General features: G+C 38.9%; 1 protein-coding gene and 1 pseudogene across 2 annotated transcripts; one reads left to right on the plus strand and one right to left on the minus strand.

Annotated features, from left to right (window-relative positions):
* Window positions 1-14,908: 14,908 nt before the first annotated feature.
* On the plus strand, window positions 14,909-79,853 carry LOC140845920 (long-chain fatty acid transport protein 6-like). 2 transcript variants are annotated; one of them, XM_073221114.1, is made up of 10 exons: window positions 14,909-15,921; window positions 23,526-23,729; window positions 46,480-46,638; window positions 47,910-48,034; window positions 61,930-62,124; window positions 69,394-69,484; window positions 72,167-72,365; window positions 73,324-73,421; window positions 74,571-74,701; window positions 76,662-79,853. In XM_073221114.1, exons 1-10 carry the CDS (start codon window positions 15,441-15,443, stop codon window positions 76,836-76,838), a joined length of 1,860 nt encoding a protein of 619 aa, XP_073077215.1. In that variant the 5' UTR covers window positions 14,909-15,440; the 3' UTR covers window positions 76,839-79,853. The 2 variants fall into 2 exon arrangements, with proteins under 2 accessions (XP_073077215.1, XP_073077217.1); XM_073221116.1 differs by lacking the exon at window positions 23,526-23,729 and having other exon boundaries at window positions 14,911-15,921.
* Window positions 48,056-51,716, minus strand: LOC140845921 (swi5-dependent recombination DNA repair protein 1 homolog pseudogene; annotated as a pseudogene).
* Window positions 79,854-104,381: the final 24,528 nt, after the last annotated feature.

Genomic DNA, 104,381 nt, shown 5'->3' on the forward strand with positions numbered 1-104,381 from the left:
CCTTCCTTTGTTAATGTGGTGGGTCATATAGATTGATTTGTAGATACTGAACCATCCTTGAATCCCTGGGACAAGTCCCACTTGATTGTGGTGAATGATCTTTTTAACGTATTTTTTTAATTCAGTTTGCTAATATGTTGTTGAGGATTTTTGTATCTATGTTCATCAGTGATATTTCTCTATAATTTTCTTTTTTGTAGTGTCCTTTTCTGGTTTGATACCAGGGTGATGCTGACCTCAGAATGGAAGCTTTCCTTCCTCTTCAGTTTTTTGGAATAGTATGAGTAGGAGAGGTATTAACTCTTCATTAAATGTTTGGTACAATTTACCTGTGGAGTCATCTGGGTGGGAGTTTTGTTTGTTGAGAGTTCTTTGATTACATATCTAATTTCACTGTTAGCAATTTGTTCAAATTTTCAATTTAAAAGTGGTTTAGTCTATTGTTTCAGTCTTAGAAGATTGTTGCACCTAAGTATCCATTTCTTCTAAGTTGTACAATTTGTTGGCATATAATTTTTCATAATACTCTGTGATAATTGCTTGTGTTTCTGTGGTGTCAGTTGTAATTCTCCTCTTTCAGTTCTGATCTCATTTATCTAAGCCATTTTTTTCTTGATCTATCCAGCTAAAGGTTTATCAATTTTGCTTCTCTTTTCAAAGAACCAGCTCCTAGTTTTATTAATATTTGTATTGTTTTTTAGTCTCTATTTCATTCATTTTTGCTCTGATCATTGTTTCTTCCTTTCTTCTACTAACTTTGGCTTAGTTTGTTCTTCTTTTTCTAGTTCCTTTATATGTCAGGTTAGATTATTTACTTGAGATAGTTCTCACTTCTTGAGGTAGGCCTGGATTGCTATAAACTTAACCCTTAGGACTGCATTCTAAATATTTTTGAACCATTATATTTCTATTTTCATTATTCTTCAAGTATTTTTTTATTTTTTCCTTGATGGCACATTGGTTGTTTAGTGGCATGCTGGTTAGCGTCCATGTGTTTGTGCTTTCTCTGTTTTTTTTCTTGAAATTGATTTCCAGTTTTATACAACTGTTGTCAAAAAAGGCTCTTGTAGATTGTCAGTCTTTTTAAATTTATTGAAACTTGCCTTGTGACCTAACATTCTGTTCTGGAGACTATTCCATGTGTGCTTGAGAATAATGTGTGTATATTCTTCTGTTTTGGATGTAATGTTCTGTATAAATCTGTTAATTCCAATTGTCCTAATGTGTCATTCAAATCCATTGTTTTCTCTTTGATTTTCTGTCTGGTTGATCTATCCACTGATGTAAGTGAGGAATTAAAGTCCCCCACTATTAGTATATTACTGTCAAGCTCTCCCTTTATGTCTATTAGTATTTGCCTTATATATTTGGTGCTCCTCTGTTGGGTACAGAGATATTTACAGTTGTTGTATCTTCTCACTAGATTATGAGCTTACTCATTATGTAATGTCCTTTCTTTGTCTCTTGTTACAGTCTTTGTTTTAAATTCGACTTTGTCTTATATAAATATTGCTACTCCAGCTTTTTTTTTCTCATTGTTATTTGCATGGAATATCTTTTTCCATCCCTTTAGGTTTAGATTGTGTTTGTCATTAGGTCTAAAAAGTGAGTCTCCTGCAAGTAGCAAATAGATGGGTCTTGTTTTTTCATCCATTCACTATGACCATTCTTTTGTTTCCTTACAACAACAACAAAAAGATCCTGTTGCCCTTTCATTGAACATCTACACATTGCAAGGCACCTTGGTATCTCATGGAATGCACAGAGACAGTGTCTGCCTTCAAGACATCATCAAACTGCAGGGATAAGATGAAGACAATGTAGAGCAGATAATATGCTGTGGGATTCAAAGTAAGGAGAGATTAGATCAGATTAGAAGTGAAAGGAAAGATTTCTTGGAATAGGTGATGTGTAGGTGAGGCACTGTAGCAGAAATTGTTAGCTTTTTACCTGGGTATCTATGGCCCCTGTACTTTCTCAGTCCAGAGTCCTGAATTTTAGCTAAGCACATTAATACATGAAAAGAAAGACTACATTTCCCCAGCTTGCCTCCCTTAAAACCAGGTACTGTCACGTACTAAGTCATGCACCAAGCACTGGCCAGTGATAAGTCAGCTAAAGTATTCTGTGTAATTTCTGTGAATGTTGCTTAAAGGTAGCTGTGTTACAGGAAGGAGTCTCTCTTTACCATTCTGTCTTTTGTTGGTCTTTTGGCCCACAACTCAGGTCTAATGGCTGGAGTTCCACAGACCATCTTGAAACATAAAGTGACTTGAAGATGGAAACCTTGTGCTAGTTTTGTAGAGAGAAAGACAGGAGTAGAGGTTTCTGATAAAAACATGAGATGGACTTCCTACCTCCATATTTATTTGACTTAAGAATAAACTTAATTTATGTAAACCCTTATTATTCAGGTATATTCTCATCTATACAGCTGAATCAGATCCTAACAGTATAGGCCGCAGAGTTCCACTAAAGGGAGGCAGAGAGAAAAGTTACTCTAGCAAAGGAAATAGCACTCTACTGGGGGATTTTGTAGTTTTAACTTTATGCTCCTTTTCATAATTCCAGTAAAGCCTCTGATAGCATTTCTTGTAGTTCTCTTTCCTTCCAACAATACTTTCACATCAAGAGAGGCAGTTGAGGTCAGTGATGAGAGGGGTGAACTCTTGAGTCAGACTATATGATTAGGACCCCAGCCTGTACTCCCACGAGCTGTGTGACCTTGAGCAATTATTTAACCTTTCTCAGTTTCCTCCTTACAAAATATAAACAGTGAAAATACCCAGTTCACAGAATTTTTGTGAAGATTAATTAGTAACGCAGCTAACAGTGAATGTTCGAGAGAAATGGACCGTCACATTGAAGACGAGTGTGGCTTGGGCACTCAACCTGGGAACAGAGCGTTAAATGAATCAAATTCCTTACTCTCCACACATTTACAATGTAGTGTTCTGTGAGGGCAACTGTGTTTGCATTCTCGAGGATGATTCTCTTTGCAGTTCTGTGTCCAGTGAACCACACCACACCATGTGAGTCTAAGTAACAGAACAATGTTTAGTCAGCAAATAAATTAATACACCTCAGTGCACTCTCCTATGCCAAGAAACGATGCTGTGGGATGGTACACAGGAAGATTAACCTGATAACATCATAGGATTTCCCCTCTACCCCCTCCAACATACAAATCAGACTGCCTTGCAATATCTTCACATTAATGATGATGCCATTTTATGAAGACCTGAAAGTGAGTCATGTCAGAATATGGCAGCATTAAGAATCTCTAATATTACTACAATTTGTGCAAATGCCAAATTAAACTTCTTGAGCTTTTTAAAAAGAATTGTTTCACTCTGAAAGAAATGACACAGCAGTTTCTGCATGGCTTCCCCCTCCCTTTCATATGTTTATACTGAGAGGCACTTCCTCTATTGTCCACATGACTTTGCACCAGCCCCCATTTCTACTTAGAATTTTGGAGGAAGTTACCAAATCATTAGAAAGTTGTGCCAATTCTTTAGAAATGGAATATATTTTCTATAAAAAGAATATACATGCAGCCTACCTAACTCGTGATGTGCCTAAAGATAGCAGTGTTGACACTGTCGACTCCAGCATTGTCGGCCAAGCTCTCTTAGGGCAAATTCACAGTGGATTCTAATATGCGTGACGAGAACCATGCCCCATTGCTGGAACTCTCATCAGTGTTCTCTCCTCAATCGCTGGGACAATAGGAAGGGACCAGGGTGGCCTCAGAGGCTCTTGGCTCTGCGGCAGCTCCTCATTACACTTTTTACAGGGCCCTGGGAGTGGCCCACATATTCTACCACCCTGACCTGTCCCTTCTGCCCACAGTTGGTCTCCTCTCCCAGGTCACTGCCATGCAAACCTAACGTCACTCTCTAGTCTCCAAGTCCCCAAATCCATGTGTATAGTCCTTTGGAGCAGCGGTTTTCAAGATTTGTTTTACCATGACCCATAGGAGACAAAAGTTCCACGGAGTACGGAACACCTCGTCATGCTCTGCAGTGTGCACATTGATAAATTCTATCCCATTCTGTGTATTAAAAAAAAGTTCATCATAGCTTACTAAATTGATTTCATGACTGATTTTTAGGTTACATCTGTTTGAAGAATTCCTATTTGAAAGTTTTGAAACATTTTAATAATAAAAGTAAGAAGAAATAGCTTCAAACTAACAAGGGGAAATTCACAAAGATTCAAGTCATCTCAAAAATGGCCCTCTGCTGGACATTTCGTTTCCTTTGCTGTTTGGGCATTGAAGCTGGTTCATGTGTTTGGGGAATTCTCCTCCTCCTGCTTGGGGAGGCAGGACCCATTTCCTACTACAAAACCTCACTGCGCAAATACCTTCTTTGGCCGCCCCCAAGAAGTGGGGGATGAGTACAGCCACCCAGGCACGTGGTCTGGAGTAAGAATTCGTCTGGCGGCGTAAATGGCTATTGGCCACAGCCCCTGGTGCCAAATGGAGCCGTGTGCCCAATGCTGCCCCCCGGGATCCAGCTGGAAGGAGAGCAATGGCTCCGTCACATGGTGTTTGGTGATGTGTATTAGCCCCAGACATCGTGTCTGGCTTCTCTTGATTCTTGCCTGTGTCTGATTTTCCAGCTTTTCTGGCAATTTCCTTTCTGTTTAAATCTGCATAATGTAAGTTGGTTTCTCTCATTTGCAATCAGTTGCAATCAATTTCCCTAAGGTTTAATGTAAACATTACAGATTTTAGCTCTACTTTATGTAAAAGGTGATTTGTAAAAGGAATTTGCAATTCCCTGCAAAGTCTGCATTAGAAGTCCAGTGAAGAGAAGGATGGGGAAGTCTGGTGGAAGCTCGATTGGGAGATTAAGGGTGTGCCTTACTGTTGAGACAGTAAGTAGAGGAAGAACTCATCCCTTGGAGTTTCTCCAGTTTTCCTTTCTCAGCTAGATTCCTAATTATTTCCTTTCTTAGCATTAAAAACTCGGGGGTTACCAAATGACAATGACTAAGAGAGAAAAGGGAAGGCAGTTCCTCGCAATGAAAGGGAAGAGAGCCCTAGGTGCAGCACGGGGGAACGGAAGCACGCCGTCAGAGTCACTCCTTGAGGCAGCCTTCCGCATGCAAGAGGCCAGCCCTGGATATGAGAGCGAAGAACTACATGTGAAACTAAAGCACATCTCCTACCCATGAGCCGTCATCTGAATACAGATGCCTATTTTTTTTTTGTCACCAGGCTGTGAGATCCAGTTTAATTCTTCCCAGTAAAGGGCTAGATGGCCAGTATAAATTCTCCTTGTTGATTTATCCAGATGGTACCTCAATTTCTATAGACTGTTTAGTCAGGAGGATTGGAACAGGAGTACCCAGGCACAAAGACACAGGTTTGCTGGGGCAAACCCTCATTAAATTCCATTGTTGTTTTCCTCTTTGGAAAATTGTGTCCTGACATTTCAACCATCCTATTTGCTCAAGGGATTTCAGACTAAATGTTTTGTGCATAAATCCAATGCAGATATGCTGCAACTTTAGCTCACACCCAAAATGTCACAAGGCTACCACGTCTGTACTGGATTAACACACATGTAAATGCGATGACTACTTAAGCCTGCTGCTAAACCACATGAACACAAATGTGTTCAGGTAGCAAAAAGGCACTTATGAAATATCTAATCAAACAAACAGCAATGAATTAACAAAAATGCAAAAAAAAAAAAGGGAGATGAAACAATTTCAAACTTAGATTAATTTACCTTAGGCAGTGAACATGTGGATACAATTAATATGAACATTGTTTTGGTATCAAAATGACAATTTAGATATTTAAAAATATGGAAAGGTGATGTTTACTGGCATTGATCTTATTTATTTCCATTAAAAATAGAATCTTAGAAATACTTAGTTTTTTAGAAATGTTTCTTTTCTTAGAACTTTTCTTCACCTGCATTGTGATAATAAAATATAAATGTAGGGCACAGATATTGTTCATATGCATTCTTGAACAATAGGAATTTTGAGCAATGTGAATAAATGATTAAAAGGTATCACCTGTTATTTTACTGAGCATAATACCCTCTAGGTCCATCCATGTTGTTGCAAATGGCAGGATTTGTTTCTTGTGGCTGAATAGTATTCCATTGTGTGTATGTACCACCTCTTCTTTATCCATTCATCTACTGATGGACACTTAGGTTGCTTCCATAAATAGTGCTGCCATAAACATAAGGGTGCATGTGTCTTTTTGAATCTGAGAGGTTGTTTTCTTTGGGTAAATTCCTAGAAGTGGAATTCCCCAGTCAAATGGTATTTCTATTTTTAGTTTTATGAGGACCCTCCATACTGCTTTCCACATGGTTGAACTAGCTTACATCCCCACCAGCAGTGTGGGAGGGCTCCCTTTCCTCCGCATCCTCGCCAGCATTTGTTACCTCTTGTCCTCCTGATAATATCCATGCTGACAGAGATTTGCATTTCCCTGACGATCAGTCATGCTGAGTATCTTTGCAAGTACCTGCTGGGGGTCAGTAATTCTTCTTTGGAATAATGTCTGTGCAGATCCTCTGCCCATGTATATGATTCATTTGTATGATTTCTAGAAAATGCAAACTAATCTATAATGATAGGAAGCACTGTCAGGATTTGCTTGAGAAGAGGGATGGGGCATCTGTGGTGAGAAGTGACAGGAAGGAGGGTCTTCAAAGTTAAGGATGCTTTGTGTGTTGATGGGTGTGTGTTCATTAGCTTGATTGTGGTGATTATTTATTTCATAGGCATATACATATGTCAAGACATTAAATTATGTACTTTAAGGTTTTATATTATTATATAATATACCTCAACATAATACATTGCTTATATGTTTAGAAAACAAGACATTCACAAGAAACTCAGTTAAAGAACACTTAAATGTGACTAATGATATTTCTTATTAGATAACAGTGAAAATATGTATCCATGCATATATACATATAGGTATGAGCTAATTCTGAGTTACTTACCTAGTTGTGAAGTTAAAACAAAAAGAACCTATATACTACAGTGTGTGCCTCAGTAAGAGATGCATCTGTATGTGCATGTTGATGAGCCTCTCTTCTTAGTCCAGTGAACAAGCATGCATTTTTTTTCAAAACCTGCACAGAAGCCAAGCAGTTCACGAGAACACATCAGAAAATAACTGACTAGCTTTGCTAAAAGCAGAAGAGGGGCTGCTGAAGCAAGCATGACAGTACGTGGGTGAGTTAGCCTTAGAGTTAGCCTTAATTAATCATAATTCCTAGCAATACAGTACAAAGAAGTAATTTGTGTTTCCTAATCCTTTTATTCTATCTCCTGTCTTATAACTCTTAAATGCATTTTCAAATACTTAAGAAGTTTAAGGAAAAAAAAAACCTTATTATTTGTCATTCCCTTACTCATTCTAGCACCGTAATGAACCTGAAGTAATCTGTGGGCTTACTCCACCCCTCTCCTAATCCACTGTGAGGAAATACACCAACCATTATGTGTAGGAAGAAAATGAACTATTCAGGAAGTTTCCATTAGGTCCCAGTTCTCTCCTAACATCTCCTCCTGCACCACCATCTACACTTGACCCTGTGCTGACCCTCCTGTTCTGTATTCAAAAGACAGATGGACCCTTCAGCTCTGCTTGCTGCTCCGTGATGCCCCACTCCTGTCGTTGGCTCTGCCCCTTCCTTGCCTCTGGTGGCAGCACTGCTGGATTGTTTCCCCAGTAATTCCAGTATTTATTTCATGGCCTCTGGGAGGGGCAGGGGCAAGCCTGAGGCATTGGTAGCGATAGAAATAGAGGGAGATGCTAAAAAAACCAAAGCAAAATGCAAACTAGAATGTTAAGGGAATTCTAAACAGTTCAGCAAATAATCTTTTAGTAAATTTAGACTTTGGTGAATTTGTCGGCCATCAGATTGATCTTTGGCACACTGGTAAGTGAAAGATCAACCAAGTGTGAGAGTCTGTGGGAGAGGGCGCCCTGCAGAAGGTAAAAGACCCAACCTCCCAACCAGCCGACGTTCGATCCTGCAGCACTGCAGTGGAGGAGCCCAAGCACGGGCCCCAGCGGTGGTGTCTCTCTCACATGGGGGCTGAGGTGCCTTCACATATCCGGCATCAGTGTTCCAGCAGGTGCGCTCTGCTAGAGCAGAGCAGGCTGGGCCCCTCGGTGCTCCCGTTAGACGGAGCCAAGGAACTGCCGCATGCTCGAGGTGCTCCCCGAGCCCCCGTATCTGTCTGGTTGCTGCCGCCCACCACCGTGTTGTGTGAGTACAGGATTATCATGTCCTGTATCCCCACCCGTCACTTTTCCTACTAAGCCTGATGAAAGAGAGAAGCAACCAAATAGGATCCTGTGGGCCAGTGATGGGATGGACTGGCCACAGTTCAAGTCTTGGGAGAAGGGAAAAGAAACTTCAGGAATGAAGTTTTCCCAGGGTAGTAGCTTGATTCCTGAGCATGAGCCAAGGAGCCTCATCTTTATTTAACAGAAAGTCCAAGTAGGAAGTACAGACACATGAGAGCCACAGTTTATGCCTGCCTTGAAAAGGGCCCACAAGGAGAAGATGAATTGTGATTCTTTAATCTTCTATCATGTGATCTTGGAAGGCAGGCGACATAAAGGCCTGAATGTGGAGATCTGAGGAGGATGTCTGTGAGGAGGTGGATTGGGCAGCCTGTTCCCCAGGAGTGTGAAAACCAAAATGGAGGCCCACTGAGACCCGCCCCTAGGGTGCTGGGGATCAAGAGCAGGTACAGAAAACTCTGAGGTCTGTCAGACCTAGATGAATATAGTATGTATGGTGTGGGTCATTATGTCAGGCGGGTGTCCCCAGAAGAGTCTGAAGCCCAGTTTCTTTATGTTTGATATCAGTGATATACCAGTATTATGTCACGGCACCTTAGAGTGCCAGACAACTTCATTAGTTAACATTCCCCCCCGAACCTTGTCAGAAACAGCGCTGAGTAGCATGAGGTACTCCCGGGCCTACACTTTGACAAATGATGTGGCCAAATGCCAGCAGGCAGGTCTGACTGTGCGTCTGCCCTCCCCCAGGTAAATCACCTGGCCCAAGGTCCTGTCAGCTCCTTAGTGCCGGAACGCAGGGCCCTTTAGTTTGATCTCTGAAAAAGGGAGTCGGTCAGTGAGGCTGTTCTGGTTCTGTTTCCTGGAATTGGCCCCAGAATCTGGCACTGACTCCGTTTGTTAGAAGCCCATAGTTGTGATAGAGTAGCAGGGTTTCCCCATCTGTTTTGGGCTTTCTTTGGCAAAAGAAAGCATTACCAAATTCTCAAATACCATTGAGAAAGGTCCATGGTAGGCCTTTGGAATCTTTCTCTGGGTTCAAAAGCCAATTTTAAAGAATTGAAGAGTGTCTTCCTGTTGGCATGCATCAGAAACTCCTTGTCTGTAACTGTTAGGTTTTCAATTGATACTCTGTGATGTGGCTCGTGAATATCATTAATTAAATGAGCCAAAATTTGGGCATGTGCCTCCAGTAGCAAATCAGGACATGCATTTTTGAAATATTTTGGAGAACAATATCTCTTTGAAGTGTGTGTGGTCTGGGTTTTGAGGCCACATTGTTACCGTATTTCCAATCCCTGAGAAGATCTGTTCGTTGAGTTTAGCTTTTGTTTTAAATATATTTTTCTAATTTACCATATAATACAGTCTGGAAATACAATATTTGCAAAACCAGAAAACAGATGTAGGTTTTGGGTGATATAGTTTCATGTAAAATAAAAGAAAAATTACATTCAATAGGCATGAAATACTTCAATAATGATGTTAGAACACGGAACCAAACATCTACAATATATAGCATGAATTAACTGTCCATATTTGTGGGAACATTGTATACAGTCCCCGGTATTGCTAATTCAGTGAAAGTAGTCTTGTTAGAGATTTCTTTTGCACTTCCCCAATATTCTTGCACATTGATGGTGGGCATGTCAGTGATATAACTAACAGGGAGGAGAAATGGACAGTCTCCAGAAAAATCACATATCTATTTACTCTTTGAGTCAGCAAGCCCATTTCTAAGAAGCTATTGCAAAGTTACACTGACAAAACTATATACTATGTGCACAGATTCATTAACTGGAATACTGTTTGTGATGGCAAAGATTGAAAACAAGCCCATCGATTGAGAGTGAGCTGAGTGAGTTATGATATTGCTGCACAACATGCTACCATAAAAAAAAACAAGGAGGGTCTCTACACAGTAGTAGATTTTGATCACCAGGATACATTAGGTGCAGAATGGTGTATAAAGTAAGCCATGTTTTATCAGTAGTGATGTGCTAATTCACAACAACTGGATATTGTGTTTATCTTGATGTAATGCAACATAAAGTGCATAGTATCCCTGTGAAGTAGTCTTAGGAAAAGTGTTCAACCTGACTCTTACCAAGGAGACATGGGCAAACCATCAGACCAGTGTAGAAGGTGGGACGCCCTGCAAGACCACTGGCGTGTTGTCTTTAACTAGGATCTGTTCTGGGAAGAGATAAGGTTGTGATAAGAACCATTCTAGATTAAAAAAGAACTTAGACTTTAGAGCTTAAACTGATTCTGGTTTTAGACCAGTCAAGTGCACAAGACATTTTAGAAGAAACTAAATATAGGCTAAATATTAGATGATGTTAAAGAATTATTGTTAATTTGATGAGATGTGATCATGGTATTGTGTTAGGTGGGGAAATGTCCATTTCTCAGAAATGTACCCAGAGATATTTACGGTAGCAATGCCATGTAGTCTGTAATTAAATACCATACTTCAGAATAAAAAAATTGAAACAAATTGGGCAGAATGTTAACGATCATGAAATCTAGGTGATGAATATGTGGCAGGGAGTACCATTATATTGTTTCATTTAATAAAAAGCTAAAAAATAAAACTGAAACAAAGCAACACCAGTAGAGGTGACTGCCCTGAGCTTCCTCCCTCCCGCTTCTTGATGGGTGGGAACAGCCCGGAGCTGGAGCAGCTGTCTGGACTCCGTAAGTGGTGGGCACTGGTGAGGTTAGAGGTCACCTACAGCACTGGACTACTTGCCTACCCAGAAAGAAATAATTATTATAATTAATCCTTTGGAAAAAAGGTTGTTATAAATTTGCAGGATGTGTGAAGAAATGAGACAAACACCCTGAACCTCTGTTGCCGTCCACGTATTTGAGAGTGAATGTCAGACCTTATGGGACATGTAAAAACAGGGGCCCATGGAACACCTCGTGGTAGTCTTTGGAACATTGTTAATTCCTAATAAGTTTCAAAAGAGTTTCTTTGATTATCTCACTAATGACCAAATGACCCACCTCCATGGGGGTGGTTTATGAAACTGAGGAACTAAGCGAGGACTCAAAGTCACCGGTAAAACTCTCCATAAGTATCTTTTGTAAACAGTACATTTCACCAACACTCAGGAAGGGGAAGTTATCATAAATAGAAGTACAGAAGTATATGGATATAAGAAAGCTGTTTTAAAAATTCATGAATAATAAAATATGTGTATACTGCTTTCTTGGCAGGATCCTGATTGGCCTAGGTTTCCAGGCATAGTTTGTAGTCTGTGGCAAAAGTGATTGTTAAATATTTAATTTGTTTGGGAACTGTTTCCCAGACTATTATTACAGGATCACTTATTTGGTGCCATAAAAATTTTTTTCAAGAAGCGTTTGATGTGCCAAAGACATGTAGTAATATTAATGCCTCCACACACTCTGACCCACTTCTCATCTTTCATGTTGAATCCGCTTTACAAGTCCTTATGAGGGGCAATGATTGTTCATTAACATAAACAGATCGTAGCAAGAGTAAGCTTCCCATCAAAAACCAAGCTATGATCAGAGGCTAAATCAGTGATTAAAAATCAGTGATTAAAACCTGAGCAGGACTTTGTGACTGGATAGAATTATAAAGCGGATGAGTCTTCCATTCAGCATTTCTCATCCTTCTTCCATCATCCACATGAACCACTCCCCACAGCCCTCTTCCCCGAGCATCACCTGCCGTCTAGAAACTTAGAGATTCTTGGTCCATTGCAAACACTTATTGTGGTATATTCCTACGAGCATAGTGTCATCTAGGACCTTTGTAAACCTCCACCTCCTCCCCTAAGCCTCCCATAACCCAAAAGGTGCTGTTGTAGAATTTTATCAGACTTAAGGACACAAGTATTTTGCCTGTACAGTCCGAATTCTTTAACTGCCATGGTAAAATCCTATGGGCATAAGATGAGTTAGGGGCCATCATATGATGCTATTTCTTCAGTTTCACTTTGAGCCACTTATGGACCAATTCATCTTCAACAGAACTGAAGGTACAGAGGGACTTGGGAGAGTGTCAGAGGGTAAAGTCAAGTCAAAAATGGGGGAGACAGAAAGGAGAGAATATATTTAGATTGAAAATAAGCAAGATTTTTCTTTTTACATTGACTTGCATTTAGTCACAATATTTATTTTCAAGTAACACTCAAGAAAAATACATTTCTATATTTCCTAAAGGGGAACCTGAGAAATAATGCATTGTCCATGGCCATAGAAACAGAAATGGTCTAGACTATTTGTATGTGCTTGTTTCCCTTTATTTTAAGTAAGTAACATTTGCAATTAGTCTTACTGTCCCTAATTTTGCAAAAGTTAATAATTGTAATTAATGGTTATATCTTCTATTTAGCTGCCTTTAGCACTATTTGAAAGTGAATACAAAGTTTCTGGAAAAAAAAGGAACAGATACATGGGCCGATGTCAGGGTATATCCCATACCGGGAGATGTCCCAAGATTTTCATTGATTCCTTCTTTCATGGCGAGATTTCAGGCACAGAACTGGCTTTGGCTAATATAAATTTTGGCAGCATGTTTGAGTTCTCCTAATAAATCAAATTGTCTCACATTTATGGTGCCAAATATTTTCTTAACTCACTCATATTAGTTGCTAAAAATTTAGTTACATGCCTTGGGGTTATGTTAACAAGTCCCTCTTAAGAAAAATAAGCATAACACATGAATTTTTCATGAAATTAATTTGACTTATTTTGAAAGATGGTCCTTTATTCTAATGGTATTCTTCCTTTTAATGTTGAAATAAATCCTTCCCTTTATGGAACAATGATGATGGTATATGGTAATTAGTATAATGTGTGCTTAATGTTTTAAATTTAACAAAATAAAAGATGGCAAACCTATGCTTCTTTACTCATTTTTTTCCACTAGAGGTGGACAGGTTTTACTTGTACTGGAAATCGAAAGTCTGAGACCAACTGCTCCATATTCTGTTTTCTGCTTCAAGTGTTGTTTTCTAGGAGGTGACTCAATCAGAGTAGAACCAGGAGCGAAAAGGATAAAATTTCAAAGATGCTCTTCAGGTTGTAAACTGATTTTCAAGTTGCAAACTGTTTGATACTAATACTTTTTTTAACTGAAAAGCTGTGTCTTGAGTTGAAAAGTCCGGAGCTTCTGAGTAAATTTAGAAATCGTTTTATCTACACAAAAAATTGTTTTTAATTCAAGTATCCTTGATATACAATCTTATGTTGGCTTGGAATGTACAGCACAGTGCTTCAACAGTTACCCATGTTATGAAATCCTCACCCCTCTAGTGCAGTTACCATCTATCAGTGTAGAAAGATGTTACAGAATCATTGACTATATTCTCCATGCTGTATGACTTACTGTGATTGCAAATTATTTCTACCCAAAGATATGTAAGAACTTGTCTTTCTTCTGGGCTCGTCACTGTGACTTTAAAGTAATCCTTTTCAGATTACTAAATCAGAGTCACCCTTGGAGTTTTTTCAGTTTTCTTTTACTAGGAAATCTGAGGTTAGCTAGAACCCAGCTGCAGGACACGAGAGAGAAGGAGGAAGAAAAGCCTGACAATGTGAGGCAATGCTTAACCATTTCAATGTGTGCAATTAACCATTCATACACACTTCTTAAAAGCTTAGAGCTGGGATGATGGTGTCTGCAGGAAAAAAAAATGTAATTAAATATCCCCCAGGTTTTTATCTTCAGTAAAATTTCATCACGGTATGAAATTTTATTGTAATTCTTTGCAATTTCTTGTTAACTCCCCATGATCCCCTCTCCCCTTTAGAATCCTAAGTTTGAAGTCTTTGCATGATCTAACTGAAAATATATATTTATTTTGTCAAGGACGAGAATAATATTTTATGCTTTTAAAAAATATGGATGTGGATATGAACTTAAGCTCGCACATCCGTATTTTTTGGAAAATTTTGTACAAAGGACTGTCCTCTAAGGATAGAATTCCCACATATATGTCAATACCAACCTACTAATGTAAGTGCTCAAAAATACTTTTTGTAGAACAACAGAACAGTTGTCTGATGCTTTATGAACAAAGAGCTCAAATATTCCTTGACCTGTCCGACCCCCTGATCTCCTTTTGGTTGTCCTCTGTCCCATTCTCAGCAGGTTCTTTTCTTTAATTCCTCCCCTCCCCTCTTCTGCCTCTCGTTTAGTTCCCTTAAATTGGTACTTGATTTAAGGAGTGAACTCCTCCAACCCCACTGCAGCAGCTGGTGCCCCCAGACCCCGCGGGGACTCCCGGACGCCGGCCCTCCCGCCCCGGGAGACGGTCCCGTCCACGCCAGAGCCCCTTGGTGGCACTTTCTGCGGCGGCTGGACGCACAGAGCACCGAGCCCTGCAGCGGCCGCGCTCGGAGCCGCGGTTGGCCCCGGGCCTGGCGGCGGGCGGTAGGACGCTGCACCAGTCCAAGGACGCTCGGGGGGCAGCCGCGCCCCGGGTAGAAAGCAGCTGCTCAGCGGAGAGCGCCCTGGGGGCGGGGCGCGAGGCGGAGCGGGGGAGGTGCTGCGGGCCCCGGATCCCACGGGCCCCGGGGTCACCTCGGGCCGAGGCGTGGCCCTGAGACCCTGGCTTCTGGCGGGCCAGACGGGAAGCTGCTGCAGTTCTCAGCCGTCGCCAGCCCCGCTTTCCTGGACTCGGATTCAGTCTCCAAGTTGCACCCCCGGAAAGACGGGACACACTTGGCCTGAGGGCGGTGGTGTTTGCCCAGGCCGTCAGAGGCGGCGGGACCGACCCAGCCTTCCTGGAGAGGGCTGCAAAGAGCCCGGGAACCCGGCAGGGCTCGGGCCGCGTCGGGGCTCCGGAGGCGAGGGCTCTGCGCTGGGCTCGCTGACTCCCAGGCCCCTGCGAGCGCCTGCTGTGATTATCCGCGCTCTCCACGTCTGCCAGGTGTCTCAAGCCTTATCTCCAGCAGCACTTGGGGCGTCCTTTGTGCAGACCGCTGACAGTGTTTCGCACGATTTCCCTCTCCCTGGCAGAAAGGCTGGCACAAATTGCTGGTGCGGGTGTGGAGGAGCAGTGGTCTAGGCGGAGAGCTGCGCCTAGAAGCGAAGGACGCTGGTAGGGCTGGGATCAGAACTGCTTCTGGTCCTGTGGTCCCCATGCTCTTGTCATGGCTAACAGGACTAGGGGCTGGAATTGTCTTCTTGCACTTCCTGCAGAAACTCCTCTTCCCTTACTTCTGGGATGACTTCTGGTACCTGGGGAAGGTGGTACGCTATGGAATTCGGATGGAGATGTGCAGGCTCCGAGGCGAGCTGGTCACTGTCCTGGATAAATTCCTAAGCCATGCCAAGCAGCAGCCTCAGAAACCTTTCATCATCTATGAGGGAGACATCTACACCTATCAGGATGTAGACAGAAGGAGTAGCAGAGTGGCCCATGTCTTCCTGAACCATTCCACCGTGAAAAGGGGGACCACCGTGGCTCTGCTGATGAGCAATGAGCCCGACTTCATCCACGTGTGGTTCGGCCTGGCCAAGCTGGGCTGCGTGGTGGCCTTCCTCAACTCCAGCATTCGCTCCAAGTCCCTCCTGCATTGCATCCTCAGCTGTGAGCCCAGGGCCCTCGTGGTGGGCGCAGGTAAAGTATGGGGTGTGGTCTGCTGTGCAGAATGGCAATCCTGCCTGTGTTCCCCGGATCTCCTTTTTTGTTAGAACAGTTCACAGCTAATATATTGGGTGTGTGCATGCCAAGGGGACAAAAGAGTATTACAGGTCTATGAGTGGTGGGCGAACACACCCTCTTCCCATTTCAATCTCACACCCTGTTGTAGGTTAGTAAATATCAAGACAGCTTCAGAAACCTTTCCTAAAATTTCTGCTTCTGACTATTCGGGGAGGGGGCAATTTTACTGTTATTGATAACCTTCCATGGGTACAAAACACAGATACAGAACTTGGTCTGTTCTAAGCTGGTAAGATCTGACACAATTATTTGATGAGTAGGAAAGTTAATCTTGCTGTCACTGTGAAACACCTACCTACTTCTAATGGTAACAGTATCAAGTTTGACTACATTAGCAGAAAAACTATGTTGAATATAAAGTGCATGAATTCCGGTCTTCATGTCTGCTCTTACTCTGCAGGGACTGCAAGCTAGGATTTGCCCTCCAAGGTTGGGCTCCCACCTCCTGCACCATTTTTTTCCTTTCTGTAGTTCTATCCTTCTTTCTTCTCCCCTTGGAGTTAGGCTTTGAATACACATATTAACCCTGAACTACAAAGAAAAGTCTTCCGTTGAATACGTAATTAACAAAGAACCAAGGGAGATGGGTTGCATAACAAAGTGGAATTGAGTGTGAAAAATGATACTACTTGGTATAATCTGAATGGTTTATGCATATCATTCATGTATGAGGGTAGGAAGGTAGAGGGTGAGCAGAATCTTTGGCAAGGCCCTTAGTGAAAATATTTAAGTATTTTAGATGAATAGTTCCATGCTGTCACATCGTGCAGACTTTTTAGATTCACAGCACAGTATGGAAAAATAATCTATTTATATGCCAGTGATCTCTGAAGTATAGAACTTTCCAGGTAAACTTTGTCATATTGTAATTGTACATTAAACAAAAATGAGTCAGGCAATATGTAGTAAAACGGTCAATTATTAAAGGCTCTCACTTCTGCTGCTTCCTGTTGTCCTTCCAGCTCAACTTGTGACCTGATACGCATAATGCTTCCTTTCAAGGACTGTTTTAATTTGCTTAAGCCACGGGAGCGGAGAAGCCAAAAAGTCTCTCTTGTGTATTTTTTGATCATTTGTTTTCACTCAGCAGCCATGTCTTCCAAGAGTGAAACTCAGCCTCTCACCTTGGAAAGAGGCTAACTAATATGTGATGGGATTTCTCTGGACAAGAAGTAGGATTAATGAGTCATACAGAATTTTTGTTAACAGGGTGAAGCAATGTTTACCACTTGTGCAGGGGTCAATGATAATGTGAAGGAAGCAGGAAAAAAATATCAGCAGTTCGTCTCTTGGATATACACTGACATTTTACTCCAATTCCCATCTTATTCCTCAATCTAATTTAGATCACAGTTTCTGGAACAAATCTGAATCTGAAATTGTGCTAAAAACTGATAAAGCCATAAATCCCCTTTAGAAGGGCAAACTGAGAGGGCCAGAGTACCCCTGAGAAGAATGTTTTTCTGTGGCCATGAGGTTGATGCCAACTTGAGAAATACCCCATAGCTGGTCTCCAGAGGGATTTGTCTCAAAGTCCGCAGAGCTGGTTACCTCTCAAAAAGACCATTCAGACTTGGCTGCTGATTGAATTGTAGCCTAATTAGGACCGATTAATCTAGCAGTTCTTGCTTGTGCCAGGTTTTGCTTTACCTGCCAATGAGTGATTGCATGGTTTCCTTGTTTTTGTTTTTTAACACCAACAGTGAGTTTTTACATGTAAAAGTCACTTTGGGATGCTGGAGTTTTAAGCCAAAGCCATTTAGTTGATTGATTTGGTCATTTAAGTAGTAGCTGGAAAAATCAACCTTCCATCTTTTTAGCCTATCTCCAAAATAGGAATATGACACATGTTTTTCAAAGATGGGACAATACTATTTCGATTATTAGATTTTTTGGTAAGATGTTGCTTGTGTCATAGTCACGTCCCTGTATTTGAAGTGCTTACCCTGAAATACTATATTCTTGGTCTCTTGGGTCTAATCAGTGAACAACATATATGTTAGTTTTAAGAACTTTAAATTTCAGAGGACTTAGATTCTCATTGGATGTTTCTGATGGGGAAGCACTCTTAAGTCATTATGTCTCTAGGGAGAGTGTATTTAGGTGGAAAGACAAGTCAAGTGGTTTAGACAGAGATAAGCCAGGCAGACCAGGATGTCATCTGTGGCCTGCTGCTGCTTAGCTGTGTGACGGGAGGCGGGATCATCAGCTGCCCTGGGTCTCCCTCTACCTAGTTGTAAAATGGTGATAATGCCTCTGCTTCACCGTAGGACTCCAGGAGTAAATGACATAGCTGTTGTAATAAGTGGCTTGCTGAGTGCCAGCTATGTACTCACTAGGTGAATTGAAATAATTGCTATTATTACCGTAGAGTCATCCCAAGCTCTTAATAAGAGATCTCCTTGGGATTTTGCCGTGACCTCCTAATCTGGTCTTAGCTGTAAGAAAGGCTAGTGAGTCGTTTGTTTGGAATCGGACCTTGAACACTTGGCTTTGGTATGTTTTAGCAAAATTTTATTTTTCATAGTTATCTAGAGCCAGTTTCAGACAGGTTTTACACACAGGCCAGGTAATGCCCACGGTGATAGGGGAAGTGTCAATCATGGCAGTGCCTGATAATTCTGTCTCCAGGAGCAAGGAATCAGCAAAAGAAATCGCTTAAGCCACCAGTCAAATGCTATTCATCCTCTTACTGTCCTTACAAAAATGTCAATAGTTGCCATTTCCTCAAGGCTGACTGTGTAAAAGGTATCCCGTGATTCTGAAGGGCTGGTACAGGCCTATATTTTGGAAACAGAGGGAAAGCAATTCACCAAGTGTGTCTAGGGCAACAACATAGTAGATAGCAGAGCAAAGACTGAAAACCTGAAAGACTGCTGTGCTATCTAGCCTGACTGTTCTGGGGGCTGTCAATCCCCTTTTGATATAACTGAAAAAAAGTGCATTCCAGTTATATAAATACTGTAAAAAAAAAAAAAGTAAAAAAGCTGCCAGTATTAAGTCATCAGGCTTTTCATACACAGATTAGAAAAAATTAAAGCGTTTATAAAACTATTATTCCTTTCTCTCATAGTCTGAAGAGTCAAAACTACTTGGAATGAAGTTTTATATTTGCGTAGTTTGGTTTAGAAGATGTGTCAAGGTGCATCTCAAATTTCCCAGGAAAAATGTCAGCACTTCCTGAAAATTAAGTAGTCTTAGATTAAGCAAAGCCCTTTCTTCCCAATATTTCAACTCTGATGTCGCTAATCGTGCCTGCTTCCGAGGTTACCATCCACCTGTCTATGTGTTTCTCTTTACTTCGAACAAACAAAAAATATTGGGTTGCTTAGATCTCATTCTTGAAAGTCTATGTAATTACATCCTTAGACATGTTTAGCAATAATAATAATCCTTGCCATTTTTAAAGCACTTTATAAATTACAAATTGTACACACGTTATGTTACGTGATCCTCACCACAGCCGTAGCCTCGTTTTAAGGATGAGGAAAGCATGGTTGACAGGGGGCAAGTCATCTCCTCAGGCCCGTCTGTGTAGAGGCAGTAGGGACTGCCTGGAGCCCAGATTTTCTGATCCTGAATCATAAAAGCCCCCTGGGGACACCTTTGTCTTTGCCCCCCTTTCTGCTCCCGTTCATGCCCTCACCTCTGTCTCTTCTCCTCCTCTCCCCTTCCCTTACCCGCCCCCCTCCTTTTAGCCTCGTCTTACAAGTCCTCCGGAACTGTTCACTCAGACTGTGCAGGACAAATGTTCCAGTTAACAATCGAGCCATGGTAATTCTCCAAATGACTTTCAACTGTAATGGCATCTGTTTTTTAAAGACCAAGAGGCAGAGTTAGAAGAAAAATAAAGACCCTTTAAGCTTTATAGAAAGGTACTATAAAATACATTTTCAGAAAGTAATATGTGCTCACAAAAGTAAGACACAGCTTGCGTGAACTTTTGTTTTATTAATATACTTTGATATCCTCATATAGCTCTACTTTAATTTTCAGGGCATTTTTAATATTTTTACTGGTAGTAGAATGAATCACTGTTTTGCATTTTTTTTTCTATGTCAGACTCAACTAGGTCAAGGATTACATCCATTCGAAAAGAAAATAACTGATTTTGATAGGATTTTTTAAGTGGCTTTGTGGTTCTGTAGCTGGGAAGGACAGTACTCTACACATTCGTGGATGCATGGCTTTTCACTGTTGGTCACAGGGACACTGACCAGGGGTGCTTATTTACAATACCTGCTGAGCATACATCTGTTATAAGGGAGTGATGCTTGAGTACTGTCAGGAGCAAAAATGACTTACAGGGTGGCTGTGCCTCCTCAGCAGAGGGGCAGGCTGAATGGGAGAAGCACCATCTTGGAGATGGGGAAACAGGTGCTGAGACCTTAACTGTTCCATTAACTGACTGCTAAGACATGGCAGATTGATGAATGTCACTGCGTCCTGTGTTAATTAAATGGAAAGGACACAACAGATGCCTGGACCATAGTACATACTCAATAAATAGTTGCCATTATTATTTTTAGTTGCATGGTGGCAGAGACCTATATGCAAAGTTAAGAGGTCAGTCTTTGCCTGAGCCCTTTGGTTTTCACAGTTGAAAGTCTTTTCCTGTGTGTATTTGTATTATGATTATTAATAAATTAACATTTGTAAAAATAGCTGACACATTATTAATGATGAAATGAGTTTCTGGCCTGATCTAAATATAAGCATCCATATCCTAATATGAATTGCTTTAGGACATTGCTTACTTAAACATCATTTATCTTAGAAATGGTAGCCTGCCCAGTGCATTCTGTGAAAAGTATTGAGCTGCTCTAAGTAGTAGGGTGCTAGTTATAAGCATGTGGTGGAATGCGTAATTTCATTTTAGATTCTATGTGATATCTTTGCCCTATGGAAAGCTCAAGTTAACTATTTGTAGTTGGATTTCTTATTAGTTTTATTAACACATAAAAGTTTAAAGTTTAAATGTTTGCCAGTGTATTAAGAGCTACAAGCAATGTCTTTGAAAGTATCAGATTGTTTTAGGTAGAATAAGATAGAGTTTTTCATTCAGTATGCATAACATACTTCACACTAAGTTTTACTCATTGGTGTTATAGTCTCAGAAATGTAAGAGATACAATAATGATGTGAAGGAAAGAAATTAAGTTGTACAGAAAGGGCCAAAGGATCATAGTGAAGATCCTAAGTTACCTGTTGTTACGCTTGCAGCCCTACCGAAGGTCATAGAATATTCAGCTGCTTGGTTTTCTTATGATAGTTTGCTGCTAAGACCTGCATCTACAGTGGATCCCATGGGCAGAGCTCCATTCCATAAACAGGTCTCTCTGTACACCTACAGTGTGTGTCCCGGGGGATGGGTAGGATGCCCACCATTCTTTTGAGGCACTGCAGGTTTAGTAGAGTGGAATCCTCACTTCACTGAAAGGAAAAACTCATGAAACACAACCAAGTTTCCTTGAAGTATTTAAACACATGCTCTCTTATGTCAGGACTTTATATTCAGAATTCCCTTTCAGAGTGACACTGCAAGTTTTCATTCTATTAAGAAAGATTGGCACTGATGAGTAAATCATGATTCTTTATCCCCTGTAAGGCTTTTCAAATTTTCATTTCAATTTTCACTATCCTCATCTACATTTCTTACCACTGTTGAAGAAATAATTTGTAGATAAACTTCAACAGAATTCTAAATGTGTCAGCCAAGTTAATTTAATTTTAATGTATGAAGGAAATTAAATTGCATCTCCTCTGACCTCTAGGAATCTACTCCCTTTTTCTTGCTAAAGTCATCCTCTTTCATAAGTACTCAGTGTTTCTTCAGACTTTACAATTCCAACACATTTGGGGCCACAGTTAATTGTATTGTAACTTTCTTGGCACTTAACGTTGCCAACTTAGACTTACATATCATTAGGAACATATAAAAGTTTGTGCTGTTAATTTATGATTCCAGATGAGAGACTTGAAATTAAGGTAGCGAAATGAGTCAGTTCAGAGACTTGTACTAGTCTATTCGAAATGCCAGGGGGAGTCATTAAAACAAAATCTAGTACTAAAAATTAAAGGGAAATAGGATGTCTAGGTCATTTGTTTGTCCTGCTTTTACATCTATTGGTGACTTGCCTTTTCCCCAGTATTCCTTGTGATTTTTCACTTCTTACCAAAGCAATCTGTGTATAGCTGTGTATGTTCATTAGAATTAGATGTTTTCTCTGGATTCTTACATTTTCATTTGGGTTTGCTGTAGAAAGAAGAATGAACTCACAAAACTTCAAGTCCCAATCTGCCTCCCGACTCCCAACATACCAACTCCTTATAATTGTCTGTGTTTCCTTAGTTTTCTTGCAAGCTTTATTTGTGAACTGCCTGGTCCCATTTGACACATTGCTCTTACTGCTTCTTTGTGATCAGGCTGGGTTTAGATTTTGAGGAGATAAATCATGAGTTTTGCTCAAATGTATTGTGTGGGAGAGCCTTTTGTGTGACATCTGTATGACCGATGGCTTTTGGGGATAACCAGATACTGATTTACATTTCCAGGGAAACGTTTAATGCTGTGCCCTGAGTTCTACTTCAAAGCAGAATATATTTGTGATAATTGTTGATGTTTTGTTAAAAAATTAGAAAAAGAAAAAGTTGTTTAGAAGGGGAGGTCCATATGTGTATGGACCCAAACAATCTGACCAGGATGTATTTTACATTTAAAAAACATTTTCAAGTTGAAATAGAGTTGATAATCAGTGTTATATTGGTCTCGGCATTTCAGGCTTTCCCCCTCCCCTTGTTCGCTTGCCGTGGGGTCCCGCCTGGCCTCGGATCCCACTGCTCCTGACGGAGGCTCTGCTTTTCTCCGGCCGCTCCCCCCTGCCACTGCTGGCTCCCTGCTCTGAACTAGGACTCTTATTACCTTTTCTCTTTTTCCTTTTGCCCTCAAAGACTTTTGTCTTTAATTATCCTGATCCAGAGAAAAGGGCACCTCTCATTCTCCTCTGTCAACCTTTGGCTTCAGATGGTCCCTAAGGCCTAATGACCTTGGGATTCTGGAGCAGTGGGCGGACTCTCCCGGAAGTGCTGCATTCAGAGAGCTCTGAACAGCCACAGACAGATGGCTGCTTAAATAATGAGTTACTGGGTGGTATTTGCAGGAAAATGTCTAGTGAAGTATCCTGAGTTTAGACTGAAGGCAGCATATCAAAACAGAGTTTTATTTAAAAGTTACGAAGAACCATAATCTGGATGGTAGAGTCCCAAAATTCAATTTGAATCAGCCTATTTGCATTGATTAAATCAAATGATAATCAGATTTCCCTTTCAATTGTTCCTGTTGAGACAGAATCCTAAAATGACTATGATATTAGTCATTCACCCAGAACAGGAAATCAGCATTGCATTTACATTTTATCTCTCTCCTCCAAACCACAAAGGAAAGCCAGGTGAATGAGCTTTATACTTTATTCACTTATTTCTAATCCTTTGGTTTTTAGATTTGCTGGGAACTGTAGAAGAAATCCTTCCGAGCCTCCCAGAAGAGATCAGTGTTTGGGCAATGAAAGATTCTGTTCCACGGGGCATAATTTCACTCAAAGCCAAGCTGGGCACAGCATCGGAGGGGCCAGTGCCACACAGCCACCACGTTGCCTCAAGCCTCAAGTCTCCTTATCTTTATATTTTTACCTCTGGGACAACAGGTAGGATCTATGTCTTCTTTAACAGGATGCAGTACATTTGCAAAGCAATGGTGTTGGGCAACTTTGCGCCACATGTTGTCCCCAGACACCTGAGAAGGCCTCTGCCACAAAGAAGACCGCTTAGGTCTCAGAAGTCTCAAACTTGAATAGAAAAGTTAATTGCTTCACTTTTTTTAGTTTTTATTATTTTTATTTTGGTATCATTAATCTACAATTACATGAAGAACGTTGTTTACTAGGGTTCCCCCTTCACCAAGTCCCCACCACATACCCCTTCACAGTCACTGTCCATCAGCATAGTAAGATGCTGTAAAATCACTACTTGTCTTCTCTGTGTTGCACAGCCCCCCCTGTGTCCCCCCCCACATTATACATGCTAATCATAAGGCCCCCTTTCTTCTTCTACCCTTCTCCCTCCTTTCCCACCCATCCTCCTCAGTCCCTTTTCCTTTGGTAACCATTAGTCCATTCTTGGGTTCTGTGATTCTGCTGCTGTTTTGCTCCTTCAGTTTTTCTTTGTTCTTGCATTCCACAGATGAGTGAAATCATTTGATACTTGTCTTTCTCCACCTGGCTTATTTCACTGAGCATAATACCCTCTAACTCCATCCATGTTGTTGCAAATGGTAGGATTTGTTTCCTTCTTATGGCTGAATAATATTCCACTGTGTATATGTACCACATCTTCTTTATCCATTCATCTACTGATGGACACTTAGGTTGCTTCCATTTCTTGGCTATTGTAAATAGTGCTGTGATAAACATAGGGGTGCATCTGTCTTTTTCAAATTGGGCTGCTGCATTCTTAGGGTGAATTCCTACAAGTGGGATTCCTGCGTCAAATGGTAATTGCTTCACTTTTAACTTAGCAGGTCACTATGCTCACTTGGCCATGGTCTGATCTGGACAGATTGTCTGCACATTTGGCAGTTTCAAGGGCCCTGGCATGGTGAAGTCCTTGAGCCAGCCCCAGTGGCTCAGCGTCAACTTTGGCCAGCTGCTTAGGTAAGGTCATTGCTCACTTCTCTGCCCGTTAGATTCCTGAACCTAAAGAGATGAGCTTAAATGGTTTCTCATTAATCCATTAGTCTACCTTAAAACAGTTCCGTGTGTTCCAGTGTATGACATTAAGTCCTGAGCACAGTCCGACTCTAGCTGTGATTTAAGCACTTGTAGCTGGCACTTGATATCCTTGAGGGTGAGTGAAGTAGGTGACACACAGGAAGTCATGAAGGCAATCACAGGTTTTGGAGAAGACACCCAACAGAATCAAGTCCCTAAACTTACCTTTTTTTTAGGTAACACACACAAGCAAAGAATAATGGAACTGTATGAGATGTCAATAGGCATGTTAAGCTTAAGTGATTCTTAGGAAAAACTGGGTCATGTTTCTGGTAGACTAGGTCACCTTTTAAATTAGTTTGAAGATGACTGGGGGGTTTGAAGTAGGCATCACAAATGTTCTGTTACTAATTTCTTGTGCACAGGCAGTGTTATAAGCAAAACTACAGTTGCCTAAATAAAGTTTTCTTACTTCAGTAAGGAAGTTTAACTTTCTTTTCTTTTCTTCTTTTTTTGCTATTTGAATCCTAACAATGATCTCTCTTAGACTGGAGAGTCAGCTATATTTTTGACTTTGCTTAGAAAAGCTTTGATAAGTGAGCTGGCAAATGCTAATATGTATCCAGATGTCAGTATCACTTCACTTTGACTTTGGACTCCAAAAGGGACAATGCAATTTTGGAAATGATATGCTTTGAAAACTTCCAACAGAAGGTGCTTAACTAATATGTCCTTGTGGATATTCTCTTTGGAAAACTAGAAAGTGGCTCTGGGCTTTAAAACCATCTTTACTGTGCCTCCACCCCACCTGCTTCCTCACCCAGTGAGAAGAGTGGAGCAGACTGTTAACAGCCCTGGTTCTCTAAGACTAAAACCAGAGGGTTTTGTACCATTGGAGTAGAGGGTGAAAGCAAAAGCACTTCTAATTTGTTTTCTTTTGATATTTATTTGTGCTGAAGTTGTTCAGCACAGAGGTTAAAATTCTAGCTGTTTTACAAATTGTAGAAAAAGAGTACCCACTTGCCCCCTGGAGTTCTTCTTCCCCAAACCAACTCCATTCAGTATTTTTAGAGCTTTCATTTTATAATCACCTCCGTATCTCTACACAGAACAAGTCTCTTAACTAGAAAGTTAACAGATGTTGACTACAAAGTGTCTGCTGCTTTTCCATGATGCAAAGTCAAGGGTTTGTCTTCTATTTCCGCTCCCCACCCTCCTCATTTCTTTCTATCTGGTGCACTCTCTCCCCAAGCACCTTCCCGTAGTTTTATGGCAAATGTGGGCTTGGTTAGTATCAGTATCCTCACTTAGCAGCACTATTTCTAGCTGAGTTCTGCAGCATAATGAAATTAATTTATCTCCTTTCTCTAGGTATACAGAAATCTACCCCCAATCTGAATTGGTCATTGTTCTGTTGACTTGCTGGTTTTCTCTACACTTCTAACTGGGTCATGCTCACCCATATGATTCCACTTATATATGGGATAAAAAAAATACAAACAAGCAAGAGAAACAGAAGTAGACTGCTAGTCACAGAGAACGGAATGATGGTTGTCAGAGTGGGGAGGTGGAGGGATGGTTGAACGAGGTGAAGGGGGAAAAGAAATGAGCGAGAACGTTTCCTATCTTGATCTGAATAATGATTACTTGAATGTATACACGTCAGAATGCATCAAGCTGCAACTAAGATTTGTGCATTTTATTGTTGGTAAATAAAGTAAAATAATACCTGTATTAAAAAAACAGTGAAGGCTGTGTGTTTCTTGTCCAGCCCGTTCCGTGGCCACCTCTTTGCCAGGCCTTCCCACCAGCTCTTTCCATCTCCACCAGTTTCTTTCTTGCTGTCCTGGGTTCATTCTTCATCACCATCCCGGGAATTCCCTTCACCATGTTTATTTTTTCTGACCCCTTAAGTCCCAGATCCTAAATTAGTTTCCTTGGCTTACTTTCATTTTATCGTTGTACTGCCTTCAGTGGCTGTCTGATAAAGAGTGTTTAGGAAGCAATGTTTTTGAAGTCCTTACACATCAGAAAATGTCTTTTTTTCTATCTTGCACTTCTTGGTTTAGAATTCTAGAGTAGAAATAATGTCTCCATAAGGGTTTGAAGACATTGTTCTGCTGCCATCTGACTTCCAGTATTCACGTTGAGAACTGATTTTCTTTCTGATTTCTTATCCTTCATGCACCTTGGCATTGTTTTTCTTTCTTTTGGGGGGATTTTTAGAGTCTTTACTAGTCTGTAACACCACGATGACTTGTACTGGGACTGGTCTTATTTATCTATTTTGCTGGGAAACTTTTAGGGCTTTTCAGACTACAAACTCATGCCTTGCAATTCTAAGTACTTGAAAAAATTTTTTTTAAGTTTTTTTTCTATAGGCCCATATCTTTTCTTTGTTTCTGCTCTTTCTGTTCATTCCCTCCTGTTACATTTGTTTGTTCATTCTTTTACCTTGGAGCTGTAACTTTTTGAAGATTGGCCTTCCTGGACTATTAATGTTCTGATCTTTTCTATCCCACGTTTCTTGTCTTCTCTTTTGATTTACTTTTTGAGAGATTTCTCTTTTAATCCTTGTGTTCTTTGAATATTCTTCTTTCCTTAGCATGTTATTTTGTATTATTGATACTTTATTGTCCCATATCTCTCAGAATATTAATGATTTTTTTTAAAGATTTCTCCTCTCTGCCTTGTCTGTTTTCTCTTTTCTCTTTTTGTCCTTTTATCTTTTGGGTTGTATTGGCCTCAACCCTTTACCCTTCAGGAGTTCCTTGAATATCAGGTGACCTCTGTCATTTCATATTTAAAATGCAGTCACACGCACACATAAAATAAACCAAATCCTGACTGAAGATCTGTGTGCCTGAGTGGGACTTGTGAACTGGTTGCTTTCATTCTCCAGGACAGTTTGTTGGGGGATCCATGACAGTCAGGGTTTCTGATGTTGGGGGATCTGTGACTGTCAAGGTTTCTGATGCTAGGGGATCCATGACTGTCAGGGTTTCTGATGTTGGGGGATCCATGACTGTCAAGGTTTCTGACGTTGGGGGATCCATGACTGTCAGGATTTCTGATGTTGGGGGATCTGTGACTGTCAGGGTTTCTGATGTTGGGGGATCCATGACTATCAGGATTTCTGATGTTGGGGGATCCATGACTGTCAGGGTTTCTGATGTTAGGGGATCCATGACTGTCAGGGTTTCCGATGTTGGGGGATCCATGACTGTCAGGTTTCTGTTTTTACATGTGTGCTATTCACATTCCTCAGATAAGAATCTTGATAGGCAAAATGAGTCCAATTTAAAAGGGAGATGGAAAAGCATGCAGACTTCCCCTTATTCCCCCTATTTGTTCAACCTGTCTTCTGGTATTTCCAGAGGCTAATCTTCTACAGAAAATAAATCTCAAACCTTCTACTACCATTTTGCAAAAAGCAGTCTGGGGCTATAATTTTGTTTTATCTTTTGCATTTTAAAACAAATATCAGAATAATTTATTGACATTGTTCCAAAATTAGTTTGTAGATTGATCTCACACAGGGAAAGTTACACACACATCATTCCTTTTAGTTTAAATGCCTGAGCCACGTGGGGTCACAAGAGAGCACAGCAGAGCAGCATACGGAACTGATGGTACAGAGGACGTCATGCTTTATGAATATAAAGCTAATAAAGATTGTAACAGAATCACATTGAGCCTCATTAAAAAATTTTCTCTTTCTCTCTAATATTAATGGATGTTTCCAACTCTAAACCTAGAACTGAATTAAGTGATTGTAATGATAGTAAATATGAGAACTTATATTAGGGTGTCACCTAATGTAATAATCAGTTCTCACACAAACCATCTTATAGATGTTGATAATGAGGAAGGTGTTGGCGCACGTTAGGAAGTGAGGATTTGGAAAGTTAAATGCTGGGAGTGAAGACTGCTCTTAGGCCCTTTTGCCAGGTTATAAGGGAGCCCTTTGGATAATATGGAGCATTTCCTAGCCGTTCTTACTGCTGCCAAGTCCCGTTTGCCCAAGCTTATCAAAATGCTACATTCCTGGGCCCTGGAATCAACTCAGAGTGTCTCTGAATAAGAAAAGGATTGAGGTCAATTCTTATACCACTTACATCTCTCTGACCGAGGAGATGATGTGGTATCTTAATGACCAACAGATGGGTTATAAAATTCCCTATTCTATGACCTTGATGTAATTGCTTCTAAATAGAACCTCCATAAAGCTCCCTGTGTAATATTGCATATTTCTTTTCCACTCTCTGAGGTACCCAGTGATCACATTTCTGAGGCTTTCTGGGTGCTGTGGGCACAAACCAGCTTTCTGCAAGGGTTCACTTGAGGTTTCAGCTTCCCAGCTGCCGAGTCACCCACCGGTCATCCTTCTGCCTTCCTGGAATGGCGTTCATCTCATCTCCGGGACTTTTCTCCTGGCCTTGCGGGTCTATGCCCGTGCTCAGTCTGCCAACTTCTAGTTCTTTTATTGCTCACCGGGCTTGGCTAGGTAGCCTCAAAGCTTGGTCAGAGCCGCCGTGCATCCAGCACTGCTGTGGGCAGCAGGAGAAGGAGAACAAGGGAACCATTTAAGTTCCCTGGGAGCCGTTCACTATCACCGTCTAAATCCATTTCCTTTCATCTCTCCTTTTCCCTAAACTTACAGGTTTTTTCTTTATTCCACAATGATCCCAGCATTCCCCAAATTATTTATCTCTGCTTCTGAATGGGTTTTCCCCTGATATCATCTTTTCTTCCATCTTCCTCCTAATCCCCAGCAGCCTCATTCCCACGTTTATGCCTGGGCTTCATCCCTCCAGTCGAGGGACTTTTGAGGATTCCAATGTCAGGGATGCACAGAAGCTTAGAAGAGGGCTTTAGAGACCAGCTAAGGTAGCACTTCTCCAGGTATGTTCTACAACATATCCCTTCATGTCTTCAGAGAAATGCAATGAAAATTGAAAAGGGTCTTTATACAATTTCCTTGTCCAGGTTGACAAAATACAAATGAACATCAGCCAAAACACCAAGGTTTCTGTACCAGGCGACTTCTCATGGGCTTTAATGTGTTAATATGCTTTCTAACTCTTTCAAGAGGGACTCTAAAATGCAGTTTTAATAAACTTTATTTATTCTCCTGGTTCTTCTTTCCTCCTTTCAAACTGTTTTACATCAACCTTTGATCACTTTCATTTGTTGCACAAGTTCATTTATTTTGTGTCTTTTATCAAAAAATCTGAGTACCTTGAAGGGTTAATAATAAATTAATGAGATCATTATACACTTAAAGCTCACCGAATTAGGAAGGGAAACATGGCTAATCAGTTTGCTCAAGTGCTTTGAAGGAATGACATAAGCATCCAGGTGGAATATAACTAGATAAAGCATGCTGCTTCTTTGGACACACCTCCAATTTGAAAAGTTATTGTTCTTAAAGCTGGGTTGCCATGAGATCAGAAACAGTGTGGGAAGTAGGACTACAGTGGCTGAAGAACATGGGAGGGATCTTCTTGGAAACAGAACATGCATAAAGATTTGGTCTTCTGGAAGAAGGCATTCAAAACAGAAAGGCATTGAATTACCAAGAATCAAGACTGGAGATAGGCTCACTCAAAAGCGTTATAAATGACAATAGGAAAACTCTGTATGCATGTAGATGACAATAAATTCTTTCAGGAAAATATGAAATGCCAAGCTATCAAGAGGAGCCGTGGAAGACTTCCTTTGAGAAAATTCATGAATACATTTTAATTTGTAGGCAGCACTGCCTATGAGATGGTCTCTTTGAGTTAGCATAAATGGAGCACAAAAACCTGTTAGGAAATATCAGATAGGTGCAGCAACAAGGGGGGGCTTGAGGTTCACCCCAGTCAAAGGTTCTGGAAGTCACTGGAGACTGGGGTTCACAGCTCCATGTGCTGCTGGGACCAAAACCAAGGAAGATTTGGCTTTCAGCAGTAAATATACTGAAGTGGAGAAAGAATGATGTCTACTAAGTAAGATGGCACCCCACTTGAATGTGTAAGTAGCTCTGGTTACTACAGACCACAGAAGGTTATGAAACCAGAGAAGGCTTACAAAAGCAAAGCTGGAGTTTAGTATGTATGGAAAAGAGCTGGTCGTCTGCGTGAAATACACATCAGGAAATAGCAGCAGCAACTGTGAGCCAAATGTCAGTTGGAAGGTAGAACACCAGATCACAGAGGAGGCTGAGCTCAGAGGTCATGGCCAATGGCAGGGAGATCTGGGAGGAAATTGCAGCAACAGGGCATTGCATGGGGCGGAGCATACCCAGAGAAGCACATAGCAGGCAGTAGGGAATTCTGGCTGTAAAAATTGAGAGTCCAGACATGGGAGCGTATCTTATTTTTTTAATTGAATAAATTTGATGTGTAATATTGTGTAAGTTTAAGGTGTACAACTTGTTACTTTGATACATTTATATACTGTAATACAATTGCCAAAGTAGCAATATTCATCACTTTACATAATTACAGTACAATAATTATTGTCTGTATTCATTATACTGTGCATTGGATCTCTATGGCTTACAAGTTCATACTGTTAATCACCATCGCTCTTATTCCCCAGCCCCCAGTCCCTGGTAAAGAACATTCTACTACTCTATTTTTTAAAGGCTTTACTTTTTTAGATTCCACATGTAAGTGGTATCATACAGTACTTGTCTCTGTCTGACTTACCTTACTTTGCATAATGTGCTCAAGGTCCATCAATGTTGTCGTCATAAATGGCAGGATAGCCTCCTTCCTCATTGGCTGATTAGTATATGTACCACATCTTTTTATCCATTCATCTGTTAATGGGTATTTGGGTTGTTTCCATATCTTGGCTATTGTAAGTAATGTTGTGATAAATGTAGAAGTGCATATATCTTGTCAAAATCCTATTTTCTTTTCCTTTGGGTATGTACCCAGAATGAAATTGTTGGATTGTATGGTAAATCTATATTTAATTTTTGAGGACCCTCCGTACTCTTTTCCATGGTGGTTGGACCAATTTACATTCCCACCAACAATGTATAGAGGGTTCCTTTTCACCACATCTCTGCCAGCACTTGTTCTTCCTTGTCTTGTTGATAATAGCCATTCTAACAAGTGTGAGGTGATAGCTCATTATGTTTTTGATTTGCATTTCACTGATGATTAGTGATGTGGAACATCTTTTTATGTGCCTGTTGGCCATTTTGATGTCCTCTTTGGTGAAATATCAATTTAGTTTTTCTGCACATTTTTAATTGGATTATTTGTTTTTTTTGTTATTGAGTTGACTGAGTTCTTTATATATTTTGGATATTAACCTCACCTCTTATATAATCGAATATATGGCTTGCAAAAATTTTCTGCCATTCTGTGGATTGTGTTTTCATTTTATCAATTGTTTCTTTTGCTGTGTGGAAGCATTTGAGTTTGATGTAATCCTGTTTGTTATTTTTTCTTTTATTGTTTGTGTTTTGGGTGTGACGCATAAAAAATTATTGCCAAGACCAGTACTGATGAGCTTCTTCCCTATGTCTCCTTCAAAGACTTTTTTGGTATCATGTTGTATGTTTAAGTCTGATCCATTTTGAGTTAATGTTTTTTTTTTTTTGAGTCATGTGGGATGAGGTCCAAGCTCATTGTTCTGTATTTGTTTCTCCAGTTTTCCTGTCACCATCTGCTGAATAGACTACACTGTCCCTATTGTGTATTCTTTGCTCCATTGTCTGGTATTAGTGGACCCTGTATGCCAGGGTGTAATTCTGAGCTCTTTAATCTGTTTCACTGGTTGATGTATTTATTTTTATGCCAGGATTATACTATTTTTATTACTAAAATGGCTTTGTGATATAGCTTGAAACCTGATAATGTGATGCCTCTGACTTTCGTCTTTTGTCTGAGGATTGCTTTATTTGGGGCCTTTTCTGGTTCCACACAAAATTTAGGATTGTTTCTCCTGCTTCTGTGAAGAATGCCTTTGGTGGGGTTTGCTTTGAATCTGTAGATGGTTTAGGGTAATTGTGGCCATTTTAACAACATCAGTTCTTCCCATCCATGAATGCAGAAGTCTTTGCATTCTTCTGTGTATTCAATTTCTTTCAGCAAAGTTTTGTAGTTTTCACTGTACAGATCTTTCACTTCCTTGGTTAAATTTATTCCTAAGTATTTTATTGTTTATTATTCTATTATGAATGGGATTTTTTTCTTTATTTCTTTTTCAAATGCTTCATCATTAATGTGAAGGAATGCAATTGATTTCTTTATGTGGATTTTGTATCTGGTCACTTTAGTGAAATCATTAACTGATTCCAACAGTTTTTTAACAATTCTTTGGGGTTTTCTATATATAGTACCTTATCCCCAGCAAATAATGACAATTTTACTTCTTCCTTTTGATTTGGATGCCTTACCTAATTGTTCACCATAGGAGTGGTGAAAGTGGGCATCCATGTCTTGTTCCTTCTTAGAGGAAGTGCTTTCAATTTCTCTCCAGTGAGTATAATGTTAGCTGTGGACGTGTCATGTATGTCCTTAATTATGTTGAGGTATGGTCCTTCTATACCCTGTTAAGGCTTTTTATCATGAAAGGGTATTGTATTTTGTCAAGTGCCTTTTCTGAATCTTTTGAGATGATCATGTGATGTTTTTCTTTCAGTTTCTTGATGTTTCCAACAGTATTACAGTTCTTGACATAATCCAACAGTATCACAATTATTTGTATGCACTTGTTGAACCATCCTTGCATCCCAGAGATAAATTCCACTTGGTCATGGTGTATAATCCTTCTAAAGCGTTCTTGAATTTTGTTGCTATTACTTTTTGGTGAATTTTTACATCTATGTTGATCAGGAATGGTGGTTTGTAGTTTTCTTGTGGTATCCTTATCTGGGTTAGATATCAAGATAATGCTGGCTTTGTAGAGTGTGTTAGGAAGTATTCCTTCCTTGAAATTTTGGAAGAGTTTGAGGAGGTTTGGTGCTATTATTCTTTAAATATTTCCTATTTCCAGTGAAGCCATGTGCCCCTGGAGATTTCTGTGTTGAGAGTTTTTTGATTACTGATTCAAACTTTTTACTTGTTATTGGGCTGTTTAGATTTTCTATTTTTTCCTGGTTCAGTCTTGGTAAATTGTATGTTTTTAGAAATGTATCCTTTTTTTCTAGGTTATGTAGTTTGTTGGCATGTAATTGTTCACAGTAGTCTCTTATGATTACATGTATGTTTCTGTGGTATCAATTGGAATGGCTCCTCTTTCACTTCCAATTTTGCTGATTTGAGTCTTCCTCTTTGCTGTTTAGTCTAGCTGAAGGTTTGTCAATTTTGTTTATTTTTGAAGAACCAACTCTTAGTTTTGTTGATCCTTTCTATTGTTTTCTTCTGTATTTCATTTATTTCCACTCTGATCCTTATTATGTCCTTCCTTCTGCTAACTTTGGACCTAGCTTGTTCTTTTTCTTGTTCCTTTAGGTGTAAAGTTAGGTTGTTTATTTGAGGTCTTTACATTTATTGCTATAAACTTTCCTCTCAGAACTGCTTTTGCTACATCCTACAATATTTGATATGTTGTATTTTCATTTTCATTTGTTTTGAAGTAATTTTTTATTTCCCTTTTGATTTCTTCTTTGACTCAATGGTTCTTTAAAAGTGCATGTATTTGTAGATCTTCTCACTTTCCTCCTGTTGATTTCTTTCATACCATTGTGGTTGGGAAAGGTAGGTAGTGTGATTTCAATCCTCTTAAGTTTGCTAAGATATGTTGTGTTGCCTGTCATATGATCTATTCTAGAATGTGTTCCATGTGCACTTGAGAAGAATGTGTATCCTTCTGCTGTTGGAACAGAATCTTCTGCATATGTCTATTAAAAGTCCATTTGTTATAAACTGTGGTTCAATTCAAATGTTTCCTTGTTGATTTTCTGTCTGGACAATCTACCCATTGCTGATAGTGGAGTATTGAAGTCCCCTACAATTATTGTATTGTTTTCTAAGATCTGTTATTAATTGCTTAATACATTTCAGTGCTTATTTTTGGGGAGCATACATATTATACGATTGTTGTAGCTTCTTGATGTACTGACCTCTTTATCATTTTTCAATGATCTTTGTCTCTTGTTACCCTTTTTGGCACGAAATCTATTTTGTCTGATGTAAGTATAGCTATGCTTTCCTAACTTTTCAATTCTGTTTGCTTGAAATACCATCTCCTGTCCTTTCACTCTGAGCCTCATGTGTGTCTTCAGAGATAAACTGAGGCTCTTGCAGGCAGCATATAGTTGGGTCTTGTTCTTGTATTCATCCATCCAGTCTTTGCCTTTTAATTGGTGAGTTCACTCCATTTACATTTAGGGTAATTATTGATATGTAAGGATTTACTACTGCCATTTTATTTTTCGCCTTCTGGTTATTTTATCTCTTCATTGTCCACTGCTTTTCCTTCTGTTTCTGTTTACCTTTGTAAGTTAGTGGTTTTTCCAGTGATTTGCTTAGTCTCCCGTTTTTTGTTTTGTGTCTCTGCTCAAGATTTTTGCTTTATGGTTACCATGAAGTTTATGCAAAATATCTCATAGACAAAATGGTTGTTTTTCTGCTGATGGCAGTTTACCTTTATTCACCTTTTTTGATGTCACAAATTATTTCTGTTTATGCTCCAATTCTGTTACCAAGTTTTGGTAGCTATAGGTATTTTTAGTGCTGTTTTCTTTTGTCCTACAGTTAAGAGTATATACACTACTCAATACACTACTCTGAAAAAGAGTTACAGCTTTCTAATTCTGACTACTTATCACTTTAATAAAATATTTGTGTATTTTTGTATTTTCATTTCAGCTTGAAGAGCCTCTTTCAACATTTCTTGTAAGGCAGAGGTGGGTGTGGTGAACTCCCTCAGCTTTTGTCTGTCTGGGAAAGCCTTTATTTTTTCTTCATGTTTAAAGGATAACTTTGCTGGGTGGAGTATCCTTGGCTGGCAGTTTTTAATCTTTTGATACTTTGAATATTTCCATTTAGTTCTCTTTTTAGAATTTGATTCTCTTTGGTAAAGTACTCCTTCTGTTCATTAATTTTATTCCTGAAATTATTGTACTGCCATTCTAAGTATATCTGTAGCTCACTGAATTTCTTCATAATGCTATTCTAAGTTCTTTATCAGTTAGATTGCAATATTCCATGATTTGGGGTTGTTGCTGGAAAATTGTTTCTTTTCATGATACCTTGTTACCATTTTTCATGGTGTTTGATGAAAAGTGCCTCTAATATTTCATTTAAAGGAGCAAATGCCTTTCTTATTTAAGCCAGGTTTTGTTTTCTTTGATTCAAGCACTTCAACAGGTAGGTAGCTAGGCGCCTTTCTTTAGTTCTTTAGTTTCCCAGAAGGTGGTGCTATAGCGCAGGTTTTTGGTTTCTTTTATGGAGCGGACTCCCCCACTAAGGTTGGGGCATCAAAAAAAAATGGCAAAGCAGGGGGAGGTATGTAAGTAGCCCTTGGGGCTCTGATGTGACCGCAGCAGCGAGGGGAGGGGAGGGGGTGTCTCAGAGCTCTGTTGGCCCCGCTGACCTTGAGGTAACCGCAGGGAAACTTCTTCAGTTCTCCTTGCTTGCATCCATCACTTCTCCCCCCCTCACCCCAGCCGCTCGGGCAGCCCTCAGAGAGAGCCCGCGGCCCCTCCAGCTGCAGGGCGGGTGATGGGGCAGAGCCCCGCCCACTGCCTCAGCCGCCGGGAAGGGCTGTGACTCGGGCCACCGCCTTCCCTCCATGGGAGGCGCCCGGTGGATGGGCCTCCCCGGCGTGCTGTGCGGTGCGGAGGTGCGCTCTTCTATCCGGTCAGGTGTCTGCTGAGCTGTGAGCTGTGGCTTTGTGCCCTGTGATGCTGACCTCACCCCAGGGGTACCCCTTTATCTCGGCCTCTGGCCTGAGACAAAGGGGTACCCCTTTATCTCGGCCTCTGGCCTGAGACAGTCAGCCGTCAGCAAGGAAGTGCTTCGGGCTGGGAAATGTTGCCAAGGCCATGTTCAGGGCTCAGTCCCGCCCACTGAGAAGTGACGTCCGGGCCCCGGCCGCGGTGAGTGTGCAGAGCCATTGGCAGGTGCAGCTGCTCTCCCGAAGGTGGCTGAGAAGGCCTCTGTCAGCAGCGGGGAGAACTGACCACACGGGGGGCCCTGCGTCCGCTGCTGTTCGCTCCCGGTCCTGCCACGCACTGGCTTCCTGTGGTCTCTCCGCACTGCCCTCTGCCTCCTCCTGGACCGCGGACGATCCTCCTGGTCGCTGCCGCGTTTGTGTGAAGAGAAGTAACTTAGCCAATGAGGTGGATTTGGGATGAGGCCTGCGCGTGAAGACATTCTAGAAGCATTAGAACTGTTTGAGCCGACAGTCCAGATGTGACTAAACTACGACTTAATCTAACAAATTAATTCAGGAGATGATCCTCATTGTGAAAACAAGTTGTGTTCACCGTAAGGAGATACAGTTGAAACAAAATTGTTGATCTCTACCATACATATGGCGATTTCATATCAATTATGTACTAATTGGATGATTTTATCATGCTGATATTACAGTACAGAAGACTTATTCTGGAAATTATTTAGGCAAACAATGCCAAGTAACAAAACAGTATGCCACAGTTTTTATACAAATTAATTCGAACTACAGATTTTTAGAAGAAGCCCATTGTACATGGAAGAGGATTAGAAGAAAAAGCTGTTTCTGCTTGGATTATGAATATCCAGAAGTATATCAACATCATATGTAATAAAATGTGATATTTTCTGATAACCTTATTCCAGAATATATTAAGCATGACAAAATTAATGGTTTATAATTGAAACAGAACCTTACTTGGAATTGGAATTGTAAAATTTCTACTTAAAACAATGGGTTAGTTTTGGGCCAAGATGGTGGTGTGAATACAGCAGCAGTAATCTCCTCCCAAAACCACATATATCTATGAAAATATAACAAAGACAACTCTTCCTAAAATAGAGACCAGAGGACACAGGACAACATCCAGACCACATCCACACCTGAGAGAACCCAGCGGCTCGTGAACAGGGTAAGATACAAACACAGGCCCGGGAGGTCCCAAGCGCCCCTCCCCCCAGCTCCCTGCGGGAAGAGAGAGATCTGAGTGGGAGGGAGAAGGAGCCCAGGAATGCTGAACATCCAGCCTCACCCATCTGGACCAGAGCGCAGACACAGTCCATGCGTGGGGTCCTGGGTACTAGGGAAACAGGGCAGCAGGCCCGGTGAGCGGGTGCCTGAGGCCGATGCCGGAGAACAAAGAAACAGGAGCGGCCATTGTTTTGTTTTTGTTTTTTTTTTTGTCCAGTGCTTTTTGGAAGTCTTAAAGGGACAGGGACCCCAATACTAGGGAAACAGGGAAGCAAGACCAGTGAGCGGGTGCCTGAGACCAGCACCTGAGGACAATGAAAATTGTGCTTTTTTCTTTTATCGTTAATTATTTATTTAATTTTTTTTTGTTGTTGTTGCTGTTTTTGTTTTGGTTTGGAGAGTGCTTTTTGGAAGTCTTAAAGAGGCAGGGCAGGACACTTAGTCCAGAGGCAAGGAATCTCGGGTTCTCTGGGCACTCTAACCTGCGGGGCAGCAGGGAGCACAGAGGCCCCTTATGGAGATAAATAGCCTCCCGGCTGCTCTCCCTCCAACGGGGCTCCACCATTTTGGAGCAGCAGCCCAAGCCAGGCCATGCCGATTGCAACAGTGGAGATAAACTCCATAGCAGCCGGGTAGGAAGCAGAAGCCCTGTCTGCGCACAGCTACCCAGCACAAGCCACTAGATGTCGCTATTCTCCCCGGAGAGGAAGGCCACAAACCAACAAGAAGGAAAGCTCTTCCAGCTGTCACTTGTACCAGCTCTGCAAACTATCTCTATCACCATGAAAAGGAAAAAGTACAGGCGGACAAAGATCACAGAGTCAACACTTGAGAAGAAGACAGACCAAACCAATCTTCCTGAAAAAGAATGCAAAATAAAAATCATAAACATGCTGACAGAGATGCAGAGAAATATGCAAGAGCTAAGGGATGAAGTCTGGAGGGAGGTCGCAGATGCCAGGAAGGAGATTACAGAAGTGAAACAAACCCTGGAAGGATTTATAAGCAGAATGGATAAGATGCAAGAGGCCATTGAAGGAATAGAAACCAGACAACAGGAACGCATAGAAGCTGACATAGAGAGAGATAAAAGGATCTCCAGGAATTAAACAATACTAAGAGAACTATGTGACCATTCCAAAAGGAACAATATCCGTATTATAGGGGTACCAGAAGAAGAAGAGAGAGGAAAAGGGATAGAAAGTGTCTTTGAAGAAATAATTGCTGAAAACTTCCCCAAACAGACCACGGAAATACACAGAACCCCCATCAGAAAGGATCCAAGGAGGACAACACCAAGACACATAATAATTAAAATGGCAAGGATCTAGGACAAGGAAAGAGTTTTAAAGGCAGCTAGAGAGAAAAAGGTCACCTATAAAGGAAAACCCATCAGGCTAACATCAGACTTCTCGACAGAAACCCTACAGGCCAGAAGAGAATGGCATGATATACTTAATGCAATGAAAGAGAAGGGCCTTGAACCAAGAATACTGTATCCAGCACGACTATCATTTAAATATGATGGTGGGATTAAACAATTCCCAGACAAGCAAAAGCTGAGGGAATTTGCTTCCCACAAACCACCTCTACAGGGCATCTTACAGGGACTGCTCTAGATGGGAGCACTCCTAAAAAGAGCACAGAACAAACACACAACATACAAAGAATGGAGGAGGAGGAATAAGAGGGGAGAGAAGAAAAGAATCTCCAGACAGTGTATATAACAGCTCAATAAGCGAGCTAAGTTAGGCCATAAGATACTAAAGACACTAACCTTGAACCTTTGGTAACCACGAATTTAAAGCCTGTAATGGCAATAAGTACATATCTCTCAATAGTCACCCTAAGTGAAAATGGACTTAATACACCAATCAAAAGACACAGAGTAATAGAATGGATAAAAAAGCAAGACCCATCTATATGCTGCTTACAAGAAACTCACCTCAAACCCAAAGACATGCACAGACTAAAAGTCAAGGGATGGAAAACATATTTCAGGCAAACAACAGTGAGAAGAAAGCAGGGGTTGCAGTACTAATACCAGACAAAATAGACTTCAAAACAAAGAAAGTATTAAGAGATAAAGAAAGACACTACATAATGATAAAGGCTTCAGTCCAACAAGAGGATATAACCATTCTAAATATATATGCACCCAATACAGGAGCACCAGCATATGTGAAACACATAATAACGGAACTAAATAGGGAAATAGACTGCTATGCATTCATTTTAGGAGACTTCAACACACCACTAACCCCAAAGGATAGATCCACCGGGCAGAAAATAAGTAAGGACACACAGGCACTGAACAACACACTAGAACAGATGGACCTAATAGACATCTATAGAACTCTACATCCAAAAGCAACAGGATATACATTCTTCTCAAGTGCACATGGAACATTCTCCAGAATAGACCACATACTAGGTCACAAAAAGAGCCTCAGTAAATTCCAAAATATTGAAATTCTACCAACCAATTTTTCAGACCACAACGATATGAAAGTAGAAATAAATTCTACAAAGAAAACAAAAAGGCTCACAAACACATGGAGGCTTAACAACATGCTACTAAATAATCAATGGATCAATGAACAAATCAAAATAGAGATCAAGGAATATATAGAAACAAATGACAACAACACAAAGCCCCAACTTCTGTGGGACGCAGTGAAAGCAGTCTTAAGAGGAAAGTATATAGCCATCCAGGCACACTTGAAAAAGGAAGAACAATCCCAAATGAATAGTCTAACATCACCACTATCGAAACTGGAAAAAGAAGAACAAATAAGGCCTAAAGTCAGCAGAAGGAGGGACATAATAAAGATCAGAGAAGAAATAAACAAAATTGAGAAGAACAAAAAAATAGCAAAATTCAACAAAACCAAGAGCTGGTTCTTTGAGAAAATAAAATTAATAAGCCTCTTGCCAAACTTATTAAGAGAAAAAGAGAATCAACACAAATCAACAGAATCAGAAATGAGAACGGAAAAATCACAACAGACTCCACAGAAATACAAAGAAATATTAAAGACTACTATGAAAACCTATATGCCAACAAACTGGAAAACCTAGAAGAAATGGACAACTTCCTAGAAAAATACAACCTCTCAAGACTGACCAAGGAAGAAACACAAACTTTAAACAAACCAATTACAAGCAAAGAAATTGAAATGGTAATCAAAAAACCCAAGAACAAAACCCCGGGGCTGGACGGATTTACCTTGTAATTTTATCAGACACACAGGGAAGACATAATACCCATTCTCCTTAAAATTTTCAAAAAAATAGAAGAGGAGTGAATACTCCCAAACTCATTCTATGAAGCCAACATCACCCTAATACCAAAACCAGGCAAAGACCCCACCAAAAAAGAAACTTACAGACCAATATCCCTGATGAATGTAGATGCAAAAATACTCAATAAAATATTAGCAAACAGAATTCAAGAGCTTATCAAAAGGATCATACACCATGACCAACTGGGATTCATCCCAGGGATGAAGGATGGCACAACATTCAAAAATCCATCAACATCATCCACCACATCAACAAAAAGAAAGACAAAAACCACATGATCATCTCCATAGATGCCGAAAAAGCATTTGACAAAGTTCAATATCCATTCATGATAGAAACTCTCAGCGAAATGGGAAAAGAGAGAAAGTACCTCAACATAATAAAGGCCATATATGATAAACCCACAGCCCATATTATACTGAACAGCGAGAAGCTGAAAGCATTTCCTCTGAGATCGTGATCTAGACAGGGATGCCCACTCTCCCCCCTGTTATTTAACATAGTACTAGAGGTCCTAGCCACTGCAATCAGACAAAACAAAGAAATACAAGGAATCCAGATTGGTAAAGAAGAATTTCAACTGTCACTATTTGCAGATGATATGATATTGTACATAAAAAACCCTAAAGACTCCACTCCAAAACTACTAGAACTGATATCAGAATACAGCAAAGTTGCAGGATACAAAATTAACACACAGAAATCTGTAGCATTCCTATACACTAACAATGAACCAATAGAAAGATAAACCTGGAGAACAATTCCATTCACAATTGCATCAAAAAGAATAAAATACCTTGGAATAAACCTAACCAAAGAGGTGAAAGACCTATACCCTGAAAACTACAAGTCACTCTTAAGAGAAATTAAAGGGGACTCTAACAAATGGAAACTCATCCCATGCTCATGGCTAGGAAGAATTAATATCATCAAAATGGCCATCCTGCCCAAAGCAATATACAGATTTGATGCAATCCCTATCAAATTACCAGCGACATTCTTCAATGAACTGGAACAAATAATTCAAAAATTCATATGGAAACACCAAAGACCCCGAATAGCCAAAGCAATCCTGAAAAAGAAGAATAAAGTAGGGGGGATCTCACTCCCCAACTTCAAGCTCTACTACAAAGCCATAGTAATCAAGACAATTTGGTGCTGGCACAAGAACAGAGACATAGACCAGTGGAACAGACTAGAGACTCCAGACATTAACCCAAACACACATGGTCAATTAATATTTGATAAAGGAGTCATGGACATACAATGGCAAAATGACAGTCTCTTCAACAGATGGTGCTGGCAAAACTGGACAGCTACATGTAGGAGAATGAAACCGGACCATTGTCTAACCCCATATACAAAAGCAAATTCAAAATGGATCAAAGAACTGAATGTAAGTCATGAAACCATAAAACTCTTAGAAAAAAACCTAGGCAAAACCTTTTAGACATAAACATGAGTGACCTCTTTTTGAACATATCTCCCCTGGCAAGGAAAAAAACAGCAAAAATGAAGAAGTGGGTCTATATTAAGCTGAAAAGCTTCTGTACAGCAAAAGACACCATCAATAGAACAAAATAACACTACAGTATGGGAGAATATATTTGAAAGTGACAGATCCAATAAAGGCTTGACGTCCAGAATATATAAAGAGCTCACACGCCTCAACAAACAAAAAACAAATAACCCAATTAAGAAATGGGCAGGGGAACTGAACAGACAGTTCTCTAAAAAAGAAATACAGATGGCCAACAGACACATGAAAAGATGCTTCACATCGCTAATTATCAGAGAAATGCAAATTAAAACTACAATGAGGTATCACCTCACACCAGTAAGGATGGCTGCCATCCAAAAGACAAACAACAACAAATGTTGGCAAGGCTGTGGAGAAAGTGGAGCCCTCCTACACTCCTGGTGGAATGTAAATTAGTTCACCGGTTGTGAAAAGCAGTATGGAGGTACAGCAAAATGCTCAAAACAGACTTACCATTTGACCCAGGAATTACACTCCTAGGAATTTACCCTAAGAACGCAGCAATCAAGTTTGAGAAAGAGAGATGCACCCCTATGTTTATCGCAGCACTATTTACAATAGCCAAGAATTGGAAGCAACCTAAATGTCCATCGATAGATGAATGGATAAAGAACATGTGGTATATATACATAATGGAATACTACTCAGCCATAAGAAAAGGGCAAATCCTACGATTTGCAGCAACATGCATGGAGCTGGAAGGTATTATGCTCAGTGAAATAAGCCAAGCAGAGAAAGAGAAATTCCAAATGATTTCACTCATCTGTGGAGTATAGGAACAAAGGAAAAACTGAAGGAACAAAACAGGAGCGGAATCACAGAACTCAAGAATGGACTAATAGGTACCAAAGGGAAAGGGACTGGGGAGGATGGGTGGGTAGGGAGGGATAAGTGTGTGAAGAAGAAGGGGGGTATTAAGATTAGAATGCATGGGGGTGGTGAGAGAAAGGGGAGGGTTGTACAACACAGAGAAGACAAGTAGTGATTCTGCATTTTGCTATGCTGATTGACAGTGACTGTAAAGGGGTTTATAGGGGGGACCTGGTATAGGGGAGAGCCTAGTAAACATAATATTCATCATGTAAGTGTAGATTAATGACAACAACAACAACAACAACAACAAAAAAGCAGTTCCTGTGTGGTGACCTCCAATGAGTTCTACACAATGGTATAAAGGGCATATCAAAGTGAGGGCAAGGGTCTGTTTGTGTTTATACAGAGGATCAAAGCCTAATTTGGCTACCCAGAAAATGAACTAAGATATGATATGAAGAAGAACTTCCAACATCAGCACCATCTGGAAGAGTCATACCAGAAGATGATCATCAAAAAACCACAACAAAGATTCAGGCGATGCTGCAGTTGTAGCTGCATCCATCCCACCAGTTCCTGGACTTGCCATTGGAATGAATAAGGAGATATCTAAGCTGGCCTGTGCTTTAATTAAAGCAACAAATTTGACTGGATCTATACTGTTGGAACTCAACCACGAATTAGGAGAAGTGCAAGTTGTAGCGCTCCAAAAGCTTACGACTACAGACTATCTACTGTTAAAAGAGCATATGGGATGTGAACAGTTCCCAGGAATGGGTTGTTTTAATTTGTCTGATTTCTCTCAGACTATTCAAGTACAGTTGTACAATATCCATCAGATCATAGACAAATTTTCACAAATGCCTAGGATGCCTAACTGGTTTTCTTGGCTTCACTGGAGATGGCTGGTAATTATAGATCTGCTTTGGTTATGTAACTGTATTCCTATTATGTTAATGTGTGTGCGCAACTTAATTAGTAGTTAAAACCTATACATGCTTAAGTTACTCTACAAGAAGATATGTCAAAGAAATAATCAATCCCCCCATTTTTTCTTCCATCTGCTACCTCTAGAGATTTTCTTCTTCCTTCCTAATTACAACCCTTAAATAGAATTCATGCCTCATATTAAATTTACCAAGTATCATAATTCTTCCAAGTGGTAAAGATACCTCAAGACAAATGCTGGGCATAGAAGCCACAGGGCATAAATCTGCAAAGAAGTAAAAAGCTAGCCTTTTCCAACAATACCGCTTCCCTCTCACTTACCAACTTTACATTTCTCTGTATGGCCCCGGAAGATGACTGGTTAGCCAGAGACGGGTAAGATTCCTCAAGGAAGGAACAACCTAAGACAGGCACAGTTGCAGGGGGGCCATCAGGTGAGAAATTGGGGATCAACAGTGGTGAGGCTTAGAACCTCACCCCCCTGTTTAAAGAGAAATCTTCTGCATCCGTGAATGTTTTAATGCCCTTGTCTAGCTTGGATTAACACATAGTCTACAGGCACACACCTGATCATCTATAATTGCTCTCTTACAACACTAAACTATGTTTTCTACCTTTATCTTGCATCTACCTACCACTTCAGCATTTTATTAAAAATAAAAATAATAATAATAATAAAGGGAGAAATGTGGGACCCACATATAAATCAAGTATAAAAATCAAACGAATATTCATATTTGACCGGATTGTTTATAGTTCATAATGTGTGAGCAAAACCGAAAGTTTCTGTGATGACTGCCCTTGTACTGTTCACCATGTAAGAACTTATTCACTATGTAAGAATTTGTTCACCATGTAAGAACTTGTTCGTTATGCTTCAGAAGATTGGAGACTGACGAGAATTAGGCTTGAGATGCATTAATGATTGTGCATTGAGCACTGAGTCCCCTATACAGAATTTTATTGTTGTTAACAACCATTTGATCAATAAATATGAGAGGTTCCCTCAAAAAAAAATTACTTTAAAATGGTGTAAAACAAAGGCTTCATATTGACACACATAAGACAAACAATATAGTTTTCATTAAATATATGAGGTTATAGTAGTAATTCTATAAAGAAAAGTAACATTTGAAGAAAAAATGCCTGTATCAAATTTCCATTGGATTGTGCAGATTTAATATAATATCAAAATAGTATTCTTGTATAAACTGATTAAAACCACATCTTGTAAATCTCTGTGAGTTAAAGGTGCATCCCAGTAAAAGCCAAATAAATTGGATCCTTTTAAAAATGTAAAAAAAATAAAAAAATAAAAAAATAAACCATGGCTAGCATCCCAGGATACTCTCCTACTGTTTTAATCCAGAAGAAAAAACCCACCAACTACTTGATAGAATTTTACATTTTTGGTCTGGGTAAACATCTTCTATACTGGGTAGATTTAAAGAATTTGTGATTTACAATGTAGTAGTCAAGTACTCTTTGTATTTTAGAACATCACCTTTGCTTTCTACCAACCTTTAAGTTTGATCTCTGAATTTAATCTGTTTCATTTTTAATGGTTGATATTCATGTTCTTTGGTCATTAAACCATTTATCCTGTTTTCTACAAAAACAAAAAAACCAAAAAAAAAACCAATGGATTAGATTCATATTAAGATTTGCCTCATTTTGGGTGTACATTTTTAGATTTTTTGCATTCTGGCAGCAGATCTCGTTCTGTGAAGCTGACAAAACTTCAAAAGTCAAGCATGATTGAAACTACAGTATCTTAAACTCCATGTAATTTTATAGTTTGGATCCTTCTGGGTAGATCTAAGATTCAGGGATCCATTACTGCATAGCTCCCACTTACATGGCCCCTTGTACAAAACAGATAGAAAACTTGAATGCACTTTTTTTCTCAGTTGCTGTTGTAGTAGATAGCAGTATAGACTCGCTTTCTCTCACATTTTTCTTCTTTTTCCTGTCTTCCAGGTCTACCAAAAGCAGCTGTGATCAGTCAGCTGCAGGCTTTGAAGGGCTCTGTTGGACTGTGGGCTTTCGGTTGTGCAGCCGATGACATCATCTATATAACTCTTCCCCTGTATCATAGTTCAGGATCTCTCCTGGGAATCGGCGGATGCATTGAGTTAGGTAAGTTTTTATTTTCTCTTGGTAAGTTTTCAGAATGCCTTATAATTAAAACTTGTGCTCATTAAAGTTTGAAGCTTTGGCAGTTGAATTCAGATTGTTTGTGTGTATATTATATAATTATATGTATTAAAAGGACCCAATTTCATGACAAACTCAGTGTATTCCTGAAGTGGAAAGAGCAGAGACCTGGGAATGTGGCCCTCGGTCGGAGCTGGCCCTTGACTGGGCTTCCCTCTCTGTGGGGTCACCCATCTTTTAGTGGTCTTCCTCCCCCTCCTGAACTGGTAGTAAAGCTTTCCAGGAGGCCAAACGTGGAAGCTGCATAGCTCTTAAGGCTCCGGAAGTTACATAGATCATTTCATCTGCATTTTGTCGGTCAAAGAGAGTCACAAACCATTCCAGATTCAAAATCTGAAGGCTGGGGAAATAGACTCCACCTTTTGAAAGGCCGTGTGGTGAATTCATATTGCAGAGTTAAGGGCATACAAGGAATAGCTGAGGCTATCTTTGCAAACACTGTACCCAGACACCCAAGAGGTCATTGGGCAGGACTTGTGACTCAGTGACTCAGTAGATTCCATTCATAAACACACTGAAATTATGTGTCTGTTGCTAGCTAGGCCTGAAATAATATAGTAACAGGTATCATTCACCACTATTTAAATATGTCTAAAATATGATAAAGTAATTTTATGGAATAGGAGATTTTGAATATGGTCCACAATAAAGATGGTGAAAACATTAGCATTTTCCTTGAAACATACACAGATGACTTACATTGTTTTAGCAATTAGGTTGTTAAAATGAGGTTTAGCAGTCATCGATATCTCACCAAGTCGACCTTAGTCTTTCTCAACCTCAAGATATGGTGAGGCTGCTTCAAGGTTTTAAAAATAATATGTACATGTTCAAGGTCACAAATAAGTGAATATATTCTCAGTCTCCATGAAGGATGACTCTTATCTCTGGTTATGCTCTACGACTTGTAATTCTTGCCCTTATTTTGACTGATGCTTTCATTCCATGTGTTGCAAAAAGTGTATTTGCAATCAAAATGTAGAATTACAACAGGAATAATTTTACATGACTTAGTAGACTTTAAGATTCATGTTTTCAGTCGAGCTTGATATAAATGACCACTGATGAATATAACAGCCTTGACAGTGAGCAAAAGTGTTCTAGACAGCGAGACAGCGCAACTGCATTTGTATTTTATCTTAATGCTGCCCTTGAATGTTTTCTCTAGTGCCCGTTTTTGCCTTTTCTCATAGGCGCTACTTGTGTCTTAAAGAAGAAATTCTCTGCAAGCCAATTTTGGAATGACTGCAGGAAGTATAACGTGACTGTGTTTCAGTATATTGGAGAACTCTGTCGCTATCTTTGCAAACAACCTAAGGTAAGAGTGATCATTATCAGAGAGAAAATGTTATTTCAGAAAGAAAAAGTATGTAGAGAAAAAAGTCATTTTTTAACATTTAAAATAAAACCTTTTTTACCACAGTAAATAAAATATTAAAACTGACTTTCAGAATTGCCCAAATTATTTTTTTAAACATGATTAAAGCTTTTTTATACATTACTTTAAACGTAGTTTTCTTTTGCAAATTTATCCAAAATACTAAGTTTTCATTTTAGAAATTAGTTTATATTTTTATAAGAGGCCCTAAATTGATGTTCATCAAGATACCTTTCTCTAAGCCCTAATAGTTTATACCTTCCATTTAAAATATATAAGTATCTTTTAAGTTGTCATTCTCAAAGATACTCTTGAAAAATTATGAATTAAACACCTATAAATTCTTCTTCACTTCTGTTAAAGTGTAGCAATTTATCATCTAATCCATACTGGTCTATCAGCTGAGTGAGGCTGAGTTTCTTGTTCTCCTCAGATAAAACTGACTGCAACTCATAAAGCAACAGCTGGCTACAGCTTCTCCACTTCTTTATTAACAACTTACTGAGACAGGTCATTCTTTGATCTATACATTTTGACTAGTTTTGGCCTCCGAAGAAGATCTTCTTTCTCCTGAATCTGCTTCACCAATTTTGCTTTTTCTTCATTTAATTCTTTTCTGGGAAGATTCTCATTCACAAAGTCATCCTGGAGATCACTGCATGACCCAATATCAACTGACTTAGATTCACATACATTGATACTCTTGAAGGTATTTTTTAAATGTGTATTTTCTTCAGATTCATTGTCTATATGTTTAATACTTTCTCGAAATTCCAAACAGTTTTCTTCTGTTAAAGATGGTTTTTCTGAAAAGGTCTTATTTTCTTCATTTTCTACTTTAAGCTGCTTTACCACACTGGAACAGGAATTAAATGAAGATCTAGCTTTCCTTAGTCGTTCTCAAAGTGTTGCACTCATAGGTTGTTTTCTTGAACTACTTGTACAGGGAGATGGTAGACTGTCGCAGGCCTGTGGAGTGCTAGGTAAAATCACAGCTGAGTCGGATGGACTTTCCATCTTGAAAATGAAATCTTGGTTTACGTCTCCCTATGCCATTCCCAGTGTAGAAAACACACGCAGCCGAAGCCATGAGCAGGTCCAGCTCCAAGAAAAAAGTCATTTTTGTTTATTTCTACTCCAGCTTCTTCCAGAATGTAGTTAAGAGCTAACTTGCAAAGATGTGTGCAAAACATAAAAATGAATGTAAAATGCATCAGAGGAAATAAAAGGAGAGTAATGCAGAAATATACATGTGCTTTAGATTGTGACAGGATAGGACAGACCCACAGTCCAGTCCATTTCACATTTAGACCTATTATAATGTCTATAAACATTGCCTGGATCTGATTATGAAGTTAGATGCAGGCCATGTTTATAGAAAGTAATGTTTCTAAGGTGGAATTAGGTAATATTTTAAAATGCTGTCCTTAAAAAAAAAAAGGGATGACATTGATTACACTTGTTTTTCTTTTTTCTTTTGAATAAGTGATTAGAATATCTTATCTCATTTTGCTTTTGCTTGGTTTTGCTTTAAACTTAAAGACAGATTTTTCTTTGATTTACATGTGTCTCCCCTACCTAAAGCAGTCATTACCACATACTTTGGTGTTTTGCCCCTTTCTGAAAATAGACGAATGGAGAGGGTTGCCTGAGGCTTGTCTTTATTAGTTCATTTGCTTTTTTGACCTCAGAAATTATTTTCCTTTTCCTAGTGTCATTTGTATTTCAAGGTATGGATTTTTTTACTGTATGATTTTCTAAACAATCTTGAGACTACAAAGTAGTGGCTCTTTCTGTAATCAGATCAACACCAGTGCCTGAAGAACTGTGGTGGAGAATGCCTGCCTGTGTGGGGTGGGGCAGCAGAACCTGACGACTGGCCGTAGGCCTTTGAGAAACACCTTTTCCTGGGCTAGGGCATCTCTCACTCATCACCTGTGCCATCATCCCACTGGCTTATGGCATGGATGGTGAGCTGGGGTATCTTCTCTGGCTGGCTGAAATATGTCCTTTACCCAGCCTAGCTGAGATGAAGTTGGAGGCATTTAAAAAAGACTTGATTAAATACATGGGATTACAAAGGAGAGATAAACACAGAAAAATGTAAAACTGGATAATCTTATTTACAAAATGCTTTTATTCATTTTAAGCTTGGCATTTACCATGGAGAGACCTCCTGCTAGCTCCTGACCCATCTCTATACTTTTTCTTTTTCTTTTTTTTTTGGTTAGGTGTGCTTCACACGGCTATAGATTCCCTAGATTCATAGCCAAGACAGGGAGTCCCAGAGAAATGTTTTAGGTTTTCTAACCTTTATTCTGTTCAGGAAGACTTTGCCAATATCAGGGTTTGGTCTCACCTGAAAAGTCCCAGTAGAATTATAATTCCACAGTCTGACATATTTTCCCTTCTAGTTTTCATCATATTCTTTGTTAATGTGTATATCTGGGACTAGGTTACTTTAAGGAATTCATGTCCTCCAGTAAAGATAAAAGCCACCTTCGTAAAGGACATGGTAGGTACCACCTAATGAGCTTCCTCATGGCCTTCCTAAACTGGGTCTCCAGCCACTCGTGTTTCCTCTCATCCTTTAATAGTAGCATTAGCTTTCCCAAGGTTATTTGCCTAGTAAGTGTTTATTGAATGGCTGAGTATATGCATTTATATTATTACAAAATTTTACCAGCTTAAATAATGCTGCAATTATATATATAGGCTTTTCATGCAATATAACCAGTTTAGGATCTCAGAAGTGAAAGCAGTCTAAGGACCCAGATATTTTGGTGATTTTTTTTTTTTGGCATATTTCCCAACTGCTGTTCAAAGTGGTTGATGGGGTTTAGAATCTCATGGGCAATGTGGTAACATTGCCTGTTTCTCCGTCTCTTATCAGTACTGGATGGTGTTAACAATAGTGGTCTTGTAGTTGTGCTTCGTGGAGCTCTAGATACTCCTTCAAGCTTCCTCAAAAGTTCCTGAAGGATGGAGGACAGGGATAATAGGTGTAGCTCTGGGAGGAACGTGTTCCCAGCCCAAAGGCACATAAGCCAGTGAAACCAGTGAAGCCAAAACCAGTCAAGGGAAAAGCTAGGTGGGAGAAGCTCTTTATTGCTTACAAGGGGCCCAGCTCCATTCGCCTCTCTCCTGCAGCTACTCTCGCTCTCCATTCCTTTCCCAGCCCCGTGCCCGCTGTCCTCTCTCCCTGCCCTTTTGGGGAGAAACTCTGCAGGTGGAGCCCCAGTGACTGACAGGCTCCAGAGCAATTGTGCAACAGAGGGAAGGAGAGAACCGCCTCCCTGCATCCCTTGTCCCCGAGGCTGCCAGAGGCTGCAGCAGTAAGCACCTTTGTTATGTAAAACGACTGAGGCAAGGCAAGAGGTTCTGGAAATACTGCAGTTTTTATCCATAATAGGCCAGTCTTTGTGGCTGACCCTTTAAAATATGGTGGGTGAAACCAATTTGCTTGGGCTTCTTCATAATGTTTTCTTTGAACAGAGAACATTTTGTTTAAAAAAAAATAAGGAAAAGATGATTTAATTTCATTTATAAATTTATAGGCTAGAAAAACAAATATTAATTTCTCTTTTAGGATTATTGGCAAGGGGGGGATAATTTTATGTCCCCCTTTAAAATGTCTCTTCTGAGTCTTTCACTCATTTATCTCTTTGGCATGATGTTTTATCTCATCTGTTAGACCTATTATTTCCTGTGCTGAAGATATTAATAGTTTGTCATATTTCTTACAAATCTTTTTTCAGAGTGTTTTTCCTTGAGTTTTTTTTTATGATATACAATGCCCCTTTCAGCGCTCTGAATTTGTAATGCACTAATTTAGGGAAACTACTTTAGCTGCAGAGCATTTGAGAGAACTGAGAATTAAAAACAGAAAATCTGATTGCTTTCAGTTAAATATTTTCATTTTTAACTGAAGTTCTGTGATGAAAAGATGCTGTTCCTGAAATAATCTCTAAGAGTTTACCTGAAGGTAAATTGAGGAAGAGAGAGGGAAATATAGCTCAGCCTAAAGAAAAATTTAACAATTCTTTTGAGCAGAGATGCATTATATTATCTAATCCCCTTTGTTGAAATCATATAGAACAATACAAACAGTTCTTGGCATTAAAGGTTAGAAGGAAGTCATCCTGTTCTGCATGACACCTTATCCCTTCAAGGAGACCTTGCTTTTTTGCTGCCCATGTTCAATCCTTTCAATGAACTTGCCTTGAAGGGGAGCAGTGGTGTCCTCTGTGTGGCCCGCACCTCCTCTGTGTGGCCCGCACCGCACTGGGCAGTGGGTTCAGGTGGGGCCAGGCAGTGAGAAAGTGCTGTGGTTCACACTCTCAGATAATTAGAACTGAATGTCTCATAAGCCATGGATGTTTATTTAAAATAAATCCTTAAGCAAAAGAAAGCAAAACTGTCCCTAAATATACCCAGATTTGTTGTCAATCTCAAGGTAAGTGATATAATCCAAAGGAGATTTACCTGCGGGCAGGAGTCACAGCTAGGCTGAGTGGTGATATGTCACTGCATAAAAGCACCATAGGGTTGCTTTCCATGGTTGGGAAGAATTTATCCACTCCTGACCCAACCCTGTCTTTTTTCTCTTTTTTTGAAACTCCAGTTACAAAAGTTCCTTGGCATAAACATTGGATAAACAGCCTCAAACTGCTGGCAGCAGCATTATCCTTGAAAACCAGCCAAGGTCCTGGTTCATCTTAGTCACGGAGTGAGTCTCCCCTGGGACAGGAAAGCAGTTCGTTCCCACTTTTCCAGTGTTCCAAGTTTTCTACTTACTGAAGCATCATCATATGATTTCTGATTGGATCTAGTTCTCTATTTTCTTAACATTAATACTGCATTTAATATTGACAGGTGAGGAATGTGTGAACCTCTAGACATTGGTGATTCTCTGTGATCTGCCATAGAGTTTATCTTATTGGGACAAATAGGATTGGGCAGTTGGTAGTTACAGGGTCCCCTATGTCATTCATTCACCCATTCATTCACTCAAGTAACATTGTAGGTTTGGGTATACAGGGGCACAACAGACAAGCGAGACCCCCTTTCTCAAGGAACTTACACTCTAGTTTGGGGTAAGACAAAGTAAACCAGCAAGCACACGAAGCAAAGTAATTACAAGTTTATCGAAGAAACAAACAGGCTAAGGTCCTGGAGGCTGGTCGGTGGCAGGAGAGGGCATCGCTAGTTAGACTGCGTGGTCAGAGAAGGCATCACTGAAGTGGTGTGAAAAATGGCATAAAACTAAATGTGATTCATTCCCAGAGGAATTAGCATATTGACAAAAAGCCCACATGGTGAAGTACATGCCAGAAAGATGCTCAGACTGAGAGGGGGAAGGAAATTGAGGAAGAACAGGCTATGGATATTCGGAGAAAAAGAAGTTTTGAACCAGCCAGTAAAATTAAGACAAATGTAAAGAAAGCATAATATGGGTATAACATACTTAGGTGATGTCCAGGAGAGAATGTGAACCCTGTAGTACTTAGCCAGTGAGGACCCAGGGGCGGGAGTCACAGGTTGAGGACTAAACTGCTTGTCGTAACCCCCTGAGTGTGCCTGGTCACCAGACACCGATCCTGCAAGACCACCGTTAAAGCCTCGCTCCACTGTTCTCTTTGTCTCCGTGTCCACTTACTGAGTTCAGCCCAGTGAGCGTGGTTCTCTAACAGTGGTGACCTGTGAGCTGAGGCACTAACCTGACATGTGGGATCTTGCCATAGAAAAGCTGGGAGATTGCAGATCTGACCGAATAAGCTGAAAATGAAGACGGCCACAGGGCACATAGCCTGAATGTTTGAAGAGAAGGAGACCCTGGCTGGAACACCGATAGACCAGATCTTGTAGGGCTCAGTAGATTGTGGAGGAGGATTTGGATTTTATCCCTATCAGAGCATTTGGAAAAAAGATGAAAGCAAACCGGAAAAAACATGAACAATTTGGGATCTATTTTGAAGGAGAGAGAACAAGACTTGTTAAAGTTCAGGGATGGAGAGGGAAGGAATGGATAGATTCAAGGATGAGTCCCAGGTTTTTAGTTCAAACATATCTAGGTCCACTGAGACCCATTTGCAGAGATAAAGAAAACTGAGGTTTACGGAGTGAAAACTAAATTTCTTTAGGACCTGTTTAGTTTGGTATGTTAATGAGGCATCCAGGTGAAGAAGTAAAATAGGCAGTTGGATGTAGTAATCTAGAGCCCAAGGAGTACCGGGACAGGGTCTGATCAACAAAGCAAAAGACTTATATTATGATGCATATGTATGATGCCTGCTTTTCAAGTTAATATTATAATTTATTATTTAGGCTGCTATTATTTAGCTTATCTATAGCTTCCAGTGTGCAACACCTACATTTTGACATTCTTACACTTTCTAGTGTATGTATTTTGGTTTATGTATTTCAGTACATATATTTTCTATAAATTATATCCCTTTATTCTGTTTTCTTCAAAACTAGGGAATTCACTGAGAGAAAGTATCCTCGTGATTCTGGATACTTTTGTTAAAGTATATTAAATCCTGACCAAGTGGATACACTCAACTCCTGTTACAAAAAGAGAAACATTTTAAAGCATCTGGATATTTGATAAGTATTTATGAAATATGGTTCATTAAAAGCCATACAGATTATACTGTTCCCCCCCTCCCCCCGCACTGTTTAGACAATCCTGCAGTGAACCCCTCAGTGTTTGTTGGGTGTTTTTGAAGGTAACAAAATGAAAATGGTGAATGACGGGGATCTGTGAGCTTGCACAGATGACACTGTGAGATTTCAGTTTGAAAGGACAGCTACTTCATTTTCTCCCAAGAGAGCCCATCATTTCTTTCAAGCTTTAAGAATCTCCCTTGTCATCCTTAGAGAAGACGTGGGGGTAAGGAAGATGCAACAGTATCAGAGAACAAAATTCCAGGAGGAGACTGCAAGCTGTCTTGGCCTAGGTCTCTTGAACTTGTTTGTTTGTTTTACTGGTGATGTTTGGAATGGATCTGACGGCAGTTACAGGCTCAATGTATTGGCATCACCTCCCTGGTTCAGTGCATGACTGCTTTGTTTTTCCTATTGAAATGAATGTATTAAAAACATTTATCCTTTTATCATGTTCTTATTTTCTTGGTTTCTACGTAACTTCAGCTGTTTCATCATCACATCTCCCCAATTCCACATCTTGTAAAAGATGTGTAGTTTATCAAAGCATTAAGCTTTAGAAACTTCTCTGCCCACACTTAGTAACTTGTAAAGAATGACATTTTAAAATTAATGTGAGCTTTATTAAGATATTCTGGTTTAGTTTCTGTACCATTTTCTTCTCTGCTACACTCAAAGCAATTGATTTTATCTCCAAGACCTCATCATTTTGAGATATTTATACATTTTTTATTATTTCTTTTCCCCCAGCATTTCAAGTATATGATTATATGGTTGAGAAAATCACCTCTCTTTCAAAAGCCAGTTTTCCTTAAATAAATCAAAGATGTGTTTAATAGTCTCATACTAGATATGAATGCACTTAGAAAAGTTGGCAAGATACCAGAACCTTCTTTTCTGCTTAGAAACTACAAATATAGAAATATGAGGGACTAAGATAGGAAAGAGCTGTTACCATCCTAAATGCTAGTAGAATTAGAAGGGGTGTTATGAATATTCTGAAATGTTTTAGAACTGTGTATGTATTAAAGGCTTTTAATAAGTGCTAATTTTAATACTTAATTATTCATATTTCCTGGGTACTGGTGCATATAAAATACATTATATCTTCTTCTTCCTGTGTGTTGATACCATTCATGCTGTCATTTCCATTAAGAATACACATATCCCTTGCTTATTAAATTTCCCAACAAATTTACCTTTATGCAGAAAGTCTTCCCCAAAAGTACATTGCTTCTCTTTCCAACTCTTGTTGTATGACTTTCTGCTGGTCACTTCGCATCTCTGAGCCGTGGTTCCTGTCTTTATATAAAATAGCAATACTTACTTTTCCTAATTTGACCCTCAATTCTCACAATCCAGTTACAAGATATATGTGAAAAAATGTAAATTCAGATGCCCAATGCAAATAGAAAGATTTTACTTTTTATCGAAATGTAGTAATGTTTTCCACAAGTGTCATTATAAAATTAGAGTAATTTTTGTGGGTGTTGAAAAATAATTGGTCTTTGACTACTAAAAACCATGCGACATTGATTGCAAAAAAGTCAATTTAAATAGATCATGAGAATCTTAAAATAAACTTTAATAATATTGAAGTCTTAACAATCTTATTATAGTTGTCACAAATAAAAACACTAGGAATAATAATATAAAAGCAGAAACCCTGAAAATATGTCTGTTTACTTTTGGGTTTATATACTATTGTAACTATAAATGTATGTTAGTAAGGTCCTCCTACATTCCAAATTGATTTCACATTTTGAAATTTACATCCCAGATTATTTATTTAATTATTTATTTGCTATTTTTCACATTGCCTATTCTTTTAATAGTCTATTCTTGATGTCCTTGCTATAGACAAGTCAAGGTCAGAGATGATTTATCTTTGCCTGGCAGAGATGGCTTATCAGCAACATTAAGAACCTTTAGCAAATGATTAACAACTGGAATTTTCCAATAGATCATTTTATTCCCAATGCAAAAAAAATAACAATGAATTTAGGTAAAAAAAGTATATCAACAATCTAATGCCAACTTTTCCTTTAATTCACCATGCGATGCCAGGCAAGTTATTGAATTTCTTTGCTCCTTGGAATCAGGGAGCTTGAAATTCAAGCCCAACTTCCATGTTTTACAAGCTCTGTGATATTGGGCAGATTATCTTGCGTTTCTGAGTAGCCCCACGTGTTTTTCATCGGTAACATGAGTGTGATAACGATTATGTCCAGAGTTGATGTAAGGATTATTGAGTTAACCTAAGTGTAGAAATTCAAGTGGAAACAGCTCCCAGTGGTGGGGCTCTCTGGAAGAGGACACTTGGCCTTCTCCCAAGAGTTCTCACAAAATGGTTTTTTTTTTATCATAACAATTATGCCAAAATCAAAGATCTGGTCTCCTGCGTGACAGGTTCAGAGCCCCATTTCTCAGTCCATGTCTTTCGATTAGACTCACCTAAACCAGGCTCAAGAAAGCCCATGTATAGCTCTAGTTGTCTCCATGGCTGGGTCTTCCTCAGGCTTCCTGACCTCTGCCTGTTGGAGTGCCAGCACTTGCAGCCAAGCCATTTCTCTTCTCTCTCTACTCTCATTCCCTGTGTATGTTCCTGGCTGTAAATACCCTGCCTTCTCCCTTGACTTCAAGCTTTATATATCTGGGTTCCTACTTGACATCTCCACTTAGAAATGTAATTGTCATTCTTACCTAAAAAATGACCAAAGCCTAACTCTTTAGACAACCTGCTCCATCCACTTGCCCCATCTTGACAGTCACGGTTCATGACGACTCCATTCCTCCAGGTACTCACTAAAAAACTCTGGCATCTCCCTTGAAGCTTCTCTTTCTTTCACCCCACCCCCACCCCCACACACCATCTAATCCATGAACAAATCCTGCTGAGTGTATCAAAAAATAAAACCAGAATCAAACTGCATCGTACTAGCATGGAAGCTAAACTATAATCAGAAAAAAGAGTTCCTGGGTAGGACGGAGTCCAATGAGGGAGTTTGGATAAACCCAAGGTTTGCATCATTGCGGGAGGGAGACGTGCCCTTGCTACAGCTGCTCACGGCCGAAATTATCTTGCTAATGGGCCCCTGCACTTTTGGGTATATTTCATTATTGAATCGTGGTAGCTGTGGTTCAGGCAACCTTTTTTCTGGGTTTCCAGGGAAGATCAACCTCCTGTAAGTCTACCCAGGCTTTTATTTTTTAGGCCCATCAATGCTGCCGTTCAGGTTAGAGGCAAGTGTTGGAGGCTCTTGGAGCTGATCTTCTCTATGAGGCAACTGTGAAATAGGTCTGCTCTAAAGCAGTTTTCCTTGCACTTTGAATTCTCTGAGTGCTGTCAGGATAGAGAGCACCTCTCCAGAGCAAGTGGTCTGCAACTGGCAATCCCTGTTACAGTGTATCTAGAAAATGAATTGGAAATAAGCCCACAAGGTGGTTGGTCTCTGCTGTAACCGTAGAGACCACAGAGCTCTTTTCAAGCTATTATTTATGCCTTCAAATGCTTTGTGGAACTGGTGGCTGCTTCCCTGAGGCCCTGGCTTGTCCTAACCTGGCTGGAGAGGCTCCGTGACAATGACTGAGGGGGCAGCTAGCACCCGCACTGCATTAGCCATGCAGGCCTCTGCTTTTACATGCCCTCCTGTCCTTTCTCAGAAGAGGACCCCATGCTCTTCCCACTCCATTCCTACTTCAGTGTAAGAAAGTTGGCTATTTGATGTGTTTTTCTATCCCGGGATTCTCCGGCTGTTTTGCATTCAGTGTTACTCTCTATCTGTTCTGTAATGCCCACCTGGCTGGCTGCCTCTATTTTTTCAATGTATAGTATCGGAGTGTCTGTGAAGGAAGCTCTTGGAATATATGGTTATTATTACAGGGGGTGTGTTGGTGTGGCACACGTACAGGTCTAATTATGAGTGGATTTTAGGAAAACGGGATCTTAAATAGAATTAAGATGGAGGAATCATAACCCCTAATATGCATTGTTGTATATTTTAGGTGATCCTTTAGGAATTCGACCATATGTTTGTGCATTATTAAGTGGCTTCTAACAAAGGGCTGAAGGCAGACTTGATTTGCACCTTGATTTTTACTATGAATTTAGATTTCTTTGCTGTCTCTCTCCCCATCTATCAAAAAACAGTCTTTGTTCCCTGAGAAGTCAAGGCTGATACAGAATTACTTGCATTTAAACAGAACCTCTAAAGGTTTCACTTGTCGTAGGCCTACAAAGAGACTATTCAGCCCGGTTGTGTTATAGATTCTCTGAGTAGGACTAAGCTCATGTTCTGGAAGAAAGAGATTTTGTTTCTAGGCTGGTGTTTGTTGGGGGCCTGCTTTTTTCAGCAAGTGAGCAGATAAATCTGTGACCCGCTAGGAAGTAACTACAATTTAACCCCTGCTAGAAAACAGCTCTCAAAGAACACTGGGAAAAAACAAGAGCCTTGGTTCAAACTGATGTGATTCCTTTACGGGTATCGTCACATCAGTTGGCTGCGTGGTACTGAAAGCCGGAGGGAAACTGGCCTCCTGAAATCCAGGACCTTGGGATCTCTGTACTGAAAGTTCAGACCCATTCAGCAAATTCTCTTCTAAATTTAGAGTGGCATTTCAGATGGCTGAAGCTGAACTGAGTCCTCTCTGTGTGCTGCAAAATGTTTACTCGTGTATGTGTGCTCTTTGGGCTTCTGTGTCTGCCTCCCTCTCCCCCTCTCTCTGCCTCGGTTTCTGCTTCTTTATCTCCCTATCAGCACGTGTCTCTTCCTGTGTGTCCCGGAACCTGTGTCTCTGTGGGTAGCTTTGTCTCCGTATTTGTGTGTCTGTGTGTGTGCCTCTCTGTCTGTCTTTGAGTGTGTTTCTGTGTGTCTAGTTTGTCTTTTTATCTTTGTTTTTCTGTGTGTGAGAGAGAGAGGCAGAGACTCTTGCTGTATGCATACAGCACTCTTTGTCCCTGTGTCTCGCTCTCCGTTGTGTGGGTCTCTGTCTCTGTGCGAACGCATCTCTCTCTGCCGGTGCCGATGATGTGTTCTTCCTCACACTTGTCCCTCTGCGGAGCCTCCTTTCCGTATCCCTGACCATAACGTGGGTTCTTCCCTCTATCATCTTTCATCTGGAGCACTTCAGCTGCTTTCCTCAACTCTGCCAGCCCCCCAGCCCATCATGCCACTTGGTGGCAGCTGATGTTACTATGCCAGACTCTGCTCAATGCCCTCCAGTGGCTTCCAGTCACATTCTGGGGTCACTGAAGAGCTTCACGTCACTAGCTGGGCAATGTTTTTCAAAAGGCTCCTGTGACCAGAGGCACACAGAAAGACAGAGGCACACAGACACCGATATTTTGTTCATTTACCAATATGCTCAGTGTGTATTAGAAGCTGTTCACCTACTTTACAAATAAAACCAGCTCCCAGTTATATCCAGTGAGAAGAGCTCTTAAAGAAACATAAAACAAACATTCACATTGTCTATGTGCTTGACAGCTAACAGATTAAAATCTTTCCTTTAAGTCTGAGAAGGTACAGAGTTAAAGAATGTGACCCAGCATTTTAAATTTTGTTTGTCTCTCATTGTTACTGATTTATTATTATTTCTTGTTATTTTGAATTATTTTGGGGAACTATGGAGGTAGCTCAGAGGGGATCTTAGATTTACAATGACTACACAGATAATGTATTCTTCCTCTAATTTTTTGAGGTATGATATAACATTAGATTCAGATGTATAGCATAGTGATTTGATATTTGCATATATTCTGAAATGATCACCAAATTAAGTCGTTAGCATCCAACACTATACATAGTTGCAAATTTATTTTTTGTGTGATAAGAACTTTGAAGATTTATTCTCTTAGCAACTTTCAGATATACAAGAGAGTATTATTAACTATAGTCATCATGCTGTACATTACATCCCCATGGTTTATTTATTTTGGAACTGGAAATTTGTATCTCTTGACCTCCTTCACCCATTTTACCACCTGTCTGTTCTCTGTATCAATGAGCTTGGGGTTCTGTCTTTCTCTGTCTGACTTAGTTCACATAGCCTAATGCCCTCAGGTTCCATCCATGTTACCACAAGTGGCAAGATTTCATTCTTTTTATAGCTGAATAATATTTCACTGTGTATATATGTACCACATTTTCTTACCCATTCATCCATCATGGACATTTATGTTGATTCCCTGTCTTGGCTATTGTAAATACGGCTGTGGCAAACATGGGGGTGCACATATCTTTTTGAATTAGTGTTTTTGTCTTCTTTGAATACTTACCCAGAAGTGGAGTTGCTGGGTCATATGGTGGTTCTATTTTTAATACTTTGAGGAACCTCCATTCTGTTTTCCATAGTGGCTGCACCACTTGTAATTTCTTGTCTTTTTGTTAATAGCCATTCTCACAGGTGTAAGGTTCTAATTTTTCATCAGTGTATAATTCATGTTAGTTAACAGTGTTTATTAACTGTAGAATAAAATTAAGTTCTGTTTTTTCCTTTAATTCTAACATCTGAACTAGAATTAAAAATATGAGAATATTGTCCATCCAATAACAATAGTTACAGGTACTTGTTCTGTTTATAAGCCAAAAATTATAGTGATTAGATGACCTCTTTTGCTTATTGTATGTTAGGCCCTTGGCTTAACTGCAGACTACAGGACATAAATGAGATAGCTATTCTTATCAGGCTTGCAGAGGAATAAACAGAATCAGAATTGTTTCCATACTCTTGTTCAAATTTGTATAGATGAAAAATGATAGAGCTGACAGTGCAAACTCAAATATAGATATATATATAAACATATATATGTGTGTCTGTGTATATATATATGTATATATATTTTTAAGTAATCCATTGTTCCTGAAACATGCTTTCTTCCTTACCTGCTCTCTACCAAAATAAGCCTTCAGTTACTTGAATTTAGGAAAAGCTTTTCCCAGATATGAGGAAATAAAAGTTCTATCACTCTGGGCCAGTGTTAGTTTCATTAACTGGTGGACACAGTTCTGTAACAGACATAAACAAGATTTAATTTTTTACTTCCCTTCCAGTATTGTACATATGCAACTTACTTCTTGGATATTTGCCGGTTATGTAATAGTAATGCATGAAAGAACTGGGAAGTGGAACTAATAAATTACAGGTAAAATTCTTTCTTCTAACAGAGAGAAGGGGAAAAGGAGCATCAGGTGCGTTTGGCAGTTGGAAATGGCATCCGGAGTGACGTGTGGCGAGAATTTTTAGACAGATTTGGAAATATTAAGATGTGTGAGTTTTATGGAGCTACTGAGGGAAACATTTGCTTCATGAATCACACTGGGAAAATTGGATCCGTTGGGAGAACAAATTTCTTTTACAAAGTAAGTACATTTTCTTTACAAAATAGATTGAGGTCTGCTAACTTCTATTTTAGACTTTGTGCTTGTAAATTGTGGTAAATATTATCACCTTTGTTTTTTTTAAGTTAAGGACTTCTGTAAATAAAGTGGTGGCTAAGTGAAGTGGTAGTGTAGGTCCTGAAGCCTCGACCATCTACCATGTTTTCCCTCTGGAATATGGGGATAATAACACCTACTTTTTCTGTTCTTTTGAAATTTAATCATGTAATATATAAACAGCAAGCATAGATTCTGATACATATTAAACTCTTTCCATTTTCCATGAGTATTTTCAATTCACTACTTCTACTTTTCACTTTTATATCACTCAAAGTTATGTATAGGCTTCTAATACTACTGTTTCCTTAAAAGCTGTATTAAGATTCCATTAAAATCTTAAAAGCAGCCAAAAAATCATCTTCCTAGGAGTAAAAGACGTGCAGCTGATTTCTCAATAACAACGATACAAGGCAAAAGATAGGGAACAGGTATCTTCAACAGGCTTGGAGAAAATGATTTGCAAAATAGAACTTATACACAACAATAATATTTTTTAAGGAATAAAAGTGAAAGTAAACAGTCTCAAAATCTGATGGCAAAATTTACATAACCTCAAGAGGAAATAAACAAATCCAGAATCGCAGTAGCATATAGGTCTTTCAGTATTTGATAGAAGAAGCAAAGAAAAAAAAATCCTAAAGTGCTACAGAATACTTTAATACTGTAAACAAGCCATTCAAACTAATGGACATATATAAGACACTGCCTCTAAAACTGCAGAGTATCCATTCTTTTGAAGCATTTATGAAACATTCACAAAGATTACTAGACCACTTAAGGAATTCCAGCAAATTTCAAAGGATGGAGTATATATGGATTGTGTTCTCTGACCACCATTTAATGAAGGTAGAGATAACTTTTTAAAAATGAGTTAGATCATCTATATATTTGGAAGTAAAACATCTCTAAATTTCCATGAATCCAAAAAAGTCATGATAGAAATTGGAATATAATTTGAGCTGAATCATAATGAAAATGTTATATTTCATAATGAATATGTTACTTGTGGACTCAGATAAGAGCAGCTGAGAATTCATAAGCTAAATAGCCATCTCTATACATTATAAAACAACTAAAATAAGCTCAAAATAAAAGGAAGGAAATAATAAAAAGCACAAATTAAAGGAATTAGAAAAGAAACATTTCATAAATAGTTTCAAAAGAAATGAATATGAAATTTTGAGAGAGTAGAGAAATTGATTCAAAGCTGTTATAAGTCATCCTAATGTTTGGAACCTAAAGAAGGGGTACAAACTATTTATAAAATGCATTCTTTGGGGTTTTGAGGGTCTTGCTGACATGTCAGAAATGCCACCTGTGTTTTGAACAAAAGTAATTTTGGGAAAGTAAGTGCTGCTATCACTGAGCTTCATGTTCTTTACAGTTAATTTTTTCAATTCATTGCACTGGTTCCATTAAAAATTTGATATTCATACCAAATAGCTCCTTAGTGAAACAGAGTCACTCTGAGGTAATCAGCCAACAAGAGTATGATGAACGAGATTTGTATTTTATAATACTGGCTTGACTTCACTATAATTTTGAATCAATTTATCTTCCCTGTGAGATTGCACTAATGCTAGAAATGCAGGAAGTTGTTATTGTCTCCAGGGTATTTGGAAAACTGATTTTCTGTTCACTTTAGTGTTTTTTTTTTAAGTTTGGAAATGGAAAAAAAAATGTACTTAGTATCATATGAATTCTAGTCTGTCTTTTATCATTTCATTTACATATTGTTTGTTACCTAGCAGGTAGTCAGAAAAATTTGGACCAAAAATTGTTTCATAATTATGTGAGGAGATTTAATAAGTGTGTCTGTCAAAAACTCAAACCTAATGGATGTTTGCATGTGCTGTCTCAGAGAGGAATCAGCCTCTAAGCAGAGACAGGAGGTTAATAGTAAAGGAAAAGGTTGAGGCAGCAAAACAGTTCTTTTGATCCAGATATACTCCTTGCATGGCATGTTTACCTACAAATGCATGAATTTGATGTTTGCCCAAATACCCGCCAAAGCAAACAATACGAAAAATATAATGACAAATCATTTGAGAAACAAACCCAAGTTAAAGTTATGGATTTTTTTCTACCCCGAAGGATGATAAATGGGAAGAATAGATATGAAATCCCTAGGGGAAATATAACTTCAAAAAAAAGGGAGAAAATTTAAATAAAAGCCAGCTGAAAAAAATATATGGATGCCCATCAAAATAATAATCCTCCAAAATGACCAGGAAATGTTTAGAAAAACAATTTCCCATAGGTTCAAAAGTTGCAATAATTTTCCCATTAAAAAATAAGAGCTCAAAAAGGAGGAAAGAGCAAGGAAAATATAAATCAACAAAAGTATTTGGAAAGTAGGAAGGCTCAGCTCAAAGAAAAATCATAAAAGGAAAAAATGAAAATATTACAGAAATGAGCACCACATTAAAGGACTTAAAAGTAAACAGGACTACAAACGTTGTTAGGGAGCAAGATGGATGGGATTAAGAAGTACACAAATGCAACAAAAAGAATAAGCAAATAATAATGTGAAAGAAATTAAAAAGACAGATTTGAAAACAAACAATGATCTGACATGTTTAATTGGTTTTCCTGCAGAAAAAAAAAATGAAAGAGAAAAAATTACTTGAAACTAATAGAAGTAAACTTCTCTTAAGACTTGAGTCTTTAGCAAAACAACATGTTGTGTCCCAGGGGGAGAAAAAGTACATGGTACAGAATGATCATCAGAAAATTATATATACTGGTGAAATTACTGAACATAAACATCCAGAAGGAGATGCAGGCGTGGAAAAGGCAAAGGGATGCATAAAGTGTAGAGTGAAGGTGGGAAACATCTCAGGCATCTCTCAAAACAAAAACAAAATCCTCAGTGACAGAAAAAGAGGAAAGTAATGTCTTCACCTAAGAATTTTAGTTCTGATTAAGCTCTTCTTCAAGTATAAAGGCAACAAAGAGCTGTTCTCCAAATTTTAAGAAGATGAAGAATACAATAGTCATGTATTTAGAGGAATGCAATTCTTCTTTATGAAATTCACTGAATGCAAATTTTTGGTCGACCTGAATGCAAAGCAGAACTTAGAAATGAAGGAATCACCAACAGTTAAAAAGTTTGGGTTTGTTTAAATACAGATTGAACAGCTCTGAATTATGTTTATAGGTGGGATACAAGTACAAATCCTGACAATGTAAGAATACTTGTAACACTTAAGTACAAATTCTCTCATCTTTCACAGCCATAAATCCATAGATACAATAGGAAAGATAAAATATGGGAATTCATACAAAGGCTCATTTTCATCATATCTTTCTATGCTTTTTTTATTGTCTTAAAAATAGGCATCTTTTAGGGACTAGGGATCTGAATATGCAAAGGCATACAGGTATGTGTGAGAACTCCAAGGGCCTGTGCATACAGCCACATGGGCATGTACCATGCAGTTCTAGGCCTCCATTCACCTCATGTGTTATGAAGGGGACCCCCTGCTGCTGTGCTCTAAACACCTTTACTATACCTCTACGTGTATCTGTACATGTGCATATGTTTTAGAAGGCATTATATCTATTTTTTTATTTATGTTGTTACAACACAGCCTTTTTTTTAATTGAAGTACTAGTGATATACAGTCATATTGGTTTCAAGTATACAACACAGTGGTTCAACAGTTACCCATATTATTAAATACTCACCCTCTCTAGTGTCGTTACTATCTGTCAATGTAGAAAGATGTTACAGAACCATTCACTATATTCTCCATCCTGTACTACCATCCCTGTGACCAACTTATATTATGATTGAGAATTTTTCTGCCCTTTTATCCCCTTTACTCTCCCCACCCACCCACCCCGACCCCTCCCCCATGGTAACCACCAGTCAGTTCTCAGTGTCTATGAGTCCACTGCTATTTTGTTCTTTCTGTTTTGCTTTGTATTTATATTCCACAAATAAGTGAAATAATATAGTATTTGTCTTTCTCCATCTGGCTTAATTCACTTAGTGTAATACCTCTAGGTCCATCCATGTTGTTGAAAAATGACAGGATTTCCTTTTTATGGCTGAATAATATTCCATTGAGTATTTGTTCCACATCTTCTTTATTCATTCATCGATTGTTGGACACTTGGGTTGCTTCCATATCTTGGCTGTTGTAAATAATGTGGCAGTAAAAATAGGGGTGCATGTATCTTCTCAAATCAGGGATTTTGGATTTTTGGGTAAATTCCTATAAGTGGAATTCCTGGGTCATATGGTATTTCTATTTTTAGTTTTTGAGGAACCTCCATACTGTTTTCCGTGGAGGCTGTACCAATTTACATTCCCACCAACAGTGTAGGAGAGTTCCCTTTTCTCTACATCCTTGCCAACATTTGTTATTTCTTGTCTTTTGGATAGTGGCCATTCTAACTGTTGTGAGGTGATATCTCATTGCAGTTTGGATTGCATTTTCCTGATGATTAGGCACATCTTTTCATGTGTCTGTTGATCATCTGTATGTCTTCTTTAGAAAAATGATTTTTCTTGTTTTTTTATGTATTTTTTTATGTAATTTTTTTAATTGAGAAAAATTTTTTTAATCTGCCCATTTTTTTATTGAGATCTGTACTCTGAAAACTATAAGACACTAATGAGAGAAATTAAAGAAGACACAAATAAATGGAAATCTATTCTGTGCTCATGGATAGGAAGAATTAATATTGCCAAAATTGCAATGCTTCCCAAAGCAATTTACAGATTCAGTGCAATCCCTATCAAAATACCATCATTTTTAATGAACTAAAGCAGATAATGCTAAAATTTGTATAGAACCACAAAAGACCCCAAATAGCCAAAGCCATCCTGATAAAGAAGAACAAAGCTGGGGGTATTATACTCCCTGACTTCAAGCTATACTACAAAGCTATTGTAATCAAAACAGTATGGTACTGGCACAAGAACATACCTATAGATCAACGACAGGATAAAGAACCCAGATATAAACCCAAGCATATATGGTCAATTAATATACTATAAAGGAGCCATGAATATACAAGGGGGAAAAGACGTTCTTTCAGTAACTGGTGTTGGAAAAACTGGACAGCTACATGCAAGAGAATGAAACTGGATTATTGTCTACCTCCATACGCAAAAGTAAAATGAAAGTGGATTAAACACCTAAATGTAAGATATGAAACTTAAACCTCATAGAAGGAAACATAGGCAAAAGTCTCTTGACCATAAGCATGAGCAATTTTTCCTGGACACATCTCCTCGGGCAAGGGAAACAACATATAAAGTGAACAAGTAGGACTAAATCAAGCTAAAAATCTTCTGTACAGCAAAGGACACCATCAACAGAACAAAAAGACAACCTACAGTATGGGAGAATATATTCACTGATGATTTATCCAATAAGGGCTTGACATCCAAAACATATAAAGAACTCATACACCTTAACACCAAAAAGTAATACAGCCATTTTTGTAATCTGACTGGACCTCTCAAAGGCAGAAAAATAATAGAAAACCCTGTATCTTCACACTTACTGCTCCAGTTCAGGCTACTTCTAGATGTTGTGAAGATTCAATTTCATTTTCATTACAAAGTTACCAAATTTCTGACCATCAAGTTCCCTGTATCTGAGAACAGCCACACTGAGCAGTGATTATCATGGAGTGAATCTCGCTCACGCATGTATTTGCCAAACTAATATGAAAGAAATACCAGCAAAGCTGGTATCACCAGTTGCTGGGCAAATTTTTTCAAAATATAAAGCATTTTAAAACAGGGAAGAAAAGAACGGGTAATAAACAGGGCTCAATTCTTGTTTGGTTAAGTTGATAAATGCAGTTCAGAACTTTTGGAGTCTTTCTCTTTACTAGTCATTAGGCAAGTGGTCAATATGCTGTTATCTCAATTACAGAGGCTAACAGAATGCAGGCTGGCATTTTAATAAAGAATCTTTATGTTGAGAATAACAATATACTTGCTTTGCCGCCTCTTTCACTGGCCCTCATCTTAAAATAGGGTAAAACTAATTTCTTCCTCATAGGATGTTATGATGGTCAAACTAAATTCTACTCTTAAGCTCTTAGCACAGTGTCTGGCATAGAGTAAGTGCTCAATCAATATTAGTTGTGTTCTCATATACATTTTAATTCAAATAATGAATTGTGATTCTGTTTACATGCTGATTTTACTGAGATTAAAAACCAGAGAAGTTTGTGTTTAGTCTTTGATAGTAATATTGTCATATTTATCTCATTAATCTGATTCATCTTTTTCCACTTTTTTGATCTATATTCATTTTTCTCCTTCCCATCCTTCTCCTCTTTTTCTCTCTCCTGTTTGTCCTTCCTTCTTATTTTTTTCTTACTTCCTCTTACTACCTCTGCTTTAGGTTACTGCTTTCTAGTTCAGCTTATTTAAGAAGATCGTTTGTTTCACTGATCAGGAAAACCTCAATTTTCTTATAAAGAGAGGAGGTTGGACTGAAGTAACCTGCAATTCTCTCCGGGGTCAGATTTTAGCAGATCTATGAATCTACATGACATGGCAACGTGGACATTACAGGAGCAGAGGAGCAGGAAATATTTGGGGATAAGGACAGATGCCCAATTAGCTTGTTTACCCATGTGATGAGGGTATGTCCCACCAAATTCACTGTCTCACAGCACAGCAGGGCACAGATGAACTGAGTGTCCGCTTAGGGATGTTGGAATGAAAGCCTAGAGAAAAGGTCAAAGTAAAAGTCCCCTTTCAAGGGCTTGCAAGTTAAAAATAGACAACAAAATGCTTCCATTCACACAGTCTACTTTTAGTTCTGCTGAAACTTCCCATTTCCAGGGATGTTTTGAATGACTCCAAAGAGAAGGCATGGAAGTGGCCCTCCTACCTGTGGTTGGTAGAGGATGTAATTGAGCTCACTTGTGATTGCTTGACATCACTTTATTTAAGGTCACACTGAACCATGTTCTGCTAAGGTAACGGGCAGCATAAAAGAAATGAAAGCAAATGCCAGTCCGTGAGTGCTGCTTACTGATACCTGTAGTTTTGACTTTTGGGTGTTTATTTCATTTTTCATTAGTCAAGTTTACTTATTTTAATGAAACCACATTTTAATTCATTGTTTCAATTGACGAGCATAAAATTTACTACCAGTAGAGGTCACTGCACAGAACCTTGTTTTCGTTTGTGTGTTTTTGTTTTTGCAGCTTTTTTTCACTTTTGACTTGATAGAGTATGATTTTCAGAAAGATGAGCCCATTAGAAATGAACAGGGCTGGTGCAGTCGTGTGAAAAAAGGTAAGACTCTCATGTTTGAAGAGGTTTCCTCGGGTAGAGTTTTTGCATTTCTATTTAATTACTGTTGAATTAAAAGAAGGAATGGTTATTTCAATGTAACTTGGAATTTCAGTGCAGGTGGAATTGTTTAATTATTAGATGCTAGGGGCCCCACGTGGGTTGCTCTGGTGGTAAATTATTAAAATTTAAAAGTGAATACTACTCGGCTCATAATTTTAATTCACCACTTGCAGTTTCTAACCGTGGTGTATGTCTATCGTCCTGTATCATCCAAGTGTAATATAAAGAGAAATGACTTATCCTTCTAGGTATGGGGGAAAGGCAGGCTGACTTGGGCTCACACGATGAGAAACTGTTCAGCTTCAGACAGGGCGCCCAACCTGTTTGAGTCTCGTTGTCTTCATGTGTAGAGTAGAGGTGACATTACTTACCTCATGAGGCTACTGCTGACAAGGAAACGGGACGGTGTATGTAAAGCCCTGTGGCGGGTCTGGCATGTGTCTCGGTACCGTCTCCTCTTTCTCCTCTCACTCTCCTCCTCCACCAGGGGAGACTTTCTGATCATTTTTGGTTAGAAATGTTAATGAAAGCAAATGCCTGAATTAACTTGCTACAGCGTATCATCAATCTAGAAAGTTAAGTGTAGAGATACACACTTAGAATTGTTTAAAAGTCCAGTCTGAATAAAGCAGGCCAAAATTAACTTTTCACTGTCTCAGAATATGTTTAAGTTACTTCTCAGGTGATGTCCTTTAAATCTTTACTTCAAACTGTAAATGAAGTTTTTTGTTGTTTTTTTTTCTAGTAGCTGGAAGATTGGAAAAAAATGTAAGCTGTATCTAATAAAAAAGCAAATTTCCCAGTCCTCTGAATTTTTTAAGCCTACAGGCATTCAACTTTATAGATAGTATCCAGAAGAGAAGCCATTTCTAAAGAGTTTGCAAAGAACTTTATTTAAACATACTTTTCTAGTGAGATTTATTTATTGCAATTCCAATAATATCTGACAATGGAACTTGAATCCTCAAACTGCTTATGTAAACCTCAGTGTTTGTTAAGAAGCGGATTGTCACCACATATCTGATTTAACTCTTTTCTAGTTCTTGTTAGGGGTTATTCAATGTTTTTCCCAGTAAAGCATTGTGTGTTGCATAAATCATGCCTAGCAGGGATAAATAAGAATACACTATGACCTTTTTAAGCACTTGGAATAATTAATTTCTCAGGGAAGAAACTTTCATCTGTAAAAACAGCAAAGAACATAAAGCTTAAGGGGAATAGAAGAGGCTTGGAAATTTCTGAAGTATAGAGAATGTAGACTGACGGGATATGCGATGGAGGAGAGGTGTGGGTGAGTCAGATGGACCTGCTTAAAAAATACTTCCACCATAGCATTTGGCAGCTCTGTGGCAGCAGGAAAATTCCTTTTTCTTCCCCAGTTTCTTCACCTGTAGAATGAAGAGAATGTGAGGGTCTGTCTTACAGGTTTGTGGTGAGGGTCAGATGGGGTACATGTGTAGAGCCCTCAGAACGGTGACTGGTAGGCAGAAAGTGCTCGTTAAGTGTCACCATGCGGTGGTTATGAGGGTGCTGAAATTGATGGTGCTGGTGATGGCAGTGAGGGGCCCCTGCTGTAGCAGAGCCCCCAGGCTTGGCCAGCGGCACCTGTGCCCTGGGAAGCCAGGATGTAAAGGGGTGGGAGCCATGAAGTTGAATAGAGTGTTAAACTGACATAAATTGCTTTGCAGTTTGCTGGAATTCAGCGGCAGCTAGCCAGAGGGATGTTTTTACCTCTTCTTCGCCGGGGTCAAAGCTAGTCGACAGTGGCCTTGAAACACTCTGGTTGATGGTTGCTTCTGCCCTTTCGCTACAACATTCTTTTAGGAATAGTTTTTCACCGTGCAGATGATTGGGCAAAATCTTAAGTAATTTGAATAAATCTGACTGAAAAATTATTTCAGAAAATATGTCTGAAAACAAGTATAACTAATAAATTTCGTGTCTTATCTCTTGCCCATTGAGGATTTCCAGACAACGTCCCAGAGGAATAAGACATTTTCATAAGCTACTAATAATGTATTAAGTAGATCAGAGATTGTATTGTACAGAAACCTTGTAGCAAAATCATAGAGACTTGAATTTGAGTTCTAGGTCCATTCATATCTATTGAACTTCGGTAACTTCACTCTTCTGGGAGGCCATGGTTCCTTGCCTGTAAAATAGGGGTGTCAATTATTAATTTTAAAAGAATTCTGTGAAGAATAAACAGCATAGTAAGTGCCCAATAAACATTGCTACTATCATTATCTTCAATTCAATTAAAACTATTATTATGGTTATTTATATAGCTAAATATATAAAAGTGATAAAATCTGTGTAATCCAAAAGAAAAGTAGCCTTTGGTCTATCTACTGAAGATGTAAGATAAATTTAATATACCTTTCCTTACATTCAATTTTCTCTTTGTTAGTTTTTCCAAAGGATATTGTGTGTGTGGCAATGCATGAAAGGATGTACTAGATGTAGGCATGCGGAGTAAATGATATCAAGTATCCTGAAAATAGGTCCAGAGGAAAGTAAGAGAAGCAGCTCAGGCTGTGTTGGTGAGGTATAAGTTAGGCACATGCATGGTGTGTACAGTTAGCTGTAATCAGATCACTGAAAAACGCCTTTCTCTCACAGGAGAACCTGGCCTTCTCATTTCTCAAGTGAATGCCAAGAATCCTTTCTTTGGTTATGCTGGGAACAAGAAGCACACAGAAAAGAAGTTGCTTTGTGATGTTTTTAGAAAGGGAGATGTTTACTTTAACACCGGAGATTTGATGGTCCAAGATCAGGAGAATTTCCTTTATTTTTGGGACCGTATTGGAGATACTTTTAGGTAAGAATTACCAGCTGTCCTGCTTGTCCTGTGATTGTGGTCCACTGTCTGAGCAAGGCTCCATGGAAAACTTACAGACCACATGCTCTTTGATGACAATAATGTCTCCCCATGTAAAAATTCATTGGCCATCTTTTTTCTAAATTGAAACAGCAGTTGTTTATTGATGTCAATTTTTATAATTTTTTAAAAATGAGTCAATTTGGTTCACTAAATAGTATATTTAATAATAATAATAATAGAAATAATAGAAATAATAAATAATAAAAATCAACTTGGTCAAATTGGTATAATTCTTCACCTGCTGAAACAGCAAAATTTCCCATTCTTATATTTTCTTTTTTAATTCCTTAAGATTATTTTGGGCTTATGGAAATCATTTTGCTTTACTAGTTAATGACTACAGAACAGTGAAGGACAGCAGGCATTAGAAAATGCTCAAATGAATAAATGAATTATACTTCTCTTTCCTCATCTTGGGCAAAATTATAAACTCACTTTATATACAATTATTTTAATTAAAATAAAATATTCATTCATACACATTAAAAGAGCCAAAGGGGCTCTCCTGGAAATTAGAGGGGGTCAGTTCACTGAAAGACAACTACAGCTTTTCTTTCAATCTTTTCTATCTCTATTATTAGAAACAGGGAGTTTTTTATACCTGTTATATTATAAAATAAAGAGGGACTTATCATTATTTTGTTTTTTATGACTTATAGAAACACATTTTATAAGTAAGTTATTATATAGCAATGGGACATAGATAAAGTAAATTTAGCTAAAACACAGATACACTAATTTTGATTTATCAGCAAAGTGTTTCCTAAGAAATGCCTTCATTTTGAATGACTCCATCATTTTTGGTTAATAGGTGCTTGCACAGAACCAGAGGCAGGTCCCTAAAACTAAAACTGGGTACTTAGTCCTTCAAATCCAGATCTTGTTTTTTATTTAGATGGAAAGGGGAAAATGTTGCAACCACAGAGGTGGCGGATATTATTGGCATGTTGGATTTCATACAGGAAGCAAACATCTATGGTGTGGCTGTGCCAGGTATGAATATATTTCAGGTTTGGAAAGATTCTCAGAAAAGAATATCCCACTTTAGTTTTGCAATGATCTTACTAATTCAAAATTTCATTTATTATATATTAAAATAAATATCTTAGTCTTGTCTCGGCAAGCAATGCCCTGGGCCAAGGTAACCATCTTCAAGGTCCCATCAGGGGGAAGGCACCAAATGAATTTCAGTGTATGTGTGTATTTTTAAGCAAAGTTTGAAAATTCAGGTCAGTGACTCATTGCTTGAAAATAGTTACAGCTTTTCAATAATCTATTATTTTTCTGTTTATGACTAGAGTTCACGCATGCCACTAAGAAAGGAATATGTTCTAGTTTAACTGTTTAATACTACTGACCTCTTTTTAAAATTAGTTTAAAATCTGTTTGGCAACCTTTATTTTTTATAAAGATGCATGTAAGGATTGTCTCATGATCGTAGAAATGTCAAAAAAATGTGGCCAACTTGAAATCATAGGACAACTGTCCCTGTGCTCTCACTCTCACACCACACTTTTTTTTTTATAACAAATGACCTGTTTCCCAACTAATGTTTGTAGGTCCAGGGGATCCTGGGGGTGGGAGTGTTTGGATGGGGGAACAGAGGAAGGGCATTTAGACTCTAATAGACAGCCACTGAGGGCTGGAGAAGTGCTGCAGGAGTTCTGATTCCCTGGAAAAACCAATAGGTGGCATGAGAAGCAGTAAGTGATCTATGAAATTAGTTATGGGAATACCAGCCTCTAGTATTTCAACTTAAAAACATACCCTTTATTTTTTGCATCGATGCTTAACATGGACACGTCTCTGAAATATGTTTGTCTTTAAATAGTTGTTTCTTCTTAATATTTTATACTAAAGGATGCAAATTATGAGTCATTTATTGTGTTTTCCATTCCATCTGTTCCATTTTTGTAGTTAGACAATTAAGGACAGACTTGCCCTTCCTTGTTCCTAAATGATTTCTAGGGAGGGATTCATGCTTAGGAAATCAGATGCCCCTCGTTGATGCTAGTATTTCATTGTTATTGCTGCAATGATTTAATATCTCTATTTGCAACAATTAGTATGTAATTAATAGGATTATTTTTTAAATCCACTATTACTTGTAAAAGTGACTCTATTTCAAACTTCATTTTTCAGATCATGAAGGAAAAGCAGGAATGGCTTCTATTATTTTAAAACCAAATAAGTCTTTAGACTTGGAAAACATTTATGAACAAGTTGTAACATATCTGCCACCTTATGCCTGTCCACGATTTTTAAGAATTCAGGTAATTTTACTGTCTGAATTTGAGGAATTCAGGTAATTTTACTTTCCCATCAGATTTAAAACCAGGAATCCAGGAGGTAGTTTAACTACAAAAGAATATTTTCTCTTTTAACTAATAGGAGCACTTTATTTACATTAGAACATTTCAAGAATAATGTAAATCATGGGGGTGCTAATTTATGCCATAGTTGAAGCCTAATGATAGAAGGAAACGTGATGAAATGCCAGGATCCTTGCTTTTGTCCTAATTATAAAATTGCTCTCTTCCTCTTTAATCAAGCCCTCAGAGCAGAAATGATAGTCCTAGTAATGGTGGCAAGCCAAAAACCACGGCTTAACACAGGCCTTGTGAAGGCATTGGGTGTCGTGTGCCTAAAACTAGGTCCCAGAAAGCTGACGTCAAGATGTCTGCAGGATGTGTGCAGAACCTAAAAGCAATTGCCTCAAGCAATTCTACTTTTAGTTTTTATCCTCACTGGGGGAATTCTGAATTCATTTGCTTTGAGGAGTGGGCTTTCTCTTGTTAGGTTACTGAGATAAAGTGCAATAAAAAGACACAGACCTACTCAGCAACTTGCTAAATTTTCTTACTCATTTATTCAGCCATCACTTATTTAATATTGTGCCTCAAATATCACTTCCTGAAACTAGAACTCATCATCTCTTAACATCCAATCACACAGAATTTTTCACGATGTATTTGTCATGTCGTGATTAGATCCCTGATAGTGCAAGAAATGGCATCAGATTCACCTTGAAAGCATTTGATGAGCAATCTTGGTATATGTCACCTCTTGACCAATGGGGCACATTGTCTGAACTGTCATAAATGTCAATTGTATCCACATAATTGTTTTAATCTGTAAGAGCTTCACACATTGCCTCTGATTATTTTCATAACAATCTGTTGAAATACTAAAGGGAAGTAAATATGAAACAAGTAACACATTTTTAATTGAAATTTATATTGAGCTAATTGTAGCTTTACATGCAGTTACAAGAAATAATACAGAGAGATCCTGTATCTGCCCTTTACCTCGTTCCCTCCAATGGTAACATTTTTTGAAACTATTAAAACCAGGATATGGACATTGATCTAATCAACCTATTGTATTAAAATCTCCTGTTTTGCTTACACTTATTTGTGTGTGTGTATTAAGTTCTGTACAATTTTATCACCTGTGTAGCTTCATGCATCAATAACAAGACTACCAGGATCCTTCCTGTTGCCCATTTATGACACCACCCCCAAAAAAATGTATTATAGGGAGTAGAAAGTTGATGGACCAAACAATGTTTTTAACATTTTCCCCTAGGGCAACTTAAAATTTACTTTCATTAAGCAAGAGAAATATTTTGGCACCTTAGAAGAAGACTAAACCAGGCTTGTACAAATTTAAAAATGTTTTTGGTATCATTTAACACCTAAAAGAACTTGTGCCATGACTAGTGTTTATTACAGTGTTTGCTGTAGTAAGCACAGTGCATGAAGCTAGTGGGCAGTCAAAATACTTATTTAACAAATGAATTATAATAAATGATCTGATATAAGCAATGCAAAACTTTGTTACTTCTGACAAAATGAATAAAGCAACTATCTTATTCAAACTCTGTTTAGCACAAATTAAAAAAGGATTATTGTTGCCAATACATGTACCAAAAAATTGTAAATGTGATATTACTCAGTATGGTTGGGATACAGTTAAATTGGTCTTTTCATTCTGCTTGTGGAAGCACAATTGGTTACATAAACTCTCTGGAAAACAATGTAATGTAAACGTGTGCTCAGATTCTTGGAATTTGCATATATCTTTAGTAATTTCATTTCCAGGAATATATTTCCTTAGGAAATAAAGACGCACAAATGTTATATACAAAGATGTTCTTCAAAGTATTGTTTATAGTAATAAAATAATAAATAATACGAAGTGATTCTACTAATCCTGGTAATTGCTTTATAGGAAAATATGGAAACAACGGGGACATTCAAAGTACAGAAGTTTCAGCTGGTGGAAGAAGGATTTAGTCCACTGGAAATTTCTGATCCACTTTACTTCATGGATAACTTGAAAAAATCTTATGTTCCACTGACGAAAGAACTTTATGATCAAATAATATTAGGGGAGATCAAACTTTAAGGTTTTTTTATATATGGGATGTTCAAATGCTTTCTTAGGAGAGGTGAGAAGAGAGTGTGTGAATTTTTAATATGATATAGGGAAAGGGAACTGATGTTAATTAAGCATGTGCTGTATTTCCTTAATTTGCAACAGCTATTCTTTAATTAAGAACTTTAATTTGTTTTAATGGACAACAAACTTCAGTTGGTTAGTATTTTTACTTGGGGATTCAGTGTATAAGTATTTGCCTTAATCTTAAAGATTTTAAATAATAAGTGGTTAGCAGTTTAGATACATCTAAAAAGGACTTTTTAAATAAAGTTTCTAGTTTTGAATAAGTGATTACATTTTATTCAAATATTTGTGTGCCCTATCTTGTAACTCAGTAACATCATCTTCATTAATATGTGTTTTAGGTTTCATTCTGATGTTTTTAGCTTCAAACTTCTAGTCAAAGGAAGCTGACAACTAAATGCATATGCACTCATATCTCCCTTAACTTAAACTCATCTTAAGGTGATAGGAGAAATATAAATACATGAAGCAGCAAAGCAGGAAAGCTGGTAGGAGATTTGAAGAATGTATAATGGGATAAAATTAACAATAAAATCCAACAGAGCTGTAGAAACCCCTGGGAATACAGGGAAACAATAGACTAGAATAGAACCGAGGTATTACCACCAAGATCAGAGGCAGAAAGAGCTTTGAGTGTGAATGGGTTTGTGAGTAGTTAACTGGAAACTGTATTACAAGGGTGGTGTAATAAGCACAGGTGTACTTAACCTCAGGTTGGAAGCACCAAACCCCAGCGTTTGCTTCCAGCTAAAACTCTGTGAGTGATTCTCTTACTATAGTGCATTAGCCTCCATGGGAGGGGGCTACGGGTGCTGAGCTAAGAAGCAGAGTAGGATCCAGCAGGAAGCTCCTGTGCCCGTAATCCTAATTCTCTGTACAGCCAGAAGTAACAGTGGCCTTGCCTCATGTTGCCTATCCATGCCACAGAGACCATGTTCATTGAAAGAGAAGTTGCAGATAGTTCCTTTTAATCATTGTTAAGAAAACATGTTTTGAAGTTAAATTATTTTTAAAATGTAAAAGTTAACCATAAATAGCATGGAAATAAAGGGTCAAACTTTAGAATGAAAAAAAAAGAAAATGTAGTCAATTTTATGAAAACCAGGAATTTTAAGAGGAACATTTTTTTTGGGGGGGTGTTTCTCTGTTGTCTACTATTTATTCACTTTGTGGCACAGAAGGCACTTACTATATCAGACAGAAAGCATCCCGATCTACAAATACAAAAACAATACCAAATTGAGGGTTCTTGTAATGATTAAATGAGAAAATGAAATAAAGTTTGGCACTCCAGGTGCTGAACAAACTCGATGCTGTTTTCACATGAATTCTGATGAAACTTGTCCTGGAGTGGCCTCCACAACCAGCAACTTCTCAGACTTACTTTGGCCTTGGCTACTAACTTGTGTCAGGGATTATGGAAACCCAGCCATAGCCATGGCCTCCTAAGAGGAACATTTTTTAAAAAGTAAGTCTAAGCATATCCATTCTCCCATCATACAAAAGAGAATGGATTTTTTTTATTTAAGGAAGTATTAGATGAATGAATACATTGATATTTTTATATTGGTAACTTGGCTTTTCTTTACCTTTCCCACTAAAAAAATACTTTCACTTTTACATATGTATTTTTCATTTATAGGTGCCTTTGAAGTGCTATAAAGCTGAATAAACATTTCTTTCTACAAATTCTTAGCTCTTTGAAATCTTTGGAAGCTAAAAAAGGGACATTTGAAAAATGGGGGTAGGTTTATTGGTGGGAAGATTGAAAAGGTCCTTTTTAATTGCTTCTGTTTCTGTCAGGAAAAAAATAACGGAGGAGAAGGGTTTGGTGGAGGTTTTAAACAAGAAGTGATGGGCCGTTGCTTTGAGAAGTGTATTAGAGTAGGAACCCAGGAGACTTTGTAAGGGAAGTGGTCAAAAGTTCAGACAAGTCAGCAGCATTGTGTGATTTTCTCCCTAGGTCTTAGGTCAGATTGCCTAAGGCAGAGCCCAAGGAGGGAATTCACGTGAGTCTGATCTACTGGGGAGGACAAGAAGGGAGTTTGGTAAACAGGAGAGGGCAGGGAAGAGGCTAGGCAAGGATGTGGTCTCAGTCTCTGTTCCATTTGTTCCCCATGCTGACCTCTGGTGCATGAATCAGCCGCAAAGGGCTGCCCTTTTGTGCTCTGTGTCAGTCAGTCATTGCCTGGGGACGCCCTGAAGAAGGGGCATGATGAACGGCAAGGTAGGCTAATGGATCCTCCCGAAAAGATATTATTTATCAGTAGTAAGAGTGAAGTGCTGATACATGTTAAAACATGGATGAACCTTGAAAACACACTAAATGAAAGAGGCCATTCATAAAAGAATACATGTAAGATGCCACTAATATGAAATGTCCAAAATAGGCAAATCTATAAGGACAGAAAGTAGGTAACTGTTTGCCAGAGGTTGGAGGAAGAAGGACTGAGGAGTGGCTGAATGACAGTTTCTTTCTGGGGTGATGAAAATGTCCTAACATTAGGTAGTGGTGGTGACAGTTGTACAATCAGAATAAACTAAAAACCACTGAACTGTACATGTTTAAAGTATGTGTTTTATGGAATGTGAATTAAATCTCAAAGCTGTTAATTTTTTAAAATGTGGAGTATCACATGGGGGTCCTATGGGCCTGGTGGGCCTGGAAAGTAATAATCAACTGTGATATATGATTCAACTACTCTAACTGGTTTTTCTGTAACTTCTGATGTATATTCAAAAACGTTATCTTAATTAGACCTCATTTCCACAATGTAACGTGACTGTTCCTACATTGTCGTTTTGGGATTGTTCCGCTCCATGGGATTGGGGACTGTCAAGCAGCTAGTTATGGTTAGTTATACATTAGGCATTAAGTCACTCTTTAGATCATTGTGTACAATTCTTTGATCAATAAATATGAGGGATGCATTCTCAGCACCACTCTTGAGCCGTTAAGTTTTGAGTCCCCTGGCTGGTCCTTTCAGATCTTCGATATTGATGCCGGGGTTCTTGTTTGCAGAGTTGAAGAATGAACATAGCAAACAGTCAAGGTAGGAGAGCCAGGGAGACTTCTATTGAGAGATGCAGTGAGAGGACAGACAGAGCTCCTGGCATGAGCCAGTGGGGGACAAGAGAGCTCAGGGTGGTGCGCTGTCTAGGGGATTTATAGGCGGTTGAGAGACAAAGAGCTAGGGATGCAGACCCACCAAATGGCCTCTAAATGTTTATTTTTAAGGAGACACTGAGTTATCAGGTTTTTGGACTATTTTGTAGAGTTAGCATAAGAAATTTAGAATAGCAGTTTCTTGGTTTGGGAGCATATCAATCAAGGCTGCTTGTCTTGCTTTCAGGGTGAGCTGAGTTATTGTCTGTTTGTTAAATAGTAAATTAAGAATTTTACTTCTTAATTTCTTATCTTCAAGATGGAATTCCTGCCCTTCACTATGTTGTTTACGGCTGGGCCTGCCTATGATATTAATTGCCCAGGTTATATATTACTTGATTAGGGGCTGTAGGAGGAAAAGCAGCATCTGGATAAAGTTAAAGATAAACGGCTTTTTAGCAGGTTAAAGTAAATTTTACAATAGCCTCATTTAATTGACACAAACAAGATATGGGCTATGCTGAGGTATTTTCTTATCTGGGGCATGTTCAAACATTCCAGGCCAGGTTATTCCTGGCTTTTTAGTTTTAAGTAATCTTTGTTGAAGAATGATTATATTCTTAGTTTGATATTTTACTTTAGAGAATTAATATGACTCTGACTTTGCTTAATTGTTTAATGTGGAGTGTTGGTAGGGGTATTTTTCCAGAGGCCTTCACCCTTCTCTGACTACACCCACGGTCCCTGTCTCAATATCTCATCGTGTCTTCTCCCTTTTCTGCGAGTCAGAAACAGGGAGGAACCGAGAGGTCCCATGCTACCTGCTTACGCAGCTTCCTTGCATCCTCTGGCTCTGCTCAAGGCTGGTCCAATATATACCATGGCCAGTTCACAATGGATCGCTGCTGGGTTCATCAACCTGCTAACTTAACTTGTAATCCTTGACATTGAATAAATATTGCAAAACAGAATCTCTACAGATACTCAGAGCATTGCCCATTGATTATACTTCTTTCTACCTGTTTGTGAATTAGGGTTCAATGAGGAAGAACAGCTGAGGGAATACTTGGGCCTCAGTGGGCATGATGGATGGGAATAAGGGACCTATACCAGTGACAGGTGGGTCAAAGGTAGGCTTGGGCTGACTCCCAGCTGCCAGACTGGGGAATGGAAGTAGTTAAGGAACACATTTGCTTTCTTTTTCACCATGGCTCTTCTTTGTGCTATTTCTTGAATGTACTATTTATTATCTGTAAGGGGAGACAAGACCAAAAAAATATCATTTCCTACAGACATATGTTTTATAGATTGTCAATGACATAATAGAAAATTAAAGTAAATTCTCCATATGTTAAGAGCTGCAGTATTGAGACCAGACATATTTTCATGCAAACAAGCTAAAAATACTGACATAAGAGCTTATGCCAAAAGGCAATAACATAGTGAACAAATCACTTTCAGACTGAATTTAGCAAGCAAAAAAGACGACTCTTTTTTGATGCTGCCAAGAAAACCAATGAGAGATGAACAGACTGATTTATATCAAAGATAGTGATTAAACCTACTCTTGCAAATCCTGCGTTAGTCAAATATTTTGGTGACTGACAAGCAAGCCAAACTATTAAGCTTAAAAAAGTGGTCTCTGAATGGCCAGTTGGCTTGGTTTTATGGTTTAATTGCCTTCCTATTCTACTGAAATCCAGAAAGAGAATTTTATTTGAAGCTATTGTGATCTACTTGCATGTTATATGAAAATGTAAAGAGACATTTAGATCGAATGGAGATTCATAGTCAAATGAATCAATTTTTTCCTGGGAAATGGAGGCAAGTCAAGCACCAAGGCTGCCAGTGATAGAGTTCCAAGCCGTAGCCAGAAGGGGAAAATGAGAATAAAACTAGAAGTGGCCATTTTTGTGGAGAAAACAAGAGCAAATTTGGCCACACATCACCTTGATAAATGGCACTTTAAAAGATAGATTAAGTAAACCTCCAAATGTCAAACTAGATTACATGGGTAAGGATAGCTCCACCCTGCTGTGCTGCCCTCTGGGTATCAGCCCCTGGCAGTCAAATTCCTGAGGGCGCAGTATCAGCAGGGGTCAGCCTGTGGCTCAGGCAAGCAAGCCCAGGCAGCCAGCATCCGATCGCTCCCTTTATGGAGTCCGCACTTCATTCTCCACAGGACCGTGCAGATTAGTTACTGGTGCCAGGAAACCATAACACCAATTCTTTTCCTGTTACTGAGACAGGGACCGTGGGTGTAGTCAGAGTAGGGTGAGGGCCTCCGGAAAAAGACCCCTTCCGAAACTCCATATTAAACAATTAAACAAAGAGTCACATTAATTCTCTAAGGTAAAATATCAAACTAGGGAATATAAACATTCTTCAGTGAAGATTAGTTAAAACTAAAAAGCCAGGAATAACCTGGCCAGGAATGTTTGAACATCCCCCAGATAGGAAAATACCTCAGCATAGCCCATGTCTTGTTTGTGTCAATTAAATGAGACTATTGTAAAATTTACTTTAGCCTGCTAAAAAGCCGTTTATCTTTAACTTTACCCAGATGCTGCTTTTCCTCCTCCAGCCCTAATCAAGTCAGTAACTCAGCTCACCTTGAAAGCAAAACAAGCAGCCTTGACTGATATACTCCCAGACCAAGAAGCTGCTATTCTGAGAAAGGATCAAAACTGATAAGAAACGTAGTGTCTCTTTGAAAATAAACACTTAGAGACCATCCACATCCTTAACTCTTGGTCTCTCAACTGCCTGTAAGTCCCCTAGACAACTCTCCACCAAGGACTCTCTTGTCCCCTCCTGGCATGAGCCAGGAGTTCTGTTCTTTCACTTTATCTCTAAATAAAAGCCTGTATCTTGCTCGCCTACTTTGACTGTTTGTGAAGCTCATTCTTCGGCTCCGCGAACAAGAACCCCAGCATCATTACTATGCAGGATAAAGTTCACATTGTGCTCTGAAAAATGCAGTTGTGCAACCCAAACACAAGTACTATTTCAGTAGCGATATAAAAAATGTGAATTGAAAAAAAAAGAGAGAAAGAGAGCTTCCTCTCATAATATTTCACGGTATCTGGGTTCCACATTGAAACTCGTGGTGAGGACAGGTTCTCTGTATTTTTGTTATTTTTTGTTGAGGTAAAATGCTGCAATTTTACTATTGCAACCATGGGACCTGAAAGAACACAGCTGCAAAAATGTGAGTGAATTCTTTTCTACCCCAGCACTTTTCATTCCTCAGAGCACTCAAAAAATTGAAAATTGACCATTTATCGAAAAACTTCCAATACATAAGATTACATAACTAGCAGTTTTCTTTCTCACCTGAGTAGATACAGTGTCTATTCTAGCCTGGATTTAGCTCACTAATCCTATTTCTTCCCAAGTAGAGCCATTTTCACTTCATAATTCACTTTGTAATTCGTTCATTTTGAGAAAATTCCACATATTTTAAGAGCTTCTGCTCCAAATCCTCGCTCTCACATTTGTCTGTTTCCTTGTCTTTATGAGTCTGAGACTAAGACTCTGCACTTGTAAGCGCCTGCTACTCATCCAGGAGTCACCGTCTCGCCCCTCGCCCCTCCCCCACATTAAATGCTGCCCTCTTAACCAGCCACAGCAAGAGGCATCCATTATCTTAAAGTTGGCCTGTTAATTGTAGCAGAACACAGAACAAAGAAGTCAGTACTTAGCTTCTGAGCTGCCAAGTCAGTCAGAGCCCCTGTTTCCTGCCTCTGGAGATGGTATTCAAGTCTGCCAGAATAGCGGGGGGTAAGGGGCCAGATGCAAAGGGGTTAGGTATTGGTGTGATTCCCAGAAAGTGAGCTTTGTATCCTGGCTTATGTCTGAGCCAAATACCAGGACAGAAGAACACTAGAAACTTTAGAGCATTGTGGGGGGTGCGGGGGTGGTTAACCCAAATTCAACTGAAGCCCTGCGAGGTAGCTAGCTTCAAGGGCCCCTTTATCCAGCACGGCGTGGCGTGGGTAGGAGTCGCTCTGGCAGTTGTAGGCAAAAGGGGTCTGAGGTAGTTGAGAGAGTTCTTGTGCCAGCATGGCTTGGGAGCGCAGCCCAGGTACTTTTCAAGCCTTTTAGAGAGGCATGGCAGTAAGAAAAAGAAATGGGAACAAAAAGCTTTGAAGTTGGGGGAGGAGGAAGACTCAGCTGCCATTGACATGCCAAGGGTTTGATCTGCAGACCAGCTGAGCTAATGGTGAGAAGGGGACCATGGGCTTAGACAGAAGAGGGTGAGGGCCTCTGGAAAAAGCAAGGCAGGACATTTACAGTCAGAGCAATGTAACTACATGCAAGGAAACCCCCTACCAAAACTCTGTGTTGGACATTAGTTCTAGAGTCATTCTTCAGTGAGATCAGTTAATATTCCCCAGATAAAGAAGAGTAGCACATGTTTTTATTATGCTAATCATTTGTAATCCTTTGTAAGATTCACTGTAGCATGCTGAAGGTCCAGGCCTATGTGCTGTCTTTCCTCCTTTAGATCTGATGAGGTAATTTTGCAAACTGGGCAACTAATTTAGCATGCAGACCCAACTGTAAACAACATAGTAAAAGGCAGGAAGGATTCTACCTTAAAGACAAGATTGCATTTAAACTTACTCTTTAGCAAATAGACAAGACATTAGCCCACCTTGGGAGCTGGGCAGGTGGCCTTTTGATATGCTCCCAGACCAAGTTGCAGGGTATCCCAGAGAAAAATCAAGGCAGGAAATACCTTATGTTAAGTTAATTCTAAATATTCAGGGACCAATTAACAAGTCCACACTCTTAAGCCTTTTTTTCATGTTCCCAAATATCCTCAACTGCCTATAAAACCCCTAAACAATGCACAACTATGGACTCTCTTGTCCCCTTCTGGCGTGAGCCAGTAGCTCTGTCCTCTCTCTCTCTCTCTGAATAAAAGTCTCCCTGGCTCTCCTACTTTGACTGTTTGCTAAGTTCATTCTTTGACTCCACAAACAAGAACCCTGGCATCAGTGGGATGATGGAGAAGTCAGCAGATACCAGCCCGAAGCGGTCAACAGGACCAAGCCTGGTTTCAGTCCCAAACCTGAGTTTATGGCCTGATATGCTCGCCAGTCATGGCCCACATTTTATAACCTTCTTTACTTGCTGAAGGAGAGGAATTAATGACTTTTTTGTCATTAAACTTTCAACACAAATAACATCTACTGACTTATGTATCAATTCGGGGTTTGAAAAATATGGGTATATCTGAAATATAATGAAACAGGGACTTGGGTCTGTGGAAAAGGCTGAGACAATTTTAGAGTATTATTTACATAATGGTTTTTGGTTTTGGTTGTTGATACATTTTTATTGAAGTATAGTTTATGTATAAAATATTAGTTTCAAGTATATAACATGATTCAACAGTTATATGCATTATTAAATTCTCACCCCAACTAGTGTAGTTACTGTCAACATAGAAAGATGTTACAAAACTATTGACGATATTCTGTATGCTATACTTTCATTTCCATGACTAATTTATATTATGATTGAGATTTTGTGCCTCTTTATACTCCTCACCTGTTTCACTCCACCCCTAACCCCCTCCCCCATGTTAACCACCAGTCATTCCTCAGTGTCTGTGAGTCTACTGATGTTTTGTGCACCTCTGTGTTTATTGCTGCATTATTTACAGTAGTCAAGATATGGAAGCAACCAAGCTCTCCATCAACAGAAGAATGGATAAAGAAGACAGGATACTTATACAATGGAGTAGTATTCAGCCATAAAAAGAAAGAAATCCTGTCATTGGTGATGACATGGATGGACTTAGAGGGTATTATGCTGAGTGAAATAAGCCAGGCAGAGAAGGACAAATGCCATATGATTTCACTTATATGTGGAAACTAAAAACAAAATAGAATGTAATTACTGTTTTAAAAATGTTTTATAATACTTCCTTTGCTATTCTTGCAGTTTAAAATTGCAATATACTCAAAAGTTTCATTAAAAATGATGATAGCATGTAAATTCTATAAATGGTTATAGTTTATAGTGAGATATTCAGGAGGAATATATGCCAGATTGAAAGAAAAGTATAATCTTCAAATGTTGCTGATGGTGATATTTAAACATTTTGAAAAGCAGATGGTTTAGAACCTTAATATGCATGACCTAGGTGATGATAACAATTTTAAATGCATTTTTGCCAATAAGTCTGCGTGATCAGATACAATAATTCAGGGAAAAAAAGCCTGTTGTACAAAGAAAGATTTATTGAGTTTAAAGGGTAGGCCTTCTTCTATATGTTATGTGATTTCTCTTCCAGGTTATATGAACCTAAAATTAAAAAAAATGAGGACATAGTAACAGTAAGTGTCTAGCATAGTACTTGGCACATAGATGCTTTAAAAACAATCTCTTTTTAATAAATCAATGTTATGTCCTTTTCTAAATATTACAGTACTATTAAGTCATCTTAAAACCACATCATCCGAACTCATTAAACATGGAGTCAATTAAAAAACAGTAACTTTATTTTTTACAATATTGCTGTGAAATCATGTCTTTCTTATTGCATAACTTCTCCTTGCTTAACAAACATCTCCAAGGTATTATTAATTTTACTTGACTAATGTTGAAAGTAATTATAACCAAGAGTCAGTGTGTTTTACCAAGATGATAATAAAAAGGATGCTGTAATAGACAGAATAATGCCTCTCCCACACATATCCTAAGACATCCATGCCCTAATTCTGAGAGCCTGTGAGTATGTTACCTTAAATACAAAAGGACTTGCAGATGTAATTAAGTTATAGGTACTGAGATGGGAAGATTATTCTAGGTTATCCAGGTGGGACCAATGTATTCACAGGTGCCCTTATAAAGGAAAAGAGGAAATCAGGACACTCAGAATGAAAGCTGGAGATATGATGGTGAAAGTGGAGATTTGAAGCAGCTAGGCTGTTGGCTGAGGATGGAGGCGGTGCCATAGGCTTAGAAAGCAAGTGGCCTCTAGAAGCTGGAAAAGGCCAGAGAACAGATTCTCTCCTACCGCCTCAGGAAAAAACGCGGCTCTGCTCACACTGATTTCAGGACCTGTGAGCTCCGGAGCTGTAAGATAATGTCTTTATTGCCTTAAAGCCAGGAAGAGTTTGGTAATTTGTCACAAATGGTGAAAACGTGCCAAATTCCAGGACAAAAGAAGATTGAGGTAAAGACATAGGCTACGTCAGGTCACTAGCAGCCTCCCCCGACCGATCCTGAACCTCTGCTGGAGAGCCCTGCCTGTCCTAGGGCTGTGAGTACCTCCGCGTCAGGAAGGGATCGGCCCGAGGCACTTACAGCCAGAGCTGCTGAATTGGGAAAGTTTGGGTGCCTCCGGGGTACCCCCACTGCCCCCCAGCCGAAACTGTATGTACTTACTGAGGAAAGCATCCACGGCTTTCTTCAGATTCCCAAGTAGTTCAGGACTTAAAAAATACTTAAGAACCTCTATATTAGAATAATGGTTTACTGTTTTGTTTTATTACGTTCTTTGTAACATTGCCTGTCATCAGTAAAACGGCGATCATTAGGATGTGCAAGAGACTGAGCGTCAGTGGCCGCGGATGAATGCTCTCTGGACGCTCGGGTGTCCACGCCCAGCACACCTACCCAGTGGGCCTGCCCTAATAGAGGCTGTTGTGTGGCTCCTGTAGGCACCGTGCTGGTGCCTAGTGGCCTTTGGGGTTTGTCATTAGGCACCTTGGTAGCCATTTGGCTTGATGTGTTCTCACTTAATCCTCAGCCGAGGCCCTGAGGGTCAGAAAGCCTCTGCAAGAAGGAAGGGACCTATCAGGAGTGAGCTGGGATTTCAACGCAGGCCTTCATCTTCACCGAACCTAGGAAGCCGCATGGTACAGTGTGTTGGAAGAAGAACGAATCAGGGTCTCTCAGGTACCAAACGAGAAAGGGGGTGTTTTGAGCAGGTGCTTATAGCTAGGCAGTGGTTCTCAGGAACCAGAGCAGCAGAGGCTGCGGGGAACTCTTGGCTCTGCTCCAGGCCTGCTGACACGAGCTCTGGGCCAGCGCAGCAATCTGGGTTTAACAAGCCTTCCAGGTGCTTCCAAAGACAAAGTCTGAAGATCATTGAGCTAAACTGTAAAAGTCCTTATTACCCTACAGAGCATTTTGCATTGATTTTTTTTTTGTATTCAAGCAATAATATTCAAATTACAAGTTAGTTTTTCAGGATGAGGAGGGAGATGGGAGAGAAAAGAAGGAAGGCAAAGCAAATTAACAGGAAACAGAGAAATTAATTTGATTTAAAAAATGTTCCCCTTTAATAAAATGCCAATACAGTTTTTCCTGATCACTTGTGGCTGCAAATAACTACTTCCTAGAGCACTTGCTCTTAACCTAGGAACAACTGGGACACTTAAGCAAGCTTCCAGAGAGTTATGATTGGCATTTTTCCTGCAAGTAGTCTCTTATCAGGTCAATAGTTCAGCCTTAGATAATTTCCTATAGTCTGAACAGTTAAATTTAAACCATCAAGAAATCAAAGTCAAATTAAATCAGAGCAAAATGCATTGACTGGGAATGGCTTAGGACAAAGAAATCCCATCAAAAAATTTCTTAGCTATTCTAACCTGACATATTCACTCAACTTCAACATGACTTTTCTTAGTTTTAATGTCAACCAGGTTATGCCGCAGTCTAGGATCATGCATGATAAATGCTGAAGAGAAATGGATACTGTGATAACAGATATAAACCAGGCAAAGAAGGGTGCGTAAACTCTGTCTAAATCCCAAAGGCCAACATAAATAGATGACCAGGAGCAATGAGCTGTGTGAATGCGTCAAAAACCCTCTTCTCATCTTTTATTTTGAATCATATTTTTAGGTATATCCTCCTCTTTGACTTCTGCCATCTCTAATATTCACTCTATCCTGACCACTGACATTGTTTTGGGTGACTGATGTCTGAAGTCAGCCTTATTGAGGAGCCTGTAGCCTTTTAAGACCATCAACCCCCCTTCATCCCATAGTTGTCATTCATGCTCAGAATTGAATACAAAAGTCTTCACGCTAGATTTGTTCACAGTATCATTTATCTTATTTAGAGTCTTTATTATGTGGGTAACTATTACAAATTGTCTTATTCTCTTAATTATGACACTTGTACTAAAAATCAACTTCAACTGAGTTTTCAGAGTGGCACTTGATCAAGGTACCTTGCATAGTTTAGGGTCTGATCATGTATCATCTACACAGCTAAACTACCAACATTTTTCCATATGTATCTTCATTAAGCAGCATTTGCCTACCCTCAGATGTTAAAAATGTCCTGCTTTACGGCCAACCACTTCCCTTTACTTTCCATCAAGACTCCTCTTTTCCACTTGGTATTTTCTTCATCGCTGATGTACTTTTCCTCCTATATTTATCCTACCAGGTGCCTGGATCTTCCTGAGTTTCTGAATTTACTCCTTTTGAAAAGAAAAAATAGAGACCATCCTTCAACCTTGCAGCTCTTTATAGCTGACATCCTTGCTTACTGTAGCCAAGATTGCTAGAAGTCTCTATGCCCTTATTCCCACTTCCTTACTTCCCGTGCATTTTAACTCGCTGCAATCTTATTTTTGATTCCATGGTGATGTAAACATTGCCTGCTAAAAGTCCTTGAATGACAAACATCTCATTAAATTCAGTGGCTTTTCAGTATTCTCTGTTTAGGTTGATAGGCTTTACTTGACATCTTTGAATGCTTATTTCTTCTTGAAACTCAAATCTCTTGACATCTAGGATATTACTTTCTCTGGTTTCTCTTGTATTTCATCTCTGTGCTCTTGACCCTTTTTTTTCAACTTCTCAAATATCTATGTAATCTCAGGATTTTGACCTGTATTTCTGACCACAGTAAACTGCACCATTATTAATCCACCCAATTACTCAAGTCAGAAACTTTTGTCTGATTACAGGTAGAAATTTTTCCTTTCTTCTCACACGGTAGACTCTTCAAATACATTTCTTAAATATCTCCCTGCACTGATGACCCTTCCCACCATGACCTTGTCTATCTTGCTAATTCAGAGCCATTATTGAACAGTTATCTAAGGTTTTATCTTTACCGGGAAACCCTCCCTTCTCCAAAAGCAGTTTCGGGACAGAACTGCATTAAGCAAAGCTTGAAATATTAAAGTAACTGCATCCATCTCTTGCCAACTGACTGCACATTTCTTATTCACACTAAGAAAAGCAAGTGAAAGCCTTTGAGTTATTTGAATCTAATTACAGTATAAGTTCTGGTGGCTGTCTCTTAGAGCCTGCTAAGTTCCATTACCCAGAAAAACCAAGCATAAAGCTATAAGACTGAGATGAAAGAAACACCCACAAGCCCCCGAGTCAACATGATTTGTGCGCAAGGAGGACTGCCAGCTCTTCTAGAGAACTAGAGGAGATCTTAGGAAAATGGAGCAACAGTGGAATTTGTCTTCTGCACATTATCTACCTTTAACGCTATCTTTCCTTTCAGTTTCGCAGTGCACCTGTTTTTCTTGTGTCTTCCGGGTTATAAATATTTGGAATGTACTTCCCCCAAAGCCCTGATATTATATCTATTATTGCTATGTTTTGCCTCAAAATTAGCTGATTTTAAAAAGGTGGTGTCAACACGCCTGCCTTACACTTTTTGGCTATTTGAATATTGATGAAATTGGGTATTAAAGCAATGCATGCAATTAATTTAAATTAAACCCTTGACTTTCAAATATTAAATATGATATTAATGGTTGAATTCAGAGATTCTCTGACTTAAGGTGATTTTTATGCTGTTTTTTAAAAACGCTTATTTTTAATAAGTCTAAGAAATGAAGGAGCATGTTAACTAGATGAAAACGGTGAAACAACACCCCTTATGCATATAACCTAGTAATAATAATATGAGGGTATTATTTTTACTGGCAGTGGCAAAACTAGGTAATTAAGACCACTCTTCCTACTGAGAACAACTTGAAAGCCTGCTTAAAATATGTTGCAGTTTACTTGAAGTGATCAGGATCCTAACTAACCAGGTAGCAAAGAATTACTGACAAATGAGAAGACAGAATTGAAGAGAACCGAGTCTTCTTTATTTCCTGGAACTTTAAATATATTAATAGTCACCAATGAGTTAGATCTCAGGGCTGGTTGTGAAGCATGCGAATTGAATCTTGATAGAAATGCAGAGAAAGGCAGTGTCCCTTTGGGCCTGTTTTAGCCTGGGAGTGGGGTGTCTTTGGTCACCCCAGAAGTGGTGTCAGGGAAACTAAGCAGCACTATTGAAAGAATTTGGGGGATATAGGACAAAAGTTGCACTCTGGAGCCCACCAATGCTGGGGACCCTTATAAGCCCACTATGCTTTAGATTAGGGCTCCAAAGTTTGCATTTGAGGAGTTAAGGCAAACTGGGAATGAATCAGTTCTTGCAGATACTGTGGAATAGCTGTAAAGCATCTGAGAGATTCTGAAAAATCCCAGTCCTAGTGCTTAGTGTATTTACTTTTAATGTAACTTAGTTTTTGAATTTATAACTATTATCAATAGCATTTGAGTTAAAACTTATAATCTTGCTACTTGCTTTCTATATGTTCTGCTTCTTTGTTGTTCCTTTTTCTACTTCTGTGATGTCTTTAACCATCTTCCCATTTATGTGCCTCCAATTTAATTGTATCTTGATTGGAGTTGGACTTTCTGGAATCTATGTATTGAAATTTTTCTTTAGTTTTGGGAAATTCTTAACTGTTATCTCTTAAACATTCCTTCTGCCCCATCTTTCTCTCTCTCTGTCTCTCTTTTATTCCCTTCTGAGACTTTAGTTAAATGTATGTTATGCATTTTAGAAAAATACAACTTACTTAAACTGACCCAAAAGAAACTTGTAAATTTGAATATTCTTTTAACTATCATGTAAATTCAGTCTGTAATTAAAGACTGACCATACAGGTAAAATAATTAAGATACTATCATAACATCACAAAGATAGAAAAATAGAACCGGGAACCCAGAAACACACCTGTGTACATATGGACATTTGACTTAAAGAAAAAGTAGCTGTGGGGAGTAGTGGGGAAGCAGCACTGATTTCAAAATACTGTGCTGTGAAAATTGGATATTCATAGGGAGAAATAATGAAACTTGTTTCAACATAGTGCCACAAACAAATCAATTACGGATTGATTATAAATCTAAATGTGAAAGTAAAAATAATAGTTTTTCGATAATGAGAGAATATGAGCTCAGGATATGAAAAATTTTAAACAGAACCAAAATGCTAGCTGTGAAGATTATTATCTCTAACTTAATTGAAACTAAGACCTACGTTTCTCTAAATTCATCATTAAGAAGATGAAAATTTAAGGCAAAGTGTGAGAAAACATCTGTTGTGTGCGTGTGTATGTATATGCACAGAGCATTCACTTTTTATTGAAAATAATATATAATGTTAAGTAAATGTCTAGAATAGCAAAAGGCTATAAGCCTCTGTTAGTAAAATTAACTCATTTTTGCATTTCACCTTCTTTGTGCAGTAGTATTTTTTATATTGTAAACATGGCATAATGCAATTTTGGATTTTATTTTAACATAAATGTTTTGATTTTCTACATTCTCTATTTTTGAAGTCTTCATAGATATAAATAAGGTATTACAGATACACAATAAAATTTGGGGCTCATGTATATTAGATTTTAAAGAGAAAGAACTTTAACTGGTGCAAAAAAGTATGGCAGAAGTGAATGGCACATGGAAAATACCCAATAAATTAATTTTTACCACTTTATGTGTTTTATGGTTTCCATTATAAAAATTGACTAGATTAAGACAAATCAAGTATAAGAAAAGCTGTAATATTTAAAGCTTTGTGATAATTTTTAGTGATAATATTAAAATTTCTTTGAGTTAAAACCTTAATGTTTAAGTTAAATCTACCCCACTTCATTCAGAAAGAATAAGTCCATCATCATAAAACAAAATAAACATTTAAAAACATATGATCATAAATTATGAAAAATATTTCCTAACTGCAAGATGAAAATCTCATTTATTTAAAATTCCGGAAGGACATGAACATAAACCATATCATTCAAGCTGTAACTTGATTCGTGATTGAAATTCATCAGGGAATAGTACTGTAATTAAACATAATAAAAGTAGTTAAGCCTCAAAGTCATTAGACATAATGCAATATTATGGGCAGAAGAGCTAGATTCTATTTCATATTTTTCTACTTAAAGGTTTTGTGACCTTGGATACATTTAACCTCTCTGTGTCTATATTCTCTATTATATAAAGACACTTCAAAGACAAAGGTTACACCTTTTGTTTATATTACATTTTCTACATTTGTACACATGATTTATGTATGTATACACTACCAGAATATGTAAATATGTAAATAGAAATACATTCCTCTACTTAAAGGTTCTATCAAATTTTGTATGTATTGTTTTTCCATCCACATAAACTTTATCTCAGCAATAATATTCAACGCAGCAAGAGAAATGTTTACAGTATAAAAGGGGTAGTTTGTTTTGAATAAATAGTTACTGATAACCAACTAGTTGTCAGACATTGTGTTAGGTTATGCTTTCTGAGTGCAAGGATATATGAACATTTCTGTTTTTCTATCTTTAAATAGCTTATAATAATTATAGCCCTAACGAGTTCCACCATCAACACACACATGCATCGCCAGATGATGTGGTTAAAATGCAGACTCTGCTACTGCAGGCAGGGTTCAGGACCTGAGATTCTGCATTTCTAACAACCTTCCAGATGATTCCCCAGGCTGCTAGGACACAGATCATGTTTTGACAGCAAAGTGAACCTCCTTTACTGACTCCTATTTAAAAGGTCCCCAGGCTTCTTCCTTTCCAATGCTTGTTCCCTTTGATATTTGGCATTCTGTACTTCTTCAGGTTATTTCACTATTTCCTGGTGTTATTTGTCTTGAAGTATCTTCTACATATTAAAAGATGCCCCCATGCTCTCTCACTTCGAATTTATTCTTCAGCCAATTGTGCCATCAGTTACTGAAAAAAGTTGTGACGTGAAAGTTTTCCATCCTTATAAAAAAATCCTCTTTCTTTTGAGATTCCATCTCCTGCAAGTGGAAGACTCAGGACCAAACCAACTAGATTTCAGCAGGACAGATACTGAACTCTATTCCACATGAGCTCAAGGGCTGCAGGCTGCATGGCAGCAAGAAAATGAAGTGGGCAGAGAAGATGAAGGCATTTGCTGAAGGAGCCCTGGGGTTTACATTTAGTCAGGTCACAGGGAATTTTGCAGTTCTAGAAACTGACAGTAATGTCTGGGATAAAAGTGAACTGTGCCTTATCCTGGAGCCTGATCTATCTTTATATGTGCTACATAGAGTTTTAACTTCATCATATTAAGTTGGCAAACTTAAGTTGGAAGCTCCTGGTGAAAGCTATCACTCTAGGCCAACTTTAGGATGAATGAAATGCCAGACAGCCCCCTGATCTTGCTCACTGGATAGATGCAAAGAAAAATTACCAAACTAGCAATTTGCAGCAGTTCTTAACTTCTAAGCTGGCCTCTTACTGCCTCTGCCTCTAGCTTTGTTGTGGTTACCTTTTTTGTTATACTAATTATGGTGTGTGTGTGTGTGTGTGTTGGAAGTTGTTAACTTGTCTTTTTAGTTGATAGGTGTCCATTTCAAGAGTAGCCACATTAAAATTTGAGATAGAAATTGATGCCTATAATGTAGAGGTCCAAGAAACTGAGCCTAACGCCATGACTGAATGGGATTCTGGGGTTGTCTTTCTTGAGTAGGCGTAAAAGTATTCTGTTTATGGAATAGAGTGTGAACCAATTAAACCAACATTTGATAACCAGAATGGTGGTCTTTGATACTCATTATGCTGTTTATAAAATATTTTCAGTTCACTTCCTTCCAAGCATATCACTAAAGTACATCAGTTCCTGATGAAGTTAGAGGTGGCCTTGGGATTTACTGTGGACAACAAAGTGTGATAGAAATTATGTAAATCAATTTGGGGAGGAAGCTCTGATGATCAGAGAAGCTTCTACCTCCTGAGTAATTTTATTGGGCAGAGCCCACCCTGACCCCTGCTGAATATGAACGTAAGAAAAAAATGCATTGGGCTAAGCTATTAGTATTAAGGACTATTTGTTACTGCAGCATAACCCAGCACCTATTCTGACTAATGTAGACTTTAATTTGCTCAGTCTCTGTGCTCTGAGTCTTTTCTGACTCTTCCCTTCTTTTCCTCATCTTTCCTCTATCTCTCTTAAAATCAAGTGCTTGCTGCAGTCTGTATGTCATAATTTGTGATGGTTGAGTAATCCTCTACAGGGTCCCTCAGTGGTCAACACATAAGTACCTACCAGTATCTATTCTTAAGGTCAACCCTGGTGGAGGTCATACTACTCAAATAGAATTCATATTGACAATATAAATTATCTCATATCATCTGGAAATGACTCACATTAGCTAATGACTGGACTTCCAAGTACAGGCCATCTGTTTTTGTTGTAAATTTATTAACTGATGGGCTGTAGGCATTACCTAAATTAGCAGATATTTAAGAGTGGATGAGCAGTATGAAAATCCTTAACAGTTGATGGCATGTTCAGACTGTACTGTCTTTAGCTGCAGGGAAGGTTAACTGCTAGAGATTCAATGGCTTGTTTTGATCTGTGTAGAATATACGGTTGTCCCCAGAAATCTCTTTAGAGAACCATGTGTATTAATCACAATAAAAACAATTGGAAAATAATTATAATATCCCACCACAGTTATAAAATATTGCTTTGAGTTTTAGGTTTATTTGTTAAGTAATATACCACAGCACAAAATAGGGAATGATATTTGGGTGCTTGTATTGTAAAATGAGTTTATTATTATTTTTTTATTAAGGTATCATTGATATACAATCTAATGTTCAGGTTTCACATGAGCAACATTGTGGTTAGTACATTTTCCCCTGTTATCAAGTCCCCACCACATACCCATTACAGTCACTGTCTATCAGCATAGTAAGATGTTACAGTCACTACTTGTCTTCTCTGTTTTTTCTGTGCCCCTGCTATATTGTGTGCTAATCATAATACCCCTTAATTCTTTTATCCCTTCCTTCCCACCCACCCTCCCCCACCCCTACCCTTTGGTAACCGCTAGTCCATTCTTGGGTTCTGTGAATCTGCTGCTGTTTTGTTCCTTCAGTTTTTGCTTTGTTATTACACTCCACAGATGAGTGAAATCATTTGGTACTTGTCTTCCTCCACCTGGGCTTGTAAAATGAGTTTACTTTTCAGAATATATAAATAGAACCCCACAAATCAGTAAGTGAACATAGAAACAAATAGCAAAGAATTAAAATAAGCAATTTGTTAAGTTGAAATCCAAATGTCTAACAAAAAACATGAAAAAATGTTTAATCTCATAATCAGTAAAAGGAAAATTAAAACCACAGAACACTATCATTAAGTACTATAAGGCTAGCAAAAAGAGTCTGAAAGAACCGGAGAAAAGATATGGAAAATTGAAGCTCATATATTCCTAATAGATTATAAACTCAATAAGATATTAATTTGGCAATATTTAATAAACCTCAGCATGATCATAACTGTAGTCTAGTCTACTGAGTGTGTGTGTTGTGATTAACTGATACATTTTTAGATTATTTTGGTTCAACAGGAATAACTAATAGGTATGTTTATATATGAAACTTTAAAATAGCAATAATAATAGTAACCATATTAATCGATTACTGCATGACTTGAACTTTAGTAAGTGCTTTAAATATAATACCCACTTTAGTCTTCACCAAACCCCTTGAAAGATAATTATCCTAGTTATAAAATGAGACAACTTGTAATTTGGCAAAGAGCCCCCACTTAGGAACGCCAGAGCCTGTATTTAAACTGGAATCTCCCAACCCTGTCACTTATCCCAGTATAGGATCTATATTCCCACCACACAGTGTTTCTGGTATTATATTCAGGCTTATTTCTTTTAACAGTTTGAGGTAGCAGAGACATCTACTACATGTAATGTAAATAGTATTTACATTAATGTTTCTGCGCATGTAGTCCAGACTTCATTCCCAGTCTCTCATGGTTAGCTGAATGAGGAATATTCATCAGTGGAATGTGAGGGGAGCTGATATTTGCCACTTCTGGATTAAAACTAAGTGAAGACATCTTCCCCACACTCTTTTCTCTTTGATTCACTAGATAGAGAAGACAATGAAATAGAGGATGACAATGCCATAGAAGGAAGAAGCTTTATCTCTGAATTACTATATCAAGGAAAGTCACCCAACCAGGGCTCACATGAGGTAGAAATAAACTTTTATTGTGTTTAAAATTTATATGTTTGGATAGTCAGTCACAGCACCTTACCCTGAAATGATTTCCACAATACAATCCATACATCAAAGACTGTGAATATTATCAAGGTTCTTGATATATGATGTCAAATTGCTTTTTAAGAAGATTATGTTAATTCACAGGCTCACCAGAAATGGATAAGGGACTGTCTTATTCCATCTGCCAACATACATTTTTAAAAATATTTTTATTCTTTGATATGGTATTGTTCTCTGAATACATCTTTCCAGTATTTTGTAGAATAGCAATACCTGTGGTGTCCCAGCACTGGTGGGACAATTTAAAGCTATAAACTGAGGTGCTAGCTGCTTTACTAGTATGGTCAAGGAAGAATGCAATTAATATGGAAGGAAGATGTGACCTGATTCAGGCCAAGTGAACTGACTCTAAGAGAAGAATATTGAAATAATAGAAGAATTATGAAAATTGTTTTGGTGAAACAATTTGTATGTATAGTGGGGAGAAATAGAAAATGAATGATTTAAAAGGTGCCATTAAGAATACACACTTGGGAAAGAAATAAATACAGAGTTTTCTAGGAGAGACCCAAAAACATACATACAGAAATGTGCTGCTTGGTTAAAACAGCCTGACCCGAGTAAGAAGCAGAGATGAATAGTTTAAAGATTTCAAAGGGCAGAGCCATATGGGATCTGTAGCCCAAAGTTACAGGATTTTCTGCCAGAAGTTCCACAAATTTGATATTGTAGGATATTCAGTCTAAAAATCCCTTTCTTTCAATGTAGGGTTGCAGAAGAAACTTTAACTAGACTGGGGGCATTGATGGTATGTGAGTCTAGCAAGCTGTTCTAGAAAGCTGTCTTAAAAATTAAAGATAAGGTAAAACCTATACATGCTTATGTTACTCTACAAGAAGATATGTCAAAGAAATAATCAATCTTCCCATGTTTTCTACCGTCTGCTACTTCTGTAGCTTTTCTTCTTCCTTCCTAATTATAGCCCTTAAGTAGAATTCATGCCTCATATCGAAATTACCAAGTATCATAATTCTTCCAAGTGGTAAAGATACCTCAAGACAAATGCTGGGCATAGAAGCCACAGGGCATAAATCTGCAAAGAAGTAAAAAGCTAACCTTTTCAAACAATATGGCTTCTCTCTCACTTACCAACTTTACATCTCCCTGTATGGCCCCGGAAGATGACGGTTAGCCAGAGACGGGTAAGATTCCTCAAGGGAGGAACAACCTAAGACAGGCACAGTCACAGGGGGGCCATCAGGTGAGAAATTGGGGAACAACAGTGGTGAAGCTTAGAACCTCACCGCCCCTGTTTTGAGAGAAATCTTCTGCATCCGTGGATGTTTTAATGCCCTTGTCTAGCTTGGATTAACACATAGTCTACAGGCACACACCTGATCATCTACATTTGCCCTCTTACAGCACTAAACTATGTCTTCTACCTTTATCTTGCACCTACCTACCACTTCAGCATTTTATTAAAAATAAAAATAATAATAATAATACAGGGAGAAATGTGGGATCCACATATAAATCAAGTATAAAAATCAAACAAATATTCATATTTGACCTGATTGTTTATAGTTCATAATGCGTGATCAAAACCGAAAGTTTCTGTGATGACTCCCCTTGTACTGTTCACTATGTAAGAACTTATTCACTATGTAAGAATTTGTTCACCATGTAAGAACTTGCTCGTTATGCTTCAGAAGATTGGAGACTGACGAGAATTAGGCTTGAGATGGATTAATGATTGTGCATTGAGCATTGACTCCCCTATACAGGATTTTATTGTTGCTAACAACCATTTGATCAATAAATATGAGAGATGCCCTCTCAAAAAAAAATCAAATAATCATATTTGACCTGATTGTTTATAGTTCATAATGCGTGATCAAAACCAAAAGTTTCTGTGATGACTACCCTTGCACTGTTCACCATGTAAGAACTTATTCATTATGTAAGAACTTGTTCACCGTGTAAGAACTTGTTCGTTATGCTTCAGAAGATTGGAGACTGTTGAGAATTAGGCTTGGGGTTGATTAATGATTGTGCATTGAGTCCCCTATACAGAATTTTATTGTTGTTAACAACCATTTGATCAATAAATATGAGATATGCCCTCTCAAAAAAAAAATTAAAGTTAAGGTGTATGTAGCTTGTTTACTACTTATTGCTTACTCCAGCATGGTATTCCTTTGATGGACAGGTTAAAAGTCCATTCATTTGGCAAATGCATGCACTGCATACAGTTTATACAGCACCCTTTTCTCGCATTACTCAAAAAGCCATGCACTTAAAGTGACTGTGTATGTCCAAGATGATGAAGTGCAAGGAGTGGAACAAGGAGTCCTGCCAAAGATGCAAAAGTGGAGAAATTCCATAACCTATGAGTACTGCCTTTAAAGGAGAAACCGCCTTTCATTTCATTCATCTTCCACTTCAGCCCAGTCTGGGGAATTCTTTGGTAGGAATTATTTTTTCCTTTACAGTGAGAGATAGTTCTTAAGGTCACAGACTGGCTGGGTTCAAATACAGAAACTGTCCCTGAATGGCTTCTTGAAATCGGAGAAGGTGTATAAGCTCTCCTGCCTCAGTTTCCGCATCAATAAATAGTAATAATTGCAATACTGATCTCCATAGCTGTGTCATTGAGTTCTTTGTGTGAAAGCCTATAGTAGGCTGAATAATGGCTCCCAAAGATACCCGATCTTAACCTCTGGATCCTATAAATATTACCTTATATGATAAAAATGGTATTTGTAGATGTATAAGAATCTTGGGATGGGAAGATTATCCAGTTGGACCCTAAATGCAATTACATGCATCTATGTAAGAAGGAGGCAGAGGGAGATTTGGCCACTGACAGACATAGAAGAAGGTGACATGAAGCTGGAAGCAGAAACTGAGTGATGTGTCGCTGAGCCAAGGAATGCCAACGTTCACCAGAAGCCACAAGGGGCAAGGAGTAGACTCTCCTCTAGAGTGTCCAGAGGAACTGTGGTCCCGATGACATCTTCATTTCAGCCAGTGATACTGCTCTTCTGTTCCGGCCTCTGGGACTTGGAGAGAATACTCTTGGATGTTTTAAGTCACCTAGTTTGTGGTCACTTGTTACAGTAGCCACAGGAACTAACAAACCCTTAGACCCATGCTTGCAACAGACTAGGCATTATGAAAGTGTTGGCTATTAATATCCCAAGAGAATGGCCAGAAGTTCACATTTGAAGTACTGAGAAGTAAACAGCTGAAGGACCATTAACTATGTATTTTCAAGGAACTAGTTTGTGTCTGAGTACAGAACGGGCTTCCAGACAGAAGTTGCACTTCATGAGGGAAAAGAAGTTGCCATTTAGCCACCCACCTCCCATCAGCAGAGCTTTTAATCAGATGCAATGAGACAGGGACCTGTGCACCTTAGAGGGGGCACTCCAAAGCCTTTTCTTAATTGGGAAGATGTCCTACTTAGACTCCAGGGAGCGACATCACCTGGGAGGGTATGTGACATATTTCTCAAAGTCTTCAAACTAGTGCTCCTGAACAGTATCTGGAGCTAAAATTTGCTTCCCAAAGAATGATAAGAAGCCCAGGCAAGAGAAAATGGTCCACTACAGTGATCTGGAGGCTGTGGGGTCCTATGAACGGACCCTCTACTGCATCTCTAATCTGTGATTACAGGTTAGGTGACCCTGAGCCACCATTTCACCTCTCTGGGCCTCAGTTTTCTTCCTAAACTGTGGGAGGTGAGGGGGAGTGTAGGGGGTGGGGGTGGGGATGACAATATTACCTCTTTGGATTATTGTATGAATTAAATAACACATGTGAAGTGCTTCGCTTTGACCTAGTAAGCAGTAAATACTGAATAAATAGTATTCAAAAAAGAAAGGGCAAAGCCCTAAATCATTCAAAATCATGGAGGATTAAGTAGACAATTAACTTCAATAAAATTGAGTGAAAATTAAAAAATTGGGCACAGAAAAGTCCCATTAGGTCTTTGCTTTGTTTTAGGCCCAAATATTGGTTTTTGTTTCTTTGTATTTTAATTCTCTAAAACATGGAAGTCTAGTAGCACCATGCTGGGGTTAGTATATTAGGACTGCAGAGGTTGTTCCTGAAAATTAAAATAATAAGAGATAGTCCAACTTTTTAATAAACTTAAATTAGGGAAAAATCCTTCCTATGAAATTAGATGCTGGCACCAAAAGGATATTAATTATAGAAATGCTTTTTATTTACCTAAGTTTTAGCTCCAGAGTTATGAGAAATCACTTCATTTTTTCAGAGCTAGGTTTTAAAATTTAATGCAGGTGACAGAATAGACAGTATAAAGTGGCCTCAGAAGCTGTGTAGAAAAGCCAGACACGTATAGCCTGAGTGGAAACAGCACGGCGCCTTCCCATCCGCTTCAGTCACAGCGCTCTCATGTTGAAAATCATCCCAAGATTGGGGGTTGAGTAATGGAGTGGAAATTGGGGCGATTGCCATGCACTGCTCTCACTGAGCAAAACCATAGATAGGAGGCTGAACTTAGCTGGCCTTGGGATAGTTTAGAGCCCTTATTCTTTACTGTCCACCATTAGGTTTGTTTATTCCTTCCTTCTTTCTTGGTACGAAAATACTTACTTTCAAGTTCAAGGAAGGTCGTGTGACCCATTTCTGGCCAATGATATGCCAGGAGATGTTTGCTCAGGGATTTCTGGAAAATGATTTTTTTTTTTCCTGCAGCGATGGCAAGGGAAGCCGAGAAAATGCCTTTCCCTGATGCTGCTCTTGCTTCCAGCTACTGAGCACGGTTGTGAGATGCTTGGAACCACAGCACCTACTGTGGGACCATGAGGGGAAGGGGAGAGACTGAGGAAGACGCCAACCTTAGCAATGACTGGCAAACTGCTGGCCCTGTGGCAGCCACCACGTGCCTCTGAACGTCTAGGTACATGCAAAGTGTAAAATATTTGTCAGGCTTTGTATTTTTCTGCAGGTAAAAGTATTTGTAACTGACACAACAGCTACAAATTCGTATTACCAATACTTTAGTTTCAGGGACCTTGGGGCCCCCTAGAATGTAACTATATTATAGTGTCTTTAGGAGAGGGTGGGAAATGACATCAGAGTACTCAACCAGAGAATAAAAAGAATGTTGAGAAAGATATATCAATTGGATTTGATTATTCATTGATCTGTTCAAGTATTTATTGAGTTCGTATTATTCGACAGACACTGTGCTAAAGGGAATACTTTGATGAAGCAGGTAAGTAAAGTCTCAGCCTTCACATAGTGTGTACACTTCATAAATAAACTTAGGAAAAAGATGAATACAGAATGGCAAGTGCTAAGAAAAAAAATAGACTCTAATATAAGTGTGAAAGGGTTCGACTGAGGAAATCTACTCTAGATAGATTTAAAGGATGAAAAGGAGTCCAGTGTGGTAAAATCTTGGGAAGCAGCCTTACAAGTAGAGTAAGTGCAAGGTTTTGAAGCAGTAAAATTCTTAGAGAATTCTATGTGGCTGGAGGAGTGTGAGTTCAGGAAAAAAAGATAAGAGATGAGAGCGGAGAGGTGGAGCAGAAGTCAGCCTTTGTAAGGCCTAGTAGACCAGGCGAGGAAATGCACCTCCCTTCATCTCAGGTCTAGCTGGGAAGCCAGCAGGGGGTTTGAGGCAGAGAAGTGAGACATTCTTGTTTATGTTTTTAATAGTTTGTTCTGTCTGCTGTGTGGAGCACGGACTAGGGGCAACAGTTGAAACCACGCGGCAGGAATGCAGTGAGGACTGATGTGCTGCGACTCGGCTGTTGCCCCTGAGAATAATTAGTTGTGGAAGAGATGAGTTTTTCTGGTGGAATGAATGTTGTGGGGCTGGAGGCGGACAAGGGAAGAATGACTCACAGGTTTCTAGCTTGATCCCTGGGAAGTGATCCCACTTTCTAAGATAGGGAAAGACTTTGAAGAAAAATGCTTTTAAGATGAAAATTAAGAATTCATCTTTGACTGTGGTATGTTTGGGAAGTCCTGGAGACATCAGGTAGGGAGGCCCAGCGGGCAGTTTGACTTACGGGTCTGAAATTAAGGAAGGAGTCAGCTCTAGGGATCCAGATTTAGTTGTTGTAACATAGATGGCATGTAAATTATGGGAATAGATCAGGTAATTAAGGAAAGTGTACAAAGAGAAGAAAAGAGGATGCAGAGCTGAGGCCTGCTGTGTGCTGACATTTAAAAGTCAGAAAATGGAAGCATAACAAATATTTTTAAATAGCTTGTGAAAGCAGTCAATGAGAAGGAAAATCAGGGGGATATCAAGTACTGGCAGATATGACCTAAAAAGATTTCAAAAAGCAGAGAGTGTCCAGAGATGAGTTGGATATGTCTGGAAAGTCTAGTAAGTTCCGAGCCCAGACATGGTCCTTAGCCATCGGCATGGTCACGGGGTTTGGCAATAAGGTCACCAGTGACCTCGATGAGAGAGTTTATGTGGACTGAGGAGGAAGCAGCCATACCGGGGTGAGTTAAAGAGGAAATGGAAGAGAAGTGGAGTCACATTTTCCAAGAAGTTTTTCTATGAATAGCAGAGAAATGGATTCAGATTCATAGAAGAGGAGGAAAGAGTTAATTTACTAAAACTTCACTTAAAAAATCACGTCTGATAAGAAGATCCAGTAGAGAGGGAGAAATTGTTCATGTGGACCAGGAGTGGGGATAATGGCACAATGGACTTGTCTGAGATGGGGATCCAGAGCCCAAGCTGAGCCTCTGCTGGGAGCAAGGATGCCTCCTTCAACGGATCCGGAAGGGAGAGGGGGAAGCCACGTGCTGTGATGACCTGGAAAGTTCTAGGAACTTTTGTCAAAGAATGGCAAACCACAGAACTGCACTTGCCAAGGGCACATGCCTCCCATGTGGCAGAGCAGTGATGCCAAGCAACAGTGTGATCCAGGATTCCAAATGAGCCGTAACTGACCTTGGGGGAATTGAAGCCGGTCAAATTGTAATCGTGAGATGCGGCTCATCTGTCTTAGGGTGC

The sequence above is a fragment of the Manis javanica genome, chromosome 14 (genome assembly GCF_040802235.1).
Source record: "Manis javanica isolate MJ-LG chromosome 14, MJ_LKY, whole genome shotgun sequence".
NCBI classification, from domain to species: Eukaryota; Metazoa; Chordata; class Mammalia; order Pholidota; family Manidae; genus Manis; species Manis javanica.

Coding starts and splice junctions, on each gene's coding strand:
- LOC140845920 (XM_073221114.1), top strand. CDS start 15,441: ATGCTCTTGTCATGGCTAACAGGACTAGGGGCTGGAATTGTCTTCTTG. Junction 62,125..69,393: donor GAACAAATTTCTTTTACAAA/GTAAGTACATTT, acceptor TTGTTTTTGCAG/CTTTTTTTCACTTTTGACTT. Junction 73,422..74,570: donor CTATGGTGTGGCTGTGCCAG/GTATGAATATAT, acceptor TTCATTTTTCAG/ATCATGAAGGAAAAGCAGGA.